This window comes from Trichomycterus rosablanca, chromosome 14 (assembly GCF_030014385.1).
Source record: "Trichomycterus rosablanca isolate fTriRos1 chromosome 14, fTriRos1.hap1, whole genome shotgun sequence".
Lineage (NCBI taxonomy): Eukaryota > Metazoa > Chordata > Actinopteri > Siluriformes > Trichomycteridae > Trichomycterus > Trichomycterus rosablanca.
Window position 1 is genome coordinate 8,857,507 of NC_086001.1, and position 118,965 is coordinate 8,976,471.

General features: G+C 38.1%; 3 protein-coding genes and 2 long non-coding RNA genes across 5 annotated transcripts in view; all 5 read right to left on the reverse strand.

The window, feature by feature from the left end:
• Nucleotides 1-33,039: 33,039 nt before the first annotated feature.
• Nucleotides 33,040-44,482, reverse strand: plrg1 (pleiotropic regulator 1). The gene is made up of 15 exons (XM_063008297.1): nt 44,375-44,482; nt 42,668-42,774; nt 42,423-42,556; nt 41,501-41,554; nt 41,314-41,407; nt 41,124-41,214; nt 40,472-40,573; nt 39,744-39,836; nt 38,776-38,925; nt 38,049-38,150; nt 37,186-37,288; nt 36,883-36,991; nt 36,453-36,592; nt 35,783-35,976; nt 33,040-33,468 (listed from the first exon to the last, which is right to left on the reverse strand). Exons 1-15 carry the CDS (start codon nt 44,381-44,383, stop codon nt 33,409-33,411), a joined length of 1,542 nt encoding a protein of 513 aa, XP_062864367.1. The 5' UTR covers nt 44,384-44,482; the 3' UTR covers nt 33,040-33,408.
• A 2,194-nt stretch (nt 44,483-46,676) lies between these two features.
• On the reverse strand, nt 46,677-96,450 carry tmem131l (transmembrane 131 like). Its single transcript, XM_063009196.1, has 34 exons — nt 96,342-96,450; nt 93,326-93,390; nt 92,015-92,058; nt 74,592-74,663; nt 71,183-71,306; nt 70,780-70,896; nt 69,440-69,544; nt 66,798-66,875; nt 65,922-66,078; nt 64,527-64,582; nt 64,128-64,233; nt 62,852-62,954; nt 62,237-62,381; nt 61,971-62,141; nt 61,326-61,395; nt 61,078-61,192; nt 59,951-60,020; nt 59,636-59,745; nt 59,118-59,187; nt 58,573-58,691; nt 56,827-56,969; nt 56,410-56,602; nt 56,068-56,253; nt 54,990-55,130; nt 54,151-54,670; nt 53,099-53,217; nt 52,812-52,969; nt 52,182-52,346; nt 51,519-51,597; nt 50,833-50,933; nt 49,905-50,031; nt 49,136-49,215; nt 48,283-48,404; nt 46,677-47,176 (listed from the first exon to the last, which is right to left on the reverse strand). The coding sequence occupies exons 1-34, from the start codon at nt 96,448-96,450 to the stop codon at nt 46,895-46,897; spliced, it is 4,422 nt and encodes a 1,473-aa protein (XP_062865266.1). The 3' UTR covers nt 46,677-46,894.
• Nucleotides 96,451-98,457: 2,007 nt separating this feature from the next.
• mnd1 (meiotic nuclear divisions 1 homolog (S. cerevisiae)) lies at nt 98,458-105,655 on the reverse strand. Its single transcript, XM_063008926.1, has 8 exons — nt 105,571-105,655; nt 103,212-103,277; nt 102,633-102,690; nt 102,405-102,553; nt 102,227-102,301; nt 101,190-101,304; nt 99,762-99,806; nt 98,458-99,123 (listed from the first exon to the last, which is right to left on the reverse strand). Exons 1-8 carry the CDS (start codon nt 105,571-105,573, stop codon nt 99,017-99,019), a joined length of 618 nt encoding a protein of 205 aa, XP_062864996.1. The 5' UTR covers nt 105,574-105,655; the 3' UTR covers nt 98,458-99,016.
• Nucleotides 105,656-111,295: 5,640 nt separating this feature from the next.
• Nucleotides 111,296-114,662, reverse strand: LOC134326706 (uncharacterized). The gene is made up of 3 exons (XR_010014559.1): nt 114,369-114,662; nt 113,395-113,636; nt 111,296-112,087 (listed from the first exon to the last, which is right to left on the reverse strand). It is a non-coding gene; the product is annotated as an uncharacterized LOC134326706 (long non-coding RNA).
• A 1,567-nt stretch (nt 114,663-116,229) lies between these two features.
• Nucleotides 116,230-118,965, reverse strand: part of LOC134326872 (uncharacterized) — an 8,168-nt gene continuing 5,432 nt past the window's right edge. Inside the window, exon 2 of the long non-coding RNA XR_010014621.1 lies at nt 116,230-116,483. This is a non-coding gene — a long non-coding RNA (uncharacterized LOC134326872). The remainder of the gene's footprint in view (nt 116,484-118,965) is intronic.

The window sequence follows — 118,965 nt, forward strand, 5'->3', positions numbered from 1 at the left end:
CCACAGCTCGCATTGATGTGCCATCCTGGATGAGCTGCACTACCTGAGCAACTTCTGTGGGTTGTAGATACCGCCTCATGCTACCTCTAGGGGTGAGAGCACTGACAAAATGCAAAAGTGACCAAAACATCAGCCAGAAAGGAAGAGAAGAGGGAAAAGGTCTGTGGTCACCACCTTCTTTTTTGTCTTAGGTCTGGAACACACGGCATCCAGTTTGTCCATAATTTGTCTGACCACAATACACTTTTGCACTGTGTGATGGTCCATCCCAGATGAACTTGACACCCCTTTTGGACATGGTTAACATAAGCCAATTAGTGCAGCAATCACAGGTGTTCAGCTTAGGCTTTTGCCCTTGCCCTTTATGCACTGAAGTTCCTACAGATTTCTTAAATTGATTACATTAATATTATGCACTGTATATTACAAAATATGCAAATCCCTCATAATCTTTCTTAAAGGAACATTATTTTATACATTGCAATACGTTTATCATACATTTGTTGTCCTGCTCTGCCAATCTTTGTTCCCTTACATGGAGAATGCTTTTGTACCAAATCATGATTACAATCGACAGTTGGCATCACTTGTTTGAAATCACATCATTATTTAGTTTTTTCACCCTAAAATGAAAAAAACATGAAATATCTTGGGTCAATACTGTCTGAAATGTAAGAAACGCTACTTTTTTTAAACTAAGTAGATCGTGGCAAAAGTGGCATTCAATGACAGTGTCACATTTTAGGTCACTAAATTATTCAGTGTGACCCATTTTATTTCCAGTGTTTGTCTATGGAAATTGCATGGTTATACAGGTAGTTTATTTTAAACTTTAGCAATAAGTGTGGCGGAAACACCTGAACTTAATAATTTAAAGAGGTGTTCACATACTAATGCTAGTGTATTATATCAAATAAATCATCAATCATTTTTGTATTATAAGTGGTACATGCTGTATAGACCCTAGAGATTAAGACAGTATGCACTTTTCATTACAGTGCGATGAATTATTGAATTTGTGTATTTGTGTTCCACAGCTCCTCCAACAAGTTATCAGCAGATACTGAAAATAAAGGTGACGTCCGATGACACTGTCTTGGATCCTGCAACACAGGATGCTATTTTAGAGCTGGTAAATACTCTTTTAAACTTGCATCCCATTTAAAACAAATATAACAGAACCACTAGTTTTGTGAGGTCAGCTATGATTTTCTTAATGCTATTTGAAAATGTCATGTCAATATTTGGGTTTGAAAAGCACTGAAATCATGGACATTTACACCTACAAATTGTATTTTGCTCTTGTTAATTTAAGTCATTCTAAAAGGCTTATCTGACATTATCTGTTGACCTCCATTTAAATACAATTTAAAAGACATACTATCTAGCTATGTAGTAATGTGCAGTTTAGGACACAGCTGCTTCAAATACTGCTGTAACTCTTAGTGCTGCCTTCAAAAAATATAGGGGCTGTCTAAGTAGAGAGGATTCTAATAAGTCATTGACTTATAAGTCAGGTTATTCGAACGCTAGTTAGTCTCATGCCATTCAAACCAATGGGATGAGGTGGCACAACGCGCTAGCATGTCATCTCCCTCCATGTACCAACACGGTTAAACTGCTGACAAGCCCGAATTTGCAAATAAATGACACTTGTGCAAGTTTATACAAATTAAAAATCAATGATAATTTATTTACGTTTTTATTTTTCTATGAGATAAGATTGTGCCGCACTGAATGCTGGGATTGCCTTCACCATTAAGGCAGCATCGGATCCTTCCTTGTTATTCTGTCAAAATAGCATTCAGACTTTAAGGTGACTTAGTAGACAGCATTTTAAGGCATCTAGGAATTCGAACAAACCACTTCTCGGGAGCGCCCATAGAATGACGTAAAATGCTGTCTATGTAGAGAGCTCACTAGGTTTTCGAACACACCCATAGATTGCCTCATACAATTCAGACAACTTCATTCAATTTAAATCCATTTGATTTCTTATAATAAGTCTTTGTTTTAACTATCTGTAAGTCAGATATTCCACACTTTAATCTTCTCAGAGTAAAAGACTGAAAGTCTCCAATTTTATAATAAATAATAAAAGCAGACAGCTTTGACTGAAAGTCTGTTAAAGCCCAAACCAATGGCAAATACATCTAATCAATACATTTAAGAGAGTGCATGTAGACCACCCAACCCATCATTTACAATTAAAATGGATGAAATAAGCAAATTCAGGATGTCATGGCTACTGCTACCAGTGAATTGTGATGACTGGGCACATCAGAGAAATCAGAAGCAAATTATAAGAACTGACGAGGTTCTTCGATAAAAATGTTCAAATAAAAGCCCAAACTAGACTGTGTAATTCCACAATGCATTATACACCGATCAGGAATAACATTATGACCACCTTTCTAATATTGTGTTGGTCCCCCTTTTGCTGCCCCATACACAACAAACTGTGAAGCACTGTGTATTCTGACACCGTATTCAGAACCGGCATTAAGTGCTTCAACAATTTGAGCTACAGTAGCTCGTCTGTTGGATTGGACCACACGGGCCAGCCTTTGCTCCCCACGTGCATCAATGACCCTGTTACCGGTTTACCACTGTTCCTTCTTGGAGCACTGTTGATAAATACTGACCACTGTACACCGGAAACACCCCACAAGAGCTGCACTTTTGGAGATGGTCTGACCCAGTCGTCCAGCCATCACAATTAGGCCCTTGTCAAACTCACTTAAATCCTAACGCTCGCCTATTTTTCCTGCTTCCAAAACATCAACTTTGAGGATAAAATGTTCACTTGCTGCCTAATATATCCCACCCACTAACAGGTGCCGTGATCAAGAGATAGTGTTATTCACTTCACCTGTCAGTGGTCATAATGTTATGTCTGGTCGGTGTATATAGAAAACTAGTTCACAGTGATTGCTTTATTACGGCTGCATATATGGGAATTTTAATATTACATAGATATGATTTTATTTATTTATTTTTCTTTCTTTTCATTAGGTCAAGCAGAAACTGGAAGAACAAGGCATGCTGTACAACAGTACAGTGACCTGGAGGGTGCAATCAGATGGAACTGTCTTTCGGAAAAAAAAAATAGATGAACCTTAAAGAAATAGATGTATTTAGCAGCTTTTACTTTACCGTTATTAATTTGGATTATATAAACAATAGTGGGACATGACAAAAAATTGTTTTTATCAGTTTCAATTCATCAGTCACTTTATTAGTCTGGGTCGCAGCAGGCAGGAATACCTTTTGCAGGGCACCAACCCATCGCAGGACTTCGGCCATTGATATTCATCTAAGAAAAATCTGCCATTTAGTGCACGTTTATTACACACAGTTCTCACCATTTGGCAATTTTAAATAATTCTTTATGTCTGGCTATTTAAAAATGGCAAAGCAGTCTACGAACCAGACCATTAACTTTTACCTCCCTAACTGAGATTTTTTTAAATTTGAAAAGTTTGTGCACTGCAAAAGATATTTTCTTTATACTACATTTTAAGTTTTTTCCACACTTGTGAGACATGTGAGGGCAGTCGTAGCCAAGCAGTTAAGGTACTGGACTAGTAATCAAAATGTCACTGGTTCAAGCCCCACCACTGCCAGGTTGTTACTGTTGGGCCCTTAAGCAAGGTCCTTAACCCTCACTTGCTTGGACTGTATACTCTCTCAGTACTGAAAGTCGCTTTGCATAAAAGCGTCTGCTAAATGCCGAAAATGTAAATGTAAAATACATGTAACTATACGATTGTTAGTGTACTAATTAGACTTATATTTTTTAGTACAGTAGTGAGTGGTTTGGAACACACTCGATTTCAGGCACTGTTGTTTCTTGAATATTAACTTTTAGAAGGAGAACACATTTAACTCATACATACAAATAATTTGTAAATAATCTTTATTCTACATGCAATACCATATTAAGCATTACTGCAACCTAATTCCAGCCTTAATTCTTGCTTTAACCATTTTTTCACTGCACTCTTAGGATTGATTTTTAATATTTTCATTACCTAACCACAGTTCTGTAAAAAATTACAACCCTAGGTAGGTTTAAATACATATTTAGAAACTATTCTTTAATACTAATCCTTGATGTAGCTACAAGTTTAGTTTACATACAATTGCAAGAAGTGTGAATGTACAGGTATGTCTTTTATTTTGAGGTTTCCTCTTCACTGTCATTCTTTTGTCTTAACAGCTTCTAAATCATTTCACATATTTTAATTTGTTCTTGTATTACATCTAAACATTTAGACCAATTTATTTAGGCATTAAGTGATAGTTTGGGTAATCTTTTTGTCTTTGGCAAGAGACAACTTTTTTATCTACTTTTTTTAATAGCACATAGAAGTCACCAGCTGTAGCCAACCATAATTAATACAAGATATTAGAAGATCATCCCACAAAGTTAAATGACAATATACTGTAGAATTTCAACATCACTAAACTTAATGTTTGAAAGTGTTGTATCTGTGTTTTGGACTACAAAAACAAGAAATAATTAATCGCAGAAATTACTGAATTCTTTGCCAGCTTGGATGTCTCTTGCAGCTGTATTATCATATCTGATGTAATGTTAAAATGTATGAAATTTTATTGAATCACAATGTAATTAAACAGAATGTTAGAAGACAAAGCATCTAAGCTGGAAAAGGTGCAAAGTATATGTAGTATTTAGCAAAAGGATTTAATTTCAATTCTTATTTTATATTTGTAGTTTTCACCTGTGGGAGCATATATATCAAAATCTAAATTGCTGAATAAGAAGGAGGCTAAACTGAGCTATGGTAGGTGTAATGTATTATGGGATAATTAATTAATATGTATGTTCTAAAATGTAAAGGTAAATAATTCAGCATTGTGATTAAAAGGCTGTAAGTGTTCAGTTGTTTATATTCTTTATTCGTTTTAAAACTAAAAAATTATTTAGCACCATTTCAAATCTACCAGGTAAACAGTGCACCTTGAATTCAGGTAATAATAATACATAATTGTAAAAAATTAATGTTTAAAATGAAATTTTGTTTTTTGTAACTGCTTCTTAGTGCACTTCCACTGGCATCCAGGGATCCAGGGTTTAAATTACAGCTGTGCTATCAGCTGGTCAGGCATCTGCACAGACATAACTGGCTAAGGTTATGTGGGGATCTTTGTTGATCACGCATAAAGCACATGGTTGGAATACACAGAATATGTGATCATGTCAGATGCACATGGACAGAATTCACTACTAGAACACCATTTAACACAAGTTCTTTCAAATGTTTTTGGTTTTATTATATGTGAGTCACCTTTCAGACAAATACCAACAATTATTGGCTTACATCATATACTTTTCACATGATTAATTTACCATTGTTTTCTCACTGATCTTAAAAAAATATCCTGAGACAGGCCTTTAGTTACAATGATTACACTAGTATTACACTAATTAAAGTATATATAAAATATAGCAGGCCTTTTGATATGCTGAGTACTTCTAAGAAGAAGAAATGTATTTGATTATATCAAGTAATATTTACTAAAAACAAAATATATAAAAATAAAATAGAAATGTAAAAAGATTAAACAATTGTGATTTACTATAGACACAATAATACAGCAATGTGACCACCTTTATCGGATTCTCCTTTGTTATAGGGCAAAGAGGCACCAAATAATTATTTATATGGGGATAATTAAAAGTAAAGAATTATAACAAATAATTATAAGTAAATGGGGCACCACCTGTTTTTTTCTAATTGGAAAAAAAGAAAAAAAACGAATTAATTAATTAATACTATGATATAGTTTTATAGTGAACGACCAAAAACAACCTGTGTGAACTACAATAGACTTTGCATATGGGAAAGTTACTAATTTGAGATTTAATATGAAATCTGTCGTGTCAGAACCACACAATAATCGAGTCGTCGTATCAACTGACTCATATTGCTTACAAGATCTTTATTTATTCTAACTGTTACACAAGGGGCTTTATTCCCATAAATTTCCTCTTTTTCCAATTTCCAAAATTCCATCATTATCTGACCACTGATAAATTACCTAAATTATGACACACATCTCCACGGCCCTTCTTTACATATCGTTATATCTACACATTTACATAACTCTAGTTAAAGAAACACACTTACTGGCATTGTTTGCACAAAGCCTCCCATCTCTTTAGGCCTCTGAACACATATGAATGTCATTAGTCTGTGAATTCTATCAGGGCCTGGAATATAATCAACCTGTCACATGATTAATGATAGGGTCATTACCAGGAGATAGGGTAGTTACCAGTCATGTTCATTCTAATTCCATGCATTCATATTCCTCACACCTGACCTCAAAACTCTCTACGAATGATAATGAAATCTTCAGAACCTGAGGCACTTCAACTTAAGCCCTTAGAAGTGTTTACTTGCCTTGCACTGTTTCAGTGAAGAGAGGGAGTCACCCCCTGCCTGTGAAATCATGGGCGGTTTGTCAGTTGGAGACTCTCTCACAGGTTCCTTGCAACCTCACATGCCTCAGAAGCTTGTGTATGATGGTCTTTCATGACCGACACACTCTCATCTGTCCCAGGTGGAGGTGCGGGCACACAGACTTTTGGCTGAAAAAGGCATTAGGTTCTTTCAGATTTGCCTGCTTCTTATAAACCTAAAAGCTCTACTGTTGGCTACCAGTGAGGGCTTCTAACTCTATTGAGGAAACATGAGACAGAAACTTATAGATAACTAAGTACAACCAACACATTCTAAACTTAAATGACACAATGAAACCAATGATAAAGATTGGCCTAAATATTGGTTGAGTAGCTGAAAGTACACCTACCTGTAATAATCAAAGCAGCCATGTCCTCAGCCAAGAATCCTAGTCCAAACCTGTTAGAGAAAAATGAAAAGAGACTTAACCATATTCCAGACAGAAGCTCTTCCCATGATACACCTACGTATATAAGAGACAGTACTTACATAAGAGGTGATATTTGCAGGAAAAACCGAGTAAGCAGATCATCCGGGCAGAGAAAGTAGTGTTAAATACTACAGACCCAGGACTACTAGATGGTTTCCCAAGGCATACTCCGATCCCTAACACCAATAGTCTCAAACCATTAAAAGCCATAGGAGCTTTTAAACACATACACACACAGAGATTTTGGGAATTTAACACTATTATATTTCCCACCCATATCCAACACTTCACCACATACCAGCTTTCCTCTACTCACTACCTGTGGTAGTATACTAGACAGCAGGTTATGTTAATAAATCTGCATTGTTGAGTGTGTATAAGGTTGTCACTGTTTTTTATAATTCCAGAAGTATTTTGTTTTGCCCAGGACTATTCATTAATTTATTTATATCTGTCATTACGTTGACTTTGATTTCATTGCAGACAGAATGAACATTCATACATTCATTCATGACAGGAACGGTAGTTACTCATTACACAAGATTAATCAGTTCACAAGATTATATCAAACACAGTCTTGGTCAATTTAGTGTCTCCAATTCACCTCACTTGCATGTCTTTGGACTGTGGGAGGAAACCGGAGCACCCGGAGGAGACCCACACGGACACGGGAAGAACATGCAAACTCCACACAGAAAGGACCCGGACCGCCCCACCTGGGTAATGAGGTTAAAAAAAAAAAAAAAAAGTAATAATGTGATTTCAAACAGGAGCAGTATTCATGGCTGCGTCTTTGCGTAAGAAAAAACAACAAAGATTGGAGGGTATTTGCATTTAATTAAACAATTCAAGAATTCAAGGTGCGTGAAGGGCAAGAGCACAAGCCTAGCTGAACAGCTGTGATCACCAATCCCTCAGACAGCACTGCATTAAGAACTGCAACATTACAAAGTGGTAAATGCTTTACCGTCCCACCTTTTTAGAATGTCTTGCCGGCTTGAAATGCAGAAATAGATGTATATTAACAAATGAAGTTGACCTGACAAAATATGAAAATATCTTGGATTAATTCTGTATGCAATAAAAGTCAAAGTAAATGTAAGAAACGCTGCAGTTTTTTATTAGCATTTTCCATAATGTCCCAGGTTTTTCTGATTTGGGGTTTTAGAATGTAATATAACTTTATTTTGACAACATGTGTTTTTCTGTCTCAGATCTTGGCTGTCAAAGTCTGACCCAAAAAGCAAAAAGCTGCTTTGAAAATCCTAATTTCTTATTCAAAGTGATTCGTTATACAGCTTTTCACAGTTCAATTAAAAAGGAAGATGTAAAAACTCAGATGTCAGAGGCTGATTTTAATTTTAAATTTCTTTGAGACGGATTCTGCAAATTTAAATAGACCCAAAGTACTCAGAGATGCTCTCCACTTACCCCTGAATTACCCAAAATAACATTTCATGAAATGTGAAGTTAGGATAATAACAATAGTAGAACAGGTAGCAGAGTAGGTGTAGCGTGGACTATATGGAGTTCTTTTTCCACCTTTGGTAGGATCTTAGAGCAGTTTGTCATGTTGTTGCTATGTCTGCAAGGGCCTTCTACTACCTATTAAAATAAAAAAATGGATTGTTTGGTATTGTGCTTTGTGCTTATTCCTTGCCTTGTGTTTAGTTTGTCTGGGTGTCATGTTGCCCACTGTGACCCTGATCAGAATGTAGTGATTAGTGTAAATATACTGTTCTCTAATGCGACCAGCAGGAAAGAGCGTAGCGCTGGGCTGTGAGTTTCCATTGAGGCATTTGTGAAATCAATATATTCTGTGAAGAAAATGTCCCAAATCAGAAAAAATGGGACACTACAAAAACGCAAATAAAAATGCAGTATTTCTTACATTTACATTGACTTTTATTTCATAGCAGACAGAATGAAGCCAAGATACTTCATGTTTTCTGGTCATTTTTATTTCAATTACTAATATACTGTACACCCATGCCTGCATTTCAGGCCTGCAACACATCTCAAAAGTTGGGATGGGGGGCAGTTTAGTGCCAATAATGAAGTTAAAAACAAATAATAAGAAGTAATAATGTGATTCCAAACAGGAGCAGTATTCATGGCTGCGTCTTGCATGAGGAAATGTTTAAAAACAACAAAGATTGGAGGGGATTTGCATTTAATTAAACAATTCAAGGACTCAAGGTGCGTGAAGGGCAAGTGCACAAGCCTAGCTGAACATACGTGATCTCCAATTCCTCAGACAGCACTGCATTAAGAACTGCAACATTACAAAGTGGTAAATGCTTTACCGTCCCACCTTTTTAAAATGTGTTGCAGGCTTGAAATGCAGTAATAGATGTATATTAACAAATTAAGTTGACAGGACAAAACAGGAAATATCTTGGGTTAAATCTGTATGCAAAGAAAGTCAAAGTCAATGTAAGAAACGCTGCAGTTTTTTATTTGCATTTTCCATACTGTCCCAACTTTTTCTGATTTGGAGATAGAATGTAATATAACTTTGTTTTAACAACATGTGTTTTTCTGTCTCAGATCTTGGCTGTCAAAGTCTGACCCTGTAAAAAGCTGCTTTGAAAATCCTAATTTCTTATTCAAAGTGATTCGTTATACAGCTTTTCACAGTTCAATTAAAAAGTAAGATGTAAAAACTCATCTGTCAGAGGCTGATTTTAATTTTAAATTCCTCTGAGACGGATTTTGCATATTTAAATAGACCCAAAGTACTCAGAGATGCTCTCCACTTACCCCTGAATTACCCAAAATGACTGCCTTATTTTATATTGTTTCACAAAATGTAAGATTAAAATAATAACAATAGCAGGACAGGTAGAAGAGTAGGTGTAGGATGGACAATATGGAGTTTGGCATGTTGTTGCTATGTCTGCAAGGGCTTTGTACTACCTATTAAAATAAAAAAAATGGATTGCCATGGATTTGCTCCCTGTACATGATGTGTTTACTTTGTGCCTAGTGTCTGCCTTGTGTTTAGTTTGTCATGTTACCCACCGCGACCCTGATCAGAATGTTGTGATTAGTGTAAACAAAGAAGTGGAACTTTTAATTTCATTTCAGGGTTGCAGTAAGTCTAAAGCCAACCAGGAAGGGATGTAAGGCAGGAGTTTTTACATACTTGTGTTATATGTCATACTATAGATAGATAGATAGATAGATAGATAGATAGATAGATAGATAGATAGATAGATAGATAGATAGATAGATAGATAGATAGATAGATAGATAGATAGATAGATAGATAGATAGATAGATAGATAGATAGATAGATCATGTAGCATTACTTCCAGTAACCACTAGATGGCAATGTTTCTCTTTTAGCTACATACTGTACAGTAATTGTGGACTGCAATATCTAGGTGTTCATGGTAAAAATTTTGGCTCTATAATAACAGAACAATCAGCTCTGGTCATCAACAGAAATAAAATATTATAGATTATATACACAGATGAAATGAGAAATATTCAACCTGCTTACCTTGAAAGTTGTACTGTGTATGACTATGTATGTGACAAATAAACCTTGATTTGATTTGATTTGATGTATTAGAAATGTCTATAGATTTGAATACAAAAATCCTCAGTAAAAAGTATTCATCCTCTAGTTTAGTTTTATACACACTATTAAATAAATATTTATTATAGCAACCTAAATATAATTAACACAATCATAGTGAGGTAAAGATTCAACACTGTGGAACAGTGGAACACTATTTTCTACCTTAAGAAATAATACATTGGTATACAGGTGTAGCCCGGAATTTGCACGCTGCAAAGCCAGCATTTTTTGTTTGTTTGTTATTTGCTTGTGTTTACTGGTGTTGTGTATTTAACAGTTAAAAACTTACTTTTACATTGGTTCTGTGATTTATCTTAAGTTGCAACCTACCAGTTAAAAAACAGTAGTTTAAAATATGTACATTTTTTACAGATTAAAAAAAAAATTACAATTTATTAAAATTACTGAAAAACTGAAAAACTTAAAAACCATCTTAAAATCTTAGATATACAATGTACTTTTCTGTAATATCATCTGTTGCAAAATAGCATGTATTTAATAAAACTATTTCAATTTAATTTACCATGATATACAAATATATTAGTACAGCATTATACATTTGTATTAAATTAGCATTAAAAAATCTAATAAATCTAAGTTTCTAAATTCGTCTGACACTACAGTAGTGCAACTTAAACTTCTACAAAACTTTCTAAATAATGCACTGTGTTGTGTACTGTTCTATTAAAAAAGACATATAACAGGTGCAAAAGACATCCCCTTGTTCAGAAAAAGGCACACACGAGTGTAAAAGCCATCAGAACAACATTGTGAATAATAAGGCAAATGAACAATATTGAAACACACCTGTAATATGAAGATTTGAAGGATGCTGGTTGTGTAAAATCTCTGTATGTCTCAGAAATTGGCTGTTGAAGTCTAACATTGTGGAAATCTGCTAAGAAAACATAATTTTATATTCATAGTGACACTTTTCACAGTTCATGCAATCTGAAACAGTGGGATGTGAACTTTAGATGTCAGACATTCAGTTTTTTATTTCCCTGAGACAGTCTGCAGATTTAAGTACACTGAGTACTCTGAGGTGCTGTCCACTTACCCTAAATGATCCAAAATTAGTGTAATATATTGTATTGTTTGCTACAATTGTGAAATTTGTGATTGTGAATTTAAAATTTTACATAATAATTTCCACACATTTAAAAATGATTATTCATTTATTTATCTAGGACATGTAGGAAAGTAGGTGTCATTCGGCGACATGAAGCCAATGGACCTAGATTCGATCCTACCCTGATGATCTTAGAGGAGTTTGCCATGCTGTTGCTGTGTGGGCTTCATTCCAACCCACTTAACTACGCCATGCCAGGATTGCATATTGCCACTGAAGAGCCAGGCATAACCCTGTACTTGCAGTAACTAAAAATTAACCCAATTTGTAGATGGCTTTATTTGTCATATATACAGTACATGTACAGTACAATGAAATTCTTTCTTTGCATATCCCATATGGGGTCAGAGCACAGGGTCAGCCATTGTACGGCACCCCTGGAGCAGAGAGGGTTAGTGGCCGTGCTCAAGGGCCTAACAGTGGCTGCATGGCAGAGCCGGATTCAAACTCTCAACCTTTCAGTTGATAGCCCAAAGCCCTACACACTAGGCTACCACTGACCCAAATAAAATTGTTAGCCCCTGCAACAACTTAATTCTGATAAGTCAGTTATCTGCGCCTTCACTGCCCTCTCTGCCAGCAATATATGGTAATGTAAAGGGATGTGATTTTGTTACAGTGTTTATCTTGTATTTGGTCTCTGCCTTGTGTTTACAGTGTCAGAGTGGTGTGGTACCCACCATGACCCTGACCAGACTGTAGTATTTAGTGTAAATATAGCAATTTATCACATGGCATAACCCCAACTATTCACGCACCCACCCAACCCAGTTACTTCTTTACTTGAGCTGCAAAAGCATATTTTTATGATTTTATACCTCATTATCAATTAGTGTAGTTGAAACACCTGACACATGAAATCATCATCAAGGTATCTCACAGATCATGTCACTATATTTTCATTTTACAGAAGCATGTCAATGTTTAATGCCATGCCATCTGGGGAAGGGTCATGGGCATTCAATATTGGTTTTTTACTCTAAATTATTGAAATTATGAAACTAAATTATTGTTCGTAAACTGTTGGACTATTTACTCACTCATTTTTCTGTACAGTTTTGAAACTTGAGCCATTCTTGCTCATAAACGACTGAGCCTTTGAGCCTTTTTCTGTTAAAACACATATGAAAGACACAAAATGTACCAAAAGGTACAGAAGAGTTTAAAGCCATCAAAAAATAACATGAATAATAAGGCAAACAAGCAGAAATGAGTCTGACCTACTAAGAAAATCCTAATTTCTTATTTAAAGTGACTATTATTGAGCGTTGTACAGTTCACTGGTAGAAAAACAGATGTCAGAGGCTGATTTTCATTTAAAATTTTCCTGAGACAGAGTCTGCAGATTTAAATAAACCCAAAGTACTCTGTGTTGTCCACTTATGTCTGAGTGACCCAAAATGACTGCAAGCATTTAAATTTTTTGCTAAACCTGGTAAAATAACAAAATAACAGTAGTGCACCTTAAGTTTTTCCACATAATGCACTCTCTTATGTACTTTCCTATTAAAGAGACATATAAAAGGTGCAAAAAACATATACTTGAGCAGAAAAGTATATAAAATATCAAACTTATGCTTCAATTACCAATCGTTTTTACACATTTTAAAATGATCATTCATTCTTTTATCCAGGTAGGGTAGAATAGTAGATGTCAAATGGCGATCCTACCTCAACAGAGTTTTAGAGACGTTTGGCAAGTTCTTACCTTCCAAAATCATGAAATAGATGAATTTTGCATGTTTTTAGATTGATCAGTTCACTGTCCTTAATGTGTTTACCTTGTACTTAGTGTCTGCCTCGTGTGTAGTATGTCCAGGTGAAGTGGTGCCCACCATGACCCTGACCATAATGTATTTATTAATGAAAATGGACAAGTCAATCTTTAATTATTTCTTCATTTTAATTTGAACAAAGTCTGAAGCCAACCAAGGACATTAAACAATCCACCCTTTTACAATATGAATCCTGAGGATCCTAAGTTCAATATTACCTTCAATTATAAACCTACAAGTATTTGAAATGTTCTTACAATGTTTACATAGGCTATATTTCCACTTATGAAAAATTAGCAAATGTTTGGAGGAATGTTTTATGTTAAGAAGAGTTTGGAGTGTATCTATGAGAATGTATTGCCCATTCAGTCAAAAAAAGCATTTGTGACCTCACAAGCTGGTGATGGACGAGAAATCTTGGCTCACAATTAGCATTCCAATTCATCCCAAAGGCATTGAAAAGGGTTGATGTCAGGGTTGTATGTAAACCCACCATTCAGGTTATTTTAAATATTAAATGTAAAAAAAAAATTCATCCATTTTTTAAAAGGGGGGTACATTCATAAATGTATTAGATTAATGTATGTTTAATAAACACACAATGGTCAGTAGTCTGTTTCTTTCACTGGATTCCACTATTTGGTTTTGCAGTAACCTGAAAAGAAAATGTATGTTGCAACAGTGTTGGGATTTGACTTGGAAATGTTTTTTGCCTGTAACTGCGTAAATGAGACACTGACTGTGCATTATATAATCAGTGTTACTGCTGGGCTGTGATATATGGTTATAAGTGATTCTGTGATGGGCACTCCTTGTATGTATATAGACTGTTGTAATAATTTGCTAGTTGTTAATTAAAGAAAACCATGTAGTAGGTGTATGAAACTTAATTAATTTGTACTGCAAATTAATTAACAATAATAAACAGTGAATAATAAGCAATTAAATGTAATAGATACCAATTTCTAAAAAAGTTTAAAGAAACAATGTCCACACATAAATATGTGTGTGTTTATATAATCTAATAATTTATCAACACAGTCAATGTGGTCCAGGCCTCCACAGTAAAATAAATCTTGCAACTAAAAGTAAAGAGTTCAAGAGAAAGAAAAATAGGTGAAAGCCATCACACCAACAACACAAGTACTGTGATAAAGAAACATGCAACATTGAAATTTACCTTTTCAGATAGCACAACATCATAGGTCTGATCTCCAACAGAGACAACACAGCCTACAGAGAGGAGGGGAGCTTCCTTATTGCCAGGAAATAACCTATCACTGAATGTTAACATGAACAAGGTGTTGTTAGTGGACTTCAGGAAGCAGGATAAAGAGCAATCCCCCATCACGATTAACAGGTCCATGTTAAAGAGGGTCAGCTGCTTCAAGTTCCTCAGTGTTTTTATCAGAATACACAGAATACACCACATGGGTGGTAAAGAAGTGTGTCTTCTACCTCAGACTGCTAAAGAGGTTTGGTTTTAATCCCCACATAGTATGACAGGTTGTATTACCACCTGGTATGAGAACTTTACTGCTCTTGAGTTGAAAGCTCTGCAGTTTGATACAGACAGCCCAACACATCACCGGAGTTCAGCTGCCAAACCTCCTAAAATTACACACCATCCTGAGGAAGACCAGGGGTTTTTATAAAGGACTCCATCCACCAAGTCACTGCCTGTTCTTAGAGGTACAAAAGCATCAAGTCAAGAACCAGCTGGTTGCCAGGCCAACAGACAACTAAGCATTAAGCGTCACTAATTCTATCCTATTAAAATTTTTACAACATCGACAACTAGGAATTTGCACAAAAAAAAAAAAAGATAAATATGAAGGGAACTGCTGGCATGGCTCATTTTAGATAAATGAACATCCATAATTTGACCATAAGAAAAAGACTCAGTAAAAATGGTATACAAGGAGAAGTTGCAAGGCAAAAAATGTTTCAAATAAAACTACTTTTAATTTTATACAAAGATAACCCAATCAAATACAAAACAGTTCTTTAAATGATTATTTCAAGAAAAAATGCTGTTCAGCCCTACCTGGCTCCATGGGAAAAGTCATTTTCTTCCTAGCCACTACATTAAACAGTTATTCCAAATTCAATTGAGAATTGGGTCCAGTTTCACTAGCCACATCCAGGATTGATTACTGCCAGACAAATCTAAACATCATCTAAATAGAACCTGTTTAGGCAATGTAAAGCAGGCTAGAAGATGATGCCACTTTATAGACTCAAATACAAATGCAAAGTCAGTGAAATCTACCAGTCTGATAAGGGCTACAAGGCCAAGGACTCTGGGACTCCAAAAAACTCCAGTAAAAGCTAGTATCCACAAATGGAGTAAACTTTCCAGATCAAACCCAAAAGCATGATCAGAATTTGGTCATGATGTATTTAGCGTTTGTAACCCAGGTGCCTTGAGCTTTACAGTATGTTCTTAGATGCTTTTCTGTCCACCATGGTTGTGTACAGTGATTATTTTAATTACTGTGTCCCTCCTGTTACTTTGTTCTGCAGTATTCTGTGTGAACCTTAAAGACTGTTGTCCCAGATGATTCCTGACATACTCTGGCACCACCAACCATGTTGTTTCATGAAGCTCTTAACTCCTGTCAGATGATTTTATGTACTGAACACCTTACTCGGTTCTGTTTAATTGCATTGTTTATTAATATAAGCAATGTTTTAGAGAAATAAAATATTTATGTACAGTTACAAACAGAATTGATCAACTCCACAAAGAAAATAGGAATATACAGTATGTCTTAACTTCAGTGATTTAAATTAAGTCTTAATGTATTAAATAATACAGTAAATTTACAAAGAAAATAAATGTAGTAGTATTTCATAGCAGGATATTTTGTGAAAACTGACATTTCACAATATTAAATCCCTACATAATATTTTTTTATTTTAAAACATACTGCTGTATGTATGATCTAAAGTTAGGTTACACAGATACTTGTGTGATATAAGTGTGTTGCTACCATGGTGAAAACTAAGGAGCCTTACAAAAGCTGAAGGAGAATTTCATTGCAGTGAAAGAGCAATGGGTACAAGATTTTCAAGACTTTCTTAAACATTCCTTAAGCCACCACTGGGTGTATTGTTACTAAAGTTATTCTTTTTCCACCAACTAATTGTTTTAAAAATAAACCGTTTGAACCGTTAAGCAAAAATGAGCTGAAACGTTAAAACATCATCTTGCTGGGCACCTTTATTTAAGTTTTTTCCTCATATTTTTCCTTACTCTAAACATGAAGGAAACAGCTGCTTTAAAATATGAACCTAGGCGCCCAGGTGGTGTAGCGGGACTAAACTCCTCGGTTCGAAACTCTGTGTCGCCACCGGTCGGCTGGGCGCCATCTAGCAGGCATAACTGGCAGTGCCTGCAGGGAGGGATGACTGGAATATGTGGTAATATATATATATATATATTAGGGCTGTCACGATTTAAAAAATTAATCGAGAATAAAATTTGTAATCAAACGATTTTTATTGGGCTATGTTTGTGCCACTTTAAACATACGTCACTGTGGTAATTTGCGCTGCTTTAACACAGCATTATTGTGTTTATACTGTATAGCGAAAACACAGGTCTTTTTGCGGTTGTGAGTTACAAATTACTCGAGCTGCTGCTGCTACATATTACGAAATATAGGATATTTTAAATAATAATTTATGTTTTCAAAAAGTGTGAGAAATCATCACTAGACAAAATTACAGTTATTAATTGACGCTTTAATATCATCTTTGGTCAAAGCACGCCTTTGTCTGACCAGGCATCTGAGCACACGGATGCGCGTTACAGGCAAAATGAGCTCAGACTCAGTCTAACTTTATAACTATTTCAGAGGAATTTGGATAGAAAGCCTGACGTGGACTGTACACGTCATGGGAACATTACAAACACTGGTGTTAAATGGATCGCAATGGACTGTAGACGCTTTAACATAGTTAACTATGTGGGTCATGACATGACATAATACGTGTTGCATCTAGAAATGGTTTATTATATATATATACATATATATACAGTGTATCACAAAAGTGAGTACACCCCTCACATTTCTGCAAATATTTCATTATATCTTTTCATGTGACAACACTATAGAAATGAAACTTGGATATAATTTAGAGTAGTCAGTGTACAGCTTGTATAGCAGTGTAGATTTACTGTCTTCTGAAAATAACTCAACACACAGCCATTAATGTCTAAATGGCTGGCAACATAAGTGAGTACACCCCACAGTGAACATGTCCAAATTGTGCCCAAAGTGTCAATATTTTGTGTGACCACCATTATTATCCAGCACTGCCTTAACCCTCTTGGGCATGGAATTCACCAGAGCTGCACAGGTTCCTACTGGAATCCTCTTACACTCCTCCATGATGACATCACGGAGCTGGTGGATGTTAGACACCTTGAACTCCTCCACCTTCCACTTAAGGATGCGCCACAGGTGCTCAATTGGGTTTAGTCCATCACCTTTACCTTCAGCTTCCTCAGCAAGGCAGTTGTCATCTTGGAGGTTGTGTTTGGGGTCGTTATCCTGTTGGAAAACTGCCATGAGGCCCAGTTTTCGAAGGGAGGGGATCATGCTCTGTTTCAGAATGTCACAGTACATGTTGGAATTCATGTTTCCCTCAATGAACTGCAGCTCCCCAGTGCCAGCAACACTCATGCAGCCCAAGACCATGATGCTACCACCACCATGCTTGACTGTAGGCAAGATACAGTTGTCTTGGTACTTCTCACCAGGGCGCCGCCACACATGCTGGACACCATCTGAGCCAAACAAGTTTATCTTGGTCTCGTCAGACCACAGGGCATTCCAGTAATCCATGTTCTTGGTCTGCTTGTCTTCAGCAAACTGTTTGCGGGCTTTCTTGTGCGTCAGCTTCCTTCTGGGATGACGACCATGCAGACCGAGTTGATGCAGTGTGTGGCGTATGGTCTGAGCACTGACAGGCTGACCTCCCACGTCTTCAACCTCTGCAGCAATGCTGGCAGCACTCATGTGTCTATTTTTTAAAGCCAACCTCTGGATATGACGCCGAACACGTGGACTCAACTTCTTTGGTCGACCCTGGCGAAGCCTGTTCCGAGTGGAACCTGTCCTGGAAAACCGCTGTATGACCTTGGCCACCATGCTGTAGCTCAGTTTCAGGGTGTTAGCAATCTTCTTATAGCCCAGGCCATCTTTGTGGAGAGCAACAATTCTATTTCTCACATCCTCAGAGAGTTCTTTGCCATGAGGTGCCATGTTGAATATCCAGTGGCCAGTATGAGAGAATTGTACCCAAAACACCAAATTTAACAGCCCTGCTCCCCATTTACACCTGGGACCTTGACACATGACACCAGGGAGGGACAACGACACATTTGGGCACAATTTGGACATGTTCACTGTGGGGTGTACTCACTTATGTTGCCAGCTATTTAGACATTAATGGCTGTGTGTTGAGTTATTTTCAGAAGACAGTAAATCTACACTGCTATACGAGCTGTACACTGACTACTCTAAGTTATATCCAAGTTTCATGTCTATAGTGTTGTCCCATGAAAAGATATAATGAAATATTTGCAGAAATGTGAGGGGTGTACTCACTTTTGTGATACACTGTATATATATATATATTTGATTTTTAATTTATATTTATCACACTTGTAAGACTACAGAAAATAACAGTGGCTAATACACAAGAAAAGCTACAAAAAGGTGCTATGTGGCTTTTATCATACTAAACATAGATTATTTAAACATAGATTATATAGTCATTTCTTTATTAATAGCATAAATAAAAAGCATAAGTAACATTATTCTAGAGGTTGGGGACACATTTGCCAAAATTGGTCAACATTCTTTTATGGAAATCACATATCAGATTCCAAGGGGTAAGAAACTGGCAACTTGAGAAACCCGTAGGTTAAGAGAGTGAATCCTAGTGCTCGACCATAACAGTAAAATACACTTTTGCAACAAGTTTAACAGAGTAAAAATTTATATTAATTAGTTATCAAATATCTTTTCCAGTTTGCTTTTGAGTAAAGTTGAGTAATTTTGAGTTTTTGGTTTGTATGTTTCAGACAAGACATCTTAAAACAATAAAAAAAATTTCCATATAGTCTCCCATAGGCTTATAAGTTCCCTTATTTGGAGGGGTGTAACAACTGTTTCTGTGTCCCCAACCAGTTCCAAAAGCTATAATATTGTTATAACTTTAAAAAGTGCTAAAGATTAATGTAGAACATGCGTTGTAAGAATCTATGTGCATGTGCATTTTACAAGAACATGCCTGACTTGAACTGACTTGGGCATTTAAACATCATCATCCTCATCATCGCTTTTCTTGTGAAAGATGTTCCCATCTGGATGCACCCTCCAGGTCACTGTGGTGTTCTCCAACATGCCATATTCCTCCAGTTTCTGCTTCAGCTAAAAGTACAACCAGAATTCCATTACCAAACGATCAAGTATATTGATTATATGAAAAACACAATTGTATGCATTTAAGAAACGAATCATTGCCAGGAAATTTTATGTAATTGTACAATGAATGACACCGGGCAGTTTGTAAACTTACTGGAGCACTTGTTAGAGCATCTGAAGCATGGATAAATTGCTTTTCCATGTACATTTTAATCAGTGCAGAAAAGTACCTCTATTTATATGGGCAAAAAGTCACAGTTTATACAACCCCAAATCAGAACAACTTAGAACAGTATGCAAAAAAAGAAAACACTGTTTCTAACATATGCACATTTAATTTAATATACATCCATTGCTGCATTTCAGGCCTGCAATACACCATAAAGCCAAAGTAAATGTAAGATACACTGGGTTTTTTTCGTAGTTGTGAAAAACCATAATTATTAACAGGGAATTAATTAGAAGCTCATGCCACAAAGAATGAAGTCTGTGCTAAATAATCTGCACCCTATAGCTCAGCTGGAGTCTTCTAAATCTTTAATGTTGTAAAGTCAAGTCAAATTTATTCATATAGCACTTTTTACAATGGACATTTACAAGCAACTTTACAGAATCCAGGACCAACAGACCAAAAACCCCTATTGAACAAGCCGAGGGCAACAGTGGCAAGAAAAAACTCCCTTAAAATCACAGGAAGAAAGCTAAAGCTCACTTAACTGTAGACAGTGTCACCGATGTTCCGGCAGCTTCTGATTCATAACAAGCCTGAAGGTACTTGAACAACATCTAACCATCCAGATCATTTTTCAGTTGCAGCAGCAAGGATGTAAATCCTAATCCAGCCTCCACTCCAAGTGTATCTGCTGAGTGCCCGACCTAATGTATTGGACAGCTGCAACACCCAACACCCATGTGCCCTAGCTTGTCGGTGTGATTAGTTTGTTGCTAATCACAGAAGAAAATAAAGTGGGAGGATTTTGAATAAATCAAACTACAAATGCGTAAAACCATGTTTTCATTTGTGTGTGAGTGATGAGTGAACAGTTCTAGTACAACTAGGGACAGTGTAATGCACTAAGCAAACACCTCATAGAACCAGGAATAACTCTCGGGCTTGCCACCAGCCTGGCTGGGATGTAGAGTCAACTTCATGCTGCTGCAACAGCAACTCTTACTGTCTGGTCTAGGTGCCAGCACGATCATTGGGGAAATAGCATGCTAATTCATATGTTTAAAGACTCATTTGTACTAGCGCTCAGCCAGAATAGATGTCAACAGGAATTTGACATGACTACATTTTGTGGAAAGGGATACATGCAAATTAAAAGCAGCATAACTAATATTAAGCCTTGGCAAAATGGCTAGCTACTAGTTACTTATAGTTACTTGACATCAAATGTTAATAATTCAGCAAGTAGTAATTTAATAACATTGTATCGCTTACCACCTCTAAAATAGCAGACTGCACAGCAGGATCAAGTAGATTTTCCTCAGACCTCAGCAGCAGTTTCACAGTTTGTTGCTCCCTTACTGGAGGAACTGTATATGAATATAACACACACACACACACACATTAGCACCTTGGACAGCATCTCACCACTGGCAAAGTAAACAAAAATGACTTCATCAACATTAAAAATATCAATCAAAACATATCTGACCATACTACTTTATTACTCGTGAGTGGGCAAATGCATGTGTGGCACACACCACACGAATGGTACTTCTTGAACCCTACAGTGCAGTTGTCCTGTAGCTTTATTATTAGTTTGTTTGTTTGACTCCTATATTTATGTCTATGGTTTTGTAACTGGATGTCTAACCAGCTTAAAGAAGAATGCCTTTATTTGTCATATATACAGTGTATCACAAAAGTGAGTACACCCCTCACATTTCTGCAAATATTTCATTATATCTTTTCATGGGACAACACTATAGACATGAAACTTGGATATAACTTAGAGTAGTCAGTGTACAGCTTGTATAGCAGTGTAGATTTACTGTCTTCTGAAAATAACTCAACACACAGCCATTAATGTCTAAATAGCTGGCAACATAAGTGAGTACACCCCACAGTGAACGTGTCCAAATTGTGCCCAAATGTGTCGTTGTCCCTCCCTGGTGTCATGTGTCAAGGTCCCAGGTGTAAATGGGGAGCAGGGCTGTTAAATTTGGTGTTTTGGGTACAATTCTTTCATACTGGCCACTGGATATTCAACATGGCACCTCATGGCAAAGAACTCTCTGAGGATGTGAGAAATAGAATTGTTGCTCTCCACAAAGATGGCCTGGACTATAAGAAGATTGCTAACACCCTGAAACTGAGCTACAGCATGGTGGCCAAGGTCATACAGCGGTTTTCCAGGACAGGTTCCACTCGGAACAGGCTTCGCCAGGGTCGACCAAAGAAGTTGAGTCCACGTGTTCGGCGTCATATCCAGAGGTTGGCTTTAAAAAATAGACACATGAGTGCTGCCAGCATTGCTGCAGAGGTTGAAGACGTGGGAGGTCAGCCTGTCAGTGCTCAGACCATACGCCGCACACTGCATCAACTCGGTCTGCATGGTCGTCATCCCAGAAAGAAGCTGACGCACAAGAAAGCCTGCAAACAGTTTGCTGAAGACAAGCAGTCCAAGAACATGGATTACTGGAATGCCCTGTGGTCTGACGAGACCAAGATAAACTTGTTTGGCTCAGATGGTGTCCAGCATGTGTGGCGGCGCCCTGGTGAGAAGTACCAAGACAACTGTATATTGCCTACAGTCAAGCATGGTGGTGGTAGCATCATGGTCTTGGGCTGCATGAGTGTTGCTGGCACTGGGGAGCTGCAGTTAATTGAGGGAAACATGAATTCCAACATGTACTGTGACATTCTGAAACAGAGCATGATCCCCTCCCTTCGAAAACTGGGCTTCGAAAAAGTTTTATTTCTATAGTGTTGTCCCATAAAAAGATATAATAAAATATTTGCAGAAATGTGAGGGGTGTACTCACTTTTGTGATACACTGTACATATACACATGCACTGTACAACAAAAAATTAAATTTCTGCATATTTCAGCTTTTTGAAAGCTGGGGTCAGAGCGCAGTCATCCATTGTAAGGCGCCCCTTGAGCAAACAGGTAAAGGGCCTTGCTCAAGCACCCAACACATAGCAGAGGCTGGATTGAACCCCAAATCTTCTGATAGCCCAATGCTCTACCCACTAGGCTACCACTGTCAGCAAATAATTCAGCAAATTGCTACTTGCTGAATTATTAACATTTGATGTCAAGTTACTATTTTGTATGAGTTATCCATAAGCTCTGCCAAAGCTTAATGTTAGTTATGCTCCATTTAATTTGCACTTATCCCTTTCCACAAAATTTAGTCATGTCATATTCCTTTTGCATTTTGGTAATCAAGTCAGATGTCATAGTTTTGGAGTTATTCTGTCCAGTATTGCTTCATTCATGTTCCCCACTGTAACATGTATTGCCTCAAAACTGTTGGCAGGGACATCAATATCTTATCAAACTTTGCAGTACCATAAACTTTCCACTTGTGCTCATTAATCCTCAACTTAAAACTACTTGAGATTTTTAAATTACTGAGAAAAATAGACATTTTTATTTCAGACAAGGTACAGAACATAAAAGAGGCAGTAATATTAAATATAAAATAGAGGCAGTAATATTTTTGTGTATCTGTAAGACTGGATTGGTAAAAGTAAGGGAAAATACAGGACTCACTGGTGTGACAGAAAAAAATCATTTAAAACAGGACTCACTGGTGTGACAGAAGAATTCATACCGGTCGTTGCACTGGAAATCATCAATCTTTTTATAAGAACGTGTCCCACAGTACTCCTTGCCCCAGTAATTATTAGGCTGTCCGGATCTCCACAGGAGATTGGAAACATTGGTCCCATCTGTCCACTTCCAAGTGTCCCTATATAGGCCAAACCAAGAACTTCCTATTTGTGATGCCACCTGCTGGATTAGGTAGTTCTCACTCTTGTTGACCCCACTGGCCAATTCTGTGTGATACTGTTGGCAATAAGCACGAGCCCCATACCAGTCCAGTGTAGGACTTCTGACACCAACAAACTTCTTAGAGTCACTGTAGCTTGCTGTCAATTAACAAAAAAAACTTTGAATGTTCTTGAATTTTGTAAAACAACTTATATACAGTTACATACAGATGCAAAAAAAGTTAATGCACCTTTTGAAATTAAGCTAATTTCTGCATAAATAAAAACGTGTTCTCATCTAAACACAAGTCATTAAAATAGACAAACACATTCTGCCTAAGATTATTTTTGTTTTCAATGATAAATATGAACAACACAGTTGTTGCCTTTCAGGTGTTCTATTAAATAGGATGTAAATTAAGCTGTGGGTTGTAGATGTGCTTATAAAAAGGCACTTCAGGATTAATTCTTCTCAAGACAAACCAGTTCGAAAATAAATAAAAGCTTGTTTAAAAGTACTATGCTAAAAAAAAAAAAAAACTAACAATAAACCCAGTCCTAAACTGTTTATGTTTACTGATAAAACCACTATTTTTTTTTTTTAATGGTTATTTAAATTTTAAAAAGGCCTCATATTTTTGCACAATGTTCTGCTGATAGATAAGAAATGCACAATGCCATGTTTCGAGCAAAAGAGGCCCTATAGCAACTATAAACATGGTGGAGAGAGCATTGTAGTTTAGGGATACTTTTGAAGAATGTCAGGGAAAAATTCTATCTGAAGTTTAATAAAAGCTGGATCATGCAACAACACAGTGACCTAAAACTTATATCAGCAACAGAATGGTTTAGAAGAAAGAAAATCATGTTTTATGACTTGAATGAAAAATATTAATATTTATTATTTTGTAATATTATGTGCTAAGAAAATTGAGTGTTATTTCACATAACCAACCAGCAAACTAAAACCAAGCAAAGTAAAATCAGCATATGGACTCACCATTGTAGCATATAAAGGGTTTCAGATATGTGCATGTTTCGTCCCACCAGTATCCTCCTGGATTTATAAAAGCGCAAGATTCTTTACCACCACTGTTATCAGGCTGTGAACCATACCAGTTGTCATATGATGTATTCTTCAGTGGTAGTTCGTTGAGGGACCAGCGCCAGCTTTCATAGTCATCATAGAGTCCAATCCAGGCATTTGTTGGATCACCCTTGCTAGCTCCTTCTTTATTAATTCTTGCCCAGTCATTCTCACTTTCTACTGTAGCTAAGTCAGTGTAAAATGTCCTGCAGTAATTTTGTGCCAGTGGCCATGTCTTTGGAGTCTTGATCAGATAATATTTGTGCGGGACACCTCGCATGATTGAAAGGGCTACTGGGAACGTACCTGTTGGCAATAAGTAGAATTACTTGTACAATTAAAAATCCTTTCTTTATTTCTTTATGTTATTGCTGATAAGAATTAATTAAATGTGGAAATAAAAGTTCACACCCAACATTTCTTCATGCAGTTCAGCCCAATGTTTCAGTACTATTTTTTTTTTAAAGCAGTCAGAACAAGTAACAAATTAAGCATAAGGCTGCAATATTGCTTCCTCCAAAGTAAGTCCAACAGAAACAGTCCAAAATGAAGGTAGGAAAACATAAACCATCATTGTTATGCAGAATAGTAGAAGACAGGAGCAACAGGGTAGTAATGGTTGTAAGTGTATTTGTTACACATTCTAAACCAAAATGTATCAAAAGTACAAGCTATGCTATACAAAGTATGTGGACATTTGACCAATACTTATTTATTTTATTTATTAGGATTTTAACATCATGTCTTACACACTTTGGTTACATTCATGACAGGACAGGTAGTTAATCGTTGCACAAGATTCATCAGTTCACAAGTTTAATGTCAAAAACAGTCATGGACAATTTTGTATCTCCAATTCACCTGACTGCGTGTCACCTGAGAACATGCAAAGTCCACACAGAAAGGACCTTGATTACTCCACCTGAGAATCAAACCCAGGACCTTCCTGCTGTGAAAACACACTGAACCACTGTGCCGCCCCCCTTGACCAACACTTGTATCCTGTTTTAACTGGAAATTGCTTGTGATAGGCCAGCTTCCTATGTATATATTCAGTGTTGTGAAAGTTTCAGTTTGCCCCTTTTCAATGTCTTGGATTTTTTTAAGTGCATCAAACTAAATTTAATATTAGGCAAAGATAACCCAAGTAAACACAAAATGCTTTTTTAATGATCATTTCATTTACTTTAAGAAAATGCTGTTTAACTCTACCTGGTCCTATGTGGAAAACAATTATACGCTAAGTATAGCAGCATCATGTTGCTTCCTTTATGCTGCTTTCTTTAAAAAAATATATATAAAGAATAAAGTTTTTAATTTATACTTTGAATAATAAATCAGCAGCATATGCTGATTTATTCAAATGTGGCTCTGACCAGAAACTTCCAGCATAATAGATGGAATAAATATGCTCTAACAGATACATTGCATACAGAATAAACTAATTAAATATGGACTAAATTATAGGGACATTATAGGTGTTATTAATCAATTATATAAAGGAAATTACTTGCTTCCAAATTTACAGCAACAGTTTAAGATCAGTTAAAGCTTTCTTGATCAGTCCCCTGCAATACAAATGCTTTTTTGAATGAGTGGGCACAAATTCCCACAGAAATACTTTACAAAGTCTTTAAAGTAAGAAGTCTGCTCATAATGAGTGACTATTGTTCTAGCTGAGATCATCACATAGAGGTCACTTTATTTTAATTCCATTTTAATACCATTTTAATACCATTTGTTTTTCAAATGAGATGTGTCACAAGCTCATGGCCAAGTGTCCAAGTACTAATATAATGTAGCTACACCACACAGTGTAGCTTTTTATGCATACAATTGTTGCTATTATTAAAATTTCATAGCCACTCATAAGATAAAGTTTATTTTTCATATCAATTAATAGATAAAAAAGGAAAAAAGCAACCAGCCTCATACCAAATGTAGCTACGTTTTACTATTGTTTTACTACACTGCGTGTCAGACTTTCCTCAAACCCGAAGCTCCATTGTAAATGTACACTTATTACAGATTTGATGCCTGCAACAATTAAAATAACTTAAAACATCAATTGCAAGTCAGGTCATCTTGTCCTAAAAACTGCTCTTTTGACTAAATGGACACAAATTTCCAAATTGGGGGGAAGGGGGGTTGGCCCAATGACCATCCAGCATTTATCTTATTTATCATTTATCCTGTTGTAAATGTACATTAATTTCTAATTTGATGACTGCAACAAAATGCAAAAAAAGGTTTAAGGGTTTATAAGTACACACTTACCAGTAAGGCACAGCAGGAGGAAAAGTCTTAGCTTCATCATGGGCAAGTAGCTTCTACAAAAAAGAGAATTATTTAAAAGTGTCTTAATCACACCAACATAATGCAATTCTCAATCTTGTCTCGTGTTACAAAACACTATACACAGTTTTTAATTTTCAGTGGATATGGTGACACTGCAGCTGGTGAGCCCACTGTGGACAGCGTCACCCATGTTTCAAAAGCTATTTTAGCATCAAGTGACAGTTTGTGTTTTCTTCCTCACTAGAAATTAAAAGGTCATGCTTTTTCCAATCACTAAATTAACCAGCTAATTTGCTGTATGTATATATTTGATCCTGTAGATTGTGATATTTTTAAAAAGTCCATAATAAACTTTTTGCACAAACAATTGTTTCAATCATTCTGACAGGTGAGGTTACATATGTAATACATGCCTGAGCTTTGTTTTTTGTTGTTTGTCAAGTTTACATTCTACAATGACCATGGAAATGTCATTACCCATGGAGTTATAATCTACTTTTGTAAATGAATCATTTAAGTTCACATGTAATATACCCCCATATATGGAGCTTCCAGACTGGAAATAAACTTTAATAAAAAATTAAATAAGACAAAAAATTAAACACAGAAGAAAGAACAATTACAAGTCTTGTAATTAAAAAAACAAGAATGCAGCATCAACATGTACCTGCTATGTGGAGATTTGAAGGCTGCACAATTCTTCAATAGTACTGTAATTTTGTGAGCTTCTCTGCCAGTATCTCGAATTGTAAGAAATGTAACTGACCCCCAGTGCTGTGTTTCGTAGGCAAACCACCCCTTATCTTAAATGCACAAAGGATAAGCAAAAGCTATTATTTACAATGCAGATGTAAGATTTGGATTTTCCCTCTTTCTGAGTCACGAGTTCTCTTGTTTAAACAAAACCAAAGAGCATGAAATATCTTACTTTTCTCCTCCAATTTCACAGCAAACATTGAGACAGATCACAGCCTCTTAATAAAAGGCTTAAAAGTATTCACAAGTTTCAACCTTCAGCATCACGTTACATTGGCGACTTATTAAATGTCTCAGTAGTTAATGCTTGTATTAGAACTGTGTAGATCAGCTGGTTTTAATTAGTTAAACAGAATGCATAGCCTGTCTTGTTCTGAGGTCTGTTGTGAGGCATTGTACCTTGGCCAAATACATACACACACACTAATTTTGTATCTATTTGAGCTCATTTTACTAACAAATAGTCACCCTCTTCTCTGAGGTTAGACAGTGGTGTGAACCTTTTACGGTCACCTTTACCAGTATTTTCATGTTTTGCATAAAAAAGATATGATACCTAACCCAGAATCTGTACACTTGTAACGGCTGTTTGTTTGTTCATTAGGATTTTACCGTCGTTTTACACTCTTTGGTTACATTTATGACAGAAACAGTAGTTACTTATTACACAAGGTTAATGAGTTCACAAGGTTATATCAAACACAGCCATGGACAATTTTGTATCTCCAATTCACTTCACTTGCATGTCTTTGGACTGTGGGAGAAAACCGGAGCACCTGGAGTAAACCCACGCAGACATGTTAAGAGAGTTCACTGAGGGCTTTAATCTTTTTCTTTTTTTTTACTTTTACTGTGTGGATAACTGTCAAAAGCCTTGGTGGTGGTGTACCTTGGATAGTTTGAATGCACCCATTAAAAAGTACATAGGACAGTGGTTTCTTACCAAGGTCTGGAAGGGCTTTGACTGGACAAAATGCATCCATGGTAAAGTTGCAAGGCAAAATCCAGTGCTAAGCATAAGGGATATAAAGGCTTGCTTCTCATTTGTAAAAAATACAATCCTTGGTATCCCCCAGCCCTTTGAAATTCATTTTCTGGTGGGTTGAACTCAGCAGTTGCCAGAGTGGTGGCTTTAGGGCTTTGTAATAAATTGTAAGTCTTAAGATGGATGTAGCTTAAAATTGGTGTGGTTAGGCTTAGCTGGATTGCCTAGACAATGGTGCATGATGCTGAAAGACCAAACCACCCAAATATTAAGGAGAGTTAATGATGTCTCCAAGAGCACTTATTTATAATACAATGTACTTTTAACCAGGGTTCAGGGTAAAGTAAGTTTTTATCCTGAATGTTAGAGTTACATAAAATTATCTTATTTTTTATCAAGCGCAAAGTACCATATACTGTATAGATAGGACCAGACTAGTTCCATACAGGATCTGACAACTCCATACAGGGAACCACAACTATCCAAATACAGTGTATCACAAAAGTGAGTACACCCCTCACATTTCTGCAGATATTTAAGTATATCTTTTCATGGGACAACACTGACAAAATGATACTTTGACACAATGAAAAGTAGTCTGTGTGCAGCTTATATAACAGTGTAAATTTATTCTTCCCTCAAAATAACTCAATATACAGCCATTAATGTCTAAACCACCGGCAACAAAAGTGAGTACACCCCTAAGAGACTACATCCCTAAATGTCCAAATTGAGCACTGCTTGTCATTTTCCCTCCAAAATGTCATGTGACTCGTTAGTGTTACTAGGTCTCAGGTGTGCATAGGGAGCAGGTGTGTTCAATTTAGTAGTACAGCTTTCACACTCTCTCATACTGGTCACTGAAAATTCCAACATGGCACCTCTTGGCAAAGAACTCTGAGGATCTTAAAAGACGAATTGTTGCGCTACATGAAGATGGCCAAGGCTACAAGAAGATTGCCAACACCCTGAAACTGAGCTGCAGCACAGTGGCCAAGATCATCCAGCGTTTTAAAAGAGCAGGGTCCACTCAGAACAGACCTCGCGTTGGTCGTCCAAAGAAGCTGATTGCACGTGCTCAGCGTCACATCCAACTGCTGTCTTTGAAAGATAGGCGCAGGAGTGCTGTCAGCATTGCTGCAGAGATTGAAAAGGTGGGGGGTCAGCCTGTCAGTGCTCAGACCATACGCCGCACACTACATCAAATTGGTCTGCATGGCTGTCACCCCAGAAGGAAGCCTCTTCTGAAGTCTCTACACAAGAAAGCCCGCAAACAGTTTGCTGAAGACATGTCAACAAAGGACATGGATTACTGGATTTTTTAAATTTGTTTGGTTCAGATGGTCTCAAGCATGTGTGGCGGCAATCAGGTGAGGAGTACAAAGATAAGTGTGTCATGCCTACAGTCAAGCATAGTGGTGGGAATGCCATGGTCTGGGGCTGCATGAGTGCAGCAGGTGTTGGGGAGTTACATTTCATTGAGGGACACATGAACTCCAATATGTACTGTGAAACACCGAAGCAGAGCATGATCCCCTCCCTCCGGAAACTGGGTCGCAGGGCAGTGTTCCAGCATGATAATGACCCCAAACACACCTCTAAGACAACCACTGCTTTATTGAAGAGGCTGAGGGTAAAGGTGATGGACTGGCCAAGCATGTCTCCAGACCTAAACCCAATAGAACATCTTTGGGGCATCCTCAAGCGGAAGGTGGAGGAGCGCAAAGTCTCGAATATCCGCCAGCTCCGTGATGTCGTCATGGAGGAGTGGAAAAGCATTCCAGTGGCAACCTGTGAAGCTCTGGTAAACTCCATGCCCAGGAGAGTTTCCACTTCAGGAACTTTCACTAAGGGGTGTACTCACTTTTGTTGCCGGTGGTTTAGACATTAATGGCTGTATATTGAGTTATTTTGAGGGAAGAATAAATTTACACTGTTATATAAGCTGCACACAGACTACTTTTCATTGAGTCAAAGTGTCATTTTGTCAGTGTTGTCCCATGAAAAGATATACTTAAATATCTGCAGAAATGTGAGGGGTGTACTCACTTTTGTGATACACTGTACATCCAAATACCAAGTAGCTCATAAGGGATATAGCAACAGTTTTGACCTGTGTTCTGTTCCAAAAGGAGAGAAAATCACTGTAAAATAGGAGAGGACCATGAGACTGCTAATAAAAAAAATAATAACGCAAGCAAGGTTTACCCAAGGCCTTTTCTACAATGACAGTCCTGGCCTTACTCAATTACTAGTAGTATTAATTAGATAATTTATTTTTTGAGCCATTTATTTTAACTGTCAGGTGGTCCAACATGCTGGTCATCTTTAAATCACAGCAAAGTCATATAATCAATTTGTTCTTTAAGTGATTCAAAGAATCTGTGTTTACTTGTTAAAATATCTTTTAAAAATCGTATGTGTTAAGGGCAGCATTACATAATGTGAGAGTACAAGTTGTTTTGTTTCCTCTGGCAGATATTTTACTATTCCTTCTTGTACTTGACTTTTGCTTAAAATTTGCATTGTCAAATTAACTCTCAAGTAGTTCACCACCAATACCAAATGTTAAAAACAACAAGTATGTAGAAGTCTGGCAGATTGTGACATTGTTTTTTTTATTGTTATTTCAAAATTCACAGGTCTGACCTTCTGCAGAACCTGTCAACTGGGGATTCATCAAAGGGTTGGAAATGTCTGCCAACACCTGCATTTATCGTGCAGTTTGTGTAATTTGGAGGGTTATTTATTTATTTATTTATTAGGATTTTAACATCATGTTTTACACACTTTTGGTTACACTGATGACAGGACAGGTAATCACTGGTTACACAAGATTCATCAGTTCATGTTTATTGTCAAATACAGTCATGGACAATTTTGTATCTCCAGTTCACCTCACTTGCATGTCTTTGGCACCCCTTTTTCTCCCCTTTTTAGCACATCCAATTGCCCAATTGCATCATGCTTCCTCTTCACCAATGCCGATCCCTGCTCTGATTGAGGAGAACGAAGCTAACCCATGCCCCCTCCGACACGTGGGCAGCATGCCGTATGCATCTTATCACCTACACTTTGACGAGTGCAGTGCAGCACTGTATACAGAGAGACACACCCTGACAGCACTCTTTTCTCATCTCTGTGCCGGGCGCCATCAATCAGCCAGCAGAGGTCGTAATTGCACCTCTCAGGCCAATCGTTGTTCATGTGGCTGCTCAGCCTTAGCCGGCAGGCAGAGCTGAGATTCAATACGATGTATTCGAGATCCCAGCTCTGGTTCCAGCATGTGTTTTTACCACTGTGCAACCTGAGCGGCCCTAACACTTGCATGTCTTTGAGTGGTGGGAAAAAGCCGGAGCTCCCGGAGGAAACTCACGCAGACATGGGGAGAACATGCAAACCACACAGAAAGGACCCAGACCCCCCCACCTGGGAATCGACCCCAGGACCTTCTTGCTGTGAGGCGAAAGCGCTACCCACCGAGCCACCGTGCCGCCCAATTTGAAGGGTTAAGCAAACTCCTCGTTCCTGTGTGCTCTTTAGAATCATTTAGTCAATGTGGGAAAAACATTGGCAAAGCTGATGGGTGTCACTAAGCAATATGGGTCCCGGGACCTGGGTTTGTCCTTTCCTGTAGTCATTGGCTGTTTTACCCATATTTGTGCTGCATGTTTTAAGGTCCCATGGTTTCCTCCCACCTCCCAAAACAGCCCAAAGCTGCAAGTGTAACTGTGAGTCTGTTGGCCTCTACTGGACTGGTGCACTGTATATTTCATTGAATACTATTTACAGCAACAAATTATGTTCTTTCCCATTAAATTTTTAATTAGTTTTTCCAAGGTGAACACATACTTTTGGCCATACTGTGTACATACCTGACAAATCTTTCGGTCTGCTACAAGATCTATTATGCAAACAGTAAACTGGATAAATTGTTCCATAATAACAATGACACCCTTACAGGGCAGCACTAAGTTCAAGCACAATTTTGTTGTCGTTTTTTGTTGTTAACGGCAAATTCTTTTTAAAACGTCAAAACTGACCTAAAATTTTCTGTAAAAATGTTGGGGTTTGGATTATAAATAGCAGTGCACAATGTTTTGTGTTTTATGAGTTTCTTTATTTCACATAATGCTGAGTTTAGTATAAACACTGTGATCAGCATTATAAAGCAGTTGAACCAACTGCAGCTGTATAGTTTTATTGGCCTGCTTAAAAAAGAGATTTAATCCGTTTTGAAAATCTATTTACAAATGAAGAAAGCATTTACGTTTTAACAGGTTGAAATACTTGGAGCCAAAAGTTTAATTTTAACTGACCTAACAAAAAGTGGGCAGCATTTTTCTATTGTCTGTGTATACGAAAGGACATTTCAACTCCATTACTATCATTATTAAACCATAAAAAAATTACAGGCAGAAACCGAAGCTCTTGAATAAAAGTCAGAAAAAACAAATAGTGAAGACTTTAAAATCTCTTTCTCTTGAGAATGTCCGGCTTCCAGTTTACAGGGTGAGTTTCCTCGGTCTGAAACACAAAATAAATACGTTTAAGTTATAAACAGAGGTGGACAGAGGCATCATTCTGAATAGTCTAAACGCTACTATAATGTACTATACATCTGGTATTATTTTACATACACAGCCTGTATTAAAAATCGACACAATTTATGTAAAACTTCTATAATAGAAAACATTTAAGTAGTGTCCCAATTAGACCAACACATTGGAACTGGTCACTTTAAACCATTAAATATGATCTTGCATGTCTTGGATCAATATTTTTTGTGCCAATGAAAAAACACTGCAAATTGTAAACGTCATCCTGCCCAAATGACCACCTGCCATCCCATAGAGGGCAGGTACAGATTAGAAGAGCTGCTGCATGCCTACTACATATACTACTGTACTAAGAAGTATGTAAAATAAGGTAGTACACAACATGATGTTTAAAGTATGCTCGAACACTAGCTTACTTAGTATATCAGGTAGCCAACTTTTTAATAACACCAAGTTATTAAGTAGAAGCTAAACATTTAAAAAGGTTTTAACTGTGATTTACTGTTGACAGCATAGCAAACAGACTCTGTTTATCAGAGACAGAAGCATGCCACAAGAACTGTGATTGGCACATACAGGGGTTGGACAAAATAACTGAAACACCTGGTTTTAGACCACAATAATTTATTAGTATGGTGTAGGGCCTCCTTTTGCGGCCAATACAGCGTCAATTCGTCTTGGAAATGACATATACAAGTCCTGCACAGTGGTCAGAGGGATTTTAAGCCATTCTTCTTGCAGGATAGTGGCCAGGTCACTACGTGATGCTGGTGGAGGAAAACGTTTCCTGACTCGCTTCTCCAAAACACCCCAAAGTGGCTCAATAATATTTAGATCTGGTGACTGTGCAGGCCATGGGAGATGTTCAACTTCACTTTCATGTTCATCAAACCAATCTTTCACCAGTCTTGCTGTGTGTATTAATGCATTGTCATCCTGATACACGGCACCGCCATTGGATGCACATGGTCCTCCAGAATGGTTCGGTAGTCCTTGGCAGTGACGCGCCCATCTAGCACAAGTATTGGGCCAAGGGAATGCCATGATATGGCAGCCCAAACCATCACTGATCCACTCCCATGCTTCACTCTGGGCATGCAACAGTCTAGGTGGTACGCTTCTTTGGGGCTTCTCCACACCGTAACTCTCCCGGATGTGGGGAAAACAGTAAAGGTGGACTCATCAGAGAACAATACATCTTTCACATTGTCCACAGCCCAAGATTTGCGCTCCTTGCACCATTGAAACCGACGTTTGGCATTGGCATGAGTGACCAAAGGTTTGGCTATAGCAGCCCGGCCGTGTATATTGACCCTGTGGAGCTCCCGACGGACAGTTCTGGTGGAAACAGGAGAGTTGAGGTGCACATTTAATTCTGCCGTGATTTGGGCAGCCGTGGTTTTATGTTTTTTGGATACAATCCGGGTTAGCACCCAAACATCCCTTTCAGACAGCTTCCTCTTGCGTCCACAGTTAATCCTGTTGGATGTGGTTTGTCCTTCTTGGTGGTATGCTGACATTACCCTGGATACCGTGGCTCTTGATACATCACAAAGACTTGCTGTCTTGGTCACAGATGCGCCAGCAAGACGTGCACCAACAATTTGTCCTCTTTTGAACTCTGGTATGTCACCCATAATGTTGTGTGCATTGCAATATTTTGAGCAAAACTGTGCTCTTACCCTGCTAATTGAACCTTCACACTCTGCTCTTACTGGTGCAATGTGCAATTAATGAAGATTGGCCACCAGACTGGTCCAATTTAGCCATGAAACCTCCCACACTAAAATGACAGGTGTTTCAGTTATTTTGTCCAACCCCTGTAGTTAACTGGCCAGCTGCATAACAGACCGGACAAACAGTCAACAATGGAATATATGCAACCAGCAGATAATAAGCTTTCTACCACTGGTTAATGGTTCAAACAAGTGGGATCATAATACATGTATTAATATTATTTTTTTATATTTATTTTGCATTGTTATTATTACATTCCAAATGATTTACAGTAGTAAGCATAATTTTATAGTCATATTTTTGTAGGTGTTAGCACACAGCTATCAGGGCAGGTAATTAAACAAACCTTACTAATAAAACAATAGATGAACTAAAACATGTCATTTAAGGTTTTTTTTTTTTGTACCCAATAAACGTTGCAAAATGGTTGTTGTGCTTGCAGTGGTACAAGCAATTTTGCTAGCAACCTGCATTCTATTTAAAATACTAAAGTTATTTGCTCTAAAAATGAAATGTCTTTCTAATAAATAATGATTATTTCTCACCGCTGTGTCGTCCTCCCTATACACTTTGATGGTTTTGTCTGCCTCGGCTGTAATCAGACGGCTCTCAGAGTGATCGAACATGCAGGCAAAAATCCCAGACTCACTATCCAGAGAACCGGGTTGCACAGCTGCGTGGATCCTCTGAAAATTATAACCAGTTCTCCAGTCCCACATGTGGATCGTACCGTTGTCAGCTTTAAAAAAAAGTTAAAGAAAAAAATAAGTTATAACCCTTTTGAAATAGTAACTGCATCTCTGACTTAATACCTTTAATTTAAAAACATTTGTATCACCTGCATGACCCAATTAGACCTTAATTTTACTTTACATTCTCCTTAAGAATTTTCAGATATTAAGTGCAAATGTTTTCCAATAATGGCAACATTAAGGTCCTGACAAAGTAAAGCATCCCCACCCCATTAAACTTCTACCAGCAAATTTAAGTGTCCGTTCCATGTTTAGGTGGCTTTCGCTTGGTACTTGGTTTGCTGCGAGGCTAGGTGCATACTGCTTGTTTCACATAATACTCTGACATAATACTGATTATAGTAATACGTGGCAAGCATTATTAATACGCATTATTATTTGGCTACTGATGGTTTATTGACATGCAATTTTGTTTAAAATGTATTTTAGTTACAGTTACATAACAAAGTAATGAAGAACTAACCTCCAGAAACCAGCACGCCGTCTGAATTAACAGCAAGTGTGTTAATAATGGCGTTATGTCCTGACAAATTCTGAATAAAGTTTCCATCTGGACATTTCCACTGCTTGATGTTGTCTGGTGAACCAGAGGCAAAGGTGTATCTGGAGAAAAAAGTAAGAAATTCATTTCTGGGTAACTTTAACACAATACACACAACCATTGCATAAATATATACTTTTTTTACTTTCTATAAAAAAAATCTATAAAATCATCAACAAAAGCCCAATTTGTACTTTGGAGATGTATTTGGCCTCCTTGGACCTTGTGAGTTTCTTTCTTTTCATGCTGTGACTTGGCAATCACTGTTTGCAATCACTAAGGCAGAGATCTACACTTACATTTATGTTTTCAGTAGCAGAAGTTGCCAGAAAAAAGGTTGGATTAAGCTTACTGTCTTGGATGCAGCACCAGTGCTCGAACAGACTTCTTGTGATTGGTCAGCGTGGCTCTCGTCTTTCCAGCAATCAAATCCCAGAGTCTTATTGTGGTGTCGTGGCTACCTGCAAAACAGCAATAACAAAGGTACTAGCTTGAACCATAGTTACAAAATAGAACTCTTGGGTAAAGATGTCAAATGGAATTCAAACTGAGGTACTAATGCTGATAAGGCAGCCTGTAGTAAAGTCACTTAGACTTCATTTACCCTAAAGTTAAAGAAAGTTAATAACCCTTATGAAAAAGCAGAAGTGTTTACCTGTAATTATCTGCGGCTCGGCACTTTGACACTTAACCGTGGCGACCGTGTTTGTGTGACCAGTCAGCGTATGAACATTAGCTTTTGTTCTTATGTCCCAAACCTGCAAGACACACAAACATGAGTTTTACTGTGTTTCTCTTTCAGGTTCTTTCACATTTCCCTGTGAACACACACACGCACACACGCACGCACGCACACACACACCCACCCCCACCCACACACCCACCCACCCCATCCACCCACACCACACACACCCACCCACCCACCCACCCACCCACACACCCACACACACACCACACACACACCCACCACACACACCCACCCACCCACCCACACCCACCACACACACCCACCCACCCACCCACACCCACCACACACACACACACCCACCCACCCACCCACACCCACCACACACACCCACACCCACACCACCCACACCCACCCACCCACCCACCCACACCACACACACCCACCCACACCCACCACACACCCACCCACACACCCACACCACACCCACCACACACACCCACACCCACCGACACCCACACACACACACCCACACACACCCACCACACACACACCCCACACCCACCCACCAACACACACCCACCACACACCCACCCACCACACACACACCCCACACCCACCCACCACACACACCCACCCCACACACACCCACCCACCACACACACACACACCCACCCACACCACACACCCACCCACCCACCCACCCACACACACACACCCACCCACACCACACACCCACCCACACCACACACCCACACCCACCCACACACACACACACACACACACACTATATTATCAGGTGTAATATCACATATGCTGAGTGCATGACTTACTCTGGCCGAAGCATCACGACTGCACGTCACCAGGACGTCAATAGTAGGATGAAGGTCTAGATCATATACAGCACTGAGATGGCCATGGTAGTGACGAATAACCTGCAGGTGTACAACATTAAGTGAACAGTATTAACTATAAGTTACATAAACTGTTTTTTCCCCACAAGTCCATATCCTTAAAGTATATACAATATGTGCCAAGGAAACAAGTAGTTATAGGTAAACATTCATATAAATTATAACCAATATACACTATTTAGCCAAGCATATGTAAACATCCCTCCCATTTAATGAGTTTGGGGTAGGATTTTAGTAACACCTACTCATTGCAGGTTGGGATGTTAATGACAATAAAAAGAGCACAAATCTCAATAGACACAGTTTAAAATCTAGAAAGCTTTGTCCATGACCATGGTTTTGGAATGAGATTACCTTACACCTCAAGGTCAGGTGTTTACAAACTCTTGGGCAAATAGTGTCTGCATAAAATACAAAAATACAAATACTGAAAAATCAACATTTCAATAATGGGCTTTTTTTCTCGTTTTCCAACAAACGTGGGTATACTTTGAAATTTGTAACATTTACCCAAACCTATTTATTCTGAAGATTTCCAATGTAAACAATCAATTATTAATTCTACTGCATATGGCAACTATACAAGATGATAGCAATTACATATTTAGGGGTTTTAGGAATTGACATCAGACATGTGTGTGCCTACCTTGTTGTATTCAAGGTCCCAGCACTTGACCTGCTTGTCTTCTCCACAAGAGAACAAATAAGGGCTGCGTGAACTCACTGCCACTCCTCTCACTGTACTGATATGACCTGTTAAAGACAGCTTCAGCTTTCCACTTGCCAAGTCCCAAATCTACACACACACACACAAACACAAAGGTTTACGGTACTGATGTTTGTTGTTAAAGTGGCTATGGTCAGACAGGCAACTTGAAAATAACTTTATGTCAACAACACTAGCAATGACATGGTTTAAAAAACCAGAGTTGTTTCTGTTGTTTTAGAGGCAGTTCAGATCATTTGACTATTCCATGGCTAGTACATGTGTGGGTGTGTGTGCTTTTGATATTTTTTTAGTCCTTTTCCTGGTCATTTGGTGTTACAACAGTCTATCTTGGCAGGGCCTGCACTGTATTGTCACAATTGTAATTTGTAAAAAAAAAAAAAAGGGAAAAGCATCTGCTAAATGTCACACATGTAAATGTTGTACTGTTGTTCATGGGGCATTCCAGTAGTAGGTGCTTTATGGTTATATTGGTGTTGCAAGTTTGATAATTTGGTGCTTCTTCTTTGATTTGCCAGGGGAGAGAGATATAGGTCAGAGGAGAATAGTATCTCAGTCAGGAGCAATGAAAACTTTTGGTCTTTGGACCTTTTATATAACATTAATATATCATTTGTAATACATCTGTAATATATTTGAAGCTGCTGTAACACTGCACTGAATTTTACCCTGTGGGACAATAAAAGACTACATTATCAATCCTTTTTTGTGTGTTTATGAGCACAATGTCTATCGCCTAATTTAAACTAGGACATGATAAGTAAGTGAACAGGACAAACAAGACTTGGTCAATGATATTCTGAAAAACTGAAATAAATAATCAAATTTGAAATAAAAAAAGATTGGTCCCGCAGTCTGAAGATAGTATTAAGAACACCTATTGATACCTTTATGGTCCTGTCTGCAGATCCAGTAACAAACCACTGATTTCCAGGCTCCACTGCTAAAGATCTGACCCAACCCAGATGGCCACTGATCACCTGAAATGAAACAAACAAACAAAACATCAGAAACAAACAACAGCTGGAAAACCATTATTAAAGGAAACAGTGGGAGACTGTCAGATCTCTAAAGCTGTATATGAGCAATGCAAAGTCAACTGGGACAGTTGTAGTAAGGCCCTTAACCCTCACATCTCTAGGGGAGCCATACAATGACTGACGTTGTTCTCTGAGCCCAGCTTTAAAACAAGCTGCGATATGCGGATATAAAAAGAATTTTATTGTACTGTACAATTGTATCAGTACATGTGACAAATGCAATCTATTCATCATTCAATACCTATAGAAATTTAAACTATGCAAGAGATCCATTGTTTCAAGTGAATTACTTAATCAAATGGTGGACTAGACAACAGTCAGTCAATACTTTGCTCAGACTAAGTAAAACTCATTAAATGTATGGAATTACACTTGTTACCTATAGTTTCGTCTATATACATTATATGACCAAATGTATGAACCAAACCCTTCAGCTAATTAGGCCAGTGGTCACCAACCACAGGGCCACGGACCGAGTCATTAATTACCGGGCAGTGCAGAAAGAATAAATATTTAGAAATTGCTACAAAAGCAATGAAAACACTGCTTCCTTGTCTAACATTCTTTTTGCTCACCCTGTAGAGCTTCCATGGCGGGTGCCACTGTGGTTTGGGCATTGTGGGAGCTTTTCGTGGAATCAAGGCAGAGCTCTTTGTTCCTCCAGATTCCGCTAAAGCCTAGAGTAAAAAATAGGAAATCTGATCACAAACACGCACAAATGTACACAACCTACAAGGAATAAAATGTCTTCTTTTTCCCCAGTAAAGCAAAATGTCTTCTTTTTCCCCAGTAAAGCAAAATGTCTTCTTTTTCCCCAGTAAAGCAAAATGTCTTCTTTTTCCCCAGTAAAGCAAAAATGTGATTCAATCAGGACTATCGCATGACCAAAAAAAAACAAAAAAAAAACGTAAGACATTAAAAAAAGTAAACAGAAGGCATTTATTTTCGGCACACTACACCAATCCTTTCTTGCCATTCTAGAACTTCTTTAACCAGATTTGTCATCAGATTTAATTTTGCATCTGAAAGCATTCACATATGGAATTGTGGCTCTTCGTACACAATACAGCTCGAAGAGGAAAGCCAACACTGGCAGGTGATAAGAACTCAGATAAGTCCAAAGCTTTTTGGACTTTTATTTTTACCCTAATTTGGATTCCATGCCCAAAACTGGCATGTCACATCCTTGTTAAAACTTCGACTGTTAAGACAACGAGACCTGCTTACCATTGTGTGTTGTGGAGGTTTGGATCTCTCTGCTGCACCAGCGTGCATGTGGATTTCACTGACACCTGCTGCAGTGCGATTCATGTCCTGCCTGTAAGACAGACACACATTATATTTTGATATATCCAGTAGCAATATTACTGGCACCTCTTCACATACAATAATCATCTAATGTGTTGTGTATGGTAACCTTGCTTTAGAAGGAGGCAGAGCCAGAGCCATGCTGTGTACTGCAGATTCGCTGGGCATCTTCTGCATCTGAGTATCTGCAGTAAGGGCCACTCCTACATAAGATTGTTAACATACAATGCAAAATTGAGTAAATTCTGTGCTCAAATACAACAAAATTATTTTAGTCAAGTGTTTGGGGTGTATACCTGGTGCAGATGGGTAAGGATGCGTTCCTGTAATGAGGTATTCTTGATCACTCTCTGGAAAAAATACAAAAATATGGTACGTTTAGAACTTACAATGTGCACATACTATTTTTCTGCCTTCTGACACATAGAGCAAACAAACATACATGCAATTAAATCTCCTGAAATGATGATCCTAAATATGGGTGTTTTTGTCACTGCTTTAACTCTGGCTGCTCTTTTAGCCATTTAGACAAGTTAGCATTAGTTTACCAATGACAATTATATTATTTAGCAGATGTTTTCATCCAAAGCAACCTAAAGTTAAGGAAACTGCTAAAAAACACAAAAGTTGGAATTTCTCAGTGCTTGGTTTTTGAACAACCAGTCTTCTAATCAACAGTCGACTTCAACTAACTTAACCACTGAGCTTCAACAGCACTACCATAATCTTACTGTAACTGCTAGTGCAGACTATTGTTTACTGTTTTATTTTTCACATGGTATGTATAATCCAGATTTTATTCATGCAAAGTATTAAAAATAAGACATAAACCATGAAAAATTCTGAATAATATTCAGGTCCTATACAAAAATCCAGGTTTCATCTCAAATGTTAATGAAATAACTTGGTATTCATCATTAGTGCATAATAAAAATATTGTGGTTCCTTTTTTCTGCTAACACATAGCATGTCCCACCTTAAATGTTTTGGTATTTTTGAAGGACAGACAGGTGAACTGCTTAATCGCTTGGGCTTGAATTAACCCCCCAGATTAATTTAGGATGCCCATGTGGTGCAGGGCCAAATTACACTGGCCCCCGACCCCTGGTATCAAGAGTTTAAATCTCCAGCGGTGCTATCAGCCAGTCGGCCGACTACATACAATGTGGCCAAATGATGACAAATGGTAATTTAGCATTCAAGGATGTTTGTCCTTACCTGCCAGTGCATAGCCTGCGCTCCCATATTGCTCTTCAGTGTTGTGAATATCTTTTTTCCCCTCTTTAAGAACAGGCATGTGCAATACAGGTCCATACTCTGCTCTCAGTTTGGTATTCATCTTCAGCTTGTGACTGAAATAAACAGATTAACAACATGGTTTCTAACTTATGCTTTTTATTAATAATACTTTACATTTTTCCTTAATCCTTGTTAATCAGTAAATAAACAAAACATTATCCTACCTTGTTTCATCAAGAGCGACAGGCTTGGCTTGATCAGACACGAACATGTCATGGCTCCTTTTAAGAGACCTGAAGACCAGCGTGTGCACAGAGTGCTTCTGGACATCCTGAATCAAAGAACATTTATAAAATACACTGTTAAAAATAGCAATGTGTGAAATCATCTTTATGGTATTGGAAAAAAGCATGTTGTGCACCCATAAACACAAACTAGTTAGAATTTTTTTGATTAACTGAGTAAACAAGTAACTTACATAGTATGTGGAAAACAACAAACCCAATTTCCAGAGTTGGGAACTAAAGATACTTATTGTTGCAGACTTGCATTTGGATTTTCTGCTTATTGTTGCTTAATACAGAACTTTGGCTGCTCTAAAGTCAGTGGTTGCCATTGTCTGATTCTATCTAAATTAACCAAAGACTTCTTGGCAAAATACATTGCACTAACACCATTATGTCTCTCTAAAATTTTAACATACACCTCTGCATCAGTGGAACCTTTACACATACACACGGCACTCATGCATTACCATACTATGACAAATGTTGGCCTTTTGCTTTTGGCTCAGATAACGTAATGTCATTTTTAGAAAACCAGCTGAGAGGTGGACTGTGAGTGTTTCCACTGCCATTTAGTCCATTTAAGATAGCCTAGGGAACTTGGCAGGGTTTGATACATCTGCATATAAACGATGTATGGCTTTCTCTCATTGTGTAACACGGTTTCAGGCTGCATTTCTTGACTGTGCTAGGGGAAAACTATTTTCCAAAAAATTCACAGTAGCATGAAGGTTTCTCATCTGAGAGAAACACACATTCAACAATTGTCTCCAGACTTGCCCTACAGTGTTCCCCTGAATCATTTTTCACAATTTAATGTATAGCTTACATTATCTGCAATCTAGAACTGAAAAATCTCTCAAGACCTATTCTTGCTTGACATGACTAAGCTTTTGGTAAATCCTGCTTTTTTTTTTTTACTCAACCATGAATTAAATACCTGCTAAGAAATTACCTGTGATAATAAATTCAAAATGTGTTTATATTTTGTTATATCTTTGTATGTGAAATAAGGGTTCAAGAGAATGTCTGTGTCTAAGTAAAAAACTAAGAATACAGAAAGTAGGTCTAAGTAAGCAGTACATGAATGAAATGAAAAAGTAATAAGCTAGAAAACTAAGACAGTGGTAGCACAGTGGGTAGTGCTTTGGGCCATCAACTGGAAGGTTGAGAGTTCGAATCCCAGCCCTTAGACCTCTCTGATTCAGGGGCGCCGTACAATCCCATACAAGATGGGATATGAGAGGAATGAATGTAAAAAAAAAAGTACATGTAACCCAGTAAGAAATAAAACACAGAAATAAACAAGCAGGATGGGAAGTAAATAAATGCAATGTAAACAAGTAATTCCACAACTCTTAAAAGCTTAGCCTAAAAGCTAACATGAATTACTCATTAATCTCGGCATCAATGTTTACATAAAAAGGCTAAATGGTGCTTTCAATCAAAAGGTATACTATCACAGTGTTCTAGTGTGGAGAATCAAGCTAATGCTGTTAATGTAGCAGTATAATATACACATGTACATCATTACTGACTAGCGACTATGCTAAGCTACCAGCTAACTTAAACTAAGCATTGTTTACAGGTTTGTCTAACGCAATGCACGTAAAACAAACCTAAAATAAATAGGAATAAAACACAAACCTCTGACATGTTTAACACCAGCTCCCTTCTTTCAAACAATAATAGTTTTTTTTAAAAAAGTAGCAAGAAATCCACACACGTCCAGACAAACACACCGCCTACCACAACCCGCTACTGAACCGTCTTCTACTTCCGGCGCGCTCCGGAATATCTCTCTTAGAAACGTTAGCCGCCACCTACAGGCTGCTTGTGGTAACACTGTTAATCCAGCGCCATGCTTAGCTCCAAGAGCAGCCTGACACTACTTACTTATAAAGGATGTATTTTAGTTTTAAAGCATTAGTTTTAAAGTGTTGCTAGCGGCCACATGATAAATTGGGACTGTTGTGGAGGGCCTGACCAATAGTACTTCTTTACAAAAAACAGTAAATTGTACAGTTTTGATGAGCTGTTACTGTTAAGAGTACATGATGTATTTACTAGGATTTTAACGTCATGTTTTACACTCTGTGGTTACATTTAGGATTGCCAACTTTCAGAACTAGAAATAAGGAACACCCTGGGCTGGCGGGTTGGCGGAAGGCATAGGGTGGGTAGCGTTTACCTGAGCGGCCCCGGTACTGGACTGCATTACTTAGGCAATGCCCACCCCAGCGCCCCCATAGCGCCGGCCCTGCTTGTGTTACTTTAGTTTCGCCCCAAGTCGGACTCGAACCTTGGGCGGAAAAATATGCGCGATGCGCTCTGCCCACTGCGCTACTCGGACGGCGGATTAATAAACAGGTTGTTATGCAGATATGCCTGCGCACACAGGCATCACAGGCACACTGTTTCATACACATCGCCCTGTCTCAGTCTAATCTGCAGCATTTCTCTCCCATTGATAAAAATACGGGACAAAGCGCGTCCCGTATCAGTTCAATACGGAACACGACGTTTAGTTTCCAAATAACTAGTATTTTACGGGACGGTTGGCAACCCTAGTTACATTCATGACAAAACTGTTAATTACTGGTTACACAAGATTAATCAGTTAAAGACATACAAGTCTTTAATGTCAAACACAGTCATGGACAATTTTGTATCTCCAATTCACCTCTCTTGCACGTCTTTGGACTGTGGGAGGCAACCGGAGCTCCCGGAAAAAACCTACGCAGACACATGGAGAAGATGCAAACTCTACACAGAAAGAACCCAGACCGTTCCACCTGGGAATCGAACCCAGGACCTTCGTGCTGTGAGGCGACCCACTGAGCCACCCTGCCGCCCACATGTTATAATCGGCAGGAAAAATAAGAAGCAGGCAGAGTAAAACATCAACATTAACTATTTGATCAACTTTCACAATAACAGTTGTGAACAAAATGTAAAGGTTTTCAAATAACCTTGGAGTCTATTCTTTTTTTGATATCACAAAGCTGGTCTGGTCTGCTCCAGTCCTGGATGTGTAAAGCTTTTTTAAAGTCCTTGTAGCTTTTACAGTTTAGCTTGTAGAGCTTCAGTGTGACCATTCTGCATCATTCTTGTACCATAATGGCGATACAAAATGTAATCCATAAACACAGCGGTTTGTTCTCCACAATAAACACACAGCTTTACATCTGACTTCAGTAAATAAATAGGTAAAAGTCCGTGTCTTGTTAAAAAGTCAAAATTTTGTCAATCGCACTCACAGTCTTGTCACCAACACATTAAGGTAATGCTGTGTAATGTGAGTGAACTTTGGTAAATTGGTAAATCTCTTCAAAATTAATTAATCAATGTCACTGTATTGCATGACATACACTTATTTACGTCTGATTTGCAAATAACACTGACTTCACTCGAGCCGGTCAGGGACAGATATAGGGCTAGATGTGGCCCGGGGGCCGTACAATGCCCAGGTGTGCCCTTGACCATATCTATACAGGCCACAGCCGATTGTTAGCAATTCAGATTCAGATCTTTGTGGTGGTGGGCTGGAAAATTAGACCACTGTGCCACTCAGGACACAATGCTTTTCCAATTTAAATTTTTTCGATTTCTGTAACCCTGTGCCCACTGTAGCCTCAGATTCTTGCTCTTTTTTTAACATAGTCTTTAGATGTTGTAGCGCAACCTAGGCAGTGTTGTTACTTGCTACATGTGAATTGTAAGGCAACCTGGAAAACCAAAACAATTAACTAAAAGTTGGACTCCCGTGGCTAGCATGTCTAACAAACTCATGATATAATGTCCACATACTTTTGGCCACATGGTGTATTCTCTCTTCTTCTCTGTCCTCTGTAAACCCCCCAGGGACCATTTTGGAACCCCCAAATGTCTTATCTATTACTAGAGCAGATTCAGGGTTGGAGAAAGAAATCCAGTTTGAAATTTCCAGTACAAAACAGTTTTTTTATTATTTTTTTTATGGTCAAGTCTGCAAAACATCTAGAAAAATATACAACAAAATGCTTACATTTGCACATTATTTGGATTGGAGCAAGGAAAAAAAAGAACATGAAATAAATTTCATTTTTTTCCTCTGTTTTCAATAAAACCACATTCTTATATGTGTCCTCGTCATTCCTTATGCCGTGAGAGTAAGAGCTCTGGTCGTCACACGTCTGCGCAGTAGCCCGAGTCATTGGACAGCTGCGAGTTGGAGCTGCGGTTCGAAGCCGAATTGTTCCAGATGTCCAGGTTCATGTGGGGGCCAAACGGATTGAAGGGCTTGGGAGTAAGTGGAAGTGGTTCTGGAGGGAAAGGAGACACTGGGGAGACGGGCACCGAACGCTCGGTGTGCAAGTTACTCTGATACGGCTCACTCTGGGGGGTCCAGATAGAGCCGAACAGACTGGAGGAGATAGGGGACAGACTCCGGGTGCCTGAAAAATATGGCTGAGGGACACACACAAAGAGAGAGATAAAGAGAGAGAGAGTCAAATAAAGTGCATATGTACCTCTATAATTATAAAAGCATTCATAGGTAACTGCGATGCTAAATACTACTGAAACTTTTAATTTTTTTTTTGTAGTGAAATGCCAGTCTGAGCTGTAAAATAGCATTTCTATACAAATAAAAATAAACACTGTTCCATAATTATGCATGTAGACAGTGTACTAAATACACCGTTTAAATTCATTTTGAAGGTTTAATTGGTTAAACCATAGCCTAGTGGTTAAGGTACTGAACTAGTAATCAGAAGGTTGCTGGTTCAAGCCTCACCACTGCCAGGTTGTTGCTGTTGGGCCCATGAGCAAGGCTCTTAATCCTTACTTGCTCAGACTGTATACTGCAACTGTAATGTAAGTCGCGCTGGATAAAGGCGTCTGCTAAATGCCGTAAATGTACTAATGTGGCTCACTATCGAACAAATTATTCTATTTATGGTAGAACTAATATAGTACAGTATAAATGTGCTAGTAGTGTGTTTATTCCACTAAAAAAATTAAAGTAACTGACAATTCAGTTACATACCGAGTTATAAATATGTAAAGTGTTGCTACAAAGTTCCTCAACCATTAACAGTTTTCTCTTTTTCTATTTCTGCATAAACTGGACCGGAAATGTGACCAGATCTTTATCCATGTCCTAACACTTGATAAAGAGAACCCAATTAAGCAAAGGACACAAAAACATTTCCAGCAACAGGTTATTAGTCCTTCACAACAGGTTAGAGAGGAATTTTGGCTCATTCCTCCCTACAAAACGGCTTCAGCTCAGTGATGTTAATGGGCTTCCTGGCATGAGCTGAACTTTTTAGGTCCTTCCACACCAGTTATACTGTTTTGTAATCTGAACTTTTACATGGGCATTTCAAAGAATGCATTCTGGTGCAAAAACGTTCCATACATGCACAGTGGTATAAATCTGTTAACATAACATGTACTAATAAGACAGAAATACTGAGTTGAGCACCTAAACATAAACAAGTGGAAGGTTTTGTAAATTAGGTTTGGCCAAACTCTGTGTTTAAGAATGTAGGAATGTTCTGGAAATTCACCTTGCTACCCACACAACTGGTCATGTCCCAGGAAGAAGTAGCCTCATGAGCTCCATTCTCATTCCAGCTGGCCTGTGGTTGGGTTTCACGGCATGGGAAGCTGTTCTGGTAATTTCCATTTCCTGTGAATGAGCAAAACATAAATAACTGTAAAGATGAATTTCATCAAAATAGACAATAACATGTGAAAAGAGAACGCACTGACAGCATAGCCTGAGAGCATGGCGTGTCTTGTTGCACAAGGTAAAGCACTTTGCAGGATGAGAGGTGGTGGTGTAATTTTTTCACTTATTTTCAACAAATCTTACCTACCTCCTATATGTATCAACAAGCTGATTAGACATTCAGACAAATAGTTTACATCTTTATACAGCTATCGGGACACAGCAAAAGATGCCTGTCCCTGATAGTAACGACTGCAATCAGCCAGGAAATCGGATGAAGTATTTTGGATTATTTACATCACACAGGGGCACTCAAGTGGTGCAGCGGTCTTTTGTGCTAGCCCGCCACCGGGTGCGCCTACAAAGCCTGTGATAGATGTGCACCCTGTCCAGGGTATTCCTGCTTTTGCACCCAGTGTTTCCCAGTGGAAGCAGACCTGCCGCATCCCTGACCAGGATAAAGCAATAAAAATGCATTGAATTTCACATGAGGTTTGTGTGTGTGCGTCTGAGTGAATGCGTCTTAGTGCACATTAAGCACTGCAGTTGTGAATAAGGTGTCAGCACTGAGCAACTGTGGCTCATGATTTTGTTGAATGGGGTCTTACAATTTTTTCACTATGTCATTGGTACCCTAACAGCCATATTAGGAAGAGACGGCTGAGCAGACTGGATAGAGAAATGTTTACCTGCTAGCATGTAGTTATTTGGATGGCAGTAAGAGTAAGGACTGCTGCATGGGCCGGCTGCACTATTCCAAGGGAATCTTCTAGAAGAACAAGGGAACAATAACACAAAATCAATACACATGCAATAAAAATACTCAGAAAATGCCTAATTATTAGTTTGCTTACTGTTACACTGTGCAATGTAATTTTAATGGTGTTTTTGAACTTATGTATTTATTTGTGTATTCAAATCTATTTTCTTATTACTGTATACCATTCATGTGCCTGCTTATTCATACATTTATACAATACATAACCAAACACATGTGGAAATATAAACATCCCATCCATATTTGCTTGGTGAGCATTTGACTCCAAAACCATAGGCATTAATATATGGTTTTCCTTTCACTGATGTTTTAACCCACACAGATGGCTCTCCATACAGATACAGCTTAGTGTGAAAACCAAACACTGGCTGGTTATAGGGAGCAACTGGGCACTGACTTGTGTAAAAAAAATGAAAGTCTGATCGACAGCATCATAGAAAAAGTAACCAAGCTTTTTAATCCAGTTTTCTGCTGTTGTGATATGTTTAACTTAAAAAACACACCTTCTTATGAATAAATGTGGTGCTTTTTAAACTATTGCAGTAAGTCTATCCATCTATTCTTACAATTTAAAGATGTTTCTTTGACTGTTTACTGGTTAAAACGTTAGTCAGGTTAACATATGCATTTAATTGCTAATCGCCTATCCCTAAACAGGGTAAGTGAACTTGGCGTCGTACCCAGTGAAGGGGCTGGAGTTCTGGTTGGCAACGTTGAGTGGCTCAGGCATGCTGTACCTAAACCCGTTGGTCAGAGGAACAGAAGGTGCAGCCCAGGTTTGCTCAGGCACATAAGTAGAACTTGCATCTGAAAACATTAAACATCAATAGTGATTAGTGGTTCTTGCAGGTTAAGCTCTCTGATCTGGTGTGTTGGAAATTGCCAGAAAATGTATCCAGCACAGAGCAAGGAAACCAATTTAGCCTTCTTGCATTACATGAATGCAGAATTAATTTAGAAAACAAGGTGGTACTGCAGAATTTATTTGGAGTTTGCTGCAAAAAAAAAAAAAAAAAAAAAACTGCTCACAAAGCCATATAAAGAACATAAAATTCCATTACTCCATGAACAGAAATTTGTATTGTACTTCACTGATCTGGTAGCATCTGCTGGTAAAACAATGGCATTTTGTGGTAACTTTTACAGGTGCTCTTTATTTTCATTAGCTATGTTATTCTTAGCTCTGTTGATTCTTTTTTCTCTATTCGCATGGGAAATGTACCTGTTGTTTTTCTGCAAACTTAATGCTGGTCTAAATGTTTGTAATATTATTTTAAAATTGTATTTTTACCACTGTTACCACAGTTAATCACCACGACACATCCATAGTAATGTGAGTTTTTGGAAAAATAAAAAATAAAAGGTATGAGTGCTAAAATGTAGACACTCCCTACATTTCGAGAACATTATGTTATATAGCTGTGTGTGAGGCAAATATCCAGTTAAGTAACCCTGTTGTGGTAATTTAATTCCTGTTTGAACGCATTTGTTTCAACACTAATGAGTCTTTTGCAAACAGTATTAAAGATGTTCCCTTCATTCCTCTGCTAAGCTAATCCAATTCAATCTGAACAGGGATGATAAAGTAGTGGGCTAATTAGCACTCACCTGAGCTCCTGTCAAGACCCACAGCTACATTAGCAAAGCTCGGAGAGAAAGCGTCCGGGTCTGAGATTTGGCACTGGTCCTTTACATACAGATTATTCATGCTGTAGCACACAAGAAACCCACAGTTAATGAACTAAATCCAAAAGGTTTCAGAAGTTATTAAACACTATTGAGATATTTTGAGCAAGCAAAGAGTTTTTGCCACAGAATACTACAAAATTTTAGGACATGTTCGGTTTTAATCGTTATCTGTGTACAGTTTTCTGCATTTAGCAGACGCTTTTATCCAGACAGTAAATTGTCTAAGCAGTTGAGGGTCAAGGGCCCAACAGTGGCAACCTGGCAGTGGTGGAGCTTCAACCAGCAACCTTTGGATTACAAGTCCAGTACCTTAACCACTAGGCTACAACTGCCCTCTCAGTCAACTGCCCAAGCAGTAGTAGTGTATAAACATCAGCAAAGCAGTGGAATTACATGTCTGTCACCTGTAAAGCACTGCACTTGGTAAGCACTAGCAGTGCTCCAAGGTTAGAAATGTACTCAGGTTACCAGTGTATTGCATTCTCTAGATCTATATGTTTATACAGTGTAAATACACAAAATCGAGTATATGGTGTTAAGTGTAAACAACATGTAACTAAACATTCACATTAATCTCAGTTTGGTAAGATTAATGATCTTTGTACCTCTGAGTTTTGAAGGTGCAGTTTACTTGTGGGTAACATTCACGGTCGGCTGTGTTCGTGTTGTACAGTTGCGCCTCTCCTGTACAAAATAAACAAAGTTTTCCGTCTATTACATAAATACAATATATAGCCAAAAGTGTGCAGACACCATGAGCTTGTTGGATATCCCATTTCAAACACAAATGGTATTAAAATAGAGAGACTTTGGGCGTTCGGGCGGGACGGCAGTAAGACACGCTAGCACACCAGAGCTGACATTTCAAACCGAGTTTGAATCTCAGCTCTGCTACCAACAGGGCGGGTGCCTATAAGGACAATAATTTGGATCATCCAGATGTGGTATTGCTGGATAGGGTTCATCATAACTCTGCTAGTTGCTGGATGGCGCCTGCATGATGAGACAGGGGATATTGAAGCAGGAATATTCTTTAATTGATTTATTACACCTGTTAACAATTGCTGTGACTGAAGCACATGAATTCAGTAATTAGAAGTGGTGTCCCAACATTTTTGTCCATATCGTGTACAAGAGACCAGCTCATTAACTTAAAGTATTAGCCACAAACACACAAAACACCATGGTACAAAAATGAGAACATTGATTGTCAGGGATTTTGGTGCTCATACCTATAATGACATGTAGACTAAGTTTAAGTTTCTCACTTGTTCGAGCTCTGTTGGGATCCTTCTCTCCCTCTACACTGCTCCAGCTGCCCCAAGATTCCCTGCTGCCTTTCACGCTGCCCGACGAGCTGCCCGAGTCAGAACCCGACTCCCACTGCATCCGGCGTTCTGGAGCCTTCCGGCGGGGTCTGACCAAACACACGCCTGCATGAAAACACACAAATGCAAAATTTTGTTGTTGTTGTTATTTAGTATTTAGTGACAATTATGCAATAAAATAAGGTTTTCCCACATAACCAAAATATAAGTGTTATTTTTAATACCAGTGGTGTAAGAGGAATTGTGGGATGTCAAGATGTGCTGTTTCTAATTAAATGCCCATGAAAGACATTTCACAAATCTCTGCTCTCTGATGCTTAATAATAATTAGTTTTACTTTTTGTAGTAACAATATTATGACCTTATTTGTGTGAGCATTTTGCTATCATTACAAATTTTATATTTTCATGTCTGCTTATTATGTCAGGTAAACAATCATCAAAAATTTATTTTACTGCAATAACATCTTGGATTTACATGGATTTACAGACTCTTTTATTTACAAATTTGTGTACATCCTTCATTTGACTGTTTGGTAAAGTGAAAAAGTAAAAGGGAAAAAAATCTTACCACTTGGTTTGGCAGGACTCTCCACTGTCACTGCTGCTTTGGGAATCTCTAGCTTCATACTGATCGGGTGGTTGCGGGTTCTAGTTGCACTACGTGGTTCTTTGCACTCGGGTTCCCCCTCACACTCAGTCATTATAACAGGGTTGTTTCCTGGGAGCCTGCGGGTACATCAGTGATTTAGTACAATACTTATAAATTAAAATGATCTAAAGAAATAGTTCAGTCTCAAGGATAGGTGGGCTTTTTATAATCACTGTTAATTGTTGGATTATAATTCAAGCACTCACCCGGGAGTTGATTCTGCAGTTCTCCTGCGGTTCTTTCCTGAGTTTTTCTTGGTTTTGGTGTTGGACACAATGAGCTCAGAGTCTTTTTCCGCTCTTTTCTTTTGAGCACTTTCTCTCTGCTAAAGATGAGAGGAACATGCACACATGGTTTACCATTTATAGGAATGTTTCCAAAGGCATATACAGTATGGAGCTACATAGGCATAGCAATCACCTTAAATATCCCAGCCAGTACAATAGGTTTTAAAATATGCAAGCTCATGGAACCACAAATAACCACAATCATCTGTGACATGCAGTCTAATGCAAGCTTTAATTATGCTCCCTGTTGACATGACTGCTACAAAGATTTGTCAGCTGTACATTCATACTACAAATTTCTAGTTTTAGTACATCCCAGGATTTAGATCTCATGACCCATTAAAATGCACTGAAATCACTGTCATATTTTTGGAAACAGTTTAAGATGACATTATCACATAGTTGTCACTTTATAAAGTGTCTGTGGTCATGAAAGAATGCACATGGTCAGCAACAGCCTGTCAAACACTGCATGATTGGTATTAGTGAACCAGATGTCATACAAGAAAAGTCACAACTGTTGGGTCTATGGATTTATGGAAAAATAAGACCAGGCAAGGTTTTTCCAACTCTCTTGGTCCAATTTTTGTGATCATCTTCACTGTGTATCCAAAGATTCCTGTCATTGCCATTCTGTGCAAAGACTCTGCAGTTTCTGACAGACTCAAATCAGTCCATCTGGCACCAACATCCATGCTAAAACACTCACACCAGTGTCAGTTTGATAAGTAGGTATGCCATTTGACTGGCTGACTGGACTGCAATTGCAGGTGTTTTACAGGTGTTCCTAAATAAAGTGGTTACATGTGTCTGAAATGCCATCAAGCAAAAAGTGAAAAGAAAAAAAGAAAAAAAGAAAAAAAAAAAAGAAAAAAAAGAAAAAGAGTTTTCATTTATTGGGCACTTTTTATACCTATTGTTTTAGTTTTATAAAGCATTTGTTTTTAGTGTTACCCTGAAAGATTGCATACCTCTATGTCCATGTCTGCCCTTTTTTCCTCTTCCATTTTTTGACTGCACCTGCTTTCCATCTGTTCATCCACGTGAGACGGAGGCACATGATTGGCTGTAATGCTTTCAGAGAATCCAGGAAGCGCTTCCATTGGAAACATATCACCTGGAGAAGCCTTTTCCTCTCTGATCTGTTCTTTCTTTGCTGACTGAAGAAGAGGCTCATTTAAACAATCATCATCATTGTTGTTATTATTACAGACTTCTGGGTCAGGCTCGAATGTATGCTCCTCTCTTTCTTCATCTGCTGGAGCATTAGTATTAACATTAGCAGAATTAGCATTGGAGTTGCTTCTGTATCTATAGAGAAATGAAACACGCGTCTGTTTCTTCTGAGGCTGAGAGGAACCTCCGGAACTCTTTTTTGATGGGGCTTGAGAACGGGCTGTGCCATTGGCCAATGCTGTAGAGCCTCGCCCTTTGCCTTTATCAGAGGTGTGACTCGTGTCAGAGTAGTTCTTGCAGCTGCCTTTGCCCTTACTGCAGAAAAAGACAAAATACAACGTGGATGCTTTGACCAACGCTTTGACCCTTGAAATGAACTGACACCTGGCATTGTTATGAGACTAGCTTTGATTATTATAAATTTTTAGTGAGATAATAAGTCAGGATATGCCATGCAGCATCTTTACATTTCTGAGTTATGATGATCTCATGTTTAGAGTCATTGTATTGTGTTGGGATGAAAGAGAACATCCACCATTTGTCTCTCTTTCAAGCCAAATACCAAATTACAAAACAGCAAGTCTACAGAGTTGGCAGCTTTCCTGTGTGTTAAAAGTAGGATGGGAAGATTTACCTGGTGTTGTTTGGGGTGTTATGGTTGCTGTTTTCACGAGGGTTGGAGTTGTGGTTGCTTCGTGGCGCTGGAGTGGAAAACTCTCTCAGAATGTACTGAGCCTGATGAAATGCCATGAGACACACTCCAGCCAGAGAGAAGCTAGTCATACAGTGCATAAGGAAATGTAATTACCATCTCACACAGTTCCTTGCGTTCAGTGTTATTAACAAAGACATAAAAAACATTGCCTAATCGTTACACAAGCCAGATGTCTGTCAGAGCTGGTTAAACACAACAGAACTCACTAATAGTGAGTACAGTTAAGGGGCAATATGGAGCTATTTTCTGTTGTTATGTTTAATTAGAAGAAAAAAGTTTGCACACAGGGTATTCGTCTAGATGGATGTATTAAAAAATTTGGATTCATTTTGAAACCAGTCCTTTACAGCTCATATAGGCTAACATGGGTTTAATGAGAACAGTAATTAAATTTGAACTGATTAGACAGGTGACAGTAATATATGTTGTTTATAGATTTTCTTATTGTTTAGCATTATAACATTAAAGCATAGAAACACAAAGAAATGCGTGTGCCAAAAACTAGCAATAATGATACTGCTCGTGCATGCTTTATCCTGGTCAGGGTTGTGGTGGGTCTACTTCATTGGGTGAACCCAGGCCCTTCTAGCTGTGAGGCAACAGCAATCATTTTAAATTCATGTTTTACCACTGCTTTTCACTGGCCAGGGTCACAGTGGGTCTAATTGCCCCAGAATAAGTAGCCGTTGTGCAGTAATGTACCGCAGACAGGATGCCAACCCCATCACGGAGCTTTTTCATCAGGTGGCACAGTGAGTACGCTAGCCCACAACGGATGGGATACAAACTGTGACAAATCAGGTATGTGGACCCGGGTGTTCCCAAAAACACAGAAGTAGCCAAAAGTATTTATGTTTGGATCTATAGTTCAGATCACAAATTGTCAGTGTGTGTGTGTGTGTGTGTGTGTGTGTGTGTGTGTGTGTGTGTGTGTGTGTGTGTGTGTGTGGTGTGTGTGTTGTGTGTGTGTGTGTGTGTGTGTGTGTGTGTATCTAACCATGTAAAGACAAGTGTGATGACCCAGAAGGACTCCTCCCAGCTAGGCCCAGGTACGACCTGAGCACATAGAGGCAGCATGTGGTGTGGCAAAGTGACATTCAAGGTAAAAGGAAAGGATGAACCACGCTCTGTTATTAGTGTCAGATCTCTGATCACCCATGATGATGTGAAGTCTGGGGTGAACCTAAAATGAAGACAGATAGTAGGAAGAAAAAAAGGGCAATAAAGACACTGTAAAAAGACACTCTCCTGTCTTCCAAACAGTGGTTCTCAAAAACAAACCGGAAAAAATGAACAGTAAATGAACATTATGGGGAAGCATTAGAAAGTATAAACGTACGCAATGGTGATTTCCGAGGAAGAGTTGTTGTCGATGCTGAAGGATCTGCATTGCAGCACCTCAAAGCCAAAGGCCTGGCATTTATAACCATTAATGTTCATGGACATGACAGTGAGAGGAAGCTCTCCTGCGTTCTCCACTTTAAAACTCTTCTGGATGGCGAACAGTGGCTTACTGAGGCGACTGCGCAGACCTGAGAGATACAGGGACCAAAATAAGTTACAACAAAGAATTCAAACTATACAGCAACTGCTAAAATTCATTTTAAAACTGGTATGTGCACTGAATCCATGCAGAAGCCTCAGGTGGTTAATTAGGTACAATATATAATATACAAATGTATCTTATACAAGTTATTTATAGCATACAAGATACCACATTAATATGGTCTTCATGTTCAGTGTGAGTGAATCTTACCATCTCTGCACTCCATGAGGGTAGACTGAGGAACATTAAAGCGAAGTGATGCCCCAGGACCAGGGAGTTTACCCCCCACACGCAGGAGCTCTTTTGCCCCGAAGCCCTTCACCAGAACCAGGTCAAACACTGTCAGGTTATTTCTGAGAAGGGAAATCAATAATAGCAGTAAACAGAATTAATTTAAAGTAGTAGTAGACAGAATTTAATAGAATTGTTGTTATAAAAGCAGCAAAAACAAACCAAAGACCATATATAGAGGTCAGACGTTTACGTACACCTGTATTTTGTGCACTATTATTAATTTTTTCTGGGACTAAATGACTGAAACACATACTTCTTTGTACCAAAAAAATGTAGATTTTAAAGAAAGAATAGTTGTGTTCGAGAAGTTCATTGTGGGTTGACTGAAGATATATCAAATTATTTAATCTTTTAGTGGTGTAGAAAGTACAGCAACACACTCACCACAGCTTTACATAGCACATGAGCTTAGAGGCTGCTCCTGCTTAGGTGTTATATTTGCAAGATAAAATGTAATCAGATAATCAATAAAAAACAATCCTCGGCCGCTCAGGTGGCGCTAGCACACCAGAACAGGGATTTTGAATCGGGATACATCGTATCGAATCTCAGCTCTGCCATTCGGCTGGGGTGGGCAACCACATGAACAACGATTGGCTGTTGTTCAGGGTGGAATGAGCCGACCAGGTTTCCCCATAACTGGTGCAATTATGACCTCTGTTGGCTGATTGATGGTGCCTGCACAGAGTTGGGGAATGATGCTAATCAAGGTGCGGCTCTCCGTGCACAAGGCTGATCCACATATAAACTCGCCATAAACTGCGCATGTGTCGGAGGGGGCGTGTGTCAGTTGCGGAAGCTCCTCAGTCAGCAGTGGAGGGTTGTATCATTAGAGGTGAAGTGTAACGCAATAGGGGTTATTGGATAAGACTAGATTGGGGAGAAAATGGGGGGGGGGGGATCGGAGAAAAAGAGAGGAAAAAAAAAAACAATACTCTGTTGCAACCTTCAAGTCAAGGATAATGTAAAGCTTGCTTGACTGTGGACAGTGTTACTCATGTAACTTCATACACCACTGACATTTTTTTCAGATTATTTAATATATTTTAAAAACATTTTAATATTAAACGTGCCAGTAAACGTCATAGTAACGGTATATGATTATTAAATTATTTTAATTCTGTAATAGATAGAACCTTGACAAATATGTACTGGGAGGAATGATAAAAATTGCTGTATTAAGATTGATATGTGCAACATGAGGGAACAGGCAACTACTGAATAATCTTAACCTGAAAACCTCTTCTGATTACATCACTGTGTCTGCGTCAAGGACTAAGAAAATGACCAAGTGTGGACATGCTAAGTACAAAAATGCATTGCAATTATTAAATGCAATTATTGCTCTAAATGTTAAACGTCACAATGATGTCATAGGTCCTCTTTTTCCATAGCTGATACTTGTAAATTAAAAATCATTTAACTATATTCAGGCTCTGACATTACAAAGGCTTTACAGTTTAGTGCCCTAAACACTTAATAAAGCAGATATTTATAGTACTAATGTAAACAGTACTAATGTGATAATGGACTGTTCCGATCTAGCTTTATAGCATAAAATAAGATAAAATAACTTTATAACATAGTGTTTAGCACGTTGTAATAACTTTAGCTGCAACGTGAGAGTCAAGTCAGTTGTTGTAATAACAAATGTAGATGTACCTGATGAGCAGGACGGAGGTGACAGGTTTGTGTTGACTGGGTGTGTACGCCACACTTACACTTCTGGACTCCCAAGGCTGCAGTAGGATTCTCTGCACACTACTGCCTCTCTGAATCTCCTGAGAAGGAACACAAGTACAGCTGCACATTTAATTTACTCTACATATTGGATTTGTTGTATTCCCTTGTCCGCACAAATACAAATAATTCCTAATGTAGTTTTCCCCTGTTAAAAAAAAACAACCCAACATTTAAAACAACCTAAAACAGTGGAAATAGCTGATTTGCAGAATGCCAGCTAAATTGCTGGAGAGACCTCATTCTACATTTCATGTCAAACACCTGAAGTAAAAAACATTACAAGTATGCTTACTATGCAATCTATGCACCTGTTGATTGATCGAAAGATACTGAGGTCAGTACATTGTAGTGCCGCCACATGTGACCATGTACACATAAAGTAACAACACTAAAAGCAAAAAAAAGCAAACTAATTGTCAGGTGTTTACTTGTGGGCATAAAACAAAAGGTCTGAAAAGCATTACCTTGTGGTCAACAGGCAGCAAAGAAAACTCGGATGTAGTGACGTTCACTGAGAGTGGGCTGACGTTAAACCTGCAAAACACAGGTTCATAGAAATGAACAACAAAACTAAGAAAAAGATCAAATATCACTTATGAAAAATAGTCTGTAAATAAATATGATGGTGTAGAATCGTGACAGAAAGAAAGGCATAGTAACAGTATGTAGAGTAACAGATCCAGGTAGAAAACCATCACACAACAAATCATTGTATAATGTGTTTACATTACATGAATATTTCCAGATCAGTCAATCATGAAATTAATTGAATTATTTTTATTCAATTATTTTATTATGAGACTACAGAAAACCCTTAAAACTGCAAGAAGGATTATTTAAGTGTTTAAAGGGATGTACAAATCTTTAAAAATAAATGTTTGTATTAATTTATTTATTTTCAGATTTTTGGAAATAAGTAGGTGAGTGCAGAAGTTCTAATATGTTCTAAAAAGTGTTAAAGTAAAAAAAAAGTGTTACATACCACTTACTAAGCAGGTCTAAGGCTTCAAGTGGAGCTGGATATGAAGAAAGTGTTCTAATCTCCAGTGAAAGCACTGAACCAGTTGGGTTTTTCAGAGTAAAGTTTTTAATCTGAAAGAATTAGTTTAATAAATTAGTAAATAAATTCAAAGCGGTGGGGGACTAAAGACATAAGACAGTAAAGGCTCAGATGGGGATGGATTACATCTGACATGTTTCCATCATCAGATGCAATTCTGTGTATAGATGTTTAAAAGCACTGTAATGTGTGGAAAAATAAACATTTAGAACTATGAAGGATGGAGGGAGTTTTTACCTTGCTCTCGTTTACTGGTGTGGCTCCAAAATCCAAAGCAGAAGAGCAATCTGCAGCAAGCCTGGGCCATCTGCGTGCACACAGACATGACATATAGGGATCATGTAAACAGAATATATGGGTGTAATGTATACAGTCAGCTCCAGAATTACTGGTCATCTATGGTAAACTTTTATTTATTTATTTTTGTATTATATTTATATTTTGCTTTTTGTCACCCTGTCTCACAATTTAGCCATATGCACTTTCCTAATACATGTCTCGACACGGTGGAGCAGTGGGTGGCGCTGTCACCTCACAGAAAGAAGGGCCTGGGTTTAATTCCTCCGGCCGGATGGCCAGGGTCTATTCTGTGTGGAATTTACTCCCACAAATCCAAACACATGCAGTCAGGCAAATTGGAGCTACTAAAAGTTTTAAACTTGACATCTATCTATCGATCTATTGATCTATCGATCTATGCTGTGTGAGTCACATTCACAGCAGGAAAGATTTATGTGGGTGCTTTGTATCCGTTAGGCAGTCTCTGATATTATACTGTATTCCTAATTTAGTGATTGCAATGAAGTTCAAAAGCTTTTCTGCTTTTTCAAGGTAAAAAATGTCTTTCATTGTTCCAGCTATTGAGAATTTTTGTCATTCCCTTTGGTATTTACGGCACTCAGTATGTGTTTAACCGTGATGGGTAATTGGCAGGATTCTCATTGCGGGGCCACCACTTGCACTAAGGAAGGTGGTAAGGCTATAATAATCTGTCTGAATCTGCCAAGTATCAAAAATTGGCTTAGACCAGTAATCCCAAACAGAAATCAAACTTCACACAAAAATGGTTAGATGACCACAGAATCAAGCATCTGCAATGGCCATCAGAGGCCTCTGATCTAAACCCAGAGGCCTGTGAAAATGTGTAAGGTAAGCGGAAGAGGAAAGTCCACAAGACAGAATATACGACTTTTAGTAATCTGAAGTGATTCTGTATTGTTTTTATATCATTTAATCTCATTAAGCATATCAGAAGACCTACAGCTATCATGTAAAGCATGGCAAAATGCGGCTGTTCCAGACATCATGAAACATGTTACATTTCTCTTGGATTTCCATCTGAATCAGTGTTTATGTACAAGTACCTGCAGGAAAGCTCTTTACTGTGATAAAAAGAAAGTGTAGACGCCAAACTGCTGTCTGTCTTCCACAGAGAAGCTGAGGATTTTAGGAGTAGAGACTGCTGCCACTCCAGACGCCCTATAGCATACACACAGTGTGTCATTTTCCTCCTGTCTCAATCCTAAAATCCCAAAACTGAACTAGAATAATCACCATATAAAGGGTAATGAAATGCTTCTTAGAATCAGCATAAAAAGAAGTTTTAACTCACCAGTTTTGGAGAGACGTAGAGGGCAGAGCTGTTCACACTCACCCCTGGTTTCAAATACCACATCCTTATTCTAAAAATAAGAGAAAAAATAGAAACAAAACAGAGAAAAACTGATTATAATCATCAAATAATAAGATGAGTTATGGTCATGAAAATCCCAAATCCCATTATAACTATTGTTTTCATAAAATTACAGTTACCTGGGTGGACCTATAAATTATAATGTTTATTTTACTACTTAGGGATGCCTGACCATAAGCTTGTAGGTCATCATATTTTAAAACCATGTCAATTAATAAGAGTCTGCTAACCAGATTTGCTGCTACAACTGCCTTGCACAGTATTTTGAGGTTATTTGCTTATTTTCATTAAAAAAAGCATTTGTGAAATCAGGTGCTGATGTTGGACAAAAAGGCCTTGCTTGCGAACACTGTTCCGATTAATCCCAAATGTGGTAAATGTTGCTATGTTTAAAGCCCAAAACTGTTGTCACAACAGTAGAAGTATATGATTTACTTGACACACTTATTATGTTAGCAAAAACATTGTAAAAGAGCTCCAAAAATCCTGTGAGGAGATGCGAGAACCTGTTGGATAAACAACGTTCTGCCAAAAGATAGACTGGCATGTGTGCATTTCATTTACCTTTAACCCTGTGGAGGAGGCGTGCATACGCAGCTCAAGAGCAAACCCCAGGCTGGTGGTGACCGTTACCAGAGCGACTGCATTGATTGGCAATGTTCTATTAAGAAGTTGGAGCTTCAGTAGCTTCCAGCAGTCAGAAGCCACGCTCACTGATTTACTGACATTCACTAGCTGCAAAGGAATCCACAGAGCAAGAACACTACATTGAAGTTCAAGAGTCAGAATCAGCTTGACAGCACTAATAATATCAACACAGGGGTTGTTACCTTAAAGAGTCGAGGTGATGGTTGTGTGAGGGAGATGTTGGTTACGGTGAAGGTCAGATGAAGCGGGTTGGTAAGCCACAACTCTACCTGGTCTGTGCCTTTTTGCTTTTTTATAAACTGAAACCATACTGAAGAATCATAGTGCCTACAGAAAGAGAAGAAGGAAAAGAAATGAAGAGAAAGATAAGGAAAATGCAATATCAAATAACCAAAACTGTTTTTGTGTGTACAAATTTAAAATGATATATAATGTAACATTGCACTGGTGAAATTCTGTTGTGTTTGCACACTTTAGATGGTGCTGCACAGTTCCAGCAGCACAAAAACTATGTCTCTTAATACGAGCAACTTAACCAGACAAAACCACCATGTAAAGCTAAATGAGGACACTTGGAATACCCATCAACATACATTTTTTATAAAAATATAGTCACGTAGTGCAGACGTAGTCCCAAGCAGTTTAAAGCATAACATTTATTTCACTGATTTCATACAATGAGAGTGGCTAACATTTAAATTTAAAAGCTAAGTAGGTGTCCACATACTTTTTGGCCATATGGTTTATAATCTAGTTCTACAAGAAACCAGACAGAATAATTGATAATAGTGTATTACCTTTGTGTTCCATGTAACCAGGGAAATACTTTCATACTGCTGTTTCTAATGATCTGCAAGTTGATGTGACTGGAACATGTTTTACTTTGCGATGACAGAGACTCTAAAAAAAAAAAAACACAATCAATTAATAAGAACACAAAATTAATAAAAAATAAATAACATCCAGTCATATTTGGCCACATCCAACACCTCAATTTATTTATTATTCGAATTTTAACATTATGTTTTACACACTTTGGTTATATTTATGACAGGACAGACAAAATGCTATAACCTTTGCAGACCTCTAGAAGTCTGTAAAGTGTTAGACAATGTGACCCTAAACAGAACAGTGTTCCATCTCTGGGCTTGTGATGACCCAACACAGAACAGTGTTTCATATCTGGGCTTGTAATGACCCAACACAGAACAGTGTTTCTTCTCTGAACTTGTAATGACCCAACACAGAACAGTGTTTCTTCTCTGAACTTGTAATGACCCAACACAGAACAGTGTTTCTTCTCTGAACTTGTAATGACCCAACACAGAACAGTGTTTCTTCTCTGAACTTGTAATGACCCAACACAGAACAGTGTTTCTTCTCTGAACTTGTAATGACCCAACACAGAACAGTGTTTCTTCTCTGAACTTGTAATGACCCAACACAGAACAGTGTTTCTTCTCTGAACTTGTAATGACCCAACACAGAACAGTGTTTCTTCTCTGAACTTGTAATGACCCAACACAGAACAGTGTTTCTTCTCTGAACTTGTAATGACCCAACACAGAACAGTGTTTCTTCTCTGAACTTGTAATGACCCAACACAGAACAGTGTTTCTTCTCTGAACTTGTAATGACCCAACACAGAACAGTGTTCCATCTCTGGGCTTGTGATGACCCAACACAGAACAGTGTTCCATCTCTGGGCTTGTGATGACCCAACACAGAACAGTGTTCCATCTCTGGGCTTGTGATGACCCAACACAGAACAGTGTTCCATCTCTGGGCTTGTGATGACCCAACACAGAACAGTGTTCCATCTCTGGGCTTGTGATGACCCAACACAGAACAGTGTTCCATCTCTGGGCTTGTGATGACCCAACACAGAACAGTGTTCCATCTCTGGGCTTGTGATGACCCAACACAGAACAGTGTTCCATCTCTGGGCTTGTGATGACCCAACACAGAACAGTGTTCCATCTCTGGGCTTGTAATAACCCTACACTTCACTATCACTTTTGCTTTCTCAACCATATGCACTTGATCTTATGAATGTGAGTAAATGTAACTCACTTCTGCAGGACAGTGTGGCCACTTGAGTAAGATTACTGGACGAAGCTTTCAGTGGCACATGGTTGTTTTCTACAAAGATGTCTGTTCTTGATAAGATCTGTATTTCCTGTAAAGGTAAAACACAACCATTCATTGTCTGTCAGTCCTGGATACAGTAAAGTTGCTTTGAGACAATGTCTACTGTAAAAAACACTATGAGCACTGTGAGCCCAAAATCTATGCATGGTGCCATGAATATGGCACCATGCATAGATTTTGGGCTCACAGTGCCATAAGAAGTAAAGTGAGCTCCTCACAGATGATTTCAGAAAAAAGCACCACCGTATAGTAACATTTTAAGGAAGTTTAAAGAAGAACTTAAAAGTGTAAGTAACACATTTGCTTTACTTATGTACATACCTTTACAAAGAGCTGTCTGATTCCTGAGTTTAGCATGTATACTCCTATTTTTGGATCTGCTTGAGAGGAAATCAAAATCAACACTTACTCACTTCAACATAAATCACACAATGAATAAAGAAAACATGATTTTTTTTAACATTCATATATACACACAAGTTACTATGGAAGCACTTCTGTAAGTCGCTCTGGATAAGAGCGTCTGCTAAATGCAGAAAATGTAAATGTAAGTTCACAGTAAAAATAGAATAGCTTGTTAGAACTCTGGGGTCAGAACACAGTGTACGCTACAATAGCTAAAGCAGAAAGAACCAATGGCTTTGTTGTTTTGTTTTCACTTTATTGTTCTTACTGAAACAATTAAGAATATTTAGGGAACAAAACGAAGTAATCAAAGCAAGTGAATCATCAGCCTAAAACTGGACTCCTTTTTCCATCCCTAGAGTCAGTCACGGTGTAGAGATGCGGCTACAAGCCGTGCATTCCTCGCATGCAAACATGGCAGACCCCATGCCTAAAATTCACTTGATTCTACACAAATAGTACCCACTACACCAATAATACTGGGGCTAAGATGTTTAGTCTAGACTTTCTAAATTAAACTATGAGATTGAATATAATATTATCCGACTTGACTTCTAATTATTTAATACAAACATAGCAACTTCATTTTACAACTGAGACTGATTAACAACACACTCCAAATGTGTATAGCCTTGTTTTCACATAGGACCTGATTTTGATCCCCAAGCCAACTTGAGGCACATGAAGTTTAACAGTAATTATGATGCTTGTAAGAATGAATTCCCAAGTCACAACTGAACCCCAATGTGGACCGCTTTTTCTAAAATGTCTCAGTCTATGCAGGACCACACCAACATCACAAAGCACAAGCATGTTTCATATGTAACTGGTTTAATTTTAGGTCTAACAGCATATACTAAAATGCATACAAAGCACAAGTGAGATGCTGCTGCCTAAAACTGGACAAGGGTACGAATCGAATACTACCTGCTAATTACCACCTTAATAATGAAACCACCGGTGGTGTACTAGTTTGAAATCATTTAATAAGGTATTTGAGGTAACTCTTTTTGTAAGTATTTTTTTTTCCAGATACCACATCTTCTCCAAGTTATTTCTTACATTCTGATTGGTTGCTTACAGCATCTAGTCATTGGGAAGCTCACACATCAGCAACAATATTTTTCAACATGCAAAAAATCCTGGAGACTCAGAGACTCATCTAAGAGTGGGGAATTTACAAAGCCACACATGACAGTGGTCTAGTAAGGGGACTGTGTAACTAAATAGATTTTATAGTAAATCAAACTCGTCTAAGTGCAAGGTAAAACAGTACTAATAGAGCATCCTGATGTGTAACTAATGACATACATGCAGCTCCCCCTGATGGAGGAAGAATAAGCAGCACCATGATGTTCTCCAGCACATAGGGCTTCAGTTTATCGAGGTGAGTCGACCTTTCTCCTCTCTCAGAGAGACTAATCTGGAGGGAGAGACGTCCTTCATCCTCTGCTCCAAAACATGAGCCCTAAAAAAGAATGAGAGAAAGAAAGAGAGAGAGAGAAAGAGAGAGACTCAAATTAGTAAATAAAAAGGTACTTCAGTGGAATCCTAGACCTTCCAAAAATGCTATTTATTTAGTAGTACTTTCAACAGAAGAGCACTTGGCTTATGCCCTGCAATGGGCTGGCACTCTGCCCTGGGTATTCCAAGTGTTTCCAGAATAAGGCACTAAAGTTGGAGAAGGCTTTCCTTACAACAGTTATATATTAAAAATATTGATTTTAAACTCCTGTTAGCAATTGATGTGGCTAAAACACTAAAACTTATGAATTTGTTGGAGTGCATTTTTGGTCATATAGCGTATATGAAAACGTGTGACTTTAAATAATTAAAAACTTTTTTTTTTTTTTTTTACAAAATGACAATTAAAATGCACATCCTTAATGTAAACACGTTGATAGTCTTTCACTCAACACACAACCTACTTTTAACACCATCCTGACATGTTTACCTTGGTGATTTTACACCAATTCACACCTCCATACTCAAGTGTTGCGAGCAAATCTAACCATATTACAGGTGTGACTTACAATGTATAAATAGTTGGGCATCTCCCACCATTCAGGAGAACTGATTAAGCAATTTGCACAATTAGCAAAATGTCTTTATAAGTAAAAACAAATGCACCTGCTAAAACAACATGACTTGAATACATGAAAACCATGCCAGAGGCGTGTGGTGTACCTGTGGGCGAGTATAGAGTGCTTTAGGAAGACTGCACTCCAACTGCAGTCCCAGGATGGTAATATTTAAAGCTTCTTCCTGTGAGATGAAGGGAAAAACAGAGTTAAACATGTATATCACTTTAATCAAGCTAGGCATTCTTGCAAAATGAAATTTATAAAACGGATAGTTCCGGTCCTAAAATCTGATTGGCTGAGCCGCGTTCGAAGCCGTTGTAAAATCCCCGATAAACACACACCTATGACCGCCTCACATCATTCCATATTAATACGCCACTGAATAGAAAAAATTAATGTTATTTTCGCCCTCATGTTGCCTAGCAACACTGTTAATCGAACTATTTTGCGTCGCGGAAGAATGCTTTATTGTAAGTTTATACACGATAAATACATTTATGAATGAAACATTGTTGTATTTATTATATTTTATGTTGACCGCCGTTTTATAAAAGCAATAAGCCACTCGAGACCGTGCATTACTGTTATGATTTTAGCACGGGGAAAGAAGTTTTAGGCACTCCGCTTCGCGTCGTGCCAAAAACGTCATCCCCGTGCTAAAATCACAGTAATGCACGGCCTCTCGTGGCTTATTGCTTTAATACACAACTGAAAACCAAATAGGAAATAGAACAGCCAGTTAAAGCAACAACATATATGCTACCTGTAACCAGTATGGAATTACCCACCATTTTCATTGTGCAGATAACCTCCATATCTTGCATGTTTTTTCCACTTATATTAAGGACTAGAACGTTTACATCCCCCCACCACACTTAGATACAATTACAAAATATCCAATCCATGTTAATTTCCCTGATATGTGCTCATAAAAACTATGTATCCTTTAATTGATCTATTTAGAAGGATCCAATTTCCTATCCATAAATCCATGCCCCGAATGTGTGTAAACGTGTATAACCACAAGCCATAGCCTAGCGGTTAAGGTACTGGACTAGTAATAAAAAGGTCGCTGGTTCAAGCCCCACCACTGACAGGTTACTGCTGTTGGGCCCTTGAGCAAGGCCCTTAACCCTTAATTGCTTTAACTCACAGAAAACAAGCTAGGCTTTCTGAATTTCTCCACTACTGGCCCTTCCGGCCCCTCAACCAGACAGAAGGTGCTGCTCTTCCAGGGCAAGAATGTGATTCTTGGTCTAACCTTCATAAGAAATAGCCAATTTTGTTGAAAAAAAAGCACCAAACCCACCAGGTCACACCACTGAGACTCATGGGTCTACAAAGTGGTGGGCACGCACAGTTAAGATTTAGGGTTCACTGAGCTGCTGTGACTCTTTCAGGAAAGACATTGGGTTTTAGGTGTACTCTTTGAGATTTTTGTTTAAAGGTGGGTGGGAAACAAATTCTTATTGCTTGTATTTTTAAGAAACCAGCACGCACCTCAAAACAAAGCTCAAAGAACAGCCTGTGACCAAAATTGGCTTCCTTGCAAATTCCACCTTATCTGACACTACTAACAGTATAGTTAATAACTAAAGTTAATAACAGGGCTGTGCATATCAAAATTAAGACTACATAGTCAGAGTAAATATATGCTACAGGATTGGCAACTATGGTCATGAACATATAAACACTGAAATGTGTATTGGAACTAAATGGTGCACTGTTATCTATAAGAAAAGATGCATAAGCAAGCATGTTTTGGAAAATCTGTGGGTAAAGCATTTGAATTGGTCTGAACAAGAAAACATATAGAAGCTAAACATATTTCAGAGCGCTGTGGGAAATTCCCTACAGTGCGCCTCATCTTTCTGATTTTTACTGATAATAAAACTTGACATGCATGTGTATTTAAAAAGTACTTTCTCATGAATTCCAGAATTCAGCTGAAAATTCAGTAAATTAAACTAGTATAACAGATTGGCACATGCTTAGTGCTATATGGCACAAGCTACAGCAAAAGGCATCTGAAGTGCTAAAGTCACTAGTACACATCTTAATGGGTTTTATTTAAGCATTCATCTTTGTAATAAAATCGTTCAATATACAGTAATTAAAAGCAGCAGCAAACTGGGCCAGACTGAAAAAGAAAGCGCGACTTGCAAACAAAAGCAGATGAAAACCACCAACAGTAGCTCACATGCGGTTATGTAACTGACACGTCTCGCACAGGTCTCGCACAAAGATGGGGGGCATAGATAACATTTTCAAACTTTGTTAGCTTCCTGTGGTGTAAAAAAATGTATATTTGCTCCTCACGCGACCGACCACTGTCTCTTAAAAATGTGCTATGCAATAAAGGACAAGTGTGTGCCCCAAATCAGCAGGTTTCAGTCCTAATATTTCTTAAAAAATGATGCAAGTTCTGTGTATTATTAAAAACGGCAGTTTATAGTCTATTAGTAGGAAACCTGAACTGGGATAAACCTGCAGCAGTATAATATTTACTATGATATTTTACTAGTAGCTTTCTTAGATGGCATGTGCTGCATCTCAAGATCTGTTTATTTAGTAATAAACATGCAATAAAACTTGTTTTGTGTTTTTTTTAGTTTATCTAGAAATCAGGTTAAACAGCATGTTTTCATCAAGCATGTCAAACACAAAAAAATGGAATGCTTCATGACAATGTTAAAATCATAAAAAACCAGTGTGACAACTACTTCAGTTTTGTATTAACCATACCTGAGTTTGTGTTAGTTTAATACTCTGTATTTGAGGGAATATAAGAGCACTGTCTTTTCTTGGCACATCCTTAGTAGAGTCAGCATGCACGCCAACCCCAAAAACCTGAAACAGACACAAAGAATGACTGGTTATCAAAACCTACCTCCAACTTACCCAAATTACTTAAAACTATAATCTATAACATTAGCAATATCTGAAATAGTAGTACACACTACAAGGCTAAATGTATGTGAAAACGAACTAATTAGTGGTAAGAATTACTGCAGACACACCCAAAAAGTTAAACCGTTTAGTAAAATGCAATAAAAACAGGAATGTGATTTGTTAATTATCTTGAACCTTTACTTGAACAAAAGTACAAAAAATGTTTTAATGTTTTCACTGACCAGTTTAATTAAATTCGGTAAATAGAAAACCAAAACTACATTTGATGGCTGCAATGCAATCAAAAAACAGCTGGGACAGAGGAAAAATAAGAGTTGAAAATTACAGTGTTTTGAACCATTTCACAATAAGCAGGTGAATTGGTATCAGTGAGGGAATCATGGTTGGTCTAAAAGGAGGATCCACCAAAAGCTCAGTCTTTGCTAAATGGGTCTTAGACCAAACTTTGTAAGATAAGTTTAAAAAGAACATTTTTACATATTTTTGCAAATAATTTAGGTTGTTATCCATCTGCCATACATAATAGATTCAGGGAATCTAGAGAAATCTCTGTCTCTAGGACAAGGCAGCAGTTGTCACGTAAGGCCACTTTTCAGCTTGTTCTTTTGAAAAAAAAATTTTTACGTGTCAAAGATGAAAAGGACCATCCAGACCAAAAGCCAACATCTGTCAGGTTTGGGGTAAACTGCATATGTGTGAAGGTACCAATGATAGCAAACATGATGTAACACAGTGCCTTGTGTTTAACACTCACTCACTCACTCACTCACTCACTCACTCACTCACTCACTCACTCACTCACACACTCACACACTCACACACTCACACACTCACACACACAGAGAAGCAGTAAAACGAATTAGTTGCAACATAAATATATTTTCTTTGTACTGTTTTAAAATGCGAGTCATACTAGATTATCAGATTTATTTGGCTGCTGGTCAAAACAGATTTGCAAATCGTCGCTATCTACATTACTGTCAGAAATGTTTTTGAAATTAGGGTTAAATAGATGAACTGCCACACACTAGCCTTAAAACAACATGTGCAATCCTAAGTATCGACTGGAGCGGTGTAAAGCACGCTAGGTGTCTAGACTTTTGGTCATGTAGTTTATATGGTCAAACTTCTAAAGCAGTAAAATTGTAAGTGCAGACTGGTACTGTGCTCACCTGGTATGTTATCACACCATGGGTTGATGTGTTAATAAATAAAGAGTTTTCTACATTGCCCTCCTCTCTTGGAAGGAAAATAAGTTTAAAAGAGGTCTTTCCTCTGGGTGGTATCACCTGAAATAGGACAGAAAAGGAAGATGCATTTCATTCAACAATCAATTTAATCTTAAAATGAGTATACACAACTAAATATGGTGTATATACTATCGTGTGCCAGCATTGCCAGGTAGTTTAATGACTAAGGCCTGAACCTCAACCTCACAGAACAACAGGGGGGAGGGGGGTGCAAATTAATTGCCTTAATGCTTTTTGTTATATAGTGGATGACTGTTAAATTATTGGTTAATAATAAGAACAAAACTGTAAAGATAAAAAAAAGAAAATGAGAGAGTAGTCTTACCCGTCTGTGAAAGGCTGGCATGTGAAAGTGTGTGCTGGATATGATGACAGACTGCAGTGTGACTGGAAGCTCTGCACTGGGATTGTGTATGTATATGGTCTCAGCTCGTGGCACACCTATAGGCCTATAACACATACACACAAACACACAATACGTATTATAGTAATTCCTTCTTTGTGGATAAACATTTGACTGACATATAGTGGTCAGTTGTCGGTTAACAATCCCACTGCAATTCATTTCCAAAAGCTGATAATTGATTCAAACTGGGAGCAAAGCTTAAGTGAGTTCAGATTACCAATTTGAGACTTACCCTCTTCACCCTTGGTGCATATTTGCCAGAAGTTTGCACAAACTCATTTAAAGAGCAAGCACTGCTGTTATTGTCTGAACCGAAAAAATATATTTATGAATTTTTATTATTAAACAGTAAGATGTTAAACAGTAAGAAATTAAAAACTGGTCACTTGGATGGGGCAAAGGTCCCAGCGCCGACCAAACAGGTTGTGCGTTTTAATTAGGACAGAACCCCGACCAAACAGGCAGTTTGTATTGATTAGAATAAGGCCTCAACAGGATAGACAATGTGTTTTGAGTAAGACAAGACCCCGACCAAACAGGCAGTATGTTTTAATTAGGACAAACATTTTTATATAGGACAAGACCCCGACTGAACAGACAGTACGTTTTTCCCCCAGCTGACTACATTTTTTTTCAAGGCCACGACCAAAGTTGTAAAAAGCAGACTGTCAGCCAAGTGTCTACAAACTAGCATGTACAACCACAGTAATAAAAACAGACTGTATTTCCAATTGCCATCCACCACAAACCAAACGTCCTTAGTTTTTGCCATACAAAGAAAATATTTATTTATTTACTATTAATTTACAGCTGTCATTTTAAAACTGAACTTGAAGAAAAACTTACATCCTGGGGCTAATCATGTGAAATGTTTTTATTAACACAAGCCCATGTGAAGACAGAAGTGCAGTATTGCCACATCATAAACACAATCATGTGTGATACATCAGTAAAATGGGATGGAAAAAGACGGGCACTGAGGTGTGTGAGGCGAGTAAACAGGAAGAGAGTGTGGCTGGTGGAACAAGAATGCAGATGAAATTGAGCACGGGTTAAAAATAAGAGTGATTTGTTCTCTCTCTCAGAGCAGATTGCAACACTGATGTTTGCAACACTGTTTATAGGTTCATCAACACCACCACTATAACCTACACAAACATCATCGTCTTACTGTGTAACACTTAGATGATCCTTGACGTAATGTCAACCACTACCGCAGTAGCACAAAGGTCGTCTTCCAAACCCAACAAATCTGCTCTATTCTGGTCTTTTAAAGCCCCAAAGGAAAGTAATAACCCACACTCGGCTGTGGGAAAATGAGACTAGGCCATATTTGGCCATCTTTATTAGTACCGTACAGTACAGTACAGCCCAGACTCCTGAGCTGAGCTTTTTAACATTGAGGTCAAGGTCTGAACCCCTTAATTTCTGTACAAATGACAAATGCTCACTCATTTTCAGATCAACCAGAAATGTGAAAGCAGCACAAATCATAAAATCATACACAGGTTAAGGGTTTGAGTTAATGAGCACATAAAGATTAATAGATCACGATATAAATTGGTTGGAGGGAAATAATCTGCACAGGAGAGGTAGATCACGGATAGCATTGCGTGGCTCTCCCCACGAGAAACTGCAAGAGGATCTGCAAGACCCCACCACTAAAAGGTAAAAAGAAGTGATCAACGGGTATGTGTGTCGAGGGAACGCATGACTTTCTTGGTGTTCCAACTGAATGGGGGGGGGCAGATTAGATTCAATAACCTATGAGGTGTATTTTATGCGTCTTGGCTAGAGATGGGATGATCTGGGTTTTTGGCACCGATTCCGATCTCCGATCTCCTTTCAGGGACATCTGCCGATAGCCGATTGCGATCGGGGGGGGGGGTTAGCAGTAAATAAAATAAATAAACTTAAAAAGAGCCTCACAGTGAAGATAAACCGGAGCAGCGCGCGTGTGTGTGTGTGTTTGTGCCTTTAGAAGAGACGCTTTGTTCACTGTATTGCTATAAGTGATTCATTGATTCACGAGTCATTTTTCGCGAAGCGTAAGTTTCTCTTCTCAGTTATCTCTCCGTGTTTACTGTTATTAATTAAATGTCGTGGTTTTAAATAAACACCAACTACTACAGAACATTTTGTGTGACTCTCTTACATTAAAAAGCTTCATTAAAAAGCTTAATTAAACTGCTATTACCACAGATCTGTAACCGACCGTCAGACTCGTTCCGTCTAAGGAGCTAAAACTTCAGCAGATGATCCTGAACTAACGAATTTGGTAACTTTTGCCTCTGATTGGCTCTGTAACGTTTTCTGTTCTCATCTACATCACGAGTAAGAACTGCTTACGATTTACCAAAGTGAACCAGGAGTTTATATAACGTGCTGATAGAATCGACTCAGATGTGACCGGGTTGAATTATCTTTTTAAAGTAAATATTTCAATCAGCAAAATTACATCGTATGTATGATGCACAACGTTAATGATGTTATTTTAGGTCATGAAGAGCTTTCACTGTGGTTTCTGTACGATGGTTGATGAATGGTGATGTGATGGTTGGCGCGTCGTAGCTCAAAGTCTGGATCAATCCACTGAGCTGTTAACTTAACGTGATCTTTATATATGCCGATAGCATATTTTGATTAAAAATCGGCCGATACCGATTCATAGCCGATCGATCGTCCCATCTCTAGTCTTGGCTAATGCACAATTATCTTGAGGGTATTCATTTCTTACGAGCCCACTGAGAAATCAGAGAATAGCATTACATGCACCAAACAACCTGCTCACTGACCTAAAAATCAAGGTGACTTTATTATAATTACTGAATTTAAATAAAATGATAACTCTCAGTTAAGTTATTAAGGTTGTTTACATGGCCACTTCAATAAGTTAACTCCAAAAATCTGTTCAAGATTGAAATACAAGTACATAAGCAAACACACTGACCGTCATCAGTGGGGACACACTACAGTGGCCAGTGTGGACGTGTTCCAAACCACACACACAATTTACTAAACAGGCCCTGAGCTCGCTTTATGCATCACAGTGTGTGACTAAAATGCACTCCGTTTTGGGCGCTACATATTGGAGTGCAATGTGGAATTTTTGAAGTACAGTGTTCACTCTCCACTACATTTTTGGACACAGCTACGAACAAGCAAAGTCACATAAAAAGAACTGTATGTAGTCAACAGGGTGTGGCACAGTGCTCTACTGTACAGAGTGGAAAGTAAAGCTCAGCACAAATCATGCAATCAGCTAATTCTGTCTGTGGGTGCTTACATAAAGCTCATTTTATTTAGAATCAAAATGTGGGTTACTTACTGAGTTCCAAAGTCCAACGTGGACGGTTGAAAGCGGACAGGTCTCCCAGTGTCCCGCACATAAAATGAGGAACTGGAAAACAAGGACAAAAAGAGAAATTATCTTCAAATAGAAAAGACACAAGCGCATATATCTACTTTATATGTACACACATGTAGTAAAACTGTTGGTTTTTTTTACCTCAAACTTACAAGAATGTAGACATCTGACCCTACCTGATGTCCACCATGTAAATAATTTCATTTTAAAAGATCAGAAAGTAAGCTGCAATAATGAATGTGCATCTTTGGGTTGTCAAGGACAAACTTATTCAACAGATAAGAGATAAGGCCAGTCAGTACAAGTGATTCAATAGGTGGCAATAGAGGAAGGTTCATGAAAACACAAATCTTCCCAAGACAGGTGCATTACATTGTCCCCAAAAAACATCCAGGTATTCTCCAGATCACTAGTGTCTTCATGTCATTCCATTAACACTATTATGATCAATGCTTTCCTAAAACTGGACACAAGCTTTGATTATACGGGGCTGTGATAGCTCACTGGTTAAGGTACTATACTAGTCACTAAGCCAGTCTATCTATTTCCTCGGCTGCTCCCGTTAGGGGTCGCCGGCGGGTCGTGATCCGCATTATTGATTTGGCACAGTTTTTATTTATTTTTTTATGCCGGATGCCCTTCCTGACACAACCCTCCCTATTTATCTGAGCTTGGGACCGGCACTACAACGCACTAGTTTATGCATCCTAGTGGCTAGGATGTATAGGAATTGTACCTATAGGACAGTTCAGTGTCTCCAATTAGCCTGGCTGCATGTTTTTGGACTGTGTGAGGAAACCGGAGCACCCGGGGGAAACCCATGCAGACACGGGGAGAACATGCAAACTCGACACAGAAAACACCCGGACCACCCCACTTGGGGATCGAACCCAGGACCTTCTTGCCGTGAGGCGATAGTGCTACCCACTTAGCCACCGTGCCGCCCACTAGTCACTAAGCCAGTAAAGAAAAAAAACACTCAGCAATAAGTTATGCTGTAAATCACTTGTTTGTTTGTTTGTTTATTGGGATTTTAACGTCATGTTTTAAACTTAGGTTACATTCATGACAGGAACAGAAGTTACTCATTACACAAGGTTCATCAGTTCATAAGGTTATATCGAACACAGTCATGGACAATTTTGTATCTCCAATTCACCTCACTTGCACGTCTTTGGACTGTGGGAGGAAACCGGAGCACCCGGAGTAAACCCACGCAGACACGGGGAGAACATGCAAACTCCACACAGAAAGGACCCGGACTGCCCCACCTGGGGATCGAACCCAGGACCTTCTTGCTGTGAGGCGACAAGTGCTACCCACTTAGCCACCATGCTGCCCCTGTAAATCACTTAAAAAAAACTTAAATGTGTCTTTGAAATTGCCACCCAGTGGTTCAGATCTGGTGCATTTTTAATTTTAAACATCATTTATTATTGTAGAACGGTCATAGGTCATTAAAGATTGAGCCACATCCTTAGGCACAATGTAAATCTGTACTGACTTGCCACTGGCAGGCTAAATGTTACAAACTGTTCTTCCATTAATCACTTGCAGTAACATGTTCCTTCCAGTCTCTAAGTTTTCAGACTGTCTGTCCTGCAGGTTTAAGCAGAATTGCTTAAAATTAATAAGTGTATGTGTATTGCAGGGGAGCACAGTGGTGCAGCATGTAGCGTGCATCATGGAAAAACTGAATTAATTCCTCAGCTCTAATCACTGTCCATTAGGAGTTTTGCGTGTTTCCTTTATTTTCCTTTTAGCTCCCAAAAACAGGAGAAAAAGATTGATTGGCTGCTGTAAAACGCTCCTAAAATTAAGTGTCAGTAGCCGCTCAGGTGGCGCAGCGGTAAAAACACGCGCTGCAACCAGAGCTGGATTTCGAAAGTGCGTCGTTTCGAATCCAGCTCTGCCTTCAGCCGGTCGAAGGCTGGGCGGCTATATGAACAACGATTGGCCTGTTGTTCAGGTGGGGGGTGGGATTGGAGACCGGAGGGGGTGGGTCTCTCTCCGTCAGAATACGATTACGACCTCTGCCGGCTGATTAAGAGGCACCTACACAAGAGATGAGGGAGGGTGCCCTTAGGGTGTGTCTCTCCGCATGCAACGCTAGGTGGCGCCAAACTCATTAATGTGTGGGTGGCAAAAATGCATCCGGCTGCTGCCAGTGTTTTGGAGGGGATGTTGGTTAGCTTCAATCTCCTCGGTCAGGGCAGGGTTCGGCATAGACAGAGAGGAAGCACGATGCAAAAAATTGGACAATTGGATGCACTAAAGGGGGAGAAAAAAAGTGTCAGTAAGTGTATGTGCTGCCGCCCTGTCCAGGATGTGTTCCCGGCTTGCAGTGGGTGCACAGACTTGTGTGTTTAGCGCCGTGCTGATTTTTATTTATCTGCACACTTCAACCTTTAGCGAAACCTTTACCATCAATGACTCAAGCTTAGATAAGAGTCGACTGAAATCCAACACACATACTACAGGCACACACATGCCCTAATTTTTGGCAAAAAGCCACATTCAAATTTAGGTTGTCTTTTATCGACAGACATACCTACCCAACCAGTAGTGCTCTCTGCCTTAAGCATACAAACAGTCAACAATATTTTTTAGAGCTGTAACAGCCATTGTGTTCTCTTAAAGACCCTAAAACTGCACAGTCCATCTGCATGCTGGCAGCTGTTTATAGGTTGCTATAGGTGGTAGGTCGGCCTTACCACCTAACCAGCTTCACCACTCTGCATGTTCTGACAATACACAGTGCAAGTCATTAAAGCTGCCAAAAACACAGCTAGCTCCAGGCAATGCCACCCATCAACCACACCCTCCACAACCCACATGAAGTCACAGCAATAGACAAAAACAATAGACAGGTCTAGACTAACAGGTAGGTTTAAAAACATATCTGCTCATCAATTTTCACTTTAAATAAACGGTAACTTGTTTTGACACCTAAAAAAGCATCATTTTAAAACGTGGACCAATTGGCAAAAGGGGGGGGGGGGGGGGGGGGGAATCCATCAGAGTTTGAATTTGTTGACTTTAAATTGTAGGCAGTGCATTACGATAATAGTATAGTTGGCTTACAATGTCAGAAGCACTTACTATAGCAGTGAACTCTCTGGCATTGAAGACAAGACCACCCAACCTCACCGCAAATCAGACAACAAAAAGTAGCCACATGGTTTGCATGGTTTAGAATATGTAAATGTGCTTTATGGTTCTATAGTTTACAATGGCCATTAGCTTAGCTTGCTAATAACTGTGACTCAGACAGGTATGACAGATTACCAACAAACTCCTGAAGCAGGACACTTACTGTGCACCTAAGTTTAAATCGCAACATTAAATTACATGTATAAAGATTGTAAAACTAGAATAGATCCTTAAACGAATTCAATTAAAAAAAAGTCAGCTAACATGCGGACACGCCTACGTTGCTAACTGAACCACAAAGGTGAAGCATTCCTGGTTATAATATCTCAATCCCAGCCTGAGCACGGCCTCTACACAAAGCAATGCAAATGACAACTTTTTTTATTGGCCTGGCCTTTAGGCTGCGTTTAAATGACCTACGACAAAACCAGCTGGGTTGCCCAAAAGTTAGTGACAGGTTGACCCATTTTTATGTTTGTTTTTGTCTCTAACTTGAATGTTTACATTTCTCTCACCTCCCTAAATTACAAAATGTAGTTTGACCACTTTCAGTTGCCCCTAGGTGGATGTAAGTGAGTAAATTAATGGGTAAGAAGTTGTGCAATTGATTGCCATTATTTCCAGAATGTATTTACTCTTACACAAGCACAAACAATGAGCAACACTTAATACACTATGACTAAATGTTTGCACCCCCTTTAACCCTAGCTTTCTGTTTTAGCTGCACTCGATTTCAACATGTGCCTAAAATTAAGCATCCAGTCATTTCATCTTCAAAGATGAACACGGACAATGGAATGGGTTGCCACCTTTCCAACACTATTGTCAGACTTCTGCCCAGTTAAAATTGCACACTTTGGTTACATTCATGACAGAAACAGTAGTTACTCATTACACAAGATTCATCAGTTCTAGTAGTTCAAAGTCAAACACAGTCATGGACAATTTTGTATCTCCAGTTCATCTCACGTGCATGTCTTTGGACTGTGGGAGGAAACCGGGGCTACCTGAGGAAACCCACACAGACACAGAGAACATGCAAACTCCACACAGAAAGGACCAGGACCACTTCACCTGGGAATTGAACCCAGGACCTTATTGCTGTGAGGCGACAGTGCTACCCACCGAGCCACCCCTGCATTTGTAAAAGCTGATCTCGTGAAGTGAAACAGCTCAGCAAAACAGACATGCCTACAGAATAGAACTGCAGAGTGCTTAGGGGGATGGGCAGATCAGGATCCCATAACCAAACAGCATACAAGTTTTTACCATTTGATGACTCACAGTAAACAAGCCAGGCTGGTACAGGTTTGGCAAATTCAATAACAGATGGTTGGCAACCAATGCACCAATTGTAAAATATGGTCAGGTAAGTTTTTCCTGTTTTAGGCTCGGTCGAAAAGTGTCACTGGAGAACGCTAAAGCATACAACAACAGCCTAGAGAAAGGTGTGCTACCAACTTTGTGGAAACACTTTTAGCATGACAACCATAGTCATGAAAATAAATAGAGGCTGCAATGCACAAAAATCCAGTAAATATTTTTAGACATGTGTTAGCAGTTACATCAGCAAAAGGGGACTGACTCAGTTATACTGACTATTATTTCGCACGTGTTAACCAAGAATCAGGTATATTAGTACTAATTTCAGATCTTAAAGCAGTAGCGGACTATTTAGTATGCTCATGTGTTTCATACCTCATCTGTCAGTGTGTCAACCTGGCATTAAGTTGCAGATCTGCAATCCGCTGCCTTGGAATGCAAACACACCCAGGTTTTTTTCTGTAATATGTATAAAAAGCTGAGTGTGTATGTGTGTTTAAGCTCATTATTATGGTATGTAAAGCATGAACGTGTTTTATTCTGTGATAGTTTTACACCTGGTTTGAATGCTCAAACGCACACCCAACATTGACTCTATGCTAGTTTGCGGCGGGGCATCACAATTGCATTATTATGATTACACAGACCCTGTTCATCCGAATCTTATTTGCCCAATGCTTTAACACATCTACTAAGCAGGAAATCTTTAAAAGGGTCAAGAGGTCAATATTAGATAAGCATCTTTAAATTGTGTTTAAATTGGGAGCAGAGCTACAGATCTCTACAAGGAAGCAATAGATTGAGAGCCCACCCAAATATTGCTGAATTGAGACTCACCCCCACATCTTTTCATTGGTCATTTGAAAGCAGACTACATTTACACCTGAGCTGAGAGAATGGATCAAAACTGTAAGAGCAATCCCAAGTTACTGCACCTCGCTAGTGTAACTATGTGACATGTAGTCATTACCAGCAGCCTTAGTAACAATGACAGGGTGTTATTTTATTAGTTTGGGGAAGCAGAAAACTTTAGTAAATAATGTGTGGAAAGAAGGTTACATATGATTTCCTTAGTCCACTTTAGCTTATATTTACTGTTAGAATGCTTATGATGCAGACAGTAATTATTCCCAAGCTAAAGTGTATGGACATTAAAAGCTGCAGCATTATAGAGAGACAGTTTAGATGAGAGAGAACATTTTTAAACACATTTGTCATTAAAAAAAACTTTATCAAGAGAAAGCCTCATTTTTAAATGCTGGCTGTGCACATAATTTAAGCAAATATCCTCCTAAGTGTTCTATAATACTAAAATAAATGACTTGGTATAAAAAACAGGACTGTGTTGTAGTGCTCTTCAGCTCCGCCTCGTCTATTAGATCGTTCTAACATGACTTTAAGGTAACATGGTTTTAGTTAAGAGAGGTTTACATGTGCTAATAGTTGAGGAATGGTCCGATTTGATGGAATTTCATCATAGCAATACAGCACCATGTTTTAGGAGTCTCTGCTCCAACATGTTTGAGGAAAGCTGAAATTGCTTAAAGGCAGAAATAAATCGGTTTAAGGAGATTAAGTTCATTTTTTTGGCTTTCGGCTACTCCAGTATTTAAGCAGATCATTCTGGTTTGCACACCTGATTTGGCACAGTTTTTAAGCTGGATGCCCTGTGTGACGCAACCCTCCCTATCTTATCTGGGCTTGGGACATGGTGTGGATTTCTAATGCCCAACAGTTTCTGGAGTTTACAAAGAAAACTGTGTCAAAAATATAAACCATTCAGAAAGTTAAGAGGTGTCGGGCAGAAGGCTCTTGTAATTGGAGTTCTTCTAGTTCCGGAAGACTTTCACAATTTGTTTAATTAAGTTTGATGCAATATTTAATAATTGATTTTGTACATGTTTACATAGGACCCAGCTTAAAGACCTTTGAAAGCATGGATATCCAAACTACAGCCCACGGGACATTTGTAACCTGTTACCATTTTTGAACCGGCTCGCGAGGTATTTTGTAAATCGACCCGCTATTAAGCAATTTTTAAAAAAACAACTGCTTAAACTGTTTGAAATCTGGGTTCGCTATCACATAAAACAAATCTAAAACACTCTAAAACTGAAAACACACAACACTGTCAAAGATAGATAATTAGCCACTCAAATATAGTAGGTCTATTATGTTTTATTTGTTTTATTACAAAAAAAGTCTATGGACTGTGTTTGCATACTTTACTCCATCAGACGTGTGTGGAATTTGATGATTGGGGGATTCTCACACATTTTCTGAACATTCAATGCTTTCAGCAAGTGTCTATGTCTTCCAGATATACTTTCACATAAGTGTCTTTTATGTCTTCTTAAATACAAATTTACTCATCACTGTTATAAATAAAAAATAATAAAAGCTAATTAACATGCTGCCATGTTGAGAACAGATCAGCTCAACAACTGTAGTAAATCATTTACTTTGTAAGACCTGATAAAGTAAGATCAGCACATTTACTCTGCAAAAGCTAATGAACCAAGCCACCTACCTAGTCCTCACACAACTTTTTAATGTTACAATATTATGCAATAAATCCCACATAGAACAGGGGCTGTTCTGAAAGCAAAGGGGGTAGTGTTGGTCTGTTTTTCCTTTAAAAAAAAAAAAAAGAAGAAAAAAAAAAAAATATATATATATACAGTGTATCACAAAAGTGAGTACACCCCTCACATTTCTGCAGATATTTAAGTATATCTTTTCATGGGACAACACTGACAAAATGACACTTTGACACAATGAAAAGTAGTCTGTGTGCAGCTTATATAACAGTGTAAATTTATTCTTCCCTCAAAATAAGTCAATATACAGCCATTAATGTCTAAACCACCGGCAACAAAAGTCAGTACACCCCTTAGTGAAAGTTCCTGAAGTGTCAATATTTTGTGTGGCCACCATTATTTCCCAGAACTGCCTTAACTCTCCTGGGCATGGAGTTTACCAGAGCTTCACAGGTTGCCACTGGAATGCTTTTCCACTCCTCCATGACGACATCACGGAGCTGGCGGATATTCGAGACTTTGCGCTCCTCCACCTTCCGCTTGAGGATGCCCCAAAGATGTTCTATTGGGTTTAGGTCTGGAGACATGCTTGGCCAGTCCATCACCTTTACCCTCAGCCTCTTCAATAAAGCAGTGGTCATCTTAGAGGTGTGTTTGGGGTCATTATCATGCTGGAACACTGCCCTGCGACCCAGTTTCTGGAGGGAGGGGATCATGCTCTGCTTCAGTATTTCACAGTACATATTGGAGTTCATGTGTCCCTCAATGAAATGTAACTCCCCAACACCTGATGCACTCATGCAGCCCCAGACCATGGCATTCCCACCACCATGCTTGACTGTAGGCATGACACACTTATCTTTGTACTCCTCACCTGATTGCCGCCACACATGCTTGAGACCATCTGAACCAAACAAATTAATATTGGTCTCATCAGACCATAGGACATGGTTCCAGTAATCCATGTCCTTTGTTGACATGTCTTCAGCAAACTGTTTGCGGGCTTTCTTGTGTAGAGACTTCAGAAGAGGCTTCCTTCTGGGGTGACAGCCATGCAGACCAATTTGATGTAGTGTGCGGCGTATGGTCTGAGCACTGACAGGCTGACCCCCCACCTTTTCAATCTCTGCAGCAATGCTGACAGCACTCCTGCGCCTATCTTTCAAAGACAGCAGTTGGATGTGACGCTGAGCACGTGCACTCAGCTTCTTTGGACGACCAACGCGAGGTCTGTTCTGAGTGGACCCTGCTCTTTTAAAACGCTGGATGATCTTGGCCACTGTGCTGCAGCTCAGTTTCAGGGTGTTGGCAATCTTCTTGTAGCCTTGGCCATCTTCATGTAGCGCAACAATTCGTCTTTTAAGATCCTCAGAGAGTTCTTTGCGATGAGGTGCCATGTTGGAACTTTCAGTGACCAGTATGAGAGAGTGTGAGAGCTGTACTACTAAATTGAACACACCTGCTCCCTATGCACACCTGAGACCTAGTAACACTAACAAATCACATGACATTTTGGAGGGAAAATGACAAGCAGTGCTCAATTTGGACATTTAGGGGTGTAGTCTCTTAGGGGTGTACTCACTTTTGTTGCCGGTGGTTTAGACATTAATGGCTGTATATTGACTAATTTTGAGGGAAGAATAAATTTACACTGTTATATAAGCTGCACACAGACTACTTTTCATTGTGTCAAAGTGTCATTTTGTCAGTGTTGTCCCATGAAAAGATATACTTAAATATCTGCAGAAATGTGAGGGGTGTACTCACTTTTGTGATACACTGTATATATACAGTGTATCACAAAAGTGAGTACACCCCTCACATTTCTGCAAATATTTCATTATATCTTTTCATGGGACAACACTATAGACATGTAACTTGGATATAACTTAGAGTAGTCAGTGTACAGCTTGTATAGCAGTGTAGATTTACTGTCTTCTGAAAATAACTCAACACACAGCCATTAATGTCTAAATAGCTGGCAACATAAGTGAGTACACCCCACAGTGAACATGTCCAAATTGTGCCCAAATGTGTCGTTGTCCCTCCCTGGTGTCATGTGTCAAGGTCCCAGGTGTAAATGGGGAGCAGGGCTGTTAAATTTGGTGTTTTGGGTACAATTCTCTCATACTGGCCACTGGATATTCCACATGGCACCTCATGGCAAAGAACTCTCTGAGGATGTGAGAAATAGAATTGTTGCTCTCCACAAAGATGGCCTGGGCTATAAGAAGATTGCTAACACCCTGAAACTGAGCTACAGCATGGTGGCCAAGGTCATACAGCGGTTTTCCAGGACAGGTTCCACTCGGAACAGGCTTCGCCAGGGTCGACCAAAGAAGTTGAGTCCACGTGTTCGGCGTCATATCCAGAGGTTGGCTTTAAAAAATAGACACATGAGTGCTGCCAGCATTGCTGCAGAGGTTGAAGACGTGGGAGGTCAGCCTGTCAGTGCTCAGACCATACGCCGCACACTGCATCAACTCGGTCTGCATGGTCGTCATCCCAGAAGGAAGCTGACGCACAAGAAAGCCCGCAAACAGTTTGCTGAAGACAAGCAGTCCAAGAACATGGATTACTGGAATGCCCTGTGGTCTGACGAGACCAAGATAAACTTGTTTGGCTCAGATGGTGTCCAGCATGTGTGGCGGCGCCCTGGTGAGAAGTACCAAGACAACTGTATCTTGCCTACAGTCAAGCATGGTGGTGGTAGCATCATGGTCTTGGGCTGCATGAGTGTTGCTGGCACTGGGGAGCTGCGGTTCATTGAGGGAAACATGAATTCCAACATGTACTGTGACATTCTGAAACAGAGCATGATCCCCTCCCTTCGAAAACTGGGCCTCATGGCAGTTTTCCAACAGGATAACGACCCCAAACACAACCTCCAAGATGACAACTGCCTTGCTGAGGAAGCTGAAGGTAAAGGTGATGGACTAAACCCAATTGAGCACCTGTGGCGCATCCTCAAGTGGAAGGTGGAGGAGTTCAAGGTGTCTAACATCCACCAGCTCCGTGATGTCATCATGGAGTAGTGGAAGAGGATTCCAGTAGCAACCTGTGCAGCTCTGGTGAATTCCATGCCCAGGAGGGTTAAGGCAGTGCTGGATAATAATGGTGGTCACACAAAATATTGACACTTTGGGCACAATTTGGACATGTTCACTGTGAGGTGTACTCACTTATGTTGCCAGCCATTTAGACATTAATGGCTGTGTGTTGAGTTATTTTCAGAAGACAGTAAATCTACACTGCTATACAAGTTGTACACTGACTACTCTAACTTATATCCAAGTTTCATGTCTATAGTGTTGTCCCATGAAAAGATATAATAAAATATTTGCAGAAATCTGAGGGGTGTACTCACTTTTGTGATACACTGTATATATACCCAATAACAGTAGATGAAACTAAGCGCTAAGGAAGTTAACAAATGTGTTTGGGTGCTTGCCAGCTAAATTCTGCTGCTATTTGTGGGCCTGACATTGTACAGATAGAGAAAGGAGAGGACACAGCAGAGCACCAACGCGCACACACAAATACAAAAAGAGAAGTAGCAGCTAACTAGCTTTAACCAGTGAAATGAAACTAGCATACACACACACACACACACACACACACACACACACACACGAACACACACACACACACACACACACGAACGAACACACACACACACACACACGAACGAACACACACACACACACACACACACACACACACACACACACACACACACAAAACCAGCCTGCCTATGAAAACATAAATTCCTCAACAGGTTCCAACACACACACACACAAGTCATTTCTGCCTATGTTAAAGCTATTAGCTGGGTAACACACACAAATACACACATATACAGTAGAGAGGTGTTTTCATTCCTGCCTGTATCACAGTCGTTAAGTACGTCAAAGTGTATGTGAAGCCTGGGCAATGCATTTTTATTTGTGCATTCTCAAATCTTTACTATTATGACCACTAAGATCATTTGGCTTCCGTTTCACATCTTATTTATACCCCAGTAAAACGGAAAGTCATAAAACACCACTTAAAATGTTCCTTAACACAACGAGACGAAAGATTAGGTAAAAATGAAAATATGCTTCAGTCGTGTTTGGTCTATGAGAATATTTAGAGATTCCATTAAAAACTGGTTTTGTTTAAAAATACAAATTTACTTCAAGTAAGGATTGAATGTTATTTTAACTAACCACAAAAACCTTTTCCAATACCCCCTTTATGAGGACAACCCTGAATTGCTCTGAACTGAAAGCCAGGGAAAGGATGGATGTCAGGCTTGTTTTAGTGACCAAGAGGAAAATAGCTTTGCTGCATTAATCTATAAAGAATTGGTTCTTTGTAGTACAGTAAATGTAAAATGTTTTAAACTCTCACTAGTCTTTTAAATGAAGAGAAAATATTGTGTGAACATTGTGGAAAATAAATGACTAATGCTTCATGCTTTAATGCATCTTTGATCACAATGATGTTTTGTTCATCTCTGAAGAAACTCCACTTGAACTACTCAACACGGTGTGTGTCACGTTCATGCTTCCTTTTAATGACCTCACATCCCGTAAACCATAGGCTAACCCAAGGCTGAGTAAAACACATACCGAAACCCCTACCTAACACAGTGAATCTGTAAAAGACTATTTAAAGTGTTAAAGCCTCAAATCATGCATTACTGGACATTAGGTAGTAAAACGTGTCACATCATGAAGTGTGTTTATTTAGAAGAAAAACCTGATTCAGTCAAACCCTTAACCCCCAGGCCCAAATTGTATTAACAAATCCTAACGCTCACTATTCCAATTAAAAAAAAAAAAAAAGGTAAAACCAGTTTTATCATAATGTACAAGTTTCATTTTAAAACCCAGATTTGAGTAGTGAATACAAATTCTCTCTTCTTCTGCTGAATTTAGAGTTAATTCTCAATAGCCATCTTGAATTTATGGCACATTTCAAAAATTATTGTATAGTAAAAAAAACAAAAAATAAACAGCTCTGTTTATGATCTGAACTGTATAGCAACACCATAAAGTATACTGAGAGCTTTACTGTATGTAATCACATGCATTTAACTCAGTCCCTTTAATTGCTGGAGCAGTTTGTTTGTTTACAATAATCTCATTGTGTGAATTAACTTAATTAACATTTTGTTGCACCGCTTCGTGCACAAATTAGATAAATGACGTTCGTTTGCCAAAACATCTTTAAAAATTAAATCAACCAGCAAACCTTTATTTCCAATCACACAAACACATTGAGGGTGACCCTTATTTACGTCGTAGCTGAAAAAGGTACACAGCGGTTAAAATATTTCATATGAAATTTAAAATATGTACATGAAAATCTAAATGCTATTTATCATTAAAGCATCATGTGAATTTAACACTTGTGTGTTCAAACAAAACATGCAGTCAGAAAAAAAAACCTCTCTAAACCAACACAACCCCAAACCAGCTAAAAACAGCAACAGAAATTTGATAGTCAAAGCAAATTTAAATAAACAGAAGTGAGGTGAACGCATGTGTGAGTCAGGCCTTGCCAAGCTAACCTCAGTTTAATTAACTAGACTTATAAAGATTGTTTGGACAGATTGCACATCTAAACCCTGGAACAATAATAGATCTGAGTTTAGTAAAAGACTGTGGATTAGAGTGGAAATGATTGTCTTTTCCTAAAAAGCAACAGACTGACTCCCACAGAGCCTTGGGAAGTGTGTGTTTTCAGCTGATGGACTTGGTGCCCTGAATGACTGCATTCATTCAGCTGCACTCTCAGAATTTGTTTAGCAGACACGTGTGCATGAGTCTATTAAAAGCAACGTGTTTACATTTCCAGAGAACAAACTGCATAAATAAACTGCTTTACGACATCTGCACATGTGTATGAGAAAAAATCTTTACTGTTCTGATTCAGTTTAACATGCTTTTTTATTACTTAAATCATGAACAATAGAACTACTAAAAAACAAATAAAGATTTGTTGGAATGCCTTTTGGATTTGTTAGCATTCACTTTGCTGGAACACGATAAGCTTGCCAGTTATTGGTTTACCATCAACTAATAACAAGTCTGAAATTTGCCAACATTCGCATCAATGGGTGAAAAACTCATAAGCAGAATAATGAGTTAAATACTTCTGCATATATGCCTTGTATGCATTACCTATTACTAGTATAATCATGTATGTTTTTCTATGTAATGCTCCAATACAACTTGTGTTAAATTAAATATTTTAACTGCATGCATGCCATTTCAAAGAGGTGCTAATTATACCATTCTGTCTGCCAGTGAAATGCAAATCCCTTTCTATTTAACACCAAGTGCACTAGAGCTCTGGTGTATTCTATTCCAAGTGTTGCACATTAAAAGGGCAAGACCGTTTAGGATATGATGATGCAACATGCATTTCATTGTGGCTGTTCAGACAGACAACACAATGTTGTAGATTGGATACGGATCCTTTATGTTAGTTTGGTAATGTGCCACTTACTGACATATACAAATAGAAAGTTATCATTGGACCTGGACCTGTGTTAAAATCAACAACACCAGTCTTGGTACAGCAAATACAGTATTTAAACACAAGTGTATCTATATGCACAAGGGTGTCGAGATGTCTATGAAACTTGTCAGTGAGCTGCACCCTTGATGTGTTTGGAACTGATTAGCTTAATGATCTTTAGGGTGCAGAACAAATGTATGGGTTTAACACACATGCGTGCTTTGGCGTGATAGTAGCAGCAATGGGTGAGGAACTCTTGGCAGAGGAAGTAAGGAAAGAACAAAGTGAAAGCATTGGCTACCCTGGTTTATGGTTTCTGTATAAAGGTTGTCACACAAACTCACACACAAAGTAATAATAAAGCAAAATGAGAAAGACAAATAAATACTAGCAGTATAACTGTTTTTCTTTTGGTTAGTCTGGCCCTAAATGGTTTATTATGTTGTGTTATTATATGTTATTTGCAATCCATTAAGAGTAATGACCTTACACAGAGCAAATACATTGATAGTGGAAGACCAATTGAAATATCAGCCAATACACATACACAATACACACATCATCATGACTTACTGAATTATAATCACTAAGCAACAAGCCTGTACTGACAATCACTAAGCAACAAGCCTGTACTGACACTGTAGATACAGTACTGCCACCAATATATAGCACAGTATCAACATGGAAGTAAAACTGCACCTACTAAGAAACTGTGTTACCACAGCAGGCTGGGCTAGCATACCACTCACATACAGTGTAAATGCCCATTTAAGGCATGACAGTAGTGTATCTCTGAGCAGTGATACACACTACATCGCTGCCCTCTTCATTAGTTGATAATAGCCAGCACAGAGCACTGCAGTCACAGCAAAGCAAAAAACGGCTAAATAATGTTGAGAATATGCTTCGAAATAGCACACAACGTCACATTATATTACAAGTAAAAGGATGAACTACAGTTCAATCACATCGCAGTACACAACATAACCTAACCCAGAGCATGTTGGACATCCCATGTCAAAACTATGGGCAATAATGTGGAATTGACTCACCAAATATCAACGCCAGACAAGAACAGCCGAAAGAAAACGAATTGCAAACCAACTAGCTCTTACCTCTTAGTTTCAACTCAAGGCTGTTATATCTAACAAAACAGCTTAACATACCAAACATGGCTAATGTAGAACAGTAAGATTAATATAAATACTGTAAGCAGAACTAGTTCCGCATTCTAAATGCAAATTCCAAACAAAGTGGATAGCAAATAGGTAATTTTATGGTTAACTAATATGGCTAATCCTAAATAATAGAGATACACTTGGTGTCTTAAAGCTTTTCATGACAGCATTAGTGTAATTAGCAGAAGATTAGCAGACTTCTACCGTTATAGTGAGACATGATGCAAAATATCCTAATCACTTTTAAGAAAAACAATGATGTATGTATAAGTATACACATTTTTGGCTGTATCGCCTAGCCCTACCCTTTCCCGTTCACTCATGCACACACACTCACTAAAGACACTTCACAAACTTGTGCTTTCTAAAATCAAAAGTAGTGAGACACTACATTATATTGGTCTCACTTCTTCATTTAGTCAACCCCCTCACACACCCAAGAACCACATGCAAACCCAGCAGAAGTAGGCCTTAACAGTGTGAATGCACAACACTGAGTCAAACTGCATAAATGCACTCACAAATGAGTGGGGGAAAACTGCAACCCTACTGCAGATCAGAGCATTCTATCTTACCACACCTACACCCTCTCTGTTCACAGGTTCCTTTGGGTGAACTTAATGCACCTGTTAAACTCAACTCATAGCCAACTACAACTACGATCTTGCTGATTTTCCATTACACTCATTTGGTTGTGCTTTCTTTTCACCTGTCCTTTTCTTTCTATGATGGATACAACTCCTGTGACAAAATCGCACAGTTCTGAGTTGTTTCACTGAAAATTATCATATGCATTACACTCCAATACAGCCCCCACCTGGTACTCGGATCTTGCGGTGGGCAAGCATAACAGACCACTGTGCCAAATGAGCACTATAATAAATGAAATATTGTATAATGAATACTTATAAATACTGCAGAATAGTTTCCCTATTTCACTTCTCCTGAGAGAATCTTATCTGACAGCATGGGTGCAGAATTTAGCATACTTCATGTGGTGTGGTAAACCCATTTTACTACATATGTGCTTTTTGTTAAATTAAATTTCTTCAGTACTTGAAGGGTGAAAAAAGCACTGAAGTTTAAACAGAAGAAATATAAACAGATTTCTGCAACAACTGCTGTTCACCATGTTTGATATTTTCTGCTGAGTAATAGCCCCCTTTGGGAATCATCACTAACATTTACATTTTCGGCATTTAGCAGACGCCTTTATCCAAAGCGACTTACAATTATGTCTGAACATGATTTTGAGCAATTAGGGGTTAAGAACAGTGGCAACTTGGTGGTGGTGGGGCTTGAACCAGCAATCTTCTGATTACTAGTCCAGTACCTTAACCACTGAGCTATCACTAGCCCACTAATGTTGAAATCCAGTGTTCGAACCCCGAGCAGTGATATTGATCGGTCGGGTGTCTACATGTTGACATATGGGTTGATTTCTTGTTTGGGGTGTGTTACTGCATTGAGTGACAACTGTGAGAAACACATCGTAGCGAGGAACAAGCGCATGAGTAACTTTCTGAAGGTAAGAACCAAATAGATGTGGCAACAACGATGACGTTTATTCCAGTACTAGACTGTAAAGTAAAAGCACATTTGTTCTAAAAATGAATGACAAGTTATGCTGCATTCAATTGTCTACTATTCAAACTCAGGAATATCATTTCTTAACCAGATAACTGCACTCGAATGCGGTCATACAGTAACCAGTGAGAAAATATGCAACAATTATATTTCTTTCATGAGAAAAAACACACTTATTTTTAATTCAGCCAATGCCAAACTTTGTCAGTGTGTGGAAGAGGTGAGTAGGTTATAGTGGCAGCTGTAAGGGTAAACCTGATGACTAAAACTAAGTGAATAAATATTACTTATGCATTTATGTTGTTGTCCTTGTATGTATAAAATGAGGGCAAAAAGATTTGCATATTGCATACTACCATGACTCCTCTTAGTAAAAGCAACAAAAACTGTTCACATGTGGTCTGTGCACGTTTCCATCAAGCCCACGGATGCAGCATCGGATGCGGAGACATCTATTTAATCTGCTCGTGAATATTACTCTATATAATCACGTAACGATTATACCTGATTTTAAGTGTTTATAAAAATACAACAGGACACACATCTGATCACATGTAAAGTGAAAGCATGGGCTAACACGTGATGCTAGTGAAGCTAAGCAAACAGCAGAGATTAAATTGCAAGCAGCAAACAGCAATGTATTTGGTGCAAAAATCAAAGATGCTGCAGAAACATGGAAACAGGATCTTTTCTGCACATTTGAACGAGATTTGCAGATGCCCCTTATGTAGTAGGCAATGCCAAAGGATGAAAGTTTTTTTTGTTTTGTTTTTTCAAAACATGGCAGCCAGAGGTATAAATCAAACTGAGAAATATTGTAAAAATAAGTGATTAATATCAGGACATGCCTAATACAGCCTGTCTCAACTAAGGAGCCGCTGTGGCCTGGGGGGCTTCGTTCAGGGGTGCCAGTAAAAATATTCTACATATCATACATGCCCCTTTTTGTATGCTGTTTTTTCTTCATACATCTTCTTTCATGTCAGCACTGGAGTCAGTGTATGATGTAAAAGTCTGTGGTCTATTTGCAGACTGATGCAAGCTGATGTAAACATATGTAGGTGTGTATTTTGAGGAAGACTTTCCCTACCTTTCCTCCTGTGGGAGACTATCTGGACTTCGCTCTTCCACTGCCTGTTGGTTAACACACACACACAGCAAGTTACTCACACACTGCATTTATACACTGTACACACAGCAGTGTGGAGCAAATAAAAAAATACTTCTGGAACACATGGTGATAAAACATGGTTTCCATGGGAACAAAACGTAGAATCAGAAGATTGCTCCATTTCGGTCAAAACCGTAAGCATTATTTTAATGAAAAAAGTACCACCTCCCTCTAGACCAAAAAAACCCCCAAAACACTGAAGAGGAATAATACTAAAACTTATTTTCCATGATTATAATTCATAATCTTTATTTCTTAACTGTGTGGAACGTTCCAGGTGTGCAGAATTTCTTAATATTCTGTGCATAATTTGAAAATTGGCACCATGGTTCACTGTGTGGTTTGCACCCGGAGACAAATTTATATCGAAAACTGGCTCACATGCTCTGTGACCATATACATTTGGTCATACAAATTATACCACACTTAAAAATGATGTCAATGTCTGTGCTTCATAAAGTGTATTTATATAATGTACAGTGGATTCGAAGAGTATGTATTTACCCATCAAGCTATACTTAATCACTGATGAAGCCAAAGTGAAAAAGGTTTTCGAATACTAATTACAATATTAAAAAACTGGTATATTATTATATGAATGTATCAATAATTGCAAACATATATGAATTACAAATTAAACACAGAAAACTGCAAAGACATGGAAAAAATGAGCAGAAACCTATTGATTGTGGTCCACACTACATGCCACGCCACCATGCCACCCCTGATAAGCCTAAATTTTTTGTGTGTGTTTATGTGTGTGTGTGTGCGCATAATAACATTGTTAGTACTGTCAGCATGTAAATGCGCCCCGTCCCAATGTTTGAGACAATGTCTCAGGCATTTAATTTGGAATGAGCATATACACTATATGTGGGCGTGTAACCACAAGCTTGAATGATATTTTATTTCAAGTCCATGGGCATTAAGATGAACTAACAGCCTTCCTCAAACTGTTGCCACAAAGATAAAATAACATAAATTAACATAACGAAAAGTGTATTGAATATTCAAGTTATATCATTGTAGAACATTCTACGATAAGCAGGTAAATTAACGTGAGGAAAATATTTGTCACGCAGATCAGTAATTCATTTGAGACCATGTTTACCCATTTAAATTATACCACGCTGAATATACCTTGACTGATATAAAACTACGCAAAACACTGAGGGAAAATTAAAATCAATATTTGCATATAGAATAGGTGTGTATGCAGGTTTGACATACTTGTGATGGTATTAAGAAGTCTGCATCTTCTGCTTGCCAGACTTCTACAACACTGTGGCTCAAAGCTTTAACATGAACAAAAGACAAAAACGTTAATTTGCAGACAGAAATGCAACATTTAATCAGCACTTCACTCATAATATCCTTTCTGGATGGCTAATTTAGGTAATACGCACAGACATTAAATATGTTAACACAGTTAAAAAGGCATTTAATGACATTATGGTTTAAAGACCACAGCTTTGAACTAATGTAATTATATTCATTTAATAAAGAATAAAGTAGTAAAAAAAACTAAATTTGAACATTTAGCCCATCATTAGCATAAAATAAAACCAAACGTGCAAGCATGAAACATGATGTAAACAAAGATCTACAAAGGCACTATTCCAAACAGCACTTGACTCTTAAGTGCACACTTAATACAATAGTCTACTATGCTAACTAATTTAGTAACACAGTCAGTTTAAAGTCAAGCAGTAGAAAACTTGGGTGTAAAAGCACATAGGAAAAGTATTGGGACTTGACATTAAAATCCTAATAAATAAATAAAAAAGCCATGTTTACACACTTATGTAAGTGTTTATATAAGATTCCTCAATTCAAGTTTGTTTTGTTTTTTTACTTAAAACAGTCATGGACAATTTTGTATCTCCAATTTACCTCACTTGCATGTTTTGGACTGTCCTCCACATGAAAAGGACACAGACCGCTCCACCTGGGAATCAAACCCAGGACCTTCTTGCTGTGAGGCGACAGTGCTAGCCAACAAAAAGAAAAAAATGCAATGCAGAAGTTTGTGTCAAAAAAATACCTGAGCAAGGCTTTTAATATACAGGGACACAGTGTTTACAGTAACAACAGCACAGAAAAAAATAAATCTAGTTTTATTTCTCAAACCTTTTATTTTAGCAGTTCCTGAATTAGGGGTCACCACAATAACTCCTGACCATTAAAACAAACACAATTTGAGAGAGCTGGTCTAGTATGTTTCCAAAGTGTGGTTTTATCTCAGTGACAAAAATAGGGAAAAAAAGACCAGGTTCACACAGGAAGTGAACCCAACACTCTATCTACAGCAGTTTGTTGTTCATTGTTTTTTTGTGGCATCCAAAGCGGCAGAATAAGTGCCAGAAGACTCCATTAGTTGTGAAAAGCCAAATATTTCCAAAAAACAAGACTGATTAGTATCATTTTTACTTTGATTCTTGTTTGGCACGCAACTGAGATACTAAAATACCATTTAAATATACACAGACAGTGACAAAAGTCTAAAAACACTGGTGAATATGCTTCTATTTTGCATTTGTTTGCAACAGCTACTTGAAGACCAAAGAAAATAAAGAAGTGCTGAATGCCATAAACTTTCCTTTACAAGTCACCTGACCTGAACCCCAACGGGCGTGTGCAATCATGCTAGGATAACACACATCTTATTAAAATTTTATTTTTACAATTAAATTGTTATGCTAATTAAACGATTTGTAATGAACATATTGTATGAACGTATGAGAAAAATGCAAAACAATCATTTTACTAGTTCTCAGGCCCACTTTTGTATGCAAATGCAAGCCGGTTAGGGACAGCAGAAGGACATGAAGCTCTTCCAGACTGCATATTTTTGTAACATTTATATATCACGATATTTTACATGGTCTAAAAATGGTCCTACAGCAATTTAAGTACCTTATAATAAAAAAAGACCTAATCATTTTTTTTCTTTCTATCTGATTCCAGCAATAAATCTTTTACCAACAGTATTTACCAACAGTGTCACTGATCCTATACTCAAATCCTTACAATAACAGACTCCACTTTATGCAGGTAATGCAAAACATGACTGATCAAATTTAATAACAGGCTTTAGTTTAGTTTAGTTTGTCTGTTATTTATGCAGATTAAAAATTTACAGTTTAACAAATATCAGTGAGTTACATTAAAAAAAATGAAACATAAAATGAATGTAATGCCATCCAGCTTGAAGTTCACCACTGGCTCTGATACCATTACCTATCACTGGGTCAAGACATCCCTACTCTAAGAAACTGAAATCTTATTTATTTCCATTCAAAACAAGTGCAAGCTATTAGGTTGGCTGTTAAATATGGAAGAGTATCCAAATATGCATGTTTACGGTCGTGGTATTTTTTTTGTTAAAAAAGTGGTATTTGGTATGGTAAATGTCCATAATGTCATATATTCTGAATTATAACATTCACACAACATATTAAACAGCCAAACTCCCAGGGCTGTATATGGTATGATGGATTTGGACAATAATATAAGAACTTTCAGTTCATTTCTCAGTGTCAGTCAATTTCTCAATATTTTGTGATTGTTTTAATGAAAACAAACAATGCAACATGTCAACACACTCAACGAACACTCCATTACTAGACAACACACACACACACACACACACACACACACACTCCCTCAACTGTGACTCACTATATTAGCATTTTTACTGTTTTATAATGGCTAATTATGGGCTTCTGCAATTTCTAGTGAAATAAACAGTTCATGTATGACTGTTAAATGACCGTAAAATGTGCAGAAACACACACTGTGCAGCTATTTATTTCGATAGGTCACTTAGGGCATATTAAAAACACAGTCTGGGTTCCAACATGCATACTAACGTACTGAATAGTATATAAAATTAGTAAATACACTGCGTTAGTTATTTGACATACTATTTAGTACGGTAGTATGCTGTTGGGACGCAGCCAATACACCCCATACACAGGAAATGAAGCCAAAAAAGGGGCTTCACTAGCCTTTAAACACCCGACAAACAAATAAAACAAATGAAGTGCAAACACATAATAGAAACGTGCATTAAAGCAACATTTAAAAGACCAAAATAGCTCAATGTTTTGCTAAGGGTTTATTTGCAGTCAGTTGTTGTTGCTGAAGCGCCTTGTCAACAGTACCTCTCATTTCAGACCCTGTCCTCACTCAAATAAAAAACAGAACATAATAAAAATAAATAGCACATAAAACCGCACCGCACCTGCAAGCTGAGCATCTCCTCTGTGTATAAACGGTACTAAAATGTGTAAAACTCCAAGCAGGACATTAATTCCCGACGCGCCGTGTTGGGACTCCCTCTGCGCCGCCATGCTATCAAAGCTAATAGTGCTAACTCTGCTAGCACGGCTTCTGAATGCGCTTCTAGCAGATGCTGGAAATCGGTTTTGAAAAGAGTCGGTTCGCTGATTCTGTGCTTTTAAAGCTAAGAATCAACTCCACAGCTGCAGAATCGACTCCAAGCAAATGAACTAACAGAAAGGAAAACTAGAAAAACTGGCTTCAGTACCAACTGGTGTAAAGAAATAATAATAATAATAATAAAGGTAATGAGATATGTGTTGCATAAGCTCAGCAACACTAAACAGCATTTTAAATAGAAATAAATAAAAACAATATTAAATTTAAACTAAGATCCAACTTATTGTGACAAAATTAAAAACAAATAATAGTGCTTCAAAACCAACTATAAAAAATAAGTTCACATACAATGTAAGACACATAGCAGTCTTCGGTTTAAAGCTGCAAAAACAAAGATGAAATCAAACAAGATCAAGCAAGATTTACACTGCTTCTAAAAAAAACACTGTAGATGTACTTTTTAATTTAAAAAAAAGTAACCGGCTATAGTCTACCATAATTACTAACAGTAAAGTCCAAGCCACACATTAAAATGACATTATTAAAACATGCTGGGAAGTGGTAGCTCAGTGGTGAAGGTACTAGTAAGCAGAAAACTGCTAGTTCAATACCCACTGCCACCTAGGCCCTAAACCATCAATTGCTTAAATAATATTCGATCATCAATGCAAGTCGCTTTGCATAAGAGTGTCTCCAAATGCTTGATCTAACGCCTATGAGCAAATTAAGACAATCATCTGAATGGATTAAAGATACAAAATCAAGTGTTAACATAGCATCTAACTGGGGTTCGAGTCAGAATTAGGCTATGACAGGACCTTAAAAGGACAGTTAATGCCTAAAAACCATCTGATGTGGCTGAATCAAAACAATAATGCAAAGAAAAGTGGGTCAAAAATTATCTGTCCTTGTCAATTGCTGCTGCTAAAATGGCACAACCAGTCAAAAAGCATACAGAAAAATAACTTTTTATACAGTATAAGTGACATGAGTGTTGATTCTTATTCTTTAATAAATTAATGAAATATCACATATAATCATGTGTGACATGTAAAAATGGAAAAGCATAAATCAGGTGAAGGCAAATACTTTTCACTGCACTGTAGAAAAATAAGTTCAGCTGAAAAGTGGCTTGTTTGCTTTTGCTCCCATGCAAATGTTGGCCTACTGTTAAAGGCACTGCTACAAACCTTTACACAGATTGTTTTTATCTCAAATCAGATTGGGTCCATTGTTTTATTTATGGCACCCTGTATGCAAATGTTCTCTGGTAAACCAGTGAGCCTATTTTAGATGTTGATGGCGTGTGGAATTAAGTCCCGGAGTTGAAGGGAAAAAAACCTTGTGTCCCCTCAACAGGTTGCCAGATTACATCATAAAATATTAATGAAAATAAACTTCTTTTTTATTAACAAACCTATCCAAGAGACAGAATGTATCACATCTATGAACAGACACATATGTCAAACACCATTTAATTTACAACTGCTTTTAACTAAGTGTTTTCCATTTTATGCTTTGACTAAGATCAGCAAACATTAGTGTACTGTCTGTTGTGAGTGCTTAAGAAGGCACTAATCGAACAATAATTTAGCATATTAAAAACGATATTTTTATATGTGGACACCACTTCTAATGAATAATGTTTACTAAAGCTCACTTAACAGATATCTGAAGCAAAACCGTGGAACTATGATTGAATTGTCTAAAGTTTAAAGAACATGAATAGATACGTTTCCATAAACCAATTTATTTTCAGATATTTATAATGAATAAAAATACAAACAAAAACAATACTGAGCAAGAAATTAAATTCCAAAGCTTGTAGGAACAAAGTGCTTTGCTTAACAGGTTTACTAAACGTTAGTTTGGCTTTTACCAATGCCAAGAAAGAAAAAAATTACTTTCTTTTTTAAGGGTAAGCACTATATAAAAAATAATAATCAAGCTAGACGCTGTTTGTAAAGTCTGTTTTATTTATTTGTTACCAGTTAGCCAATGTGGTTTTGTTAGTTATGCTGTCTTATGTGCCCCATATCAGTTTTCCTCACTTGGATTAAAAAAAATAAATAAATAAGAATTGAAAAAAATTGGGGGGAAAAAAAAACTGCGATGGCACGAAAAAATGTAGTCTTACTCATTCCTAGCTATACATTTTAATGTACAATTAAATAAAAATCCTGTTATGAAAAACAGCAAGGGGTTTCCAATTCAGAATCAGTATTTTATTTACAAGCCGTTTTATTATGATCCGTGTTCAACTTGGTGTTTTGATTATAGCTGTAGAGAACACTAATTAGTGAAACACTTTTGGGAGAAATGGCACTTCAGCCCACCCGTACCATTCCAGAGACATGTTGAGTTAATGCCAAGGCATTAAAGCTGTTCTGGTAGCTTACGTTGCTTTACCTAAGATCTTACGTAGATACAATATTACGTCGACATTTTTGTTTTTACTTGTTCCACATCTGTTTATTCAGACAGCATATTTGTGCGTGTGCGTAACACAGACACTGGTCAGTCCAGATAGTCAAATTCCTCTGGGATTCCGAAGGCTTTATCCAGACGAGAATCATCCAAGCTGAACTTTCTCTTGGCCCAGGATTTGATGGCAAACACATTATCTGTAGAAAAAAAATTATTAATATAGTTTTGGTGCAAATAATGCATTAATAGGGTGCTTAGTGACAAAGAGCAAAAAAGCTTTATACTGCACAAACTAGCTGTTAGCAAACAACTTCTTAGAGTTATTTGTTTCCAGCTAGGTATCTTTATGTATTTAAAAGCACTAAAAAGTGGGACACTAAGAATATTGGTGCTTTTGAGAAGTACCTTGGTCAGCAAAGAAGACAAACAAATGGGTTTCTGCCCAAATCAAACCTAACCTCTTACTCAAAGCCCAGATGACCAAACTGAAGTTGTTATTGTGGACACATTGGAGCCATTAAAAATCCTGAACACCTAAACAGTAGAAAGGATATTCTGGAGAAACGTATGATCATCAGGAGTCTGAATTGACCTGCCAGCACTTAAAAATAATACAATAATATCTTAATTCTGAGAAGAGATGGCAGGGTCAGGGCTAAATTTCCTAAAAAAAAAGCTCTTCTGAGATTCTGTTTGAAGTCAGCATGGAATACATAATTCCACACACATAAAAATGTATGTTATATTGTAATACAACACTGTCAGGGTATTGCCAGGCATTTAGCCTTTGTACCATAGTTTATAGTAATAGTTTTTTATGACAAACAGAACTTACCAGTCCACCTGGACACAGCCTCCTTAGCAGTAACATTCTCCTTGCCTACAAAAACACATGAGCAAATAATTTCATTTGTTAACAGCCTTTCTATTATGTGACAATAAATACTGCATTTTTGCATTACATTTACTATGACATTTTTTTTTGAATGAATCTATATTTTCAATGTTTGTATTGAACACACTGTTAAATCCTTTAGTCCTTTCTTACTTTTGTCAAATCAGCAGTTACAGAAGGTTCTGTCAGTTGTTAAAACAAAAAGATTTCATGCATTAACAATTGTTGCTCTAAAAATTCCCACCACCCCACTTTATTGTTTGATATACTTGTTTTTTATTATTGTTTTTTAGTGTTTCATTTAACTTACAACCTGACACAAATGTCACTCTTGTCGAACTCGTCATAGCATTTTAACGTACAGACTAAATTAATTATGATTAGCATTTTTAGTTAGATCTGGTTTTGCTTACAGTGTTTATCTTACTGTTCTACGTTTGTGCCATGTTCATGGTTACGCTGTTTACATTAAATAAAGTATGAAGACTTGTTTTATGGGATGCTATGAGCTTGCTGGTTATCGATGAAAAGAAATGAGCAAAATGTGCATCCTTTTTTACGCCTTCTTTCAGTTCCACCAAGAAACACTGGGCACAAGGCCAGAAGACCCTGGACAGGGTGCCAATCTATTGCAGAATACCACACTAAATAAAATATTACATGCACTAATATGTGAATTTGGAACATTTTCTCAGTCAAGCACTCAAAGCAATACTGCAATATGTGCATAACATGCCTAAGTAAAAACTTTTCGTTTGTGCAGGCTCAAACCCACAGCATATTTTCTTACAGTGGGTGTGTCAGTAAAAAAGAAAACAGGTGGGTCAAAGCACATTACAAGCACATTTACATAATTACAGGGGTGGGGCAGAGACAGTTGATCTGACATTATTGCTGTGCTTGACATCCTTTGTGTGTCTTTGTTTTAGCTAAATACTGCAGAATCTACTCAATAAAGAATTTGTAAGCTAAGGAAATGGTGTTGGACGAGAAGGGCTTGATTACAGATAGAATTCCAATTAATTCCAAAGATGTTCTACAGGTTTGAGGTTTAGGTTCTTTACATGCCACTAAGGTTTGTCCACAACAAATCATGTCTTTATGCACATCGCTTTGTGTACAGGGCACAATCACACTAAAAGTCAGGAAAGAGCCTTTCCCAAAATGTTGCCACAAACCATATATTTAATTTATAAGAACAGTTTTATACAACCGATAGAAAACTGTGTGTCTGAAACATCTGAACAGAAAAATTACAAAAAGTGTACACAAAAGTTTGGTCATATGGTGCACATGCAAATATACAATGATTGTTTTCTAATTTTGATCGATTTTGATGTGCGGTCAACTTCCAAACAGTATACTTACGCATTCCCTTCACCACTTCCGGGTCACAGTCCTTATATTTCTCCAGCTCAGCATTGAGTGTCTCCTTCTGCTTTCTCAGAGTCATCAGCTCCTTATTAAGAGCCGCTCTTTCCTCCTATACACAGTTCAATTAAACTGATTAATCAAACTGATTGAGAGTTAAGAAGTGAAATGTTGATTTGACTTGTTTTCTATTATTTTATTAGTTTGTTTACAATTACTGTTTTAACACAGTAGGGGGCAGAGCAGGTCTAGAAACACTAGGTGCAAGACAAAAATATGTCTTCTTTTGTGAATTTACTGCAGGGAATCACACTTTACTCATATATTTATTTATTAGGATTTTACCGTCATATTTTATGCACTTTGGTTACATTCATGACAGGACAGGTAGTTACTGGTTACACAAGGTTCATCAGTTCAACAATTTTGCATTTCCAATTCACCTCACTTGCATGTCTTTGGACTGTGAGAGGGAACCGGAGCTCCTGGAGGAAACCCACACAGACACGGGGGGAACATGCAAACTCCACACAGAAAGGACCCGGACCGCTCCACTTGGGATTCGAACCCAGAAGGCTGTACGGCGACAGTGCTACCCACTAAGTCTATCTAGTATCTAAGGTGGCCAATCCATCTAGTGGTCAGATTCCGAAGCTGGATGGACATCAGAGTGTGCAGTGCAAGTCCACACAGACATAAGTAGAACATACATTTCACATAAAAGGTTACGTTGCGAGGCGAGGACTTAACCGGTGTCCCTGGATCTGTGTGAAACTATTACCGCAGGTTGTACCACCCTTTTGGCTTCATTAATGTCCATAATTTTAGAATTTTGTATTTACCCTGTATTTAAAATGTCTTTTTTTTACACAATAAATTGGCAACCTGTCCAGGGTTCTCCTGCTTTGTGGTTGATAAAAATTTATGGAAAAAGGCATTTGCATATGCTTAGGATCTTAATTGCATTCATTTAAATGCAATTCTTTGATTATTGATCATTTCTGCAGTATTTGAAAAAGAAAAACAGTGCTTACGGTATCCTGTCTTCCCTCTTTGGCTTTTTTAACATACTGCTGAAGAGACGCTTGGCGCTGTTTTCCTTCTTCATGCTACAAGAAAAAAAGTTAAATGCATGGAAGATCACTAAATAGTTGCTTTCCACATAAACAACATTGAAAGTTTGGATTAATGATGATAATCGGAGTATCTCACCTGTTTCTTCAGGTCCTCCAGTCTGCGTTTACGAGCATGCAGAGCTTTACTGGGAAAAGCCCAGAAATAATTTGATGTTCCCACTCTCTCTGAATCCAGCATGTTATCATCCACCAGGCTCTGTAGTACCTCTTTCACTGACATGGGGGCTACAGAGGACACAGAAAACAACCAATTATTATTTATTGAAGTTGTTTGTGTATTTAAGGTTTTAGTGTTAAAACTTACTGATTCCTTTGGTTTTGGGTGCGATTTTTTCAATGTCTTTCAGCTGAAACACATCTTTCTGGTGGAAATGACCAGACAATTAGCAAATTTAAAGCAACTGAAGTAATAAAAAAAAATAATAATAAAAATAAAAAAAAAAGACATGCAAGTAGTGGCATGAAAGTTTGCTGTAAGTGGGTTTTTTTTGGGAAAATACACCAAGTTAAAAATATACACAGCAATAGAAAAATACATTTGGTGGTGGGGAACATTCTATAGGGTTCTAGTATAAAAGTGGGATGGGATGAATGGGGTAATAATGAAGAAAAAAAATCATACATCGGTAACAATTAGTGTCCTCAGTTAATAAACCATTAAAAATGATCATGTACAGGACAAATGATAAGTGGTAAACATACCTCTGTCTAAACATTTCTTGAGTGTGTTGCATGCATCAAATTCCAAATGTGTTTATATTTACAAAATACAATTAGGTTGGTCAGTGAAAATACGTATTTAAAAGTTCAAGAGAAATAACAAATTAGATGTACTTTTTAAAAGTGTAATATGTACCAACAAATTAGAATTAAACTAACTTACCGTTTCAAAAAATATCTCCATCATGCGAGTTCTTTTCTCCTCCAAACTTAGACCTTTCTTTTTAGACTGAGAACAAGTAAACAGTAAGCAGAGATGAATGAATAAATATTTCTTAGTATATAAGCAAAAATATTTACACGTCTCTGGTTTATTTATATGATTATATTATATTATTATACAGATATATAGAAATAATCTTATTACTATTACCTCCTAGGAATGTTAGTGTAAGTTTTGTTCAAAATCAAATCAAATACAAAATAGATCTATACAATGATGTTTGAAATAATCACATTTAGCAATAAAAAAAAAAGGTCTCATTAACACTTTTAAATCCGAAACCCATCAGTATTTCTATTTTAAACAAAGAAAAACAATCATTACATTCTTAAGCTTTTAGTACACAGCTTTTCTGCTTGCTACAACAAGGGTAAGAACAAATATTGTTAAACAGATCTGCATTAATTTGGGGAACAAGGGCATTTAACACTTATGTCAACCTTGCAAAAAAAAAAAATGTATTCTGTAACCATCTGAAATGAAAAAGTACTGGCCCAGTATTATAAAGTTATTACAACTTATATTTTATACATAAGCGCACCAATAGACAGTTGTAGCCTAGCGATTAAGTTACAGGACTAGTAATCAAAAGGTTGCTGGTTCAAGCCCCACCACTACCAGGTTGTCTCTGTTGGGCCCTTAAGCAAGGACCTTAACCCTCAATAGCTCAGACTGCAGACTGTCACAGTACTGTAAGTCGCCTTGGATAAAAGCATCTGCTAAATGCTGAAAATGTAAATTTATAGAGAGAATAGATGTTACATAAGAGTCACGTGTTGTGTAGTCAATCTATGTTACTTATCATTTATTATTATTATATATATTATATATTAAATATTAATAAAACAAATAAATGGACGGCACAGTGGCTTAGTGGGTAGCACTGTCGCCTCACAGCAAGAAGGTCCTGGGTTTGATCCCCAGGTGGGGCGGTCCGGGTCCTTTCTGTGCGGTGTTTGCATGTTCTCCCCGTGTCTGCGTGGGTTTCCTCCCACAGTCCAAAAACATGCCACAAGGCTAATTGGAAACACTGAATTGTCCTATAGGTACCTAGCCGCTGGGATGCACAAACCAGTGCATTGTAGTGCCGGTCCCAAGCCCGGATGAATAGGGAGGGTTGTGTCAGGAAGGGCATCCGGCGTAAAAACTGTGCCAAATCCCACCAGCGACCCCTAACGGGAAGAAACCAGAAATGCCGACCCCGTAACTGATTTGTTTGTTTGTTTATTTGGATTTTAACATCATGTTTTACACTCTTTGGTTACATTCATGAGAGACACACGGTAATTACTCGTTACACAAGGTTCATCAGTTCTCAGGGTTATATCGAACAGTCATGGACAATTTTGTATCTCCAATTCACCTCACTTGCATGTCTTTGGACTGTGGGAGGAAACCGGAGCACCCGGGGGAAACCCACGCAAACACGGGGAGAACATGCAAACCCAGACCGCCCCGCCTGGAGATCGAACCAAGGACCTTCTTGCTGTGAGGCGAAAGTGCTACCCACCGTGAAAAACGGGACAAAGGCTGAGAAACAAGAAGATCAATAAAACAAATAAGTATTCCTACTTATACACTGTGTGTGTGTGTGTGTGTGTATATATATATATATATATAAATCAATACAAAACGAGCAGCAGGGAAGAAATATTGAATGCTTGTTCCCGCCCGGTTTCGAACCGAGGACCTTTCGCGTGTTAGGCGAACGTGATAACCACTACACTACGGGAACTGAGCTGCACTCACAGCTGGTGCCTCACTGGATACTGTATGAGCACATGAATCTCTAACAGCCAAGTGAATCATTTCAGTCATTCATACAAACTGTTAAACAAATCTTGGTTCAATACCTATGATTGTTCTGCATTTTACCATCTACCGACTGATTATTAATTCTTTTTATCAATAATATATTCGCATCATGCAGTAAGCAACAATTCCGAGGCACAAATGTTCAATTCGACATTTAAAAGTGTCGTCAGCGCAACTGACTCCCGAAGTCTCGATTCAAAGAACCGATTCTTTCGCCAACGACACATCACTACCGTATTAAACTTATTTACAGTTTAACAACGTGCTTGGATAAACTACTAAAATAAACTTATTCCCTCTTTTGTTACATTACATTACAGTGGTTTCTGACAGACAGGGTACAAATATGTCCAGATCTATTTAGCCGACTAGCTATCCAAACTAACAACAACAAACCTTAATACTTGCAACGCTGCTTACTCAAGGCAGTATTTAAAAAATGCCCAAAGCCAATGCGTTCAATAAATATGAAAACAATTCCTACCATGTTGTTAATCAACAAAAGCTCGTCTGTTTCTTCTAAATTAAAATAAAGAAAACCACTGTTTTGATTTTGCTTGTTCAATTCCCGCCAACAGTATAATACTGCGCATGCGCAACAGATAACTCCATGAACAGCTAAACCCTAGTGGTGAGATACTTCAAAATTTGGGATTGAAAAGATACCTAGTAAATACAGGGCCACTACCGATACCGATACTTTTTACTTATAAAAGCAGTTTATTTACTTCCATGTAGGGTAGAGCAATGTGCCATGATTTATGAGTAGGGCATTTATCACTATAATCAACTAAGTCTGAGGTTTTTGTTCAGATAATAAAAATAAATATCAAAATACACTTAAGCAGTTGTTTAATATAATTAGCAAAAATATACCAAACATCTATTTAAAAACAAATATTTGAGAAGTACATTAAATTAAATGAAACTTGAATGTAACTGAAAGTATACTTCATGGTAATGTATTTATTGTAATGTAATGTAAGTATACTTCTTGACTTTTTAAAAAGTATGATAAAAGTTTACTTGCTATGATTTGATTAAAGTGATTAAAGTTGGACATTAATAAATTTTTAACACGTTTGAAATAAGTACAGACATTTGCTGGTTTATTTCTAGTACACTAGATTAATCTCAGTTGATAAATCCCCTGGATTTTAGACAGGGATTCATATAGCAGTTTTAAATCAACCATGAATACTCTAACGTTAGATTTAGTGGAGGTAATTCTAGCTTTATGTAGATTAAATTTACCTAGCAGGGCTATAAGCTTAATAGCATCATAGAAAGACCATTACTGACTTACAAAAATGGTACCATTGTCTCGTTCATGTGTATTAATTTTGCAAAAAGTATTAAAGATCAACAATGACATCTCATTTCAAAAGTTTACAGAATAGCCACAACAAAAAAAACAGGTGTACAGTTGTTTCTAATTCATAGTTACAAAAATAGCAATGTGATGTTACATTAACATGAAATTTCTGAAGATATGCATTACATGGGTAAATTCTTGAGATGGATTTCTTCAACCTTATTGTGTACAAAAAAATCTGTTCACAGTTTGCCAAACTTTTTTAAGTGGTATCCAGAGAAAATCTCTTTTCCATTTCAAAATTCCAGTAGGAAAAGAACCGTGATTAACTCTTAATGCTTTTCTAATATGTACACAGTTACATTTTTGTGTGCGGTCGTACTTTAGGTTACTTTATGCCTTCAAGCATGGAAATGAACCATCGTCTCGAACCATTGTTCGAGAACCATTGTTTTAAGAGTGTGTGCAATTTAGGACAATAATCAAGTACAGTTATGTCAAATTTATATCTACTTTATTTGACAGACAAAAAGCAGCATGAACAATAAAAACATTTACCGCCACAAGCGCAACACGATCACTGTTCCACATGCTCGCAACCAACTTAGCTTATCAATGCTGTTAACAGATGACCATATATCCAAATAACACTCCCCTGCATCCTTGCTGAGCTCGTCTCGAAATGATTTTCTCTCATTTTGCCTCTGCTTCTCCAGCTTTCACTGCTACAAAAAGAGTAAACAAATAACAATAAGTGTCTTTGCTGCTACTTTTACTGCATCGCTTACTAAAACAACACATCTACAGTGGCTCATCGGTGACGTCACAGACACTAAGCACACGTGACTGACAAAGACAAAGTAGTGGTGTGCGATACTGCAAAATTGGCAACCGAGTCCATACCAAGTAAATACAGGGCCAGCATCACAGATACTTTTACTTGTAAAAGCAGTTTTTTTACTTTCATGTAGGGGAGAGCAGTGTGTCATGATTTATGAGGTAAATGTATCATCAGTATGCTATAACCACTAAATGATTTTGTAATTTTTTTATTTCTACTGTTAATTAGTTCATCATGTGCACGTTAAAACCCAGGACAGCAACATTTTTAGGCAAATATAAAGGATCAGGTTGGATCAATTCGCCCACACCTGCTATTCAGGCAATACAAATCATCAAAGGAAACATAAATGTAGTGATGAAGCTGGCAAGAAACTAAATCCCACAACAACCCCAAACATGAAGCGTGTTTAACATTAAATGTAAATACCAAATGTGGCTGTTCAACAAAATACTGCTTCTAATGTTTTATATTATTAAGTACAGTCAAAAGGCATCGTGTGTAACTGAGGAGGACATACTGCACTTGTTCTAGGGGGATTTTAATCTCAGAAGAATCACAAATACAGCTTTTATTTGGTCACTTTAAGCTCATTCAGTTTGGTTCCAGACTCCATAATATAGTTCTTACAGACACAGAGCTAGCTACTGTAGCAGCTAATAACGAAAAGCTTTTAGGAAGGTAAAACGTTAAATTGTGAAATTGCTTCATGATATTTGGAAAACGAGCTTCGGTGCCGTTGCTTTACTTTGTAAACAAAACCACGTGATTCAGAAAACCGAAGCAAGCCGAACGAAGCGACGCTAACGATCGTCGGAAGTCGGGTTGCCATGGATACGACAACATTGACCGCTCGGTTTCTGCTGAAGAAGGCTTTTGAATGAATCAGCCATGTAATAATAATAAAACGAACTTAATGTATGTTTAAATACAATAATATGGAATACAGAACATATTGAAATTTGCTCTTACAATAGTCGGAACCCTGTGGAGTAGCTTGGTAGCTGTATGTGAGTAAACCATTGTGGAGTTCGAAACCAAACTAAAAGAGATTGAAATGGCTACAGAGGAATAAATATGATGAAATATGTACAATAAAGACTTGACATTGTGTGTTCAGTACATCAACTATACGAAAGACAGCTGTGACTTAATATCGGCACTAGTGTTATCTGCTAAGTTAATTGGGGTGATTTCTGATTCTAAAAGCTCTCCGTATTTATCATTCTCCATCAAATTAACATTGTAACACGTACCTGTTTGTAAGTAGCTGCTCTCAGAAGCCGTTTTTTGCCGGATAGCCTCACTGACAAGTGGTTTTCTTAAGGCTGCACAGCTTTTTAGTCCCAATCCCTTGAGTTCCCTTCGCATTGTGCGTGTGGAAATGCTCTTACGTTCACTATTAAACATCTCCCTGAGTTCTACTGTAGTTTTTCTACTATTTGATTTCACCAAACGATCAAGTGATCGCCGATCACGATCATTCAAGATTTTTTTCCGACCACATTCCTTCCTCGAAGAAGATGATGTTGTTTCTCCACTGTCTTTCCACTTTCTAATAATGCGTTGGACAGTTCTCAACCCGATGTTAGTAGTTTCAGCAATCTCCTTAGATGTTTTCTCTGCTTGATGCATGCCAATAATCTGACCCTTCTGAAACAGATTAACATCTTTTCCACGACCACAGGATGTGTCTTTCAACATGGTTGTTTAACAAATGAGAAGCTACTCTTCTTCTTCTTTTGTGTTTACTGGCGGTTGGCAAACCAGCTTAATGGTGCAATACCGCCACTTACTGTTCTGGGTTTGGAACAGGAGATTATACAAAAGGAAGGACAAAATAAATAAATAAATACATAAATAAATAAAAGTATATACTACATTGTTTCTGTTGGATTCTTTCCGCTAGACCTGTTTCTGTTAAGAACTTGTTGATGTAACAACTTATCCTACCTCTTTCCCCAAGAGTCCTGAAAATGAAAGACCATTGTTTTGCCCTCTGTACAGATTCAAACAGTTGTGTACTATAGGTACTATATTGCTTACAATTGAAGAGTATATGTTCTACCGTCCTGGGTTCTTTACTACACATTCCGGCTGGGTGTTTGCCTATTTTCCATAAAATATAGTTAAATCTTGTGTGACCTATTCTTAGATGTGTGATGATGTTTTCTCTCCTTCTAGGACCTGCTATCCTCCCAGGTCCAACATGTCTTTGAATATTGTACAGATGTCTTCCAGTTTCAACAAATTCCCAGTGCTCCTGCCATACTGCATGTGTAAATATCCTAATTATGGCCTTAACTTAATTTTTGCTTAAAAGTACCTGTAGGTTTATTTGCTTTAATCTAATCAAATGTGGCTGTTTAACAAATTACTGCTTCTAATGTTTTATATTATTAAGTACAGTCAAAAGGCATCGTGTGTAACTGAGGAGGACATACTGCACTTGTTCTAGGGGGATTTTAATCTCAGAAGAATCACAAATACAGCTTTTATTTGGTCAGTTTAAGCTCATTCAGTTTGGTTCCAGACTCCATAATATAGTTCTTACAGACACAGAGCTAGCTACTGTAGCAGCTAATAACGAAAAGCTTTTAGGAAGGTAAAACGTTAAATTGTGAAATTGCTTCATGATATTTAGAAAACGAGCTTCGGTGCCGTTGCTTTACTTTGTAAACAAAACCACGTGATTCAGAAAACCGAAGCAAGCCGAACGAAGCGACGCTAAAGATCGTCGGGAGTCGGGTTGCCATGGATACGACAACATTGACCGCTCGGTTTCTGCTGAAGAAGGCTTTTGAATGAATCAGCCATGTAATAATAATAAAACGAACTTAATGTATGTTTAAATACAATCATATGGAATACAGAACATATTGAAATTTGATCTTAAAGTCGTTTAGTCGGTACCCTGTAGAGTAGCTTGGTAGCTGTATGTGAGTAAACCATTGTGGAGTTCGGAACCAAACTAAAAGAGCTTGAAATGGCTACAGAGGAATAAATATGATGAAATATGTACAATAAAGACTTTACATTGTGTGTTCAGCACATTAACTATACGAAAGACATTACAGCTGTGACTTAATATCGGCACTTGTTAGCTTAGCCGCTAGTGCTATCTGCTAAGCTAATTTGGGTGATTTCTGATTCTAAAAGCGCTCTGTATTAATAATTCTCCATCATATTAATATTGTAACACGTACCTGTTTGTAAGTAGCTGCTCTCAGAAGGGCTGTAGATGAATTCAGATGTTTAAAGCGCTCAGATTTCTTGTCTCCGGTGCTTTACTCTCTCGTCACTTCTGAGCTGAAACGTTAGCGTATCACCACCAAGCGGATAGCTCATTTATTCCATGTAGTTGTGCTTGTCTGGTGAATAAATTTGTCCATTTTGAATGTAGATCGAATATATTTGTCCTCGTTCATTAAAATTTAACTATACATGCTGATCTGTTCACATTTAGAAGCACAAAATCAAGAGCAAGTAGCATCAAAACAAACACACGGCATGGGAGCCCCACTACGCATGCTCCGATTCACGAAGCTGACTACGTCACGGGGTGGTTGGTGAATTTGCGTGGGGGGCGGAAAGTGCGTAAGAGGCGTTGACCTCATTTACCCTGCCGCTTCCATTCAAATTGCCCCTACTTCTGTTTGTAATACTTAACTTTTTGTAAGTATTCATATTTAATTATTATAATTATTACTTAGTATTCATATTAATTAATTAGTATTAGTATTAATTAAGTAGTAATTAGTATTAATTTTATAATTAGATCCCAGAGAAAGTTTAATCAGGGAGATAAATATACACTTCTACTAGCTTTAAAAGTGGCATCAAGGACATTAAATGTGCTTTGCATTATTTCTTTCTCTGACGACAATTAGGACTACATATTGTATGTATTTATAGGCCTATATGCCAGCGTAAATAGCTGTAAAATGCCGGTGTGAGAAGCCTTTAAGCATGCAAACAAACCGGCGCCTCGACTAAAGAACTATTGTCTTTAAGAGTGAGTGCAAATCAGGACAATAATCAAATACAGTTAGGTAAAATTTCAATTCACATACTTTATTTGTGCTTGTAAACAGACACTAAAAACATCAGCATAAAAAAAGTGTACACCAATAAAGATGGCCAAAAGAATGTGGACCAGATTTCAAATCTCATTCCAAAACCATGTTCTTGCCCATGTTCTTGTGTGTAAAATAACCTCCACTCCTTGGGAAAGGCTCCACACAAATTGTTCAAGTGTGTCTGTAAGAATTTGTGCTCACCCAAAGAGCATTGACATGATCAGACCCTGATGCTGGGCAAATAGGCCTGGATCTCAACTGAGACCAGTGGAGGTTTTTCCATGCCAAATGTATCAATCTATGTCTTTATAGACCTCGTATTTCCATTTACAGTGACATTTTTAGCATCAAGTGTGCACTTTTATCTAAAGTGACTTACAATCATGACCAAATACTGCAAAAGCCAAGTAATGAAGAGTTGACAGCACACAGCGGCCACCTAGCAGCAGCCTTAACATTTGCTTGGTTTGTGCACAGGGGTTATTATTTAAACGTTTAAGCAATCGGTGTGGTTGAAGCACCTCTACTCAACAACAATAAAGAGGATTGCCCACATGCTTTTTCCAAAAGCATTTTCAATGAACAGAAATTTTATTATTGAAAATACAAATCACGTCTTCTAGATATAAACAACCTACACCGTCACTGTACTTGCAGAAACCACGTCACAATATGAGCGTTACCAAAAGATCCTTCACCTCTTATCTTCAGGACAGAGTACCATTAGCGGACAGGAACGCAGCCCAAAAGCTTCTTCATTTCCCTGCTGAAAAAAAAGGATACTTAAGTATACTAATCTTCAATATGCTACAGTGCACTAAAGTGTTTTATTATCACACTAATGATCAATACACTTAAAAACTTGTTTTTCTTTAGTTGTACAAAAATAATAAAAAAATTGTCATTGTATTAAGTGTACTATAGAGTAATTAAGGAAGAACAAGACAAGGAGTTTGTGAGTGTGCATGCATGCGAGTGTGTGTTTGTGTGTGTGGTTCTGTGTGTGTGTAGTGTGCGTGTGATTGTGTTGGTACGTGTGTATATGTTTGTGATGTGCGTATGATTTAGTGTTAGTGTGTGTGCATGTGTGTGTATTCTGTGTACATGTGCGAGTGTAATTGCATGTGAGTGTGTGTGTGTGTATATAATGTAAGTAATTTTGTGCCAGTGTAAGTATGTGTGCAGTTAAGTGTGTAAGTGTATGTGTGTTAGTTTACGTGTGTGTAGTGTGTGTTGGTGCGTGTGTGTATATGTTTGTGATGTGCGTATGATTTAGTGTGTGTCAGTGTGTGTATTCTGTGTGCATGCATGCAAGTGTGTGTATCAGTATCACAAGCTGCTTTAGGAGCAGAGTGTAGAGAGAACATACAAAGATGCTCTGAGAATGGAACTTAAATATCAGTATCACAAGCTGCTTGTAGAGAGAACATACAAAAATGCTCTGAGAGCAGAATTTAAATATCAGTATCACAAGCTCTGAATTTAAATATCAGTATCATATTCCCTGAAAGCAGAACTTAAATATCAGTATCACAAGCTGCTCTAGCGAACAAACGGTGTTGATTGTGTGTCTGGTCGTGTGTGCATGTGCAAGTGCGTGTGTGGGTGCCAGTGTAAGTATGTGTGTGTGTGTGGGAGCATTATTGCATTATTTTGTGTGTCAGAGTCTAAGTGTGTTGGTGTATGTATGTCTTTGTGCAAGTGTTTGTGGATTTATGTGTGTGTGTTTGTGTATGAGTGTGTGTGTGTGAGTAATTCCGTGTCACAGTCTAAGTGTGTGTGTATGTATGTATGCATGTGAAAGTTGAGTATTAGTTTGTGTATGTGTGAACGTGTGTATGCATGCATGGGACTTTGTGAGTGTGTGTGGTTGTGTGTAGTGTGCGAGTGATTGTGTTGGTGCGTGTGTGTATTTGTTTGTGATGTGCATATGATTTAGTGTCTGTGCGTGTGTGTGCATGTGTTAGTGTGTGTATGTATGTGTGTGTGTGTGTCAAAGTCCATCAGTTTAGACTAGAGTTCAAGAGTCTGATGGCTTGTGGTATGAAGCTGTTTCACACTCTAGCGTGGTACCTTGTCCCAGGCGTCAGGAGAGTAAAAAGTCCACACGACGGATGTGATGGATCCTCCACGATGCTGAGAGCTTTGCGGACGCAGCGTTTGTTGAAAATGTCCATGAGAGATGGGAGAGAGACCCCGAAGACCTTTTCAGCTGTCCTCACTACTCGCTGGAGAGTCTTGCGGTCAGAAGAAGTGCAATTCCCAAACTGGACAGTGATGCAGCTACTTAGGATGCTCTCCATGGTTCCTCCATGCTGTAATAAAATTGAAACGGAAATATACTTAAAACCATTATACAGAAAACATTGTAAAAACGTTTTACTATTGTACCAATAAGTAACTTTATAAAATACACCTAAGCAGTTGTTTAAAATAATGAGCAAAAATATACCAAATATCTTATTAAAAACAAGTATTTCAGAATATTAAATTAAATGAAACTTAAATGTAACTAAAAGTATACTTCGTGCTAGTGTATTTATTAAAAGTATACAATTTGATCATTTAAAAAAAGTATGATAACAGTTTACCTGCTATGATTTGATTACAGTTGATTAAAGTTGGACATTTATTTATATTTTTAGCACGTTTGAAATAAGTACAGACATTTGCTGGTTTATTTCTAGTACACTAGATTAATCTCAGTTCATTTCAAGTCCTTTTTACCCCCCACTAGGTTTGGTAGGAATATAATAGATCACCGAGCGCTTCAACAACTTTCAGTTTAATCCGGTTTGCGTTCATCTCCGATTGTTACCGTAAACTGCATTTTTAATTTCTAATAAAGAACTGAAATGAATCCTCACTACAACGTGGGCTTTAAGGACTTGTTTGTGCACCGTGTGCAGTACATTAACTATACAAAATACATCACAGCTGATAGTTAAGAAACAAGCTCAACAGCACCGGTGCTTGTTAGCTTAGCCGCTAAGCTAATAGCGCTCTGTAATGATAGTTCTCCGTCATATTAATATTGTAACACGTACCTGTTTGTAAGTAGCTGCTCTCAGAAGGGCTGTAGATGAATTCAGATGTTTACAGCGGTCAGATTTCTTGTTTCTGGTGCTTTAACTTATCGTCACTTCTGAATGAAACGTCACCACCGAGTGGATAACTAACTCACACCACGTTGTTGTGCTTGTCGGGTGAATAAACGTGTCCGTTTTAATTGTAGACCGAATATGTTTGTCCTTGTTGGTTTAAATGTATAATTACATGATCTGATCTGATTACATTTATTAATCATTATTATTAAAGTTAACAGGAAGGCGCAAAACACAAAAACCAAGGGGAGCTTTACTGCGCATGCGCGACTTTACGTACTACTTATGGCGTAAGTGCGTCGAATTTACGTCCATATCATTTACACTATTTTCCCCCATAAAAATTGCCCCATTTATTTATGTAATACATACCTTTTTGTAAGTATTCATATTTAATTACTATTAATATTTATTAGATCCAAGAGAAAGTTTAATCAGGAAAATAAATATACACTTCTGCTGGCTTTAAAAGTAGCATTGAGGACACAAAACCATGGACTAACATTAAATGTGCTTTGCATTATTTCTTTCTCCCACGATAATTAGGACTACATATTGCACATATTTATATATATGCCAGCGTAAATAGCTGTGAATGCCTGTGTGATTTCTGCCTGATTGGTATGCACTTTTCTAGTAATACCCTTTACTTAATCAAATAATAAAATGCACTATTACGCTTTGTGTCACCATTTCCCCGCAACTACCATCTTTTTATTTCTCAGTCTGATTGCAAGCACAGATCGGGCAGATTTTCGCATTCAAGACCCATTTCATAGTGCAAAGAAGCCTTTAAGCATGCTAATGAATAGAGATGGACCGATCAGGGGTTTTGGCATTCACGCACGCAGGTTTAATGTTATCCAGTTCAGTCTGAAAAAAAACTTAAAAAGAGCCTCACAGTGAAGATAAACCGGAGACAAACGCAAAACGCGCGTGTGTGTGCGTGTGCGCCTTTAAGAGAGACGCTTTGTTCAGTGTCGCTAAGTGATTCATGATTCGATTCGTTTTCATGCAAAGCGTAAGTTTCTCTTCTCAGTTATCTCTCTGTTTACTGTTATTAAATGTCGTTGTATTAATAAAATGTAGTTTTAAATAAACAGCAGATGCTTCAGAACAGTTTGTGTGACTCTTTTACATTAAAAAGCTTAATTATACAGCTTAATTAAACTGCTATTACCACAGATCTGTAACCGAGTCAGACTCGTCCCGGCTAAGTAAGCTTAAAGTTCAGCAGATGATCCTGAACTAACAAATTTGGTAATGAATAAACTTTTGCCTCTGATTGGCTCTGTAACGTTTTCTGTTCTCATCTACATCACGAGTAAGAACCGCTTACGATTTACCAAAGTGAACCAGGAGTTTATATAACGTGCTGATAGAATCGACTCAGATGTGACCGGGTTGAATTATCTTTTTAAAGTAAATATTACAATCAGCAAAATTACATCGTATGTATGATGCACAACGTTAATGATGTTATTTTAGGTCATGAAGAGCTTTCACTGTGGTTTCTGTACGATGGTTAATTAATTTTGATGTGATGGTTGGTGCGTCGTAGCTCAAAGTCTGGATCAATCCACTGAGCTGTTAAGCTTAACATGGTCTTTATATATCACACGATCGGATCGGCTACATTTGGGAAATATCGACCGATCGTCGATAGCATATTTTGATTAAAAATCGGCCGATACCGATTCATAGCCGATCGATGGTCCCATCTCTACTAATGAACCATCGTCACGACTAAAGAATCATTTTTAAAAATGTGTGCAAATCAGGACAACAATCGAGTACAGTTAGGTAACATTTATATGTACTTTATTTGTGCTTGTAAATAGACACAGACAAAAAGCAGCATGAACAATTACATTAAAGCATAAACATTTACCGCCACAAGTGCAACACGATCGCTGTTCCACCCGCTTGCAACCAACTTAGCTCATCGCTGCTGTTAACAGATGATCATTTATCCAAATAACGCTCGCTGGCATCTTTGCTGAGCTCGTATCGGTGTGGTTTGCTCTCATTTTGCCTCTGCTTCTCCAGCTTTCACTGCTACAAAAGAGTAAAAAAATAGCAATAAGTGTCTTTGCTGCTACTTTTACTGTATCGCTGACTAAAACAACACATCACATCTGAGACACTGAGCACACGTGACTGAGAGGGCCAATGAGCAACCAGTAATAAGTAGTGGTGTGCGATACTGAAAAATTGGGAATCCATCTGATACCAAGTAAACATGGGGCCAGCATCACCCATACTTTTTACTTATAAAAGCAGTTTATTTACTTTCATGTAGGGGAGAGCAGTGTGTCATGATTTATGAGCTGAATGGATCATCAGTATGCTATGACCACTACATGATTTTGTGATATTTTAATTTCTAATGTTAATTAGTTCATCATGTGCACATTAAAACCCAGGACAGCAACATTTTTAGGCAAATAAAAAAAAGGATCGATTCTGATCAATTCGCCCACACCTGCTATTCAGGCAATACAAATCATCAAAGGAAACATAAATGTAGTGATGAAGCTGGCAAGAAACTAAATCCCACAACAACCCCAAACATGAAGCGTGTTTAACATTAAATGTAAATACCAAATGTGGCTGTTCAACAAAATACTGCTTCTAATGTTTTATATTATTAAGTACAGTCAAAAGGCATCGTGTGTAACTGAGGAGGACATACTGCACTTGTTCTAGGGGGATTTTAATCTCAGAAGAATCACAAATACAGCTTTTTTTGGTCACTTTAAGCTCATTCAGTTTGGTTCCAGACTCCATAATATAGTTCTTACAGACACAGAGCTAGCTACTGTAGCAGCTAATAACGAAAAGCTTTTAGGAAGGTAAAACGTTAAATTGTGAAATTGCTTCATGATATTTGGAAAACGAGCTTCGGTGCCGTTGCTTTACTTTGTAAACAAAACCACGTGATTCAGAAAACCGAAGCAAGCCGAACGAAGCGACGCTAAAGATCGTCGGGAGTCGGGTTGCCATGGATACGACAACATTGACCGCTCGGTTTCTGCTGAAGAAGGCTTTTGAATGAATCAGCCATGTAATAATAATAAAACGAACTTAATGTATGTTTAAATACAATAATATGGAACACAATACATATTGAAATTTGTTCTTAAAGTCGTTTAGTCGGTACCCTGTGGAGTAGCTTGGTAGCTGTATGTGAGTAAACCATTGTGGAGTTCGAAACCAAACTAAAAGAGCTTGAAATGGCTACAGAGGAATAAATATGATGAAATATGTACAATAAAGACTTTACATTGTGTGTTCAGTACATCAACTATACGAAAGACATTACAGCTGTGACTTAATATCGGTGTTCTGTCGATTTATCCTACCCATCGATTTGTCCTACCGAGCATGCGCACATCGGTTTTCACGCGTTTTGGGGAACGCCTATAATTCTGTGCTACCTTTGCCTAATTTATTTCTTCTAGCGGTTAGTAACGTATGGTTTCGTTTTAATTCTTTAAAAACTTTAAAGTTTAAGTGTATGTAATGCCGTTATTATGTGACTTAAAAAAAAAAAAGCTATATAAAAATTTTCAAAGTGCTTAAATAAGCTGTACTCGATTGATTACAGTTAATTAACTGTGTATCTAATAATGCTGTGTGTTAACGATGTATTTAACCACGTTTATACATGTCTTTGGTCATTTCAGATCCGTTTTTCATACATATAGAAAAGCCAATGTGTACAGTAACGGTTGTTTGAAGTTAAAGTTGAGTTTAAAGTTAATTACTGAATGAATATGTTGAGCATTTATTACGTTTTTATGTACTTAGTTATTTGTATATTTTTTGCTGCTCCCTTGTCAGTTTAGTTCTAATTATTTGAGATGTTCCTCGGGTTAGAATATTATTTACTACAAAATCAAAATGTTTTGTATACTGGCTAATACACAAGATGTTCTGTTAATAAAGATGTCTATATACATATACAGGGGTTGGACAAAATAACTGAAACACCTGTCATTTTAGTGTGAGAGGTTTCATGGCTAAATTGGACCAGTCTGGTGGCCAATCTTCATTAATTGCACATTGCACCAGTAAGAGCAGAGTGTGAAGGTTCAATTAGCAGGGTAAGAGCACAGTTTTGCTCAAAATATTGCAATGCACACAACATTATGGGTGACATACCAGAGTTCAAAAGAGGACAAATTGTTGGTGCACGTCTTGCTGGCGCATCTGTGACCAAGACAGCAAGTCTTTGTGATGTATCAAGAGCCACGGTATCCAGGGTAATGTCAGCATACCACCAAGAAGGACAAACCACATCCAACAGGATTAACTGTGGACGCAAGAGGAAGCTGTCTGAAAGGGATGTTCGGGTGCTAACCCGGATTGTATCCAAAAAACATAAAACCACGGCTGCCCAAATCACGGCAGAATTAAATGTGCACCTCAACTCTCCTGTTTCCACCAGAACTGTCCGTCGGGAGCTCCACAGGGTCAATATACACGTCCGGGCTGCTATAGCCAAACCTTTGGTCACTCGTGCCAATGCCAAACG

What these genes read in the sequence shown, in the direction of transcription:
- plrg1 (XM_063008297.1), bottom strand. An exon ending in GGGACCTTGAATACAACAAG is followed by an intron (nt 38,151 to 38,775) that starts GTAGGCACACAC and finishes GTACACCTGCAG; the next exon opens with GTTATTCGTCACTACCATGG. An exon ending in CTGGTGCTGCATCCAAGACA is followed by an intron (nt 36,593 to 36,882) that starts GTAAGCTTAATC and finishes TTTTTTCTCCAG; the next exon opens with ATACACCTTTGCCTCTGGTT.
- tmem131l (XM_063009196.1), bottom strand. Translation starts at nt 96,450, where the DNA reads ATGGCGGCGCAGAGGGAGTCCCAACACGGCGCGTCGGGAATTAATGTC. An exon ending in ACCTCCGTCCTGCTCATCAG is followed by an intron (nt 56,970 to 58,572) that starts GTACATCTACAT and finishes TTCCCTTCTCAG; the next exon opens with AAATAACCTGACAGTGTTTG. An exon ending in AAATAACTACATGCTAGCAG is followed by an intron (nt 48,405 to 49,135) that starts GTAAACATTTCT and finishes GCTCATTCACAG; the next exon opens with GAAATGGAAATTACCAGAAC.
- mnd1 (XM_063008926.1), bottom strand. An exon ending in TGGAGGACCTGAAGAAACAG is followed by an intron (nt 102,302 to 102,404) that starts GTGAGATACTCC and finishes TTTTTCTTGTAG; the next exon opens with CATGAAGAAGGAAAACAGCG. An exon ending in AAGAGGGAAGACAGGATACC is followed by an intron (nt 101,305 to 102,226) that starts GTAAGCACTGTT and finishes AACTGTGTATAG; the next exon opens with GAGGAAAGAGCGGCTCTTAA.